This window comes from Thunnus thynnus, chromosome 15 (assembly GCF_963924715.1).
Source record: "Thunnus thynnus chromosome 15, fThuThy2.1, whole genome shotgun sequence".
NCBI lineage: Eukaryota > Metazoa > Chordata > Actinopteri > Scombriformes > Scombridae > Thunnus > Thunnus thynnus.
In genome coordinates this window covers 20598143-20741700 of record NC_089531.1, presented here as the reverse complement: position 1 = coordinate 20741700, position 143558 = coordinate 20598143, and the positions used below count along the sequence as shown (strand labels likewise).

The window sequence follows — 143558 nt, the reverse complement described above, 5'->3', positions numbered from 1 at the left end:
CCACGTCTTCCAAAATCTCAAAAAACTATCCAAACTGTCCCTCAGCAACAACAGAATTTCTCGTCTGGACAGCGGGGCTCTGAAAGGGCTGTCCAGCCTTAGAGAGTTTCTGATTGACGGCAACGAGCTGGAGGAAATTCCCGCCGGTCTCCTCGACCCTCTGGAGCGCATCGAGGAGCTGGACTTCAGTCGCAACCGGATTTCCAACGTTGACTCTTTGGCTTTTACGCAACTCAAACATCTGAGGGTGCTGAAGCTGAAGAACAACATGCTCACCAGCTTGTCCGGGGACATCTTTGCCCTCAATAATGTGCTTTACGACCTGGACCTCCATGGCAACAACTGGACGTGTGACTGTCGCCTGGAGGAGCTGAAAAGATGGATGACTGCTGCACATTCTCAGGGCAAATTGTTGACTGTTTTTGTGCAGTGTCATCACCCAGTAACTCTGAGGGGAAAATATCTTGACTATGTGAACAGCTCCCAGCTGCAGCCCTTAGGGAACTGGACACATTTGTGTAGGAGCCAAACTGGGCCTGAGGAGAGTCGGGGAGGGGGCGTGTTGGTAAAGGTGGAGGGCAATGGGAGAGGAGAGGCAGATGCAATAAGGCAGGAGGAGGGAGATGGAGAAGGCCAGGTGGAGAAAGGAGAAGAGGTGGAAGAGACAGAAGGTGTAGATTTGAGACAGCAAAACAAGGATGGGGTGATGATGATGAGGAAAGAAGTAGAGAAAAGGAAAAGAGAGGGAAAAGAAGAGGTTGGAATCCAGGGAGACCAAGGAGGCCCAGAGGTGGCAGAACCCTCTCCTTCACTGGAAAGAAAGAAACCAAAGAAGGAGTTACTCAGCCCAAGGTCACGACCTGCAACAGAGGCGGCTGGGAAACGTGCAAAAGGGAGACGAAGGTCGAATGTCGTTTCCAGAACAGATGCACCAGCCTTTTCCACACCAAGTCATGCTAGAAACCATGAGATCACCCCCACTGATCCAATCACAGGGTTCACTACAAGTTCTCCTGTCCTGTCAGGGGAGAAGTTTGATCTTCTGAGGTCAGATCATGAGGAGGGTCTACCTGTAATCATGGATCCATGTCTGTTCAACCGCCACTTCATCACTAATGTATCAGTGGACCAGGTCACGTCCAATACTGCCACCGTCTATTGGACTACCAGGGATCATCACCGCTACACACCAGGACCTGGGCCGGGCCTAGACGAAGTCCACTACCGGATTCTGTTCGACCGATTTGGCACACCTGACCGTTTCCCCCGATACGTTTACGCCCGTGGCACTGCTTACTCTGTGACCCTTCGAGAACTCAGCTCGGATGTGACCTACATGGTCTGTGTGGAAGGAGTGGTTGGTGGATCTGTGTGTCAAGTGGCCCCCCGTGACCACTGTGCAGGATTGGTCACTCTCCCTGAGGGGTTCGACCGTGGAAGCACGCTGACCTCTGACCTCCAGCTGGTGACAGTTGCGACACTGGCTGGGAACGCCGTGCTGCTGTTGGTCATCGGTGGGGTCTGGCTGGGGCGGAGCCTGAAAAAAAGATTGCAGAGGAGGAAGTCGGCCGTGCACGTGCGGCACATGTACTCCACCAGGCGACCGTTTCGTCCCACCATGGCGACCGCCTCGGTGTCCACTGACTTCACCAGTTACCAAAGCAGTCGTCCAGCACGACTTGCACCACTAGAGGAAGGAGATCTCATTGAGTTCCCTTGTGACCGCTTTCTGGAAAACAGCAGCGCTCGCAGAGACAGTGACATGCAGAGGTTCTCTGACTAGAACCATATGAACTCTAAAATTATTGACAAGGAACACACTGCACGACAGGAACATATATGAATTGGTTTATGCTCTTTGGTCTCATCCTTTATCTTGACACAGTGCAGTATCACACAAAAACACGGGTGTGTGTGTGTTTGTGGCTAAGAACAAACCAAGGCAAGTATCTCCCCACTTTGTGTTTTTCATTTGACAACATCTCTCAGAGTTAAAGTGACAACAGACCAGCTGAGCTCATCAGGGCCTTTTCAGACACCGGAGGAAGTCAAATCCCTCTGACATCCTCTTCCCGCCTTGTGCCTTTCCTCTTTCATTTCCTTACACCTGCAAAAGTGTCTCAATGTGTGTTTTGTTTTGAATGCAAGTGTGTACGCATGAATGATGGATCACTGATTTCAACTATGGTGCTAATACTGAGTTCACAGACATCATAATGTCTCTTCATACAGTAGGTATATGTACAGTATATAATGTTGGCTGCTGGTTGGCAGGAAAAAAATACTTGTTTTGTATCACATCTATCATGTTTTATACTTTATTATGGAACTTTGTATCATTTTGCATTACATGAACAAGTAAAATCCCCAACAATGTGACTGATCTTGTCATTTGAGTGTTTATAGATGAATCGTTGTCTTTCTTGGAACAATATTTTCCTCTATAAAACAGATGTTACTGTACCTCTGGTTTTCAAATATATATTTAAGACACTGATTATGAAAGCATAAGGGGATATTTAGAGTGATTGGGAGGATCTATGAAAAGAATAAGATATTCACACACAAGGATTACTTGTATTTACTTTTTGAACTCGAAGATGTTTTTCACTCCCTTTATTTCTAGTCTTATGAGGTTGTCGCTAATGTGTCAGCCAGACAGCCATATAATATTTTCAGGAAAGGAACTGACTACCCGGAAATACCATCAGTTGGCATGTGAGTGGTATTTTCTCCTCTGCAATTGATATTAAGTGCTTTAGAGTGGGATCCAAGCAGTTGTTAGGGCGAGGAAGATAATAGCAATGGTATGTTACACACACACATTCATGCACACATGCATGCATACAAAATTTTACTCAGAATTTACGTCTGAGATTCAATATTCTGCAGAGCAGAGTCGGTTTTTTACAGATCTTACTAACATTACGTCCTTAAGTGTGGGACACTTTCCTTTACTGATGGTAAATGTAGTCAGATTAAACCCAAATGAAGATACATTAATTGTTTCTTTATTTATTATATAATGAGAAATACTTATGCCTTTGTATTGGCCAAACATAAAACAGGCTATGATCTACTTTACTGACCCTTCCAGTTAGTGTCAACCACCAGTCACTAGATGGCAGACTAGACGTACTGTATGTACAGAATCAAACTGATCACAGTACTCTGACTACTCACAACCACTGGCTCACTGTATCAAAAAATAGTGACACATTTTACATAAAGAAGATTAGGTTCTCTATAAATGATATAAATAACCACAAGGAGATACCAGAATAAGAGTTTTTATTTTAGCATTAGATTTACAGCGATTGTCAACATCTTTACAGTACAAAAAGAGTAACTTAAGTGTAAAGTGTAAATTAAAAGAAACAGACAGGGATTGAGTCATGAAGTGCAGTTCATAGATATTTTAGTGTTTTAGAGCAGTTGTGTTAAAAAAAAAAGACCCTGAAAGGAAATACTGTACAATCAGGTTTTAAATGGCTTTCCGAGACAGACGCAGGTTTGATTGATTTTTATTTACATACAATGAATTAGAAATCTTAAAATAAACCCTTTTTGTCTTAATTTGAATTATTTGTAGAAAAATACATATGTATTTTTGAGAAGAGAAAGAGAAGGCAAAAGGTGTGCACTTGCATTTGGCTATTAAAAATATTAACTAGTATAAAGGATTTGTCTTTCAAAATTAGTGCAAGATATAAGAGCAAGAGGGACTGAAATGAGGTGTTATGTTTGTGTGTGTGTGTGTGTGTGTGTGTGTGTGTGTGTGTGTGTGTGTGTGTGTGTGTGTGTGTGTGTGTGAATAGTCAGTGGGTAGCAGGCAATTGTGAGATTGCTGTCAACAGAAGCAGACACTTTCTGAATAAACACAGGATCCAGTTGCCATGTAACCATCACAGTTTTTAACAAGGCTTTCAGAAAATGTCATTTTTGCACCTCCACAACATACACCAGAAAAAGATGACAATGTTGAAAAAAAAAAAAACAAAACTGATTCATAAATTCACCTATCCAGTTCAGTGCGTACAATGTAAAGAGGCACGGATCCACAGCTCAGTGAGACTTATGTGTAGTTATGACAGAAACATATTTCATCCAGTCATCCAGTCTCACCCCCCTCCTCTATACGATGCGGGCTAGCATCCAGGCTGGGGGTCGGGCCCTGTGTCGCCTCCAGCGGTCGAGGAGGTGGAGATGCTGTTGTGTTGGATGGCCTGCAGTTGAGACCCAGGCTCTACAGGGGTGGGACTTCCTCCTGGGCACACCTCTGCAGCTGGACACAGAGACAGCTGTCAATCAAAGTCACTGATCCTGTGTGGATTGTCCGTTCTGTGAGTGCGCCTCTGTGGGTGGGTGTCGTGCATGTGCGACAAACGAATAAAAACCCTTTTACAGTTCAGATTAAAGGAAAATATCTCTTTTATTTTAACAAATGAATACTGTACAGACAGGTAAAAAGACAACAATAGAAATATATGAATATACCAACACATACCAATATTGCATCCCTCTTTGTTCTCTGAAGCGCAACACTTAAAACATAATGGCTGTTTCCATTTAAGCCACAAGGTGCAGTGTGTTTTTAAAAAATATATCTTTCCTTTCAGGTCAGTTACAGGTTCAGTAATTGTTGAGCATTAACTTTAGCCTGCCTGGAGTGCAAGATGGGCATGGTCTGTATTTTGTTTAATGTATTTCAAATACCATCAAAGCCAGGGCAAACTATGGGGTTAAGTGCTGTGTTTTTTCGCACATGGTAAGATACAGTTTTAGGTCCCTGTGCGTTGAGGGGTGGTTTTGTTATAACAAGACAAAATGTTACCATGGAGTATCCCCTTATGTGCACATATAAGGTATCTAAATTATACCCTCGGTGATGGATGGAGATGATTGGTATCAGGCGTCTGGAAAAGCTGCTGAGATTTCTAGAGAGGGGAGCGGGGTGGATAGGGGGTTTTACTCACTGGGGTACCCCTGTGCCTCTCTCTGCCGGGCGGTGACAGGACAGTCCTTATGGGTGAGCAGAATCTGCTTCAGTTGACCCACCTCCGACCTCAATGACGTCACCTCGTTCTGGGAACACACAGAGAAATAAGCATCCTTGAACTGCAAGTTGCACTTGTGTTCACACTTAGTTAGTTAATAGAGCGTGTCCCACCTGTAGCTGCAGGTTTGTGTGCGTCAGCTCTTCAGCTTTCTTCTCCAGCGACGACACCCACACTTTCCTCTTCTGTCGGCAGCGGGTGGCCGCGGCTCGGTTACGTTCCAGAAACTTCTGCCTGCGCTCGTCTGGGTCCTGCTCTGCTGACCTCCTGCGCCGGTTGCCGCCTCCTCCTCCTCCTCCTCCACCACTGCAGCTACCGCCTGCCTGCACTGCATGCTGGGAGGGCTGCATTTGCTGTGGCACCGGTGAATGCTGTAAACAAATAACATTTTTAAAGTCACCTCTGACTGCAGAAATATGAACAAGGTGTTGCTTGTGACATCATTAAGCTGATCAGTAAATATAAAGCATCATACCTGTGTGGGAACAGACAGTGGAGGTGCTGGTGGTGAGCCCTGGTGCAAGTGGGAAGGTGGTGATTGGTGAGCCTGAGCGTGTGGTACGTTGGCTTGCTGGTGAAGCTGGTGGCTGTGGGAGCTGCCCAGGTGCTGTGGAGGAGGAGCGTGACATCGCTGCTGGTAGGGGAGGGGTGGAGCTGGAAGCTGCGGATGATGATGATGATGATGTTGTGGTTGGTGGTGGTGTTGTAGCGGAGGTGCCTGCTGGCGCTGTGACATCATCTCCATCATGTGACCCATGGATGTCACAGGGTTGTTGATGGCGACCATTCCTGGGTGGTGTTGTTGGTAATGATGGCCCATCGTCTGTTTGGATCTCTAAGGAGAGATAAAAAGATTTAAAGATTACAGATTTAAAAATTTAAGGGACTTTATAATTGCTAGTATTACTTTGGCTGTGAGCCAATTCTTTTTTTCATACTTTTATTGCAATTAATTCATAATTCAGTACACCCACAAAATGTCCAGTATATTTTCATGTTCTTGCAATTATTTTTTGTATTTTATACTACCGGTGATATAAAGAGAAGAAGAAGAAAAAAAACGGCTATGGCTGTGAGCCAGCTCTAAACCCACAGAGAGAAAGGGCTGTACTTTTTTTAAAATGGAAAGATAAACACTGTGGTAACTGGAGCTTCAGTAATTGACATTCTCATTATAACTATATTTTCACATCATCTCATCTAAATTGCACATTCCACTCTTTACTATGGTGTCTAGGAATGGTAGAGTTGAACAACCAAATTCAAGCCTGAGATAGATCAAAGACTGGTATTGAACAGGAGATTAAAGTAGAATAGAGTCCATCAATTAGTCAATCAACAGAAAATTCTACAACTGTCTTGATATCTGATTAATTGTTTCAAGTCTTTTCGAAGCAAAAACACTCTCTGGCTGCAGCTTCCCTAATGTGAGGATTTGCTGCTTTCTCTGTGTTTTATATCACATGTAAACTGAATATCTTTGGATTTTAGACTTTTGGTCGTCAGACAAAACAAAAAGACACTTAAAAGACAAAACCATTAATCAAGGAAATAACAGCAGATTAATGGATGATGAAAATAATCATTAGTTGTAGCCCTAAATAAAAAACAGGAAGATGAGTAATTGCATCTGATTTCCAAATAGCCAGGTGCGTGCTGGGATATCTAGGTTCCTGCTGACATTAAATAGAAGCAAGTAAAAAATCTCAAGTATTATTTCTGGAAACTGCTGTTAACTGCTGCTAAACACAAACATCTTTTTGTGTATCATTTAATAAAGGGCAACTTTTGTACTTAAAAGCAATGGTATTGAGCACTTTAAAACCTGTTGAAGAACATGTTTAACCCAGAGCAAACAAATTAGAAAATACATGAAACAAACATGTTTCAAATACATTATGTTTCATTTAAATATTGCCTCTCACTGTCACTATGTTCCCCACAGGTTTACTCAGTCATTTTTGAGTTGACACGACACAAATGGAGCAGTAAATATCAACAGCTTGTGATTTTCCATCTCATCTCATATTGTCTGGGGTGTGTTTGACCCCTCCAACAGCTAAATTAGTAACAGCAGATCAGCTCCTTAACCTACAAGCCACTTCAGGTCAAACAAGCCTCACTTACAGTATTTATCCTAATTAGCTGATCCGCTTTCTAGATACCCACAGTATCCTTCATCTATAGCAGCAAAACATCTCAATATGACAAAACCAACACAGTAACTGACTGCTCTCGAAACCCCCCCCCCCCCCCCCCCCACTGAGTTCTGCATCGCCATTTCTCCTAATCATCTGCAACCGTGAAGACAACTGTAGATAAGAGGGATAATGTGTTCCAATAAATGCTGCCGTCTGCAGCTTGATACCTTCACACTTGATCATTCCCGCATATCATCTGACTAAACACACTGTAAGAGCTAAATTAAACCTCATCTCACCTTTCTCCTACACTCAGCAGAGGAGAGAGAGAGAGAGGGAGAGGTCATGTTTGGAGCATGACATCACCCCCCCCACCCCACCCCCCCACCCCCTCCCTCCCTGGCAATTTTGCTATCTGCTCCCTGTTACACAATATTTCTTTAAGAGAAGAAGCTGATCCCCCCCCTACCCCCCCACCCCTCTCGACCATTCAGAGACGAAAAAAGGGAGCACATTTAGTGGCTGCCAAGGATGAGGTCACCGAGCTGTCTGTGCCAGCTTTACCAGCCAGCCAGGCTGCCAGTCAAACACACACACACACACACACACACACACACGCACAGCCGCACACACTGAACAGGACAGGACACGAGTATTTCAGCTCTGTTTACTACATAGAAACACCCTGACACTGAGGCTTGTGATTACATCATGGATCTCCTTGGCCTGGATGACACACCACGTTGATATTTCTGTCTGGTTGGATCAGTTAATGAAGATACAAAAACTGTACATGAAACTCTGATCCACTTGTCAAACGTTTACTTTCCACTTGAGCTGACTGCGGAGTTACTGTGCAACAGAGGCATGTTAATACACCGTCTGTGGTTTTTTACAGAAGCAGAGTCCTGTTTCACACCTTGGAAAAGCAACTAACAAGACTAAATAACAATATATATAAAAGTAGCTGTGGAAAAATGTGTGTTTGTGTGTGTATGAGAATAAGAGAAAGAAAGAAGTTCAGATTTGAACCTGCGGCCCTGAGTGGCTCTGAAACCCGAAACCACTTTTCATTAAGTCATGACCTGTGTATGTGTGTGTGAATGTGTGCAGATGCGAGGCGATTTCACAGTTTTCCGTCTGAAGTTGCCTTTGATAGCACACATACTTTAAACAATTCATACTACACGCACCTAGAAAGAGGAAATGTAAAATTTACAAGAGGGAAGATCGAGAGCATGTCGACACAAGGAAAATAAAACAACCAAGAAAGTCAGGGAGAACATGTAGATCGTGACTTCCTGTGGTGTGTGTGTGTGTGTGTGAGAGAGAGAGTGTAGAGTTACACTCTGTTTCCTGTCTATCCTGATTACAAAGGAATAAGCCAAAGGCAGAATGTGTGGAAGAGTGTGTTTTAGAGTTGCACATTAAATAGGACCCTTTCTGAAAGATCACACAAAATATCAGCCATTCTGTGTCATCCATCTCATCCTGAACACTTTTTTTTTTTTTTAAAACATTACTTAATATCTAGTGTGAGTAAAATGTGCAACAAAACCTGGTTCTGCTTGTCATAAGAAGCTGTTAATTCAACAAATGTCATTGTTTTGGGTCACAGAGTAAAATTGTGTCACATCACATCATTCTCTAAGTGCAGTTTCATGTGTTTTTTCAACAGTACCAAGATTAAAATAATGTGGAAATAATTGAATCCTCATGTTAGAGTAGGAATAGAAAAGATGTGCTTGAAGACGGAAAGGAAGGTAAATGCTTCAAAACGAAGTGATTGGAAACTAAAGGTAAGGTTGGCAATGTTCAATATTTTTCTTGTTGTCAACAAATCCCATAAAAGACAAAAGCAAACATGTGTCTGTCTGTGGCAATTCATTCCTACTGAAGATGTAACTATTTAAACATTGGTCATGAATATATACTTGTATTACTTTAAAAATAATTTCCTAAAACAGCTTGGCACTGTATTTTTTAGCAAACATTACTCAAACAGGATAAATAGCGCATTTGGGACTGTTTTCAGTGGTAGATTTGGTGCGCTGGTGAGTATTTTCACCATGGTGTTTGTGGGATGTTCACGGTAATGAAAGAACATGTCACCCTGTGCAGCTGTGCGATGCCATGATGTGTTTTTAATAGTTTTTTGGACAACAATGGAGCCCTATAGCAAATCAAAATGAGCTATATAAGACTTATGTTTGCTTTTTACGAGGATCAATCCATTACAGGTGTTAGTCATTTAATGGGATTTGTTAACAATAAATACAGGATATTGCTAGACTTATCCTTTACTATAAACATTCAGTAGATCATACAGACACAGTCTTTAACGAGGCATAATGTTATTACCAGAGGAGGAAGGACTTATCTACAAACACAGGAAGAAAATATCTGCTTCAGACTGACTGGTCTGTACCTGCGGCGAGGAACAGGAGGGGTTGTGTACAGGACCTGGTAGACCCATTACACAAGACATCTGCTTCTCCATCTGAAGAAGAGAGAAAAAAAAAATTGACACAAAAATAACCTTTCAACCGTGACAAGAAAAAGCTTCAGCACGCACTTAACCTAAGTATGAAGAGTTCCCCACAGGGTCACATCCATCTGGAGTTTGACACTTGTAATTAATTCATTCACAAGAGTGAAGTGAATTTTTCTGTCAGCCATGAATATTTCTAACTCGGGGATCTTGACCACTTTGGTCACTATACTTGCATCTATAAATCATAATGCATGCATGTCTGAATGCGGCTGTATGTGTGTGTGTGAGCCTGAGCATGACAACACCCCCCCCCCCCCCCCGTCTCTCGTACTTACGGGCATGTGCTGAGCAGATGCCCCTTGCATGGCGGGGTCTGGCAGGGTGCCAGGCAAGGAGGCTGGCAGCGGTTGTCTGTGTCTGTTCCGCATGTGGAGGAGGGAGGACAGCGGCCCAGGAACCGGCCTGTGGTCAGCCACAGAGAGACAGAGAGAGAAAGAGAGAGAGAGAGAGAGGGATGGGTTATGCCAGAGAGCTACACACAGCTAAAGTTTCACTAATGCGGGTTGAGAGAGGTGCAAGTTGAAACATTTATAGCCGGGTCTTGATGGCAGATGGAGGTGAGACTGAGATATATGAAATTAATTAAAAATGTCTGTGCGGGAACTAGCGATGGACGAATGGATGACATAAATTGAAGAAGTGATAAAGAGGGATTAGGTTAATATCGACTTGATGTCACACTTTAAAAAGTTGGTACAACAAAAATTCAAAAAGAAAGATTAAACTCAGCTTATCTTCTTACTTACCTCGAGTGGTATCTAGTCAGAGAAGAAGTACTCAAGTGCCAGTACAACAATGTACAATTAATCCATTGCAAGTAAAAGTCCTGCATTCAAAGTTTTACTTAAATAAAAGTACCCTACCCCTGCGGTCATCATTCTATTATTTATAACATTATGCTGTTAATATTGATGCATTAATGTGAAAGTAACATTTTACAGTTACAGTTGTAGTGGGTCCACGTGTGACTAGTTTTAACTACTTTATAAACAATTGGGTAGTTAAATCGGGAGTTGGGCCCCTTCCAAACAAAAATCTGCTACACAAATTTATATTCGTGTTTGGATTTTTCTTTAGTCTTTGCTTAAAATACTAGATGATTTCACCACATTGAGTCTCAAACAGCTTTTTAAATGAAACCATCTGAGGTGTTTAGAGGAGAAATCACTCTTTGGTGGAACTTCTAGCAACATATTGACTGACCTATTGTTGATCTGCAACATGACCAGGGCCCTTACAGACTTTGTTTTTATCACAAGTCAAAAAGGTTGGACACCACCTGGTTTAATCTTTAACAGTGCATTGTGTTTTATACACTAATCCAATATTTTTATTGTAAAATAACTTGTAACTATAGCTGTCAGATAAGTTTAGTGGAGTAAAAAGTACAATATTTTTCTCTGAAATGGTAGTAGTTAAGTAGAAGTATGAAGAAGCAGAAAATGGAAATACTCAAGTAAAGTACAAATACCTCAAAACTGTACTTACAGTATTTGAGTAAATATAATTAGTTACTTTCCACCACAGGAGATTTCTGCCTCTACCTCAATACAATGGAGGTGATTGGAATTTTGAACGTGGTGTTCAAAGCATTTAAAAAATATATTTTAAATACAACACAATGTGTCTTCTCAGAAACAAAGTTTCTGTTCCTATGCACAGTTTTCTCTGGAACTACTTCCTACAGAAGAAATCCTTTAAAAACTGTTAGGAGTGTGTTCTGTGGATTACCCAGAATAATGGAAACAATGACTGTTTTTGAACTTTTTAAATGTAATTTTTCAATGCTATCAAAGGGAAATGTCAGAGGTAAATATTTAAAAAACTTAAAACCGAAACAATCTGCATGGCTATAAAACACTAGAAGTAAGTGAGAAAATATGCTGTTATGTCATTTGGGTGAACAAACACTCCAAATAAATCTGGACAAAAGCATCCACTGCATGAAAAAAATTTCTAAATGTTATTGTATTTGAGTAAAAAAGCATAAACAGAGGTTTGAGGTGAAGCAATGACAATGGAAAGCTTGATGAGATGAAAAAAAACAGAAAGAAAACAGATATGGAAAAACGTGACAGCTTGAGAAGGAGGAGGGAAGCTGAGGGATCACAGCGGGGGATGGAGAGACCCAGGATGCCATGTGCTGACCTAACCGCCCTGGCTATCGGCCAATCGGACAGTGTGGGCCTCCGTGGCTGTGCTGAGGTCATCGGTAATGATGTCATCACTGAATCTGGAGTATGCAGCCCGTTTAACGTACAACAAAGTACAGACAAACCAAAACAGCGTTTCCTAACGTAACCACAACAGTTCTACTGGGCCAACATCCAGACACTCAGAGACCAGGTCACTATGGAAACCGGTGGTAAACACGTGGGAGAAACAGTCAGACACTTGATCCACGGTTCATTTAGTAACACTTAGCTGGTTTCGCTGTCTCACATGCTGTCTGGATTCAGCTGGCACTGATTTACTGAACCATAATCGACTGTCAACTCGCTCCTCACTGTCCTGTCTTGTCCTGTCTGCTCCTGGACAGATGTTTGGAGCTTATTATGGCATTGACTTACTTCTGGTACCTTGACTCATCTAATCAACCACAGAGATGGGACAGAGAGTTTGTTTATCTATAGTATGTGATAGAGCTGCAACTATTAGATAATTAATCGCTTAGTCGATCAACAGAAAATGAATCACCGATTATTCGCTTTGAGTCATTTTTTAAGAAAATACGCCAAAATTCTCTGATTCCAGATGGAACATTTGTTGAGACAAAACAAAATTTTAGGACGTCATCCTGGGCTTTAGGAAACAGTGATTGACAAACAACTAATCGATTAATCGAGAAAATAATTGACAGATTAATTGATAATGAAAATAATTGTCTGTTGGTACACAGAGGAGGAGGCTTTTTTTTGTCTGGATAAAAGAAGAGTTTAAAATTAAGCTCCAAAGTATGAAGAACAGTGTGACAAATGTGAGGCACCTTGGTGGCAACGCTGACCATATAATCACAACATCCATTTGTTGAACCTTTGTTGCATGTCACACCCACACACACACTTCCTGCCTGTCTTTACTGTCTACAATCCTAAAAAGGCATAAAATGGCCCAAAAATATAATAATGCCACAACTAATCTCATTTATTTGGTGATAACTAGACAGTAGACACAACCATATAAAAAATAAAACTGAAAGGACTAAATTTCATGTGCAAATCAAGTGTGCCCACAGCTGAAAATTTGAAGTTGCAACACTTCAAACACTTGAAATAAGTGGAAGCAGCAGTTGAAATATAATTAGTAAAGGGAACTGAAATGACAGTCACAATGAAAGTGTTAAAAGAAGTTTCAAGTTAAGTGCCAGCACTGAATAAAGTTGAATTGGTACTTTAAGTGTAACTGATAAGATATAAATTTGAGAAAAATATAATGAAGCAAAAACAGTTTCGTTCTGTTTTGGTTTTTATTCTATTTTGTAGAACCGTTTCATAAAAATGAACATAATTTATACATGCTTATAACTGGAAACATTCATTATAATGTTATTTACCAAAACGTTCTCAACCAATAACAAAATTTGCACATTAAAATTGTGGAATGTATAAATGTAATCTACACAACGTCAGTGATGTACATTTTTACAGTTTAAGAGCTGCTTGTATTGCCAACTACAGCGTTACTATATTTTATTCCTTAAAGTCATATGGCATTTTAATCAGTGAATAGCTGAATAAATTAATTTTGAGATGGCTAAAATATACCAAAACAGGCTTTTCTCATCAAATAGCATGCTATAATTAAAACTAGTGTGAAACATCTCATTAAACCCAAAGTACAGTATATGTATTTATAATCAGACATTCAGATGACAGAGTGTCTACAGAGTTCCACAGAATTCGAAGTTAAAACGTCTAAAGGAAAGCAGCTGGTGGGAGCTGGTTAGATGAAAGACAGGAACTCTTCTAATCTGTCTGTTGAACTGTGTGATAACCAGGGAGCCATGGAAGCTGCACAGGCGCTGAGAGACTCCAGTCTGGTTCTAAGTCTTAACAGACATAACAGACGCAGTGGTTGGGTGGCGGGGTGGTAGTGTCAGTGAGTTTGAGTGGGTGTTAACCAGCGGTTCTGCATCTTTTTGCTATAACTTTGTTCTCTCGGTCAATTGATGTTTGATTTTTTTTCCCCCTCTTTTCTCTCAGTTCATTAGTGCAGTGATAAATTATGCAGGGGGAAATGCCAGTTTGTGCCAGACAGAATGAGTTATAATACCTCCAAAACAGGATGGGCAAGACAGGGTAAAGGAGAGGAAGAAAAAGTGAGAAAAGGCAACATTAAATGGAAATGTGTGTGTGTGTGTTTTTGTGATGAAGGAAATAGATATTGCTGCATGAATGAGTGGATCTGTACTGTATGAGTGCATTCGGATGCATGTTGGTGTGTTATGTGCACACCAGTAACCATACTCACCCTGAGTGTGAGAGGGTGGAAGGAGCCTGGGTGATGACTGATCCGGACTGGGAGGAGGACAGAGTTTGCTGGGCAGCCAGGCTGCAGCTAGGGCCCATCATGGGGCCATGGGACTGGGTGTGCTGCAAGGGATGGGTCTGGGGATGGTGCAGCGGTGGCTGGGGATGTGAGTGCTGAGGCTGGGGTGGGTGCTGGAGCTGAAGCTGGGGTTTGAGCTGGTGCTGGTTCATACAGGACGGCCCATTATGAGAAAGCGTCTGTGGGGAGAAGCGGGAGCGACAAACAGCTGGGACCATTTCGAAGTTGTAAGGGCAGTATCTAATGCTCGTCTCACACACACACACACACACACACACACACACACACGTGCGGTGTGCGTTTTTGTGATGATGGTGTGTGTGTGTGTGCATGCATGCGTTTGTTTAGGTGTGTGTGTTTGATGCCTAGCTGTTTAATTTACAGGGGAGAATGTGATCGCCCGGTGTGTCTTTCCTGCAGCAGGTCAGATATCTGCAGTCGTCTAATTGGGTCTGACTGCTTTTATCTCCCTCACGCTCAACTGTCACTCAGAACACTAACCTGACAGACTTAACAAGCAAACACCTATCAGCAATAAGGCACAAATCAGCATTCTTGCTTTCTATTCCTTTTTGAGTTCACCTCAGCCACAGGTAGCCAAAAAACAAGGAAATCTGCTTCATTTTGGTTCATATTTTTCTGTAAAATTTACCTGTTTGCTCTTTTCCTCTTCTTGTGCCTGCAGAAACTCCTCCTCTATCTCCTTGAACAGACCAACCTCTTCACAGTTCTGCAAAAATCGGGTTGGCGTTGGAGTCTGATCTGGAAGCATTACATGCAAATGCACAAGGACATGTCAGAAAAGATGCTTTATAGAAAGGGGTTCACACTCATGTATCACTGCACTTTTGTCACAACAGTCTGTCCCGCCTGAGCTCATTTGTTTCTAAAATCAACTGTCGTCCAGGTTATAATGCCAAAAGGAGGAAAAGAGTCTCCTCTGAGCCGCACTCTCTGTCTCTCTCTGTGATAACATCAGTCTGTCTATTTGAGCTGTCTAAACATGTGGGGGTCAAAGGTCAGCTGGGCTCTTTGTTTAGACATGAGATTTCCTGCAGGAGGCGTGACAGGCTGCAGGACACACACACACACACACACGGAGAGAGAGACAGATGCAGAGGGAGAGTCTGGAGAGGTTGGACGTCTTGCTGATGTTTACGTCCAGGCAGACAGCTGTTTCTATGGTTACAGAATGTGTCACGTGACAGTGTTTTTGAACATGAATCTCTACTGCGGGCGGGATCATGGTAAACAATGCATTTTCTCTGCATTGTTTACCATGATCCACATATGGTAAATACATAATGACTAAAGCTACTTGTAATGCATTCACCATGCATCCTTCATTAGCATTGTAGCTGCTTTTGCATTTACAGACACAGAAAAGCTGTGTCTCAAATAGTTGTGAGATCATTCTTTATGTCTTTGAATGCCTGCAAATCTGCTCTATTTTTTTCCCATTTTAATGTCTCAGTGTACTGAGAACCATATAATTGATAATTCACTTCAACATGAAGTGAATGCGAAGAGTTTAACTACATTCTTTGAGTTTTTGGAGCCAATTTTTCCAAATTCTTATTTTTATCATTGCAAAAAAAAGGCTTTCAAAGCAGCATCTCAGCCATTAGGGGACATTAAAACTTGCAGCTGAATCCCAAGATAATTAAATTCTCTTTGGGTTAGTAGCTCTTCAAAGCAGGGTGACCCCTTGTCTATTCACTTGTGGAGGAAATTAAGCCTGAAGAGTTAAAAAAAAAAAGGTTTTAAAAGTCAGGAGATTTCATAGTTTTATAGCTTTTACATTTAATGCCTAATGTTCAAACCCTGATGCACTGAGGAAAAAACTGTCTAGAAAAATATGGTTACATCCTTCCAATCCTACTAAGAGATTATCTTCTGTACCTGCGCTCCTCACTTCTGCCCAGCATCTAAATAAAGAATAAAAAAAACAGCTCTTCCCATATTTTTAAATCAAAGTGGGTCTTCACTGATTGTGCTATCAGTATGTTTGGTCTAATCTGATGGAGTACACTGTACATGTTGCAACATGAGCAGCTCTGTTTCACAGCACAGACTATCTGAGGAAAGAAATCCTGTATCGAGCTTATCTGATTTCATACTGTATAACATAGCGTCATCACTTTTTCATCAAGCACCGCTCTTGAAAAGAGGTAACCACGCACACATACAGACACACAAAACCCAAACAGCTGCCAAACTGAGTGACATGTAGCACATTTTCTTATTTCTTAATTTTTCTTTGTGCGGCTGCTGGTTTCCTCTGTGCACTCTCACCTGTAAAAGCCGTATCCGTCTTGATGGCGGGGAACTTGAGGGTCATCTCATGTTTGTGTCTGTGGATGATCAGATGCTCCTCTAACTGGAAGCGCTGCAGCACACCGACAGAGTGAGAAAGACATGAAGAGATGCATGCAGCTGTGCGACATGACACACGAGATGAAATGTTCCGTTAAATCAGCTGATGCTTCTTCGCTGACTTATCAGTCATAATAGTCTTAGTTGTTTGAGTATTTTAGAATATTTATCACTCAACCAATGAATGTAAAATCCTATAATTATCAGCTTGGTGTGTCCACTCTCCCTTATGAGTTGACCCATATAACTACAGTTATAGTTTCCACAATTAATAATCATGTGATACCGACCTTTCTACAACAATCAAGCATTTTGTTTCATTTACAGTAAATCATTTTATAGTGTCAGGTTCAATAATCAAGCAACTAGAGCTGCAGCGATTAGTCAATTAATTGATTAGTAGACATTTTGAGTGATTTTTTTTTTAAGAAAACAAGTCAAAATTCTCTGGTTTCAGCTTCTCAAATGTGAATATTTGCTGGTTTCTTTAGTCCTCTATGAATATGAGTAAAGTGAATATTTTTGGGTTGTGGGCTGTTGGTCAGGACAAGATTAGACATTTGAAGACGTCACCACTGTGGGAAACAGTGGTCAACATTTTTCACAATTTTCTGACATTTTATGGATCAAACAACTAATGGATGAATCGAGAAAATAATCAACAGATTAGTCGATAAATAAAATAATCGTTAGTTGCAGCCCTAATGATAATCACATAATTTTTGTGCAAAATTATTTTTATTGTAGCCGTTACATAAAAAAAAAAACACAATGTAACCAACTGACCTGAGAGCAGCCCGGGGCCCCGCACACATAAGGCCTGTCCTGTTTGTCATTCATGTCATACACAAGCCTGCACAAACAAACAGAGAATGGGATGAACACATTAATCTGTAACATATTAACATATATACTGTACAGTATGTGGGGAACTATCTCTCTCAGGTCACTGTTACTTTGTGATGATTTCATCCAGTAGGCAGCCTGCAGTTCTCTGCTCTATATTCCTGTTTACACAGAGACAATGCCCTCAGATAAATCACATAGTCTAGGCTAGTACGATACAGTTATCCTCCTATTATCATGCCTTTACTGTGGAAGCCGCGCGTAATGAGGTAGATGCCAAAGCTGATGGATGTTTTTGCCCTGAGACGCAACATTATCTTGAGGAAAATGATCCCTTTGGTGCCAGTGGGAGTGCAACAAACACTGGCTCGGGTTCTGGCAGCACTGCTTGTATAGGTAGTCATTTTTATTAGGGCAAGTTGTGTAATACACACAATCTGTTTTGTGCTTTTAAAACCTTTCATTACTCATTACTAATAATACGTAAGCAGCAAAAAGGGTCATATAACTCTTGACACCATCAAGATCTTTACTTTTCATGGTTATTATGTAGCAAAGTGCTAAGTGTAGTGCAATTGTTTCAGCCTACAATTAGGCTTTCATCGGGGCATCAGTTAATAATACGAGTGTGATGATAGGATGCATGCCCGCCGTGCCTTACATGAAAATCAAGTCATCATAGGATAAAAATATCAACACCAATGTGGAATGGAGCACGATATTAAACCCACTTGCAGAGCGTTAACCCGAGCCTGACCCAGTTAGCTCTTCAGAGGAGATATTAAGCCAGTGATGGGGGGGTAATTATGACTTGATTTGAAGTGCTACTGCTGCTGGCCCTTCATTTTCCAGTGAGAGCAAAGGAAGCCTGCAACTCCTTGACCTCAGACATTCCTCTGAGCTGTGTGTGACCACACAAGATTCACACACTTGTAGAGAAGACCGAGAGGTCAAACGGGCGACCCTTCCTTCACTTTTCATCCTCGTCGTAGGCTGACACTGATAACAGTAGTGAGCAAGAAGAAGTCGTCGATTTCGGGTGGAGATGATGGTGATGAGAAGCTTGTTAAATATTTGGTTATCAAAGTGAGCGTATCTAAAGCTGTGAAGACACATGGACACATATTCACAGGTGCACACATACTCTGAAAGTTTGCGTGAGTGCTGAGAAGACACTAAAGTGGGTCCTGATGTTATGGGAAAGTAGTGAGAGCTAAAGAGAGGAGCAAGGAGGGAGAGAGAGGGCAAAAGTACATGCTTCCATAAGAAATGGAAAGTGTGTTGGGGAGGGGTAGGGGGGTGAGGCTGTGGGGGTGGGAGGGTGGGGAGTGACATCAAGGTGATGGAGAGGGGAATGGAAAGGGCAAGTGGGAGAGAGAGGGAGAGAGAGAGAGAGCTAGCGAAAGAGGAGGACACAATGCATGGAAGAGAGAAGGAATGAGGGTGGGAGGTGGCAGAGGGAGGGCTGCACTGTAGGCCTACTCTCGACAGGTTTGAACCTGCCTCAGCCCCCATTTTCCAACCTCTGGCAAGTAGAGGTGACTTCATAGGTGTGTGTTTGTGTACGTGAGCATGTGCGTGTGTGCGTTTGTGTGTGTTGCAAAACGATAAGAGCAAGCAAGTGTGCAAGAGTGTCCAGAGCAGCAAATTTAGATAGATAAATATAGATGGATAGATAAACAAAATCAGTTGAAAACACAGGAGGTGTCATAGGTTTACACTTCTTATGTAACTACAGTATATTTAGTACATTAGCCTCAACTGTAGTAATAATATTTCATAGTCTGATATTTCATAAATAGATATATCAATTTCTACATCATCATCATCTTCTTCTTCTTCTTCCTCCTCTTCTTCTTCTTCATGTGGCACCTGACAGTTTCTACATCCCTGTCTTCTTTCAAGCAGCACTTGTAAGCAACGAAATGAGCAGACTCAGCACATTTCCAGCAAAACCTTCTGTCAGTGTGGTTACATCAATGCAGAATGACGTCACCTTTAATACATAAATCCAACAACCGACCAGACAACATATTGCCAATTGAAGACGGATTAATATCTGTGTTGGAAAAAAAAAAAATCTTTGAGGGAACTAAATTGTACCACTTTTTTCCCGCCTCCTCCTCTGTCATTCCGCTTCATCACAGAAATGATGATTAATGATGACATAATAAAACACACATGCATAACCTAGGCAACACACAGCTTTTATGATCACCTGTGCGCGTGATTCACCTCTCCAAATGTCCAGCCTCAGGAATGATCCGACTTAACAACTCTCAAAGTTCCCATGTTCGATGGATGAATGTCAACATCGAGCTCAGCTCACATTTTAACAGCGGTTCTGACCAGCAAATCCTCGGGCAGGCGAGTCTTCAGTTGCCTGTGTGCGACTCAAGAACATGACCCGGTGTGTTTCCCTTCCAACGGCTCCGTAAAGCAACCTGTTCAACTCATAAACAAGCGCCCGGCACAGCTGTATGCATGGAGAGTGCTGTCACACCCCCCAAATAGACACTCACGCTCAACCCGTCCGCCTGATGATGAGACTTTACCGGGACAGCTCGCCAAAAACCTCCATTTACTTCCCGGCACCGTTAGAAAAACACACACACACACACACAAAACCTGAGCTATAACAAGTTAACAACTACTTCATAAGACTGAGGACGGCGTCAGGAGAGCAGAGAGCTGCGGAGGTTTCAAGTTTTGTGAATGGAAGTAAATTGCGGTGTCTTACCTTCAAGTAGAGAGGGACAAGCGGTGCTCCAGAGAGGAACCACGTTGGACTGGAGCGAGATTACAATACGATCTATTTACAGAAGCATTACATCACCCGCCCGGTGACGTCACGTGGGATTCCTGAACTTCTAAATCATTGCGGTCCCGTACGAGGAGAGAGAGAGAGAGAGGGATTGAGGGGGGCGGGGTTACGACACCGGCCGGTAGGGGGACGGCCCGGGGACGGAACGGGACAGCATGCTGAGACCGACAGCAACGTGACGGGACACGGGGCAGACCGGGTGGGCGGATAAAAACCCAGTGTGGGTTTTTTCTTCTTCTCCCCACTTTCTCTCTCTCTCTGTGTGTGTGTGTGTGTGTGTCTAGAAGCGGGACGTCCCAGTGTCGGTATCGAGTTAATACGTCAAAATGAGCAAATGCCCCCAAGGTTTTCTCAAAACTTTTATGAGGGCAATGATGTAATTGTATTTATTTTGATATTATCGTATTGTTATGAAATGTAAACAGGTGAGGAAAAATTAGGTCATAAAATAAATCAAAAGAATAATAATAATACTACATTTAATTTGTACCGTACTTTTAATTCATAGTGAAACTCAAAGTGCTACAGTATTAATAACATACACACAACATAAAGAAAATAGTAATAAGAGTTAAGATGAAAAAGCCTTCCTGAATAAAAAGGTTTTCAGGACTTTTTAAAAAAGAGTCTAGGGTCTGTGCTGCCCTCAGATGGTTAGGAAGGCTGTTCCACAAGCATGGTGCAGCAGAGCAGAAGGCTGGATCCCCCATGGTGCGGAGCTCGGTACTGGAGGCCTGGAGGAGCAAGCTGCTGGCAGATCTGAGGGCGCAGGGGGGAGGATTGTGGTGTGATCAGTTTATGTAGGTAGGGAGGCGCATGTCTGTTGATGGATTTGTAGGAAATATGAGTAGGAGGACTTTGTAGTCAGCACTGAAGGAAACAGGGAGCCAGTGCAATGAAAACAGAATCGGTGTTATATGTTCGTGTTTTCACACTCCTGGATCACTCCTGGCAGCTGGTCTGAATGTTCTTCTTTGTACCGAAGTGATCCCGACAAATGAAACTGAATAGAAATATGATTATGAGTCCTCCTCAAAATAATAAAATATATAGCCATAGTAAAACAGCATATACTGTAGGCTATATAACATATATTATGATTATGATTATTATATTTGTCAAGTGGCCCAAGATCTCTTTTTCAAGAGAGAACTGAGAAAAAAAATATTAGTCCCACAACCATCATACAAGAAATAGCATGTGAAGTAAAGAGGACAAATTAATTAAAACTATCACAAGACTCTTAAACACATCAGATAATAAAGCTGTAAAATCTCCAAGGGGGATATAAGAATCTAGCCTGAAAGCTGTTGGCAGTTCATTGAGTTTAAAAGGTGAGTACCTGAATTTAGTTGTACTAAAGTTAGTGGGAAAACATGGGATGTCTACAGTAAGATTAATTTGAATTATATTTAAATGAGAGAGGAAATGTGAAGTAGTAGAGACTTATCAGTAAATCTCATGAGAAAATTAATTACCCCCCCCCCCCCCCTTGTGAATATGATCAATAAAGTCAAACTTTGTTTGATTAGTAAAGTTTTCATTAGTGATACAGTAAGACAATGTGATAGACTTGGGTTTAATGTTACCATCCACACTCACTGTTGCTAGTCATTGTGTTGGAAATATGATGTCATCAGTGATGATCACTGATGGTGACACATTTTTATACAGCACAAGCCTCACGGTTTAAAAAGTTATTTGTTTTGTTTTTGTATGAAAAGGAGACCTTTTAAATAATAAAATATACGGTTTTGCGGTTTTTGATAAATATTTGCTGTATTTAAGCATCTATTAAAATGTAATGAAATGTAAAATGTTTTTTTGGTCAAGTTGCACTGAACATCTACAGACTCACTACAACTACTACACAACAACTACAGACCTTGTTTCCAAAAACAAATGTTTTGAAATTTGTTAAACTTATTTATATGATGCCATGAAATCACCAAACAGCAGTAGGGATTTTGGTCATTCACATCTCCATTGAGCTAAGTCATGCAGTAATATCTCTGCCATGTTTGGTCAGGCTTTCCGGCGCTCCAGCTGGGCTGGAGCTGAACAGAGGAGTATAGTTTTGTTGTGGTTGAAGTGCGAAATGGGACCAAACCCTACTGACTCATCATCCACCAATGGCCTAAAGTATGCAAATTCCAGTAGCTATGGCAACAAGAAGAAACAGGAAGTTGTGATGATGTCACTTTGTGTTTTGAGCTCTTCCCCCCGTGTGGATATGAATCACAGAGTTCTGTTTTCAGCGTAGATAAGGGATGTTTTACAGCACATGTGTGTGTGTGTCTGTGTAGAGTAGAGCCACACAGTCACACTAAAAAGTGTATGACGGCAGCCAGGAAGTCTCTGGCTGCTGCCCCGGAGCAGACAATGCCACTGAGATTACAACTCCCTCAATAACTCAGTGGCTATACCAGCCATTACCATCTGGCATCTTCACCTCAGCATGGCTTTTAACAGCCAGACTGGGAGCTTTAGAGAGCTGCCTGCTCACAGCCTGATGTCACCTGCTCTGTAAAATGATGGTGTTTTAGGTCAACGGTCAAACAAACTTTCTGACCTCAGTCCTCATGTAGCATTATCCTCACTGTGGCTATACATCACACACTTATTGACTGTCTCTATCGGTGAATTTCAGAGTAATGTGGCACTTGAAAAGTAATTTGGAAACAGATACTTTAAACAGCATCTAAGTATACAAGTTACAGTCATCTGATTATGTAATGCAATGGTTAAATTTACATCTAACTCTGCACTCCACTCAAGAGTAGACCACTAGTGTGTGTGTGTGTTACAGCATGTGAACACTTGAGTTGTGTCTTCAGTGGAAAAGGAGCACAGCTGATAATCAGAAAATCCAGTTTGAAATCTAGCCCAAACTCTTAACACTGCGCGCCACCCACAGACCTCAGATCAGATGATGTCATGCACCATAAACTCTCTCTGTGTCTCTCCCTCTCTCTCTCCTCTCTCTCCTTCTCCTTTCACAACACATGCTACCACTTCTAATGTACGTAATGGTGCTGGCAACTGCGTCACTGTCACAGTTCTGACACACCATGTGTGTGTAATGAGCATGTTTTTGTTGAGTGTGTGTCTACATGTTTGGGTGTAAGAGAGAACATCTGTGTTGGGCTGATGAAGTCACCGAATTTCTGTACTGTATGTGTGAGAGACTGGGGGATGACGGTGATGTCATGTTGTGAGTGTGTGTTTGTGTATGTGTTTGTCTGCAGCCGTGGATAAGAGTGTATTTCATATTTTGAGTTTGTTTCATACGGCTGAGTGGACAGAGGGGCGGTCAGAAAAAGAGTGAGTGTGTTCCCAGGTCATAAGGTTGTTTGCTGAAGTCACTGGCCAGTGGTTTATGACAGGCCATTTTAACGCTCGATTAACAGGTCCAACACAGGCCAGCCGGCCCTGGTTAGCCAACTCCAGTGATTTAAGGACATTCTCCTCTCTCTGGGAGCCACACACACATACACATAAACACATTGCAAAGTTCTCTCCTCACCACTGAGCCATTATAGGGTAACATTAATCAGTAAACTTTATGGATGTAATAGATGTTGTTGTCAATGGGTTATGAAACTGTTAGAACTTAAATATTGATACATAGACACACAGGCAGTTGTACTATAATACCCCTTAATTTTGAGATATTTTGGATGACTTCCTCAGTGATAGAAAATAAACAACAATAATTTCACATGATACAAACAAAGTCTCCAAAAGTCCACTTAGATCTGTTATGAAGCATTTGCAAGCTAAAGCAGTGACATGTTTTATAAACATGTTGGATCCAGACTTATGTAGCAATTATTTAATATATTTCATTGAAACAAAAAGTCAAAGCAAGGAAGGTATTTATATGGCACATAGGTGATTACACAATACACCAAAGATATTAAAGTAGAAATACAGCAAAAGATATTTATGCTAAGCACATTACTGGAAATGAATGTTTGAAAAAAATCTAATCCATCATTACCATTGTGAAAATAAAAAGAAGAGGGTTTTCAGCATCTGTCCTGTTCAGAACAAGTTGATATTCTGGGATGCTGCTACTTGAGTCTGGATGAATGATCAGGTCTATTATTTGGCAAGCTCTTAAGGTTCTTATGGGACTTTTAGTCAATGTTTTGTTACTGGTTGGTCCACAGAACCAGTTAAGCCTAAATATGACTCTTAAATACTATACAGTCATACTGTAGTGTACATTATATGCCACATGTGATCAACATCTAAAAAAAAAAGTTTCATGCATTTGTGAATTAACACGTGTTCCTTATATATATTTAACTGAAGCATTTACAGATAATTGATTTTCAGAATCTTTAAAAAATGTGACTTCTCTTGGTAATAGCTCCATGATAGGCTCCAAACTAGTTGTGAGGTCACAAATCCTGCTTGTAGGTACATGCCTTAAGCTTAGATTTTTGATCAGCACAGAGAAACTTTCCCTCTTCACCAGATGAATGTCTTCTAGTGTCTTCTATTGTCAAACTCTGCACACACATCATTCTGCACAGTGAAGCTCAAACATCTAAGTAAAGTAATAATAAGAAAAGCACATTCATGAGTGGAGGGGGACTTTAACTATTTGCTTGAGATGCAGCCAAAAAATCAAAAACACAAGGTGTTGTAAAAATGTTAATTAGGATAACCCAACTTATTCAGCCTGGCTTGATCAACAGGAGCAAAGAGATAATATCTGGAAAACAAATCAGATTCACAGCATAGCAGTATGGAAGCCTATAGAGGACTATATTAAAATGATCACGTAAACTGGAAAATGAAAATGTAATTCCACAATAGCATTGTAATTGTCCACATATGTATGTAATGAAAATGAAAATGCAATAATCCGATTTGTCATTTTCACATACTCTTTTGCATTTACATTTAAATTTTCACCACGCTCTTTTGGTGCCAAAATGAAAATGCAATCTGTCAGTCCTCTCATCAAGGCGGGTCTTCAGTTAGGACGTCACTTTCTGGTTTGTTGATGATGTTGGATGTTGACCAGTCGATCATCTCAGGAGTCGGGCTGCTGAGATGATCAGCTGGTCTCACCCAGCCACCGGCTCCTCACATCTCCGAAAATGTGGCAGCAAATTTCCAAACAAGCATTATTTGGATAAGCTGACTACATATTGATAATCAAAATGGTTACTTTCTTGGCTGAAAAATATTAAAACTTAATAAAGTGACATATTAAAAGTCATAGAGCAAAACTTACAACAGCTTTTAGTCTGGCTCCAAAACTTCGCCATTGCCCTCAGATATCTTCATCGGACTGCGAGGCATACTGGGTATGCAGGCCCAGCAAGGCCGAACCAAGTCACTGAACAAGGAAGTGATGTCCTAACTGAAGACCCGCCTTGATGAGAGGACTGACAGATTGCCTTTTTTATTTTCATTTTACCACCAAAAGAGCATGGTGACATGTAAATGTAAATCCAATAGACTGGTGACGCTGTTTCGCTTTTTGCATTTGAATATTGTCCATTGTACAGCAGGTTAAGTCTTTGCAAATTAAATGTCAAAGGTTGTTTTCATTTTATTTTAACTGTGACTTAATATTGCTTGCATAAATGGAAAATCAGGTTACATTGTTTATATTTTATTTTAATTTTCAAATCTGACTTAACATTTGAATATTGTCCACTGTACAGCGGGTAACGACTTTGAAAATTAAATGTCAGTCATCTTTTCCATTTTCATGTTAATATGGTCATGGAACGCCCATACGAGTATGTGAAAATGCAAATTTGATTATTGCATTTTAATTTTAATATTTACTCAAATAACACATACATATGTGGAAAATTACCACGCTATTGTGGAATTAAATTTTCATTTTCAAGTTTGCATTATCATTTTAACACTGTCCTCTATAGGCTTCCATATAACAGACACACTTTCCGTGATTTGCATATATGGTCGATGTTGTTACTTTGATCTCAGCATAACTCATGCAAATGTACATTTTGATTCAGTGTGTGACGTTAATATCATATCACAGTCCTCGAGGGCACAGATCCCAACAGGTAGGCAGGTCGTGACGTAGGCTGCCACCAGCCAGCCCTCCTCCTCCTCCTCCCCACCACCGCCACCCCCACCCCCACCGTCCCGCCTGCCTCCCAGCTGCGTCCGCCGCTGTCCTGTCTGGCCGCCCCGGTGTCTGCTCCGCCGCTCCGCACACCCTGCCCCGCTCCCACCCCGGACCCGAAAGCCTCTGCCTCCTCGTTCACCACCCCGGCTCTCCCACACCCGCCCCCCCTACCCGGTGAATGCACCAGCGCCGAAAAGATGACGGGCATCGCCGCCGCTTCTTTCTTCTCTAATTCCTGCAGGTTCGGGGGCTGCGGTCTCCAGTTTGAGTCTCTCGCCGAGCTCATCGTCCACATCGAGGACAATCACATCGGTGAGTCGGGCCAGAGGGGGAGCCGGAGCTAGCTGGCGTTAGCTAGTTAGCTAAACGCAGATAGGCTCGGCTGTGCATTCCGCTATTCGTGCCGCTTGCTCTCCGTCGAGGCTCGTCGGAGTGCGAGTTTTCCCGCAACACGGGACTTTAATTCTTCTGAAAACCATTGCCGCTCAGTGAAATGAAGGCACCGCTTGTTTTGTTTTTGCAATAGCCTCAATAGTTACCTTTTGCAGCGGTAACTCGACTTCGAGGGCCGCGTAGGTCTCATAGGTGTAACTAGCATCCCGAGCAGGCAGCGGTTTCACAGCTAACGTTGCAGAAGACCCAGTGTTTACGTTCCCAGGCCTGATGCGGTGCAAGCCGGGGTTCCCCTCATACCGCTTGTGTGTATTTGAGCCGCCAAAAAAAAGTCTGTCGCTTTTGCCACCTCAGGTGTCATCAAGACACCCACCTTTTCCATTGATGTTCGATTATGTCGGTGTCACTTAATTACCATTGACGTTGTATCAATGAAACCAAGCTGCTGTGGCAGACATGCTCTGACATAATTAGATTTGCTTCCATATGCACAAGCTTCAACTTGTTGCACCGCTTATTACGTTTTCATCTGACATTAAACCTTCTGATAACTGTCATCTGGCATGCAATAACCTCCTGCCATCAGTTTATCCATCATTTAACATTTGATAGACAAAAGTGATTACAGACTGGAAGAGTATCAAAGTAATGCAGTTGTTTTTGCACAGAAATGAAGTTGTATTTTTACTCTCTTGGTGGTAATTGATCACATTTATCCACTTATATTTAAAGAATTACTGAATATGATAAATGTGGCCGTCTAAAAAGAAGAAAGTAGACATGCAGAAATGATGCAGACAGTAAATAAAATATTAGCAAGTGTCATTAGCACTAGTGCTGAGTGTACAGCTGCAATGATTAGTCAATTAATCGATTAGTTGACTGAGTTAGTTAAAAATAAATAAATCAGCATCTATTTTGATAATCGAATAATGGGTTTAGTCATTATTTTAAGCAAATATGCTAAAAGATTAGCTGGTTTCAGCTTGTCAAATGTGATGATTTAATGCCTTTCCTTGTCATGTATGACAACAATTTGATTATCTTTGGGGTTTTGGACTGTTTGACGGACAAAATCAGACATTAAAAACTTTACCATTGGCTGTGGTAAATTATAACCAGCATTTTTCACCATATTCTGACATTTTACAATGAAAATCAATTAATTGACAATAATCAGCAGATTAATTGATAATGAAAAAAATGTTAGTTGCAGCCCTACATTCAGATGTAGCCTAATTAGTAGCCTGAAATGTAATGCTTGTTAAAATATTCAATACTTTTGGAAATGCTGATCAAACTCTGGCTTTAACATGATATAATCCACTCTTGTAGATTAACCTATAATCCACCATAACAAATTATACCACTGGACTCAATAATGTGTAACAAAGTTGATGCGGGCTAATCGTTATTTGTGGCGTGTATTCATCCTCAGGAGGCTGTTTGAAGGGGACGAGGGGGGTGGGGGGTAGAATGGATGCTTCATTGAGCCAGTCTCCATGGCAACTGGCTGTCTCTAAAGGGGTTGGGGGCAGTATATTGGCTGAGTTATTGCACACCTGCCGTCTCACTAACAAAAGAGCGCTCCCGTGCAGCCAGCTGTGGTGGGGACGCCCGACAAGATGAGGACAGGACTGATGTGCTGATGTTCAGAAAGGGGTTTTTATGATTGTAGGAGAAAGTGGAGCAGGGTTGGATGGTGATGTCCATTTTTCATCCCACCATATGCTCCATGGATCACTTCCAGATTAACTAGAGAGGGGAAATCGACACTATGAAAGTCCATCTGATTGTTTTTTTTTATCTCTACTGATCTCGTGACAAAGACCTGTAGCTATTTAGATCACAGTGTTTACCCAAAACCAACCAGTAAACAATTAAAAGATATTGATGCAAGGATACATATTCTCTCCTCAGTCCCTCAAACCCAACCACACAGGAGCTGACATATGCCCCATCTGGCTCTTAGCTTGACCTTTGACCCCAACCGTCAGCTGAGCAGAATGGCGGTTTACCAGTTAGATCACTTGGATTAATGAGTTGCCCCTCTGCCTGCTTTATACTGCAGCTGGTCAACAGCAGCGTCAAGATCACACGGACTAATCAATACCGCTCACAGATCAGTTACCACGGGGATAAGCGTGACAGATGGAGGGGATTGAGGATAGGCCGCGGGAGACGAGGGAGGGGTAGCGGGTACATATATTTTTTTTTTGCTTTTGACTTCCTCTTTTGGTTTTGAAGTGGTGCAGCGGTGTGATCAATAATCAATCAGAAGATAGGCTAATTTGATCCCGCTAGCTCCTCCATGTGAGATAAGCTGTTTGAGGCTTTGTAGATAACAGATCGTGGTGCATCCTGCGGAGTGCAAACAGATTATGAAAACGACGGCGCTGACCATAAATCAGATTATCTAGAGGTGACAATGGGCTTGTGCTAGCAGACATAAATAGCGGTAAAAGTGAGTCAGTGGGTCTCAGGTCAGGGTACAGATGAGTGAAGGCTTGTGCTAGAAACATTTGGTCATTTCTGTAGGCAACAGTGTCCTCTTGTGGTAGGACATCCCATGTGCTACATAGTCAAAATAGGCATTTCTGCCTGCTGGTTTGGTCCCCCTGTGTGTATTTTAGCACTTTATTTGGGCTCCTGCCTTCTCTGACACAGCACTTAACAGCTGACGGCAAACACAAGTTAACACCAGATGAGCTCCTCATGATCCTTTCCGTGAGAAAATCGTTTAATGTGCGGGTCTGCAGCGTTGACCTCATCCTGGAAGAAAGGAGGCTTCCAATAACATGCCCGCAACTGTTTAGATTACAGCTGAATGCAGGAGGAAATGGATTTGGTGGACTGTGTTTAGTTTGGTGTTTGGTTGTTGTCGAAGGGCTTTGTGCGGTGACTGGTAAGGTAAGGTCTGAGGAATGTAATGATGTCAGTCTCGTCTGCCTGTGTGTACAAGGCAGCGTCGCGCTCTGTTCTCACCTGCACAAGCACATACCTGCCTCTTACCTCAACAAAGAAGCGCAGGCAGGCGGGGAGGGGAAGATAGATAGAGATTAAAAGTGGAGAAGAGATTTGAAGGAGAAGGTTAAGAAAGGAAAAATCTGGGGGCGAGCACAGGGAAATCCCAAACATCTCAGCTTTGTTTGGACATATTTGACCTTTTTTTTAATTTATTTATTTTTTGTTCATTTGGATTTGGCTGAAATCAAAGCCCAAGCTGTGACTTGATGCGAGGAGTCAGGCCAGCGCTGTGTGGTAATAATGTCGGCCCTGCTCGAGCATGCTGATGATTAACATACAGTAACTTTTAAAGATGTAATCATTCAGCCCACAGGCCCAGCTAGGCTGTATTCCTTTATCTGCTGTGGCTCAGAGAAAAGGTAAACACAGTATAGAGAAACAGTTTTTACTTGTCTAACATTAACAGACAGGAAAGCCCCTTTCCTTCTGTTGTTAGTCATTTCGAATAAAGATATAAGTGTATAGCAGAGGGGGTATTTGTTGAATCACCAGAATTCATCTTTGTATTTGTTTCTTTGTGTGCCTTCAGGGCAGAGCAATCATTGAATATTATCGTTTATGATAATATGATCTTATCACGTTATCTTTTTGTAAATTTCTGTTTTCAAAGTTGAGGTTTCCAAGCCGACTGTATATATTATACAGGTAATTGAAGTTTTTGTATGCCACAAAAGACAAATGGTCCCATATAAGGTATAACAGTGCAGCACAGCTAATTGTTTTGAACATCAGTTTTATTATTTTATATGTAGGGCCGCAACTCATGATCATTTTTATTGAGTAGAGCTACAACTAATTAATTTTTTATCATTGATTAATCTGCAGATGATTTTATTAATTCATCTTTTTTTCCGATATAATGTCAGAAAATAGTGTAAACACCTGTTTTAAGTTCTTAGAGACGTCTGCAGATATCTTGACTCGTTGAACCAACAGTCAACAATCCAAAGTTATTCAGTTAAATATTTGCTTAAAAAAGACTAAAACGATTATTTGATCATCAAAATAGTTGATGAATAATCTTCTGTCAAACGATTAATCAACTAGTCGTTGTAGCTCTATTATTGAGATTACTTTCTTGATTGATTACTTGTTTGGTATATAAAATGTCAGAAAAAGTGAAGTCCATGATGAGACTTTCATATATTGTTTTGTCCAACCCGGAGTCCAGAACCCAAAGATATTCCGATCACAAAGATAAAATGAAAAAAGCAGGAAATCCTCATAATTGAGGAGCTGAAACTGGAATTTTGGGCTTTTTTCTTTGAAAAATGACTTCAAAAGTTATATTTATGGATGGTGTAATCCTTTCAGCTTTATTTTTATTAGATTTTTCATATATTTGCCATATAGTTATGTTCATTGATAATTGGACAATTACCTTATTAATAAGTCTGTAATAATTTTTCCACCATGGAGCCCTAGTTGCCAGATTGTTTCCCATTCTACTTTCAGAGGTGTGACACGGGAAGGGGGCGTGTGTGTTTGTGCATGTGAGAGAGCTATGTTCACCATACTTCCTAAATGACCTGTCAGGGTGTAGCGGAGCAATTAGTGGATCGGCATCCCAAACTGGAAACTACAGACGCTCTCTTTTCACGCTACACATACATCCACATACACACACACACAAGGTCACACAATATGGCTTTTGCGGAAGTCGCAGGGCCCGAGCGCCCCACCAAGCACTGGGAAGTGTAATTACAGAGAAGTTTGGCTTTTCCCCCACCCATATCCCCTCCTGTTCCCTCTCCACCTCCTCTCCTCTCCCTCCATCCGGCTGCCTGCTGCTCTAGAAACACGTTAAAATGCTCTCTGTGGCTTAATTAGCAGCCTGCAAAACAAGCCATGCATTCTTGGCCTGGTTTCAACACACACACACACACACTTCTACAGACACACACGCAGGCCCATACACATGTGCACATACACACAGACACATGCACATACTGTGTATTCAGCAGGGGGCAGCAGTGTGCTACTAGTGAGAGATGGATGTCTGTGTTGAAAAGAGTGGAGCTGCTGTTGATTGGTTGCTGCTTTTAATGACAGCAGTGCTAATTAGGGAGATATTTATAGACCCTTGAGAATTTGAAATGTCTCAGACTTGCAGCACACGGAAACACGCACATGCAGATGCGAAACACACACACACACGGAGTATTCTGCTAATGCACCGTAATGTATGTAAAGAACTCAGGGATTAAATCAGTGAAAATGGATATACGTGTGAGTAAGTGTGTGTGTGTCTGTGCATGTGCAGGTTCCCTCCTGCTCCAGCAGCAGGATCAGCAGTGTGTTAGCTTCCTGTCCTGCTAGGTGAGCGGAAGTCGTAAAGCCCGTGAACATTTACTGCAGCGCTCTCTCTCTCTCTCTCTCTCTCTGTCTCTCTCTCTCTCTCTCTTTCTGTGCACCTGGCTCACTCCATTTCCACCGACACCCCGCCTCCCCCCTTCCTCCCTGCAAACACATGCACACATTTACCTCATCTCAAAGTAAAATCCCGAGCTGCTTGCACATCTCAACTTATTAACTCAGGCGTCTCTTCGTCCGGTACTTGTTCTTTAATACCTGGCTATTTACTCGATATGTTATATATGACGTTTTTGCCATTAAGCTGACTTCAGACAACTTTTTGCTACAGTCACAGTGTTCCTGATAATGCTAAAATGATCCTGATATATAGAAGTGTGACCCTGGTTCTTTATACTTATACACAGATCCTACAAGATTCTATAAAGATTAATTAGTTAGTCAGCAGAAAACGTATCGGCAACTATTTTGATTCTATTCTGTTTGAATCTATTAATCACTGAAGTTGCTTATGAAGGAAAATGACAAACATTTCCTGCAACCAGCTTCTCAAATGTGAGGATTTCTTGTTTTTCTCAGTGTTACAAGATAGTAAACGGAATATCTTTAGGATGTGGATAAAACGATCAGTAAAGAAACCATATTAAGGCCAGTTTAGACCAAACAGTTTTAGAATGTCGCAGTGGTGTGAACTGGCCAGTCTCAGCTCGACTCAAGTCGGCTGGCGGTGTCAGAACGTAAGGACGTCACCTGTTTCAAGAGTCAATTAGCTCACAGTGAAGTCAGCTTGTCAAGTCAGTTACAAGCTGTCAGCTGGTGGAAATGGTAGAATTTTGGACAGAAGTAAGAGAGGATCACCTCATCAAGTTGTTTGAGGAGCAGCCGTGAATGTATGACAAAGGCCATAAAATTTGCAGTTTGCAAATCTGCAATAAAAGTGCAATTCAAATTCTCGACCCTCATTTTTTTAAACGTTTTTGCGGTTTTATTAATACTACAACTGTAGTGTTACATTTTTACTAATACTGCAACAGTAGCAAATAACTCACTATCACTATCTTCAGTCATATTTTAAGACGCTACAAAGTATCACATCTACAAAACACCCTGAAAAGCCAGCAGTCAGAACAGAAGTACGGAGTCGTTGCTATGGAAACGATACACCATCTCGACTGATTGCATCGGTGTAAAATGGCAGGTTTCAGAACATTACAGAGCAGCGTGTTGCAAGTAGTGTCAAGTTTCAACTTCTCTTTTCTCTGAATCTTTGATCTAAACTGGCCAGTTTATAGACTAAATGATAAGTCTAGTTATTGAAAACTAATCAACATATTCACTAATAACTGAAATAATCATTAGTTTGTGAAATCAGGCAAGATATTGTTTGAAGTTTGGTAATATTTTGATTTGACTGGTCTTGTGGGCGTCATTACAATCTAACAAAGTGACAAATGAGCTTATTTTACTGTTCCAGCAGTTAAATGAGCAATTAATGCCTCTCTCTTTGATATCCACATTACATGTATTTACTTTTCTCTTTAATATCATCGCATTATATTGATCTATTGATGTGGAAAAAAATGTGCTTAGTTGATTTCTTTTTTCTACCATTATTGGCCAGATCTGCTACAAAAAGACTCCAACTCAGTGGTTTTTAAAAAGGTCAGACTTACAGATGCTGCCAGCTCTCACTATCCTGTCTCGTGACTCAGCCTCGTCATTGATGTAGGTCGAGGTGTGTGTGTGTGTGTGTGTGTGTGTGTGTGTGTGCTTATCCCTGTGCACAGAGCTCTGGTCTCTACATCTGAGCAGCAGGTAGGATTATTAAGGTTCAGCTATAAAAGACTGTCAAAGACCACCTCTGTGGACCACCTCTGATGTGTGTGTGTGCGCACATTTGTGTGCAAGTGTGTGTGTGTGTTTACGGATGCATGCTCCTGCTATCCTGTTTCCTTTACCTAGCCTTTTCAGTGCTGTGTGTTTTTACATATACTCGTATGTATAGGACTCTAATCTGTGCAGCAGCAGCAGCGGTGTGTGTGTGTGTGTGTGTTTTTTTTTTTCCTTTTTCCTCTGGTTGTTTTCTTGTTTGCTGGTCTCCTTGGTGTTCTCCTGCGCTGTGGGAAGTCTGCATTCTTTTTTATTTATGAGGTGTGAAAGCCTGAAAACCAAAGGACTAAGATGGCCAACACGCAAACACACACACACTCGGGACCGTTCTGTTAATTGTTGCACAGAGATGATCCAGTTCTTGGATCCGAACCGCAGCACATCTGCTAGCCATTACGTATGCAGCTGCAATTATGTCTATATGCACACACACACACTCACACAGACGTAGACATGCACGCTATGGCACAAACCTACTAGTTGTTTTTGGTTCGAATTCCTCTGAACGTTCCCCCCGTTGAACACTTGATGGCACTGGTACTTCACAGAAGCCCCACCCGCAGTGTTTTCATGCACACTTGCTCCTGTTTTCCAGAAGGTGGGAGGTGGGGCTTTGAAGTTAACACTGCTTCCCTTAGGCAGTGGAAGTTGCCTACTGTAGTGTTACTGACTTAGCAAGTCAACTGGAAAAAGCGTGTGTGTGTGTGTGTGTGTGTGTGTGTCTCCAGTAATACACTGTGTACATTCATCACAGCCTCCGAGTTGCTCCTTCACTCTTGGATGAATTTCTTCTTTGCCACATTCAGACCCCGGCAATGATTAAGCAGCGTCGGAGGGGGGCGGGGGGGGGGGGGACATTGCTAGTAAATTAGCGAGGGTTTGGCGTTGGCGTAATAATGTGCTGCTTATGAAAGTATCTGAAATATATGTGTGGCTGCCACACATTACGGACTAATACAGAGAGCGCAGTGTGAGAAAGATCCAGTAATCTATCATTGAATCTGGCAGGAAGAATAGATGTATGAGTGCAGTCTGGCAGGAAGAATAGACGTACAGTATGAGTCAGCTACATACTAGGAGTATTCACTCAACAGTTTCCCTCCGCAGAGAGGAGTGATTCATCTAAATGTCTCTCTCTCTCTCTCTCTTCCTTGCTATCTCTCTCTCTCTCTCTCTCTCAGACACAGATCCGCGGGTCCTGGAGAAGCAGGAGCAACAGCAGCCCACTTACCTGGCCTTAAGCTACATCAACAGGTACACACACACACACACACACATTCACACACACACACAACCAAATGTGTCCACCTATAGAGGGCAGCATTGCTCCACCAGTGAAACTCTGTCTGTCTGTACGTGTGTGCGTGAGTGTGTGTGTACATGTGGCTTGCGGAGAGCAGGCTCGGATGACTGATGTCTTCCCATAGACATAGCAGTGACTCATCCACAGACCAAAAAAACCACACAAGACAATCACTCCTGACTCCCGCGCTGCAAATGGCACAGCCAAAGGCGGCATTGCAGGATTACAGCTTATATGTGTTATGTGTGTGTGTGTGTGTGCGTGTGTGTGTGTGTGTGTGTGTGTTTGTGATGAGTGCGGTGAACCGATGTGTCACGTCCCACTTAATGCCCCATTAAATCACTCCAAGACGCAACGTTTAGAAAGATAACAGTGAAACTGAGAGAGAAAGAGAAAGTGAGGTTTGTTTTCTGTGGTAATTGTCCAAGTGGCAAGGTTGTAAATGTCATCCGTATTTACTGTATAATGTTGTGATGACTGTATATTTAAAGGGGGCAGTTCATTCAGCAGCTCAGTAATGTCTTGTAAAAAAATCAGACTTCCCACTCATAGCAATAATCTGCAGTGTAGCCATAATTTGATGAGATGAATCTTTAAAGGCTCCTATTAAAGCAAGAAATAACACTGTAGAAAATAAGAGAGAACGAACTAAAGTAGAATATAAAGACGACAAAGAGGTCGGGTCTTGTTTTCCTAGTTCAGCCATCATTCTTATCGGTAATTGTAACAAAGTGATCAACAAGTTGAGTACAAGCTGAGATCTGGGAATGCTGCGACAACGCTAAAAAGACACGAGCAGTCAGAGGAACAAAACGATAGTGAACGATGAAGTTATCAGCCAAACTGTCTGTTCTAAACATGTATCACATCATAAATCAACTTATTCAATCAACTAAATCAACTTTGACTCATTGTAATTGGTACTAATTGTAACCATAGTTGTGTACACACTAGGACTGTCACTTTTTCAAAAAGTTTGAATAAATTTGAAATTTGAAGTAATTTGTTCCAATTAATTCAAACTCAGTCCATATACTGTGTCGGAGATACAATTTACTGTGACTGTTCCAAGCATATATGGCCACCCATGTCCATCCATCAGTGGTCACAGAACATGACTCAGTTCAGTATAGTCTTTATATCTTCACGTGTGGTGTCATACAACTGCACTGTGTGTGTTGAGATTGCACTGTGTCAGACAAGGTTGTAGAGTTGACGTCGCTCCGCTTGTTTGATGCCTCCGCTGCCTCACTTGTGTGGCGAGCTTACTGGTCAGTCCTCAGATTTGCTGTCGTTGTAAAGTAAGGCAGCTGCTTTTTACAAAGTTGGCAAACAAACTGATCTTTGTTGATCATGTTGCCCCCTTAATGCTTCCACACACTGCTGCTCAGATGCTTCGGTGTCGTGATTATCTGATCAGCACAGCTTTGCTCACTAGAGTCCTTATCCATTTTTATTTATTAGCTTAGTTTACTGATAGGTCAAAGAGCATGCAATAGGTCGAGCTGATAGTGACTTTTAAGAACGCCCTCTGCTGGATCACAAGGTAAACTACTTCAAATGATCTGTTGCACTTACAGGCTGTAAATTTTGAAATCAAACAGGTCATTACAGTTTGAATATTTCATTTTTGCCCATGTAGGAATGAAAGTTTGACTTTTGTAAAGAAGTGACCGTCCTAGCACACAGATTTTCAGTTCAATGAGGGATTAGTAGTGACTCACTTTCTCTCACTTTCGGTTTTACTTCTTACTTGTTGTGATCTAGCAATGTAGATTTGCTTTGAGATTTCAGCAGTTACTTCTATGAATACAGTCAGTGTTATCATAGTTATTAGAGTGGTTGGCCAAAACTACAAAAATAAAACCCACCACCATGATGCTTAAATTTACAAATACTGTAGCAAATACTACAGTTATGTTTTGAATGATGTTTGGCATCAGTAGGTTCACCAGCATTGTCTCCATTTTAAGGGGTTGAAGTTTGCATCAACATGGCTATGAGGTGTGAGGTTTGTTGTTGAATGACATTAAACATTGCCTCGTCATGGTATTTACTGATGACACACACACCTCTGGCTCGTTGTCAGGTTCATGACGGATGCGGCGCGCCGGGAGCAGGAGACCATGAAGAAGAAGGCCACTCCCAAACTGTCCCTGTCCATCACGGGCGGCGTGTCCAGGAACAGCACAGCCACGCCTCCTCGCCACACCAGTGGTAACCTGACGCCTCCAGTCACACCCCCCATCACACCCTCCTCCTCCTTCCGCAGCAGCACACCTACAGGTACGACAGGTGTGTGTGTTTGAAATGTCATGTGGGAGGAGGAAAGACGGGTTGCTTGTACATGTGTGGAGTGATTGGAGGTGTTGAAACTGACTAATGAAATTAACGCCACCGGCTGTAACAGAAAAAAGCTACAGTTATTGTTGCGCCATCGGGAGAAATGTTCATCCAGCTCAAGCGGCGCTGTGATGAGCAAATGAAGATATCTGTAACCCAAATGGAATGCAGGTCATTTCATACCTGGTGAATGACTTCATCATGAGAGCAGGAAAACTGGCATATAACTATTTTTTGCACTAACTAACCTCTTACTCAGTAATACAAACTGTAATTGCAAACCTCAAATTATTCACATTTAACCATAAAAAAGTGGATTTGTAATTGGCTGGATTTGTTGACTTTTCATGCCAATATTTCCTCCCAATTTTTGAAACATGAAGAAAATCTGCTTTTGGAATGGAAAGTGGAAGAGGCTTAAACTCAACCACTGTCTGCTGCTGTGCTTGTGTGTGTGTGTTGTTTGTGTATTAGGTTTGGTGGCTCCTGCAGTGAGCAGACCAGTCAACACTCTGCTAATTACATAGCAGCTGTCACGCTGTGTGTTTGCATGGGGCCGTGTGTTGCACAGCCCAGAAGCAGATGTCCAATTCCAGCCCAAATGGTTCCAAACGTAGTGTTAGGTCTGGGCTTATACACCAGCACAGCTACACACACGCACACACACACACACACACACACACACACCCTCTTTCAACATGTGCCAGGGTGCCATCCATTTCCTCATGCTGAGGTGCAGCATTTCCTGTGAGATGGTGGGGGGTCAGTAGGCCTTTATGTGTGTGTGTGTATGTGTGTGTGTGTGTGTGTGTGTGTGTGTGTGTGCACCTCAACATTTCAGTAATGTGGTATGTGGATGCCTGTGTGTCTGTGTGTGTGTGTGTGTGCGTGTGCATGTGAGTGGAAAATATTCTACACTTAGCAAAGCACTTTTTCCAGGCTGAGCAATGGGGATCACTCCCACTTAATGATCTCTTTCTTAGTGCCAGCCCCTGGGTTTTGACTCACAGGCACAAACACACACACGTGCATGCACACCACTGCTGTTATGTCTGAGCTGTGCTCTCAGTGACATGTGGGCAGCTAACACACCACAGTAGGAGCAGAATACAGAGAAAAGTATTAATAAAAAGTCACATATTTCTGTTTGGTAAATTCCCAAAGCATGATGTCCTTTTGGGTATGTCCCCATCCATATTTCATCCGGAATGACTGTAATTGTTTTTGTTCTGCGTGTCTCCATTCTGCCTCCAGGCAGTGAGTATGATGAGGAGGAGGTAGACTACGAGGAGTCGGACAGTGATGAATCGTGGACCACAGAAAGCGCCATCAGCTCTGAGTCCATCCTCAGCTCCATGTGTATGAACGGGGGAGAGGAGAAGCCATTCGCCTGCCCCGTCCCCGGCTGCAAGAAGAGATACAAGGTAAGGGAACACCAGAGGACGACAAAGTCAGTCCCAACAACGCAGCCGTTGAACACGAGGTTTAGTGGTTTCCGATGAGGTCCACACTGGAGCTATTGTCTGAATATCACATGCCTGGACATAAAGTTCGAAAAAGCACATTGTAAATCCAGAATGTCGTGATTGGAAGTAGTGATAAATATATCATGTTATATTTGCTTTGGTTAAATTTTATTATAGCTGCTAACAAAAACCTCATTCAGCTTGTTGCCCCTGCTCTTTTAATAATGGACAGTGTGGGAACATTTCTCTCTTATGCCCTTTTCAGTGACATGGTATGAAGCCACATTTGCTTTTTTTTGAATAGGTCAATATTTGTTATCTAACCCAGCTTAAAACCACCCTACATCCGACCTGTGTGTGACGCAGGTTTGATATTGTTCGACTTTTAAATAAAAGGAATAAGGGGGGGTTTCTATATTGAATGATTAAAGGTCACTCCAGGGTGATTATGTTAGTGGCCTCTTTCATTAAATCATAAATTGCAATCCTCTCAATCTCCAAGATTCTTGAGAAAGATTGTTGAATGTGCCTGAAGCTATACTCTGTCATACATACTGTGTTAAAGGACTAGTTCAACATTTTGGGAAATATACCTCTTCACTCTCTTGCTGAATTAAATGAGAAGATCGATAGCAGTCATTCAGTTAGCTTAGCTTAGCTTAGCATAAAGACTGAAAACAGGAAAGAAGCTTGCCTTGCTCAGTTGGAAGCTAACAAAAAACCCTAGCACTTCTAAAACTCATTTACTAAATATTTTACATCTTGTTAACAAAGACAATTGAGGTTTTACAAAGATTATGTGCTGGACTATTTCTTGGCTGGGTGCAATGACTTCTTGAAGTCTCTGCTGGTTGCCAGGCAACATCACAGTGACGACAAGTCTCATGGTGACTTCCTGGAGTCTTGACAAGTTATCACATGTTAGTTAATTTTAGAGGTGCTGGTAGATGGACTTTGTTGCCTCTGGACAGAGCCAGACTTGCTGTTTCCCCTTTGCTTCCAGTCTTCACGCTAAGCTAAGCTAACTGGCTGCCGCTGTAGCTGTGGCGGACTGATATGACTGGTATCGATCTTTAAATTTCTCTCTAAATGTCAAGTCAAAATGTCAGATCCTTAAGAGTACTCCACCGTCTTAGCAATGCACTCCTATGACATTGTCGGACTCCTGATGGACTGTCACTTCAGGCAGTTTATCAGATTTCACGCAGCTGCGGTAGCACTCCACAAGACCTGACCACAGACTTTGATGTGCAAAATCGTTGGAGTTCCCCTTTAAACCTAAAACCACTTTCAGACTATCCCAGTGACACAAGTTTAAACATGATGGATCAGTTTATGAGTTGCACTCCAAGAACACTTTGAGAATAGTTTTGAAGAACAAATTCTTGATTGTGCAATAATAGCAGATTATGATCTGGTGTAATGCTGCGGTTTTGGCAGTGATGGTGTATGATACTACAGCTGTAGACCTGTGTCTACCTGTCAACCTCTGACTGCAGTCAGGGTCAAACACAGGTTGCAATATCGCGTGTCAGAAAAGATCAATGTTGTGTAAAGCGGTAATTGTAATCTTCCTCTACCTTCCTTATTAATCTCTGTACTCCTCTTCTCTTATTCCCCCCCGTCTCTTCTTCAGAATGTGAACGGTATCAAATACCACGCCAAGAACGGCCACCGCACGCAGATCCGTGTGAGGAAACCCTTCAAGTGTCGCTGTGGCAAGAGCTACAAGACCTCGCAGGGCCTTAGACACCACACCATCAATTTCCACCCACCTGTCTCCACCGAGATCCTGCGCAAGATTCAAGGCTAGAGCTCGTGGTCGACATCCATCAACTGCCCCAAACATAGCCCTGTCCTGACTTTCCTTACCTGACCCTTTGATACACATCCCACACACTAAAGGATCAAGTGCATGCTTTAAGTTGTTTTATTTTATTTTTTCCTTCATCTTTTTGTTTATTTGTGTCACATATTTTTTTTTTTCTATCCATGTTATATCACTTGTATTTTTGAAAAAAAATGTATCTTTGTAGTATTTTTATCGTTGTACATTTGCACATTTCGTATATGCTATCACGTCAGTTTTTCTATTGTTTGACTTACATAAGGTGCTAACTGTAAAAAACAACAGAAAGAAAAGACAAAAAAACAAATGAAAGAAATGAGGGGAAAATGCAAAAGAAGGAGATGTGAAAACTGAAAGCGCAAAACAAGCCCTGACCCCCCCCCACCCCTTCTCTGCTCATGTATGAGCGGGATGAAGTTGACTTTTTAGTGCTGATCTAAGCCCAGTGGTTGTTACACTCCTTTACCGTTAGACGCAGAGAGTTGGCTGAGCCTGGATCTGTGCCTTCACAGTAACTTCTGGGGGTTTAAGTGAGAGAGTTAAGTTATACTTTAAATAGATATATTGATATATAAACAATAGACAGATACTGTATGTATGTGTACATAAAAATATATAAAAGTATTCATGAGCATATACATAAATAGTTACATTTTATTTTCAAGCTTTATTTTATATATTTTTGTCAGTGTTTTAGATAGTGTTTTTTTCTTCTATGTATCAGTAAGTGTTCCTTTCATTCCTTATTTGCTGAGACGGCCAGTTTAGTCACCTCAGAGGTCAGATACAAGGTCAAACAGCTGGATGACTTTAGGTCTGGAGAATCCGTTTTTTTCTCTCGCCACATCCTAGAGTTTAGGAGCTAATACGCCTTTTTTTGGTTTGACACGCTCTGAGCGGTGTACGATATTTTACTGTTGATCAGGAAGGGGGTATAAGAGCATGGCCAAGGCCCAACAATCCATATCTTAAACAGTCCACTGAAACATTTCATCCCCTGCAGAAAGCCATCCACGTATTTCACATCTCCAACGTTTCCAGATAGGGTTTCTCATTCCGAGTGCCAGAGCTGTATTCCAGAGACTTAGCCGCGAATGCAGGTTAAGCATCATGCTGTATTCCAGTTGCCAAGATCTTTGTTGTTGTTTTGTTTTTCCATGATCGTTGCCAACAGCTCTCCACTGCCAAACATTGACCATACCATGTGCCTGATGAGGGAGGGAGGGAGGGAGGGAAGGAAAAGGGGGGGGAGGGGGAGGGAGAGGGAAGAGAAAGAGACTGTCGTAATGGTTTCACCGTGGAGGTCGCCAAATGTGTGGCAATGATTTTCTTGTTCATCGCGCCTCCAGAATGAGTCGATGTACATTGAATGTTTTTTTCACGCATGCTTTTCTGTGTCGTAACGGGAGAAATATGTGTGAAAGAAGAGGGTGTATTTGTATTTTGAAAGAGATTACCATCTACAACCTGTCATTTTGTGTGTGTTGTAGACAAGAGCATTCCAGTTCATTGTATGTACAGATGTGTGCGTGTGCGTGCGTGTGTGTGTGTGTGTGTGTTACTTTTTTCAGCAGTATCCAAGTCATCAGCCTAGAGTGTTATTGTATGCTGTGTGTTTCAGTGCTTGGATCTGTCATATTTCTGTGCCAGGCCGCTGGTTTTAACTCCTGTGGAGCAGGATGGCTGGCTGGCTGGATGGCGGTGTTGCGTCATGTATTGTTGCGGTGGCCAACTTGTTGCCCCTGACAGGGATTTCCTCATTCATTGCCTCTAGAAAAACAAGAGTGGTGCAGTGCCCCGTGCCAAGATACATTCATCCATGACATCATTTCCCTCATCATGCACAAAGTTTGTTTTCTGTCTCTTTTGTTCATTTGATGGGTACGGTGACCTCTGACATGCACACATCCTCCTTTCCTCCAGTCTGATGTTGCCGTGGACACCACAGGGTTAGCATGGCAAAGGGATCTTTTTGTTAAATCCTCTTTGGTAACTTCATTTTGTACAAGTAACCCCCTAATTGCTTTTTATATTATACCAAGTTAACATACACCTGTGACTATTACTTGAAATGCTTTCTATTAGTGTGCTGCTCAACAAATAAGCACAAAGGTGGCCTGAAAGACATCCATGTCTACTGTGAAGCACCAGATCTGTAAAATCTTGGTATCAGTTTACATCAGAGTACATCTGTGGACTTACTAACCTAACAGTAACCCTGACATAATGGTTTGCGTGCGATAGGAAAGCTTCATTCCAGAGAAAGAGTTTCCGTGGCCAGGATCAGAGCAAAGCAGAGATGGACAGAGACGCAGAGTCTCCGAAGTCGAGCTCTGTCAAACACTCGTAAAACCATCCCCGCTTCACGGACACAGCTGTCACCATGGCAATAGTTTCAGCTTTGAGGGTAGGGAGGAGGGGTGGGGGGTGGGGGGGGGGCTGCAGGAGCGGAGGCTGTGTGCAGGAGGAGGAGATGAGGGAGGGATTTCAATATACCGTGTACAGTGAATGTATTGTGACGTGCGTCTGTTGTCAAGTTGCTTTTAAATTATATTTTCGTATGTAACGTGGAGACCAACGTTTCCTTTTTGTATGGGGGGACAACAGGTTCTGAGCAGAGTGACTTGTAAATGATGTCAAACTGTCTTTCTATATAAAAAAAAAGAAGCTGCTTAAATGCAAACAGGAAACACCTGGAAAAAAAAACTGCAAAATAAAGTAAAGAGCTCTTAAGCTCAAACTAATGGTCTTTCTTGTCTGATGTGTGACTTCTGACCCTTTTACACCCAAATGATGGACGACATTTCAGTCGAATGCGTTTAGACAAGCTTACTTTATTCATAAAGATCTTTGCGGTTCACACCTAAACCACCATCCTGACATTCTCACATGGAAAGGGCTGCTTGGACACAAGACATACACACATTAACCTTGTGATTACTGGGCATGTGCAATTTTTAAAGCCTGAATACAACACTGTCGGGGGGGGGGGGTCACTTTGTAATGACAGAAAAATAGACAAAGCGGTGATATGGAGCCATGTGGATACACACACATACATACATACATAGAAATGACATTCACTCATGAGCAATAAATAACTTTTTCCTCACAGTTCTAACTTTTAAAACGTGGCAGTACGTAACAATAAGAGTGTCTGTAACTTAGTGTCTTTCAGTCTATTTGCTTTAAACATGTTACAATGTCTCTCCAATAAAATAAAGAGACCAGCCCAGCTTCCAGAAAGTGCACACCAGGAAGTAAAACATCATTGGCCTGTCATTCGTTCATCACAAGTAACAATGAGGGGGAGACATGGTCACAACAGTAATTCACAGGTCTCTCCACAACTTATACTTATTTTCATATGTACAGTACATTCAGAATAAAGCCTTATTTAGTGCAGATACATGAAAACGTAGTGCTGTTTTTATTTAAACCATCTGACGTCTTTGTTTGCAAAAACACTATCGTACGAACGGTAGTACTGTAGTTTGGAAGAAATCAAAGATCACTTCCCATTCAAGTCAAAAAAATATCCCCTTCCAACGACCTCCTTCAATTATAAATAACAGATGTCTTTTTAAGACATCACATATTCAGATCTTGCTCTGCATTTACACTTTTAAAAAATCATCTTATCTCTTAACCCTTTCCAAACGTCGATACATGTGGACAATCAAAAGATGAAGCGATGTCTTGGCTGCTTTGTCACAAGAGAATCCTACTTATTGTAAAGAAATATTTACCGTAGTTAAGAACATTTGTGAATCCAAGATACTAAAACGTTTTTTTTTTTCTTCAAAGCCCTGGTTCAAGCTCCTGCTACAATTCACTCTTTTAGCTTGAACATATGAAATTTTGTAGTTTTAAACACAGAATATACGCATGCACTACCAATGGTGCTTTAGTCCCTTGAAGCAGAAGGATGAGCATTAAAAATAATAGGAAACTAAAGGAGTGGTCCAGCACTATTCCCCAGTGTTAATGATCCCTTACCCAGTGTGTGTTAAAGGGGACCTATTATACTTATTCCTTATCTTCTGTCATATATATAATGTTAGTGTTGAATGTTCATATTAATCGTGGCCATATGCTCAAATAATGAGGTAAACGTATGTAGAAGTAATCCCTGGGAGCAGAAAGCTGATCTGAATGCTAGGTTTCCAATGTTTTTTTCTACTTTTGAGATGAGCTGACGTCAAATTTGCAAATTTCTTTATATGGTTATCTGGTCCAGGCACAATACATACAGTGCAAGGAGATACTATACATCTGGCAACAGCAGAATAACATTTTACTAGCTACGTTACTTATGTGATTTCCTGACAGCAGACATTTTCCACTTCAGTCGGTATTCCAGTGCATTCCCCACATGTAACTTACACCATTATGTCACAATAAGCAGGTAATATTTACCAAACAGAGACGCCCTGCTGTAATCTTTGTTGCTGTGGATGTTTGTGCTGTCCACTCTCATATTCCTGATCAGATGTGGGCTTGAACATGTATGGATGGATGTGGGAAGTTGACATTTGGAGTAATAAAAAAGAACTGAAATAATGCTCCTGCAGAAGTTGGCCGTGACTCAGCTTCCGGAGGCTAACCAATCAGAACAGAGTGAGCTCTTCGGGAGGGGGGCCTTAAAGAGACAGGAGCTAAAGCAGCCTGTTTCAGACAGAGGCTGAACTGAGGGGCTGCATAAAAGGCCACAATAAGATAAATAAGGACTTTTTTTAAAATTGTGAATCATGCAAAGCTATTCTAGTGGAGTCCCAGAATAAAAGTATCGAGTTGGAAATGAGCATAATAGGTCCCCTTTAAGGTGGAAGCTAACCTACATGATAAACACCTTGGTGGAGATGCTGCCAAAGGACAAACTGCTTCCTTTCAGAAGTAGACTACATTCTTTCTAACCTTTGTTAAGATTGCAAAAAAAGTGCTCATGATTGTATATTAACAAGACAACTTAACCAAACCTCCAATTGAAATGAACTAACAGCTGAAAACACACATTAACCCATACAGTATGTCACAATTCTAGCTTCGCCTTCTGCCGACCTTCACCCCTTCAGTCAGTCTGCTCGAAGTTGAGCACGTGGCCGTCGAAGTGCGTGAGGACGTGCCTCTCGAAGAGCTGCTGCTGACAGTTGAGGGGGAACTGCTCGGAGCAGACGGGGCAGACCTTCCAGTGGCTTTCCACGTGTTGCTCGAAGCTGCGCTGCTCAAAGTGGGGCGGGAAGATCACCTCGCATAGCGGGCAGCGCTTGTGAACGTCACTACTGGAGAGAGGAAAAGGAGGGAAGCAGTGGAAGCATGTCAAACAGTGTGACCCAGGCTGGCACAACAAAACTACAGATATCCCCAAGGATTGAGGGCTATACAGATTGTAAAACCCACATTTGTGATTTTGGGCTATATAAATAAAAATGACATAACTTGTTGAATCACTGGTATTAAAAAGGTCAGTTCAAATTACAAAAATTCACAGTCAGGCAGTTTTTATAGAGACTATTTTTTTGGTAGCAAGTAGTTCTAATAAAAACTATCCACAGCGAGGTAATTGGATTATCCAAAGTAACCCTTACATAGATTCTGAAAATACCTATTTTAAATTTAAATGTTACATATTAGATGATTTTCCAATGCCCTCAGCCCCAAAACAAAAACATTGTTATGGTGTGAATTCACCATTTAATCAACACAATATCATCAGCATTTTGTGCAATGGGACAAAATCGTACTTTGTTGCTTTAAAGAGTCTTGAATCCTTGAATATATGTATTTAGCATGTAAATATAAAGTAAGGGGATGAGAATGAACCCTAAGGGGGACATGATCATGAACACCTCTTTACTCTGTGAAGTCAGCTAGCTGCCTGGGATTTGCATTTCATATTAGCCTTGTTTGGTTCATCACTGGCACAGGGGTCGACTGGCTTACTGGAGAAACAAATCCCTCCCTGAACCCTCTTCTGTTTTCATCTATGTCCTCCTCTTTGCTTGTGTAATCTTGTTTCTTTGTTGTTTCTTTAAGAAACACTGATTTTTATTTATTTATTTTTTTTAAAAAAAGGCTATTTATTCTGAAGTCATTATTTTTTGTTTTTAGGTACGCACACTACCTTGAGTCAAAGCAGAAGCTGCTCCTGGCTTCACTGCGTCTACTGGACTGATGGTCACAGGATGGCTGAGCCGCGTCACCCACCTATGATGCACAACACAAGCACACACACAAAAGGATGGAAAATGATGGCTGTGTATTTGCAAACACAAACACTACCTCCGAAGATCTTAACCAAAATAAGAGGAGATGGGTAGGAAGAGCCATGAAATGAGCCAGTAAAGACGAGGCATGTGCAGCTATGTTTCTAATTAAAGAATACAGTAAACCTCCCTCCCTGATCTCTGTTCAATTTGCTCCCAAACAAGCACAGATATAATCCGGCCGACACTAACTGATCTAAGGTCCGTCCCTATGCAAAATCTCACCTAATTACTCTCTCAGCCCTCGTTATCTTCGTCTCTCTTGAGCTCTGAGGGAGTGACGTTAATTAGAGCTTTATGCAAATGAGTTCAAAGCTTCATCTTTTAAGGGCATGCTACCATTCCCTTCGTTCAGTGACAAGCACTCAAGAGACGGGGAGAGGCGAAGCGAGTGAGGGATTACCATGACAGGAATTCATTGGCTGCTGAAAACACAAAAGCGAGGCTAGGACACCAGAGGCTGGGATCAGTTAGATTTACAGTATGCTGCTTTAAAATATGTAATTTACATATACATTAGAATTACAACCTTAATTGATACGGATACTCCAAAAAAATCCAATAAAGAATCATCCATTAACTTTCTAATAAATGTCACACCAGCCAGTGTTATAGTTTGGTGGAAGAGTGTGTTATGTGTATGTGCTTACATTACGTGGCTCCTCTGGTGATTGGTCCAGGCTCTCAGGGGGGCTCGTGGTGCGAGAGGGCTGGATGCAGACCACCTCTCTCTCCCAGCCCGGTGCCCCGGGGCCTGGGCTTGGGGGTGTGATTGGGGGAGCGCATGGAGGTGCGCAAGGTGGGGCCTCAGGCGGAGGACGGGACATGTGCTCGGGAGACAGCGCGACATCCACCCGCTCTAGAAAAACAGCAAGACACGGCGCCGTTAGGGTGCTGACTGAAGGAGGGAGAACACAGACGGCACGAAAGAATGACTGATTCAAGTTTCCTCCCAACCTTTTGTGGTGTCTGTGGAGTAGGGATTGCCGTACTGCAGCTCAGCAGGCCTTTGTGGCACCAGCGGTGGAGGGGAAGGGTCCTGGGGGTAGGGCAGTGGGTAGCGCAGCACCATTGGCTGCCTGACTTCAGCACCTTGAACACCAGCCTCCTGCTCCCTCTGCCTGGACGCATAGCGCTGCAGCTCCTGGGGGGACAGATAGAGACAAAATCCATCCCTGGTTGTCATAATACATCAACACTAAACTGCACATTATTAACATGTCATATCAAATATTTCCTGCTACTGTATCTTGCATTCTATGTTGTCCAGTTAAGCAACCAAACTTGCTTAAAAGTTTCTGTTCCTGAAAACAGGAAACGAGGAAAGCTGTGAGAGAGAAATTCAGTTTGAATGGTGCATTTTCACCGCTGGAACCAAGAAGGGAGTAAGTGCTTAACTCAGAGTTAAATATCCCTCTACATTGTTGCTGCCCTTTGTGATTATATCTGAAGCAAGAGCATTAGTACCCTACTCATTACTGTAATGGGTGTCAAACTCTGGCTCCCTCTGCTCCTGCTTTGCTGATAGAGGCGCTCGCCCTCTCCCTCCTTTACCTCCCTCCATCCTCCCTCTTCACTCCACCCGACCTCCTCTCTTGATGACTTCATTAGTGCGCTGCTATCAGGTTTAACATTTAAACCAGGGTTGGGAAGGTGAAACAGACACGTCGTGTGGCATTTGCACTGTATAATGGCACTGTACCCATGGGCGAAAGAAGCAAGTATAGATGTATTAATTAGTGGGGAAGGGAAGGAAGCTACAAAAGAGTTAATACACTGAACCTAAAGAGCTCATGAATATATCTGTGGACTTCTACTCAGAGCCGACATCTTATGCATCCGTGATGTGAATTCTACAGTGGAAATTTCACATTATTTATCAAAACCTGATTTATTTTATAAAGCACATACACTACATGTGCACTTGATGGTGCTGCTTTACCTCCTGTAGCTGCTCTTTGTCTCTCAGGGCTTGGGCGAGGTTGCGTTTCAGCTCCGTCACCTCACTGGCTCGCTCTGCCATCTGCACCTACGCAGACAGGACACACACACACACACACACAAGGAAAAGAGAAAAAAAAAAAAAAAAACATAGTTCAACATTAGTTCTTAATGATGCATCAGAAAAATATTGACATCCGTTTCAGTAAGCAGTCGGATTTTCTTGAGAGGTATCAGGTCTGCGTCCAACCAAACTAAACATTCCCCCAATAACAACAAACTGCTCTTCTTCTGTTATTCCATCTCTTCCTCCTGAAGTTATATGAAACACAAGTTCTTTGTCTTTGCCCTCAGTCATGTATGATGGCTTTTTGGCTTTTTCTTTTAAATTGCTAACTGGCTTATTAGTGATAGTGAAGGATAGTATAATATTCTAGTAGGGTGGAGAGGGTACATAATAAATACAATACCTAGGGCGACAACTGCTAATTATTTTAATTATCAATTAGTCTCATGATGATTTTCTCTCAAATTGATTAATCATTTAGTCTATAAAACATCAGAAACATGACATCACAATTTCCCAGAGCCCAAGCGACATTCTCCTGTCAGTCAACAGTCAAAAACCTGAAGATATTTAATTTACTATCACATAAGACCAAAACATGCAGCACATTTTAATAAAGGAATCTTGGAATGGCATTTTTGCTTAGAAAATGACAAATAATTAATCAAATATCAACCTATTTTTTCCTGAGTAATTGACTCATTGACTAATTGTTTCTGCTCCAAACATAACAAACAGATATTCAGAGTTTATGGAAAGGGTGAGACGTTTCTTGTGCAGATAAAAAAACTCTTTTTCTTGCTTTCAGGTTGGACTTCCACTCCATTTATGTCAACTGACCATCACTAGGCATACATACAGGGAGGCAAGTGAACAAAATATTTGGTCGGTTGGGTTTTATTTAACCTGGAGCTCTGTCAAATGTGTGGTACTCGCTGTAAAACACACACAGCTAAAGCCAAAGAAACGAGGTCTGTGAGGAGAGCAGACTGGAGGAGCGCTGCAGACCGGAGCGGACCAGGGGATCGTAGTAAATCTCAAGACTTTCTAACAGGACTGACCCTGTGGGATAATTTACATGGCTAGTTGCCTGCTCTTCTCTCATTTCATCCCATTTCAAGGGTTCAAAAATCCCCTCCTCTGCCGCGGTTTCTCTTTCTGCTTCATGTCTGTCTGTCAATCCAACTTTTTTCACTCTTAAATTGTGTTTGCTTCTTTCACTCCCCCCGCCCCTCATTCTCTTTCATCTCCTTTTGTCCTCTCTCCCCCCCTCTCTCAGGGATTTATGCCGCAGCATTAGAGAGTAAAGTTCAGGTAGGGAGTCTGCAACAGTGAATTTCTGTGCCCCCCCCCCTGCCCCCCGGCGTAGATGTAAACAGCCGTAAAGCATGACGCTCTGCGGCTGCCTCTCCTGTCAGTCTCCGGAGCCATTAAGAGCAGCTCGGGACCTGAGGCACTGGCCTCAGACAGGAGACTCTATCAAAGACGGGGGGAGAGCCTTATTTACAGCGCCGATAAACACGCAATCACTCATGGAGATTAAATGCCAGTAGGTACTTTGGCGGACATCCACATGCAAAATGCAGCAGGCCCACATGCTTGAGTGCTTGTATTGAATCACACACACATGCCACACACATTGGCTCATGTGTATACAATCTGGATATTCTGGTTAAATGTGTGCTCAGGTAAACTGTTGATACTCTGTGACACAATAATTCTCTTGCAACAACACATACATCTGTCCGAGTGCTGCCACCAGTAAAGCCTCCCTTCTTGAGTCAGCAATGGTACTTTTGGTATCAAATTCTATTTGTTTTCTGTGTAGGAGAGTTCTGGTGGCCTGTGGGCGTGAGAAGCTGACCATATAATTGCAAGATCAAGTTTGGCCAGAGGCCTTAGTTGCATGCCATTCTCATTTCCTGTTTGTCTGTACTGTATCATATCTAATGAATGTTCAAAAATATTCAAATTGTGTAATGCTGAAACTGTTATTTGATCAAGCAAATAGTTTGTGGACAGAAAAGTATTTGACACCAAATTGTTTGGTTTAAGTAATTTTTAAAGCAAACTCAAGCTTCTCAAATGTGAGGATTTGATTTTTTTTCCTGTTTTATATCATTATAAATTTAATATATTTGGCTTTTTGACAGTCGGTTGGGCCAAACAACCTATTAGGGCTCTGAGAATGTGCCAAAAATAATTAACTGTTGAAGCTGTAATATAGTTTTAAATAAAAGATATAGGCTCATAACACTGTGGTTTGTTTTGCTACAGTATTTTCCACTGACAGCAAAATGTATTTTCATGTATGTAGAGTCAGTCAGAGAGAAGTTAAAAGGACAAAATAACTTGTCTTATCTGAGGGTAAACCAAACATTATAACCAGGCTCATTATAATTGGAGTGTAATCTTCACGGGTCAATTCAAAAGACTGGGTTTCTCTGTGCATGCGACCACAGCAAGTGAGATATTATCATTCAGGAAATGATAGAAATATGCTTAATTAATATGCTGAGCTTAAGGATACTTTGTGTCTATGTGTGCGTGTCTCACTCTGAATCGCTCCTCCTCATTGGCCAGCCGCTGTTTGAGCGTCTCGTTGATGGCGCACTGCTCCCTCCACTTCTCCTCCATCATTGCCAGCTCCTCCTCAACCGAACGTGTCTGTTCCTTTTCTGCCTCCCCCATGCTCCTCCCCTCCACCTCCAGCAGCACCTGCTCCTCCGCGCCGTCTCCCACTTCCTCTACCCCTTCCGCCTCGCCGTTCTCCCCGACGCCCTGCCTCTCGTTCTCGACCTCCACCCAGCTCGTCATCTTCAGGCTCTCTTCCCGCAGGCTCTCCCTCTTCTCCTCTTTTTCTTTTATTTTTCCATCTTCTCCTTGGTTTACTTCTCTCTCAGCCTCCGCCTCGCTGCTCTCCACCGGCGCGCTCTCTCTCTGCTTTTCTTCCTTCTCTGTGCTGGTGTGTGCGTCAGTGTGTGTGAATTCCCTGTTATTAAGTTCTGGGATGATTGTCATTTCAGCGGCTTCTTGAAGGACTGCGGTAGCAATATTTCCTGTAAAAACACAAAGGGTTTAGAAGATTATATAGTCAAGAGGAAATCCCCTTCTTTGAATCAGGTATGAGTTAATTACGCATATTTTAATAGAATGACTTTATACTTGATGAAACTTGTGCGGTCTAGAGATATTTTATAATAGTGTTGTAGTTAACTACTGTGGTGTACCCACTTTCCTTTTAACCCACTGTGCTTCTAAGCTTATGGATTTCCAACAAGAAATATCAAAACTAAATTAGGATATTGAAAATTTTTATAAAATGTGGCAAAGCAGGAGAAAAAGCACAGTAAGAGAAAGTCATGTGACTGCAATGCATTATGGTCTTTTGAGGATACATGAGGTGAAAAAAATGTTATTGCTTCCTCTTCTATTATGAATCTTTTTCAGGATTTAATTGAACAAAAGTGTAGATTATTATGTAAGCAATAATAGTACAGTTCAGTATGCACTATTGTCATGACATACATATTCAGGGGATTAAGTGCATTTTCTTTCATTTTCAAATTTAACCCAAATGATGAATTTATTCTTGTGTACCTGCTGTTGGTGACTCTGGACTGGGGGTCAGTGGTTCCAGTGTTGTCTCAGTGGATGCGTTTCTCTTTGGCTCCTGCAAAATAGCAACAAGAACAGTACTATCAACAAACTGTAATTGTGGTTTTGGTAATCTGCACTCAATATTTCAGCTCTGTCTTTTAGTTTCCAGCACAGTAACTCACCCCCTGTGACTCAGTTGTGTTCAGTTTGGCCACCTGCCTGCGGAGGCGCTGGCACTCTCTGTACTTTTCCTTATAGTGCTCAGCTGCCATGTGGAGACGCAGCTTCAGTTCCTCCACCTCCCTCTGCAGCTCAGCCTCTGCCTCCGACACCACCATCATGCTGGGCGTCACCTCCCCACCGGTACCAACACCCTGGAAGCAGAAGGACGTAAAGAGGAGAAAAGAATGAGACGTATAACTGCTAATCCAATGTCTCCTTTGTTGTGATTGCTCATTCATAAAAATGTGCACCCCTTTAAAAAGTTTTTTCCAAACATTTGAAAATTCTTTGCTTCAGAATTCCCTCAACCCCGGCCTGTCAAAGTACATAGAGTTGAAAGACAGAAATACAACTTAATGAAGTCAGACACTGACCACTTCCTTCTGTGCGGTGCTCCTCATTCGGTCCAACTGGCTCTCCATGCGTTGGCACTCGGCCTGAGCATCAGCCAGACTCGCACGGAGCTTGTCTGCCTCCAAGCGGGCGCGGTACAGCTCAGTCATCGTGTGGTCGCGGGCGCTGGCTGAGTCGCGGAGCTCCGAGGCCAGCAGGGAGGCCTGTTGCCGGGATGCCTGGAGCTGCTCCTCGGCTTGACGAAGCTGCTCACGCACACGGGCTAGCTCTGCCTGAAGGAACGAGGAGGGAATTCATAAATAGAAACAGGTTTTATAATGCAAACACACACACTGTACTTCACGTGCATGCTCACACAGACAGGATAACGGACGTACAATTTGCTTTTTATATTTTAGCTTTTGAGTTAGCTTATCCTGGTAGCAACAGTCACTGCAAACACTACTACCTTGTCAGCCTTGTGTGCCAGCAGCTCTTTCTCCAGGTTATCCCGCTGGGCAACACAGGCCCTGAGCCTGTCCAGCTCCTCCTGGAACTGGGCAATAGTCACTTCCCGGTTCAGCTCCACCGCCTTCAGCATCTGCAGCTCTGCGCTCAGCTTAGTGTTCTCCAGCTCAGTGCTGCGCAGGTGGGCCTACACGTGTAAAAAATACACAGAGACAAAAATTGTGCACAGGCCAGCGCTACACAGAAAAACAACGGCTTCATTAGTTAAAATGCATCCTATCTTTTATCCTGCCTTTTTCCTGTAAAGAGCTTTGTCTCACCTTATAGAGGTCTCTCTCATCCTTCTCATTCTTCAGCTGACTCTCCAGGATGTCTCTCTCTGCTGTCAGCTTCTTCAGACGGTCACGCAGACTGAAACACAGAATAATGAAAATAAGTTTTGCAAAGCTTTAGAAGGTCTTATTCAGTAAAATCTGTTTGGCTGGCATATGTCTATTCAATATGTATGCTTATTACTTATTTATGTTTGTTTGGGTGTGAGTGCACATGCATGCAAACATAAATGGGTGTGATTAATGCAATCCAATCCAATATCCCTGCATTAAATAATACCTTTATGAAGCTTATGATGTTTCATTTTTGCAGAGACAGAGAGGTGCTGATCAATTCAGAGGTTATTTTTGAATTACTTCGTCCTTCCCGTGTGGACAAGTTTGATGATAAAGATGTTGAAAAAGCAGAAGGCAGGCAAGAAATCTCCCTCAAACACCATTATTTCAACAGTCATGTCCTCACAGAAATGGATGAGTTGGGATGATTGATGATCACGCCTTAGAAGTCTCCACTCACCAATCGAGCTCCGTCTCCTTTTGTAGGCCTCTCTGGGTGACTCCCAGCAGGTCCTCCTCCAGCTGGCGGACCCGGTCCGTGGCCTCTGTCAGCCTCCTCCTCACCTCCTCCCTCTCTTCTGACAGCCCCTGCGACGAGCGCAGCAGCTCCTGTGGGACAGAGAGGTAGCTCTGATCACGCTGACAGGTGCTACGGCCAATGACAGAAGCCGATTCAGCAGCCCGAACAAGGCATCAGAGAAAGAATGCTGGATAAATCAGGAGCTTATGCAATAGTCATGATTAATCACTGACACTAATATTTCATGGGAAACATGACAGCCTCATTCCTTATGTATTATATATGTTTCACTGCTGTACATTCATTCACCTTTCATAATTACACGTTTTATGAGGTACAAAGAGGTAAAACTACTGCATTAAATCCTACCCTCATGATGGTTATAATGTTCACTTTTACTTGAGTTTCTGCTGAAAGAGGGGGATGTTGATTTAACTTTTGGTCATTTTGGAGGCTGTAGTTTGTGGTGCAGTTGACTTATATTCAATTATATTGAGAGGTGTTACTAATATTTTGACCACGCCATTTATATCAATGAGAGGAGACAAACTAATGCCTCAAAAATGTCCATAAAGCAGAATCAAAAACTCTCTAGAAAGCTTTCAGAGTTGCACTACTGGACAAATGTATGGATATGTAATGCATTTGACATATGGGATGTCTGAATTTTGTTCATTTTTCCCCTCTATTTTATTTAATAATTTCATTTGGCTCATTTCTTATGCTGCTCTAACATGTGAATTCCCCCCCCGGGGATCAGTGAAGTCTTGTCTTGTCACAAATCACTGGTTACAAATGATGACATATGTGAGCGTTTTGATGGATGTTAATCACACTCTCGATATGTGAAGCTATTTAGAGGCACAGTAGCCTCAATAACAAACTGTAGCGGTACGTAGTGAATGAACGCAGGAGTAACCTGTCTAGTATGAGTGGATTCCTTTAGTGAAACAAATTCCTGGTATTGTACAACAGATCATCTTAGTTCTGTTTTCTGCATGTGGTGTGCCTCCTGAGGAAATGCCTTGTTTGAACTTGCTGCTTATCAGTAGCAAAGGCCATTAAATCATCCATAGCTAATATTGGTTGTGACAGAACAACATACCTCTCTGCACACACCCTCCATCCATTTGTAGCATGTGCACGCACATACTCATCCACACACCCGCACACCGAGAAAGACTGACACACAGCTACACATTCAAGGACATATGGAGACAGGCAAGTAGCACAGAGTACACCCATCAATCCAAAACAGACACATGCACATGCACACACCAATGCATACTCAGGCCTGTCTCCCTCTGGGCTTGGCTCTGCGTAGATTACTGTATGATTTTTACGGCTGGCGTTTGGGAAGCACTTTAGCAGTGCATAAAGACCTTATAAAAAGTGTAGTCGTAAAATTAGCAGCCACAAAATATGTACTTATGTTTTCATGTTAAACTCAAAGGATATTTTCATCAGCGTGGCATGAACTAACGCTCCTACTGTAAATGCTCCACAAAAGGAGTGTGCTCGCACACGTGTTTACACACACACCTACTCACACAAGTCGTATATCTACAGATGGACATGCCTGTTGAAGGAAAAGCAGCATGGTAATAACAGTGTGTGTGTGTATTACCACGTAATTTATGGCGATTTTGTCCTTCGTAAAAAAGGAGCGGCAGACTAACTCAAAGCAGCCTGCTCTCACTTTGGGCCTGGACCGGACAGCTGCACTAGGGGGCGATAAGAGACTAGATTCAAAACTCTTGGCAAGTTGCAGTGTTTTACCTCTCCTCCACCCCCACACCCCCACCACCTCCCACCTCCTCCTGCTTTCATTGAGTTTCCTGAGTTGACTGTTTTTAGGCGTGTGTGTGCTAAACTACTGCTTATCGAATGAGCAACTCATAAAATGCTAAAATCTGAAATCTGAGTCACTCTGGTGAGCGAGCACAGAGGAAAAAGTAGATAAAGATCGATGCAGAATTTTAGTAGTTTTTAAATATTTGTTTAATTCTGATTAATGCTCCCAAAACGTATTTTTAACATCAACCTCACTTTAGCAAATTAAGTTTCCTGTCATGCCAATACTGAAATGTAGTATTGAGAACCGAGAGAGAACCGAGAGAGAGAAAGACAGGGACAGACAGACAGACAGAGAGAAAATAGACAGTGAGAAAGCAGTGGCCACTGAATCGCGTGACTGAGTGGTGTTTGTCCCTGAGGCTGGGCAGGGCTCTTTTTTCAGGCAGGCGGTTTTGCGGACTACCCTCCTCTCATTCCACACACAGACTAAAAGGGTTTGCAAGCGGGTGGCATAATGAGTTTGTTTGTGTGTGTGTGTGTGTGTGCGCGCTTGTGCATGTGTGAATGCACATTAGAGGGACCCTGTGGTGTGGGACCTGAATGTGAGGGTGAGAGTGAAGGGGGAGGAGGAGGCGGGGGGTGGGGGTGGGGGGGTAGTTTGTGTATGTGCATGTGTGTGCGTGCGTGCGCGCGTGTGTATGTCTGCGTGTTTGACGTCATGTTTGTTCACTCTGTGGTTGCGATGGCATCGTCCCTGACGCCAGATGCCCGAGAAAACCGAGTCCCAATTCCGTTCTGCCCCACTGAGTCAGGTCGTTAAAGAGGGAGAGAAAGACTGGCGTGCGCACACACACACATGCGCGCGCTGCAGCTCCTTGTGTGTCTCTTAAACATAGACACAGATTATTCATAAATTCGGGCCTTTGAAGTTTGCAGACCTGTGATCACTGGTGAGGAACCGGCTCCACACACACATGTGCAAATAGCGGCTGTCCGTCTATGAACACACGCCCACACGCTTACATACAATTACACACATGCACAAACGCACCGAACCCTCCCTCACCGTAAATCTCAATGTTGCACAAATGCCTCTTGATTGATCATAATAAATCTTCGATTAACTTGCTGTATGTGCAGAGCATCATTTCTGTCTCTGCATGCCTTTCCTGACATCACTCTACCTCTCTCTAACCTGGTTGTGTGTGCGCAGCAGGCAGCATGTCTCCCTCTCCTGCTCCCTCTCCCTGGCCAGTCGCTTCTGTTCCTCCTGCAGCTGCTGTTTCTCCTCCTGCAGGAGCCGCATGGCCTTCAGCAGCTCCCTGCGCTCCTGCTGCGCCTCCTCCACACGCTGCCGGGCAGGAGGTAAGGTGGGGGGGAGAGAAGAAAAAAAAAAAAAGGTGAAAACTGTACCAGCTCATTGAAGAGTTGTATATAAAATTCTATTTCTGTTGTGTGATATGTTGTGTGTTGTATTAATGGCCGTTTACACAGACAATAAGGTAAAGTAACAGTTTATCGATGCCAAATAATGTCCCCTCTACTCAGTGACCATGTTTACATGCACACTAATATTCCTAATTATTCCGAATGTGACAATATTCTGAATTTGATACTTGGCATGTAAACAGCATATTCCGTTTGGATGTTCCCATTTAGGCCTTATTCTGAATGTATCATTTCCCGATTAAGACATGTGGGATATGCCAATATTACTCAGATTTTAGGAGCATTCTTTGGACGTGTACACAGCGCATTCATAATATACATCTCAATTAGGGTTTTTAACCACAGTTTGCAACACATGGCCCTCTTGCGTGTTTACCCCTGCGCAGGCAAAATGACATATGCTGGAGCAGGAAGGCAGACAGAGGAGAGGAATGAGAGGGAAAAGGAGTGTTGTTCAGGGCAGGCTGGAAAAACAGAGCGCGCCTTCTCGACGGGGATGGAGGGGACTGGTTATTATCCCGGCTGACTGTGACGACTCGGTGCGATGCGCCAAAAACACTCAGCAGTGTAGTAAACATCATGGGAAAAGCTAGGTACTGTGCCTGTGACTATAAATTTATAATATCAGTCATATCAATATCCCTTATGAATATCAGGCAGCAGCTCAATAATGTTTATCACATCGCTGGTTTACTTCACTGCCTGCGGAGATCTTGTGATTACCATTGCCACTGGAGCAGAGGAAAACCCCCTGCAATCCCCCTGCATGTAAATGGGAATATTAGTGGAATGTTCATTTTCATTAGCCATGTAAACAGCTTATAAGGGATGTTTTCTTCTTCGGAATAAGGGCAACAACCGGGATATTTTAACGTAGTCAGTGAGATAAGTGGTCACAGTCATGTATGGATCTAGTGGGGATCTAATGCTTTGCTGTAGTACCCTTTAGCGGGGGTCGAGACCCAGAGAAAAGGAAAATAGAACGGGAAATGTCTTCATCTTGCGTGGGTTTACCTCTAGCAGGCCAGTCTTGGTGGTGACGACCAGTATGTCGGAGTTGCTGTCGTCCTCGGTAACCGTCAGCAGCTCCTCGGTGGGTGTGGCTGACCTGAACTGGAAGGGCGTGCTGGCTCCTCTGATGTCTCCAGTGTGCGTGACATAACAGAACTGGTAGAACTCTCCATCGGATTTAGGAACATAATAACCTGCGGAGAGATAAGAGTGTGGTCAGTTTTCTTTTGTTTTTCATATTATTTCATCTTCAATAAATCAGGTAGTACTTACTGTATTTCATGAGCGTGCTTGTCCAAAACTACCCCTACAAAATCAATAACTGTAGAGCATCAAAATGGAGAGATGATACTAAACTGTATGGAAAACAATAAACACTACCCTTTACACAGCACAGTAGCAGGTAATTTTATTGGAAAAAATCAATGTTCCACTAGGTAACACATCATTTATATATACACTAACATTTCAACAAGCCCATAGCTATTCCCTGAGATCTGACTGGAACACTTAATTCACGTGTTGAGTCCGATTCTCTGGGATGGAGAGAACAGAACATCCGGCAGCCAACCGGTTTTTACTGACTACTGACACACCACAGCATGCTCTCATATTTTCACTGTGTAATATCTGACCGTTCCAGGCCCAGTAAAACCAGTCTGCAGGCCCTCAATGTGAGTGTGTGTGTGTATGTGTGTGTGTATGTGAATGTGGTTAGAGAGGTGCTCAGGTCCCAGGCCGCCGTTTGTGGTTGTGTTCCCTTATTAAATAAAAGTGCTGGTTTTTATACGCACCGTAAAATGGAGGAGTTACTTTGGAATACGCTGGGTCTGTATAGTGGTTTACATAGTGTGTGTGTGTTAGTATGTTTGTGTGTTTGTGTGTGTGTGTGTTCTGGACCTTGGAACACCACTGTCCTGTGCACAGTACTTCCTGGTTCGTAGTTTTCAGGCATAGGAGACCAAAGGAAGGTGTAGTAATCCCTGGCTGTGCTCCAACCCACCTGAGGACACATCGCAGACAACAAGAAAATGTTGATCCGCAGCAAAATATAGTGCCCAAGTAAGTGTAAAGCATAAGATTTAATGGTGAAAAATCATGAATTTCAAATATTTTACATTAATGTAAATGGTTAAAAGCCAGATGACATTTAAATAGTATGACATATCATATAGTTTTTAAAAAACACACCTCAAAAAGAAAGCTGCAGAATTACATACAATGTTCAGGCAAGAATGGAAACATTTAAAATCGTGCCCCCTCATTCTTCCACACACCTCCTCCTCCTACTCCTCCTCTCTCCTTCCCCTCAGTTCCTGCCTCTTTCAGGCTCACAAAAAAAGAGGGGCAGTGAAGGTGTGAGAAAAGGGTGGGAGGGCAGGGGTTGTATGTAGCTTCGCGTGCGTGCACACACACACACACGCTCGAACTCGTGAGACGGCACAGAACGACCCACGTGGAAACGAGAAAAAGGGGGAGAAAGAAAAAAAAAAAAAAAAAAGAAGAATGAGGGAAGAAAAGGTGAAAATTTTACACAAAATGGCAAGGGAGATGTAATTCCACGGATTTCATGTGTTGTTGGGTGACAGATGATGAAAGGGAGTTTTGAACATCATAACTCAGGTCCTGCGTCGTAAATCTGTCGTGGAAAACTGCACACTCTCCCTGTCTGGGCCGCTCACGCACATACACACACCTCGTTTCAACTCACATGTGCCGTACATGTTTGTGACAGGACATAACTGCGCTTAAGCTGTGGATAACTGAACCACCTGTGGCAGTACAGGAATTTTTTTTTTTACATTTCAAAAAAACGTTTCTCATTTGGACAGCTGCCACATAGCAATCATATAATATAACAGTTTAAGCAATTAGTCGACTATGCTGTACAGGAAATTGTAGGATGCACAAAACACAGGGTGGAGATACTTGCTTTTACTGAATTTTCAAAGCTAAAATTGTCAATTTTCCAGTAGATTTTCACCAGAATCACATTACAGGATTAAATATTTCAATAAACATCAATTATATTAACAATTAAATGCATTTGAGTGACAAGAAAATATAAACTATCCAGGAAAAAAAAAAAAAAAGAAGGGCCGATACCTGACAAACCATTTGGAAGCTTTAACTGCAAACAGTAAATCAAACGAGCTCCTGAAAACATTTGTCAAAATTTCAGGTCTGATAATGCAGGAATCATAATTGCAGTGTTTGTCTTATCAGCCCATTAGCCCCAGTATAATGTTATTCCAAACAAATGGTAATTGTCAGCGTGGAAACCTGCTCCAAAAAAAAAAAAAAACATTCTTTCCAGCTCCGACAGTATCTCAGCGAGAGGCTAAGCTGTGATGGACTCCTGCCAGGTTTGCTTGTGTGCTCACGTGTGTTTGCTTAAGAGAGAACAGACATAAATAATTGTTTCTAATTGCAGAGTGAAGTTGACTGACATTTGGTTAGGTATGGTATGGCATTCCAACACGGGAGTGATGTTATAAAATAATCACAGGCAAAGCAGCTATCAATCATTCATCCGAGGTGTGAGGGAACAGCACGATGACACCTTAATTATACACTGAGACAACAGGTTTCTCCCTGCTGACCCAACAAACATGCCTCAACCAAAAACCTCCACAGGGTTTTTTTTTTTAGCGAGATGTGTACATATGTGTGTGTGTGCGTCTAACAACATTATCATGAAACTTAACTAAACCAAGCTTTCAGTGAAAAGGAAAATAAATATGTTCAATAAATCAGGAAAATTAGTTACCATACTAAAAAACAAAAGACGTGACATGCTTGATTAGAGTGCACACTGTCTGGTGTTTACAGTATACAATCTATGTGAGCACTGTTTTAAATGTGCCACCATCTATGAGCTTGTTATACCAGGATCCTTCTAAATGGTGCTATGAACATTTTCAACCACTAGGGGCTGTCTGTGCACAACTCAAAATGAACAGTGCCTGCATGTACAGTCTGAGTCATCCTTGAAGCCAGTCAGCTTCTGGCTCAGTCTCTCTCTGAAACAGGTAACGCCTGTATATGTGAAAGGTAAGAGGGTGAAAATGTTCTCACCCTGAGTCATCTCCGCACTGAAATTTTCTGGTAAGCTAACAAAACATCATTGTCAGCAGTGCTCAGTGGGAGAGTCTAATCAATCATCAGGCTTTTTCTTTTGCTTAATCCACATAAACATGCAAATTTTTTTATATTCCAAACTTGCGTTTATCCAGATACGCATGATGGCTTTAGCTTCTGTCTTATTATTATTTGCAAAAGCACACATGAATAATTACTGACCTATGCACCACTGACATCGGTTATATAAACATACACACACACACGACCGAGTGTCTGCTAAAATTCATGTGTAAATATCCCTATGAACGCACAAAAAGACAGACATGTACGTCAAAAGGATTAAAGAAGCGTGGTCTGCTCGTTCCCTGACATGAAGCACTAACCATCAAACAGGTTTCATTAGCGTGGATAACAACAATTAAATTTTCCAATCGACTTTTTCCAAATAAACCCAGCATCTTTATTCCTTTTTAATTGAGCTGGTGGATTTGAAGTAAGTTCTTAAACAACGATAAAATGTTTGTCTTTGGACTTTACGAGACATTAAGTTTCCTAGTTCACATTTCCTGTTAATTACGTGTGAGATTTGATGGCCTTGATAAAAGAGCGGTACGGAGGGGAGGGTGGTTAGCAGGAAGCAGGGAGAAGACTGATGGAAAGACAGAGGGGAATGAACAAGTGAAGTGTGTGTATATGTGTGTGTGTGTGTGTGTGTATGTATGTGTGTGGGGGGGTCCTAATAAGAATCAGAGTGATTCATAAAGAGCACCAAATGTTTGCCCCCCAGCGAGACCTACTGCAACCAGCCCACCGTGTACACTCTTCCTCTTTGTACATGCAGAGCAACCACACCAAAGCTTGCGGTGAGGTTTTAGGCATGTAGTGAAGAGCTGAGCCATTAGTGTCAAGGCGGATGTATGTGTTAATGCACCAACTGCTAACCTATGCCCAATTAATAAAACCCTAACACATAATTCATGTCACCAACACTTATGTAATGGGCTGGGAACGGTTCCAAACTCTTAATATCTGTTTGAATGAATAATTCAGATGGGTAAAAGTTTGGTCCATATTGATTATGCTCGCAGATGTATTTGAAGCATTGTCAGAGTGAAAGTGGCTGTCGTGTCTGTGATTCACCTTAAAGATGCCCACCCAGTCTTTGGGGTGGGGAGTAATGTAAGGGGTCAGGGTGTAGCAACACTCCAGGGGTGCCTGGGGCAGGAAACTCTTCCCCACATTCTGGAAGATGACATGGGCAAAGTTGGACGTTTCCATGACGCTGACACTGCTGCCCGGTGACGTGTCCACCACCTGGAATGATGACATTGTATCCTGTTGGTCACTTCATTTGTCTGTAAAGAAAAAGCAGCAGAGGGCAGAGACACTGAGTACCAAAAACAATAGAGTGACGGAAAGCTGTAAGTCTTTCTTTCAGTCACACGCATGCACACACACACACAAACAAACAAAAGACAAATAAATGCAGTAAAAATGCAGACTGCTGTACATATGCAGGTACGAAGCATATATCCATCTTTGGGCAGTGGGGGTTTACTGTATTGGGCAGCCACGGTACGGTATGTATCAGTATCCATCTTGCACAGCAAGGCTGCAGAAAATCATGTTACAGCCAATCATTCAAGATTTGTCACTTTTTTGTCACTTAATTTCAGCGTGCTGCCTCCCAGGCAACAGTACACTGTCTGAAACAATACTAAGCCTTGGTAGATGCACTGTCTTATGGATACACTCTGAACAAAAATCCTTTCCCTTGTTATTGTCCCCTGATCTGTGCAGTTTGTGAAGGCATATCAAATGGAGGAGTAAATGGATGATTTTGGAATCCAGAACTTTTTTTATTCTAATGGAGAATTACTTTTACTTAAGTGGAGCAGTTATGCTTAAAATGAAAGAAAAGGATCTGAATTATTCTTTCACATAATATATTACCTTTCCACTGGAGTTTCGGGCATATAGAAGCTACTGTAAACAAACCCATCATGTACCTAAGGGCGAGGCACTTGATTTCCAGCTAAATGAGCCTCTGGTGGTGGTCAAGAGTAGAGCAAAAACAGGTGTGAATGTGTGGTAGCTGCTTTGCATCATGTTCATCCATTCATCTATTCCTGGATGAGAATAAAGCTAAAAACCAAACCCTCTCTCCTGCCCTACATCTCCATATTATCAGACCCTGGACTCCATTACCTGAAATAAATTAAAATCAAAGTGAAACAGTTGCTGCTGCTGCTGAGATTAAGCTATGCAGCTAACAAAACATCGTCACGGTATGCACACTGAGCCACACCTGAAACACCAAATGTTTCGCAAAAACCTCCATAGGACATCCCTGCTGTTTACAACGAGCTCACTTATCCGGAGGATAATCTTATTTACGGTGACTCGGCAGCTAACATTAGCTCTGAACAGGCCATGTCGTGTCAAGTCACTAGCTAGCTACACATGGACCAAGACACAAACATTACTGGCGTTAAATTAGCTTCAAATTGAAATAGTACCCTTTTCCATATGAATTCCACTTGCAAAAACAGGAGGATATGTCTGCCGCCCAGGCCGATGTTTGTGGCCCCTGTCCCCCGTTGTTGTCAAAGCACTGACGATGCTGCGTCTCTTCCTGAAGGAGCAAGTGATGCTGAACTTCCGGGATGCTGAGGAAGAAAGAAAGAAGAAGAAAGCAGAAAGTCCCTACGATAATAATTATTTAAGTTGCTTCAATCAGTTTATCAGTTATTTTCCCCTTGCTTCGTTGATATTCGCCCTATGCCTTAAAACAATATCAGTGGATACTTGTCGAAACCATCAGCATTTATGTGCCAGACACTGCAAAAAACAAAAAAATATTTGTAGATAGAATTTCGACATTGTTATTTTCATTTATTTAACGTTTTTGGTCTTTTAGAGTGAATACTGTACTGACAGTAACAGCTATAAGGCATTAACAAGTAGAAAAAAAGTACAGGATATCCCGCCTTTGGTTCATTTCTATTGGCTGCAGGAAACCCTCTCGAGAGCTGCGATTGGGGGAGACTCATAGTCAATCATAATAGTTCCCGTTAGGCTTTCCTGGCTTGACAGCTGTCACCGTACGCCGAGGTCAAGGGGAGAGGAGAAGCATGGCTGCGTTGTTGTTTAGAGGGTCTCGAAATGTATTGCTAAGGTGGAATAAGCATGTCGACCTTGCCTTCGGTAACGTATTCACTCACATTGTCGGTATTATTTCGTTTTCATTACGGTTTCGAGTCTGTGTGCGGTACACTCTCTGCTCCAACATGTTTGCTAGCTTGTTAGCCCTCAGAAGAAAGTGTGAATACTGCCCATGTTAGATAATTGTTACACTGTGGACACAATGTCCCTGAGTTGGCCCACCTGCTGTGTGTTGCTCAGTCATGCAGGACCTTTAGGACAATGTGCTTAATAGACATGAACAATCTGAAATGTGAAGCAATGGTCAGCAGCAGCTATTTTTAACTGACAATGACTTGTTGGATCCCTATTAGCTATGTGTAAGATCTGTGTTGGGTCTCTCATTATATTATTCTGCTTTCATCTAGATTTAGCCATTCACAATACAATAGTCAGCTTTACCCTACACATATTCATGCATTAGCCTTGGTTTCCATCACTGTGACAATGCCTACTCCTGCCCATCCTACAATGCAAGACACTTAACAGTTTCCTAAATCAGCCAACAGTGAATATTTATTTGAATTATTTTAGTCTGGATGCAAATTTGAAATACAGGGAAGTGGGAAACACTGGCCTGATATTTTATTGCATTGGTCCCTGCTTCCTTGCGTGTGTAACTTTATGGTGTTCAAATACATTGTGTGTGTTATTGTGACCCTGTTGTGAACTCTTGTATGTTATATTTCTCTTTGATTTTTGCTGGTATTGCATTTCAATATGGCTACAGAATCTTTTTTTTTTCTATCAACCCTGTGTGTATCTGTTGAAAGTTTGAATTGAATTTCTGTAAAGGCCCCACACCTTGGGGCCCCAATACAGTGCTTTCCCATTCCCCTTGTAACGCCTTTTACTAAGCAGACATGGTTTTGCCCCAGTCCTGTAGAGCAAGTTTCAACGTTCATTGTAAAGTCATGCCAACAAGTGCTTCAAGTGGGTGGACATACATGGGTGAACATATTTTGCTAACACCCAACAACTATTGTCTTACAGTACTGTAAGTATCTGTTAAAAAAACAGATATATTTCTAGACCTCCAGTAGCCACAATGCCTCGCACAGTATAATAAGTATATTGCAATGGGTTGCGTGGCCAACAGGAAATGGATAAACTCCCAAGCCTTATACTTAAAAGCTCATGTAAAGAGTAAGAGTAAATTATGATTAAAGCAAATGAATTTGTGGCAGTGAATAGTTATGCTTATATTGCATGCTAAGATTAAGATTAGTGTTGAAATGGTGAGTTAACAGAAAATGAATTGATTAATCATTTAATTCCAGCTTCTTAAATGTGAGGATTTACTACTTTTCTCTATTTTATATCATTGCAATCTGAAAATAATTTGCAATTGTTTTGGACTCTTTAGGTTCGAAGAAATTGTAGAAATAATTAACTAAACAATTATTGGAAAAAGAAAACAAATAACAAAAAAATATCTAAAAAAAAAATCAATATATAAATCAGGGCTGCAACTAACAATTCATTTCATTAATGAATAATCTGTCAGTTATTTTCCTGATTAATCGATTAGTTGTTTGGTCCAGAAAATGGTGAAAGTGTCGATCACTGTTTCTCAGAGCCCAAGGTGACGTCTTCAGATGTGTTCTTTTGTCCACAACAGTCCACAACCCAAAGACATTCAGTTTATTATCATAGAGGACTAAAGAAACCAGTAAATATTCACATTTGAGGAGTTGGAATCAGAGAATTTTTATATTTTTTCCTCAAAAAACTGACTCAAAACAATTGATTGTCAAAATAGTTGGTGATTAATTTAATAGTTGGCAACTATTGGATTAATCAACTAATCATTGCAGCTCTAATACTAACTGGTATTTGGAAATGTTAATTAGCTGCAACCCTATCTAAACTAATTACAAATCATTTATTGTATTGTTGCACACTTGAGTATACTACCACATGAGTCAATGTGTGATCTAGAAAATTCATAGTTCTGTTGAAAAATAACAATGTGCCTGAGATTATACCTCGCAAATACAGTTTCAGTTTATTTTAACATTCAAGATTATAATATCTAAGACTACAAAATAATACAATTTGTTGGTTCACCATGTGCAACTTAGTATTATACAATATATTGTATTGCCCCCTTCTAAGGGGGCTTGGGCTTAATAGATATATTTGGACCATCCAGAAATGGGTTAAAAAATGAGATGAGAATTAGAGAAACAAAGCTCACTTTATCAATTTTGAAAAAAAGTATTAGACAAGAATGTTTCAGTTCTCGGGGCATTTAGGAAAAAATGGGTGCAGTGACAAAGGACTGCACTGTTGTGTAAGACACATTGAGGGCTGAGGAAGCATCTGTTAAATTGCTTTTTTATTTTATAGATCATATCATCATAGCTGATGCTCATCTTACTCGATGTTGGTGTTTCATTGACACAAACTGTATTCTGTTAAGGGGAAGCACCATAGCATGGTGAGGCACTGTTCTTACTTACACTGCAGACAACTGTTTATGATCAGGCGGTGCTTAAATCACTATTAATGAAGTAACAGCTCTGTGATATGGTACAGTATGTTGAGGGTTTGACTGAATTTAAAGTAGGCTTTCTGTTTAGGCTTCACTATCCAGGCTTAATCTTGTCGGTGTAGTCTGGCTGGTTCATTGCCAGTGTTTCCACTCTGTTTAGTATTGTTAACCTGCCTGGACCTTGGCTGAGCCAGCAGTGTTTAATAGCCTGGCCAGACTTCCCAAAAGCTGGTTGTAAGTTACAGCATGAAGACTTGCTCTGTTGTTTTTAATTGGAGCATATCCTGCTGGAAAATATTAGGATATTACTCTGTTACAGTAGTTTTTTATTGCCATTTAATCTGACAATCATTAACCATGCAAAGTGTTTTATAGCACTACTAATGGTGGCAAATACTTTTTACTGAGGAGGCAGAATCAAACTAATCACCTACACTATCACAGCTAAACAGGATATTATTGCAAATAACTACTGTATGTGAGGGCATAAATCCTCTGTGAGGTGATGGTCAAGGTGTTGAGGTTTGAAATGTTTGATTGGCTGGACTTCAGCTAAACAAAATATCCCACCCATATCCACACATATCTAACATCCTTTTTGTTTTGTTTTGTTTTTGATTCAGTGTCAAAGCGATCAATGGCCTCAAAAACACCTATTGGATTTATTGGTCTGGGAAACATGGGCACTCCCATGGCCAGAAACCTGCTAAAAAATGGTTATCCTGTTATTGCCACTGATGTCTTTCCTGAGTCCTGCAAGGAGCTGCAGGACATGGGTGCCCAGGTAACATACAGTCAGTAACATCGAGACACGACATTAACATATTAATAATACATTGCATGTTGTCGTGTATTTGCGAGCTGATGCATGCACATAGATAGATAGATGCATAGATGCTTTTACCACTTGTTCATTGAAACGTCTTAGAACAGCTGCAAAGTAAACTATGTGCTTTAATACATTTAATTTATTCATGAAGGTGTTTCTTTTGTGTTGATGTTATTGTGCAATGATGACTCCAATATTCAGGTGGTGGACTCCCCAGCAGAAGTGGCTGAGAAAGCAGACCGCATCATCACAATGCTGCCCTCCAGTCCCAACGTCATAGAGGTCTACACAGGCCCAAATGGCATCCTCAAGTAAGTGTCTCTGTTCCTGACTTTCCGATGAGCTCACCTTGCCTGCTGAATACTGCATGCAAGAAACTGTAGTGTTCAAACAAAAAATCTTGTTTTTGGGCCAGTCAAAATATATTTCATGCACAGTACATGAAACGTTCATTTTTTTTTGTCTTACCCTCTTCAGGAAGGTCAAGAAGGGAACACTGTTGATCGACTCCTCCACCATTGACCCTGCTGTATCAAAAGAAATGGCGGTGGCTGCAGAGAAGATGGGTGCTGTGTTCATGGATGCTCCGGTATCAGGAGGTAATGGCCCACCCACCTTTTTTATTTGATTTCCTCATCTCCATCTCTGCAGATACTCTGGTTTGGTATAGTGCCAAATATTCCATCTCCCATATAGTGGTTACTTTTTATAGTGGAAGCTGTGTCTCAAGAGATTGCAAGCTTCATACAAAGGAAATGAGACCAAAGCAGTATCAGATAGCTGGTTTGTCCATTTGAGAATACCAATCATGGAGTTAGGCCTATGACCCCTCTGCCTTGCTTCTGATTTGTCTCACACTCTTTTGTATATCTAAACTATTGGACCTTTTGGGTTAGTGCTAGGACATGGGTTGTAATTACTGAGCAAGCCGGCAAGTAGGTGCCCTCTTGAGGTTTTATTGCTGCTTTTGACCGGGGGTCTTAAAGGCTAGGTTAAGGTTTTAAGTCCTCATTATGTTGGTGCTGTCTGCTTGTGACGGCTCCTTGACAGAGCACAGGATCACCAGTCGTCCTTAATGGGCTGAGCCGCAGTGGAGAATCCGGTGTCAGAGCTTTTCATGTTGATGGAGCCGTAATGGCGGGTATCCCATGTTAGTGCCTTTCATGTCAGATAAAGAGTCATAAAGAGGAGAGAAACTGCCCTCACATGGAGTGCAGGAGAGGAGGGAGATAAGACATGAAGGAGACACATCGCAGTAAAACTGTCCATCTCTTTGTCTTTCTATGGCTTTCTCTCTTTCTCTCTCTCTCTCTGTCACATACATGCAATTCTTTTGATTCAGGTATGCAGTTAAGGTATGCTACATCCTGACACTCCTGCATATCTGACTATTAACTCTGATCACAGTCTATTTGCTTTTTTATTACACAATCTTTTAATTCATGCACAATAGACATGGTAGCTCTCACCCTCTCTCATACAAACACAGACTTGGCCCACACTGGCATGTTTACCAGCTGGCGTCTGCAGAACAGACCAAGTGCAGTCAACAAGATCAGAGTCTTAAGCCAGTTACTCTCCCTTAACACACACACTGTTTACATACTATAGACAGTGAACAGTTTGTGTGTGCAGTCCTCTGTGAAGGTTCTTCCTCTCCTGTCTCTCAGCTAAGCCTCTTTTATTGGCCTGAGATGACCAATGATTTACCTGCTACCTCTGGCTTCTCCGACTTACTCTGCAGACACTCTTCTTTCACACACATGCACCGAGTACCCAAGTAGCACCCAAGTAGCTTAGTTTCCATCCATATGCACTGGAAATTTTAACAGAATGTGCAGAAAATTGGCAAAAGAAAATGGGAATTAATTTGTGTTTTCTTCCAAAAAAGACTTTTTGTATGATTTAATTTCCAGTGATTCCACTCAGGTTTTTTTTTTTTTAATGGGCAAACTAAAAATGCGTATAAAAACAGGTGGCTTTTGTGTTTCCTCCAGACATCCCTAAGCCATATCCATAAGTGCACATAGCTAGTTTATTGCACAAAAGCAGAAACTTCTCAGCAGGAAATTAATCTGAAGTGTAATTTATCAAGTAAAAATGCCAAATATTCACTAGTTCCAGTGGATTTGCTGATATTCTCTGTTTTATATAACATTATAGTAAATTGAACATCTGTTAACGTTTGTTGGACAAAACAAGCAATTTGGAGACATCCCCTTGTGCTTTGGAAACTTGTGATAGGCACTTTTCACAATTTTGTGACATTTATAGACAAAACTAAATTGATTAATCCAAAAAAAATTACACAGATTAAACAACAGGGAAAGAAATTGTTAGCTGCAGCCCTAACGTTTTCAGCCCCACTCTGAGTGCCCAGTTAGGGGATGAAAGTTGGTTGTGTCGGGGTGACCTTGATAAGCCAGGCTTAACTTGCGGAGACAGATTTCCAGCATCTGGCACCTCCATGGGAAACAGTATAGGCCAGAATACCCCCACTCCCCCCAATTTCCACATCTCTGGGTGGGATATGACAATACATGCTCTGTTCCAACCAGGAGATGGCACCCTACTCAAATAGGGCACTATCATACTCATGAGGTTTGTGCAAGAGAGAAAAACATCAGCTCAGCCCTATGACCAGTAGTTGTCATGTTATTCATGTAACAAATGTTACCAGTAACACCTGTGCTTTTCCTACCATGACAAGTCAAAATGTCTGCTGTGCAAAAGGCTGATATTTTTGTCTATAAATGTCACCCAATATTTCATTTAAAAAAAAAAAAACTACTGGCATTGGTCAGACACATAACAATATAACATTCATATTACGGCTGCAAGTAATGGATATTTTCATTATTGATTAATCTGCCATCTGCCATTTTCTTGATTAATTGTTTGGTCTTTAAAACGTTGAAAAAAACATTGAAAAAATAGAAATAATTCACCATTTCTCAAGAATCTGAAACGATGCCTTTGATTTGCTTGTCAGTCCAGAATCTGAAGATATTCAGTTGACTGTTATAAATGTCAAAGAAAAACGTCAAATTCTCACATTTAAGAAGCTGGAACTAGAGAATTTTTGCTATTTTTGCTTGAAAAATGACTGAAACATTTAATCAACGAGTAGATGCGATTAATTTTCTGTTGATCAACTAATTGATTAACTGCAGCTAATTGTTGCAGCTCTAATCTATACATTTATATAAAATGTATATCATAATATTTATTGACTTAAGGAAAGAACTTAAAGGTGTACTATGCAGGATTTGTCAGTTGTTGTTTGTAAACACACAGCATTCAAAGTTGGCCCCTCCTCCCTGGCTCAATGAGCGAGAGAGAGAAGAGAAAGAGAGCAAGCAACAGTGGTCAAGCAAGCTCAAGAGTGAATGAAGAGAGCGTGCAGTGCTGGCAAGAACAAAGCAGTGAATCAGATGAATAAAACATTATTTTCTGGTTGTTTCACAGTGGTTATGTTCTAAAGCACAAATAAATACGCCCACGCCTCACACAGCCCTGTGGGAATGTGCCGCATTGCCGGATTTTGTGTGAAAGCAGAGCTTCATCCTGTCCACTGTGGCCTCTCTGCTCTGCGTGAGTGTAGCTCAGCCCTGCTCTCAGTCAAGCAGACACACAGACCTGCAGCTCTTTATACATCAATGACACAGAGACAGAGAGCAGAGCGGAGAAGAGAAACAGAAGACGGTGATGTAACCTGGTCGCTACGCTACGAGTCCCTACCTCACACCCTGTGTGCTGTTATTAGCTGAGAGCTACACACCCACTGCCCAAAGGTTGATGCCCAGAAGTGTCCCAAACACAGCAAAATAATAGGAAAAGAAGAAGAATAAGAATACAGGCAGAGGGCAGGGTCTCTGCAGATACAAACACCGCCACACACTTCTAGTGATTGAGAGGGATCACTTTTGTATGAGTCTTTCCATTGTTTTTTTTTTTAGGAAAATCTTGCATAGTAGGCTATACCTTTAAGGGAAGGCACTATCCAGTCAAAATTCATCTCGGGATAACAACATTCAGCACTGACATGGCCCACTTGCTGTGATCACTGGTATTCTTAAAGTTTTGCTGTCACAGCTTTTTCTTTGTGTGGTTTCTGTATTTGTTTTTATTTTAATTTAGATTTCTCTTTTGATATAAAATGAATACTTTCGTGTGTGTGGTGTGCGAGGTGGCGTATTTTACACAGAAGTGTGTGTTTGTATGTTGTGTGCGTCACTAGAGGTTTGGCAGGCAACCGTGGGATCTGAATTGCGGAGTCATAACCCTTTTTAAAAAGAGAGCAATCAAAAAAACTTCCCTCGCCATCTTTCACTTACTTCTCATGGGCATCCCACTGGCTTTCAGTCTTGCAGATTGACCAGTGTGCTGGCTTTAGCCCTGCATGACCCAGTTGTGTTCTGGTAAACACATACACACACACACATACACACATATATACACATCCAGAGTTGTCCTGTCCTGCATAGACACAGTTATATTCACATAGAGTCAGGCATGCTAGCATTTGCTTGCACACACACACACACACACCACTACCACTGTCTGGTGTCATTAAAAGTGTCCGCATGCAAAGTTGACCCACAACAAAACAAGCTCTGATGTCACAGACCCAGGGTGTTGGCACAGTGATGGCAAAAATAGGAGGTCTGGCTAACAAGCGGCGGGGTCGTTAGCAGTAATTACCCAGAATGCCTGTGTTTGTGTCTGTGTGCCCATGGTGGGCTGCCACATTGCTAACGGACGATGGCTTTAAAAAGGCCCTAAAAAACCTTTCATTGTGTTTTTCCCAGCGCTGGGAAAGTCAGCTCTCGGTGCAAATGAAAGCAAGAAGCAGTCTAGCTGTTGTGGGACCATGGGCAATCGGGCTAATGTTGCTTGTTTGCGAGGTCTTATAATCCTCAACTAACTACCTATTTAGGCTGAGTCTCAACACCACTCTAATCATATCCATACCACATCAACTGAAGCCTGAGTGTTGCAGTGTGTCATTTGCCGACAGTTTGAACGTCATCGTCCAGCCTGTAGGAGCTTGTTCAAGCCAAGGCTGGCACCAGTTGGTTCGTCACTGCCAATCCACTCCACTGTATGATCTAGGCTCTATTTCTCCCTCCAGGCCCTCAGGACCTGGGGCTGCTTCGACGAAGATCATCTTTGACTATAGTTTTAACAAACAGTCACACTTGTGCTAAATTCAGATAGCTATTTTTAGTTTCTTTTATTTCAACAGTTGCTCAAAGCTGTTAAATTCATAAGCATGAAAGTTTATTCTTGATCTTGAAAATAGTAGCAACAGCAAAACAGTCCCAACTTAAGGTCCACTCACTAACTTTTTCTGGAGCTTAGAACTGTATCACACAGTCTTCATCAGTGGATAAAGATTGTTTTTTGTCAAACTGCTATGTGCAAGGTGATGAAAGAACTTTCTTGCCTATCTTATAAGGTCACACACATAGATGTAGATATTTTTATATCTTTGATCACACAGACAAGAAAGTTCCAAAAATATTATCAATGAAATGGCTACTGAGCTCACATTTTAACAGATCCTGCGCAAACGCCATTTGCTGAATAATTACCTGTGATATGGTTGAAAGCACATGAAAAAGGCAATCTTAAGCTAATGAGTGGACCTTGATAAGGGATTGTATTGTCAAACTGTTAAATTCTTGACTGTTACATTTGCTAGGACTGAATTAATTCCAAACTTTCAAACTAAACACATTGCTGCTGAATGAGCATCTGAACTGGGCCATTCAGATCCGTTCACTCCAACAGAATACTTCTCTGCCTGTCACAAAGACATTTTACCCTCTAGCAGTAACACAATTAAAAGTATATCCAAGTGGTTACTGTGGTCCCATGGAACCATGTTGTGCTTTTTCAGTCAATTGACAGAATTCTGCAACAATTTTGATAATCTATTAATTATATTAGTAATTTGTCAAAATGTAATTCCCAGGTTTCAGCTTTTCAATTACAAAAATTTCCAGGTTTTATTTGTCTTTTTGTCAATTTGTCGATTAAACATCTGTGTGTTTTGGACTGTTGGGTGGACAAAATAAGACATTTAAAAACATCACCGTAGGTTTTAAGAATTTACACTACATACACAAAAATGTATTAACAAATATTAAAATATTTTAAATTGGAATAGAATAAAACAATAAAATTGGCAATTAATCGACAATGAAAATAATCATTAGTTCAGCCCTACAGCTGTTTGCCCAAAAAATAAGCTGTTATGATGGTGATGATGTGGTGACAACCTGATTTAATTTTCATAGTATCTGTCCAAGGCAAAGCATTACATTGGAGCATTTATAGCGAAAATGCTGACACTACTTTCACACTAAGAAATTGGACTCTCCATAAATGATAACATGGCAGAAAGTAAATTTAGTGCACCTAGCAGAGAATAGAGAGTGATTCTGGACACAGCTTAAGACTTGCCTAACTCTGTAGACCAGTTTAACTTTGTAACTAAGGCTTTGTGAGACCTGCCACTGGTACGCCTGGTCAGAGGAAGTAACAAGAGAGCACTCAGGCCAACCTAATCCAGTCTGAGAAAAGGATTAATGAGAAGAAGAGTCTGAGAGCCTGAAGGAAGTTTACTGAAGGTTGGTGATGATTCTCTGACACTGACTTAAGTAATCGGGTTGGATGGGCAGGGGGGCGGTTCTGTCGCAGTCTGTCATTCTGATGGCTAACCAGTACTAGAGAGACAGTGGCCCAAAGACTAGATTAGCATAACAAGCCTTTCACTGACGGGAGAATGGGGGTGGTAAAGTGACCAGGGATGGTGATGATGGAGGGGGGAGCTGAAGGGGGTACCCGAGCCTATGCTCCAGATGGAGGTAGACCCACAGCAGCTGGGGACTGGCTCTTGCGTCTCTGCCCCTATGTCATCTGCTGTGTGTGTGTGTGTGTGTGTGTGTGTGTTTGTGTGCACGCATGAAGACAAATAGTCAGCTGGTGTATGAGTCATACAAAACATGTCTGTCCTTCAAACACAACCCAAACGTCACACAGCATGTCACTCATCTAAAAGGGAATTAGCATTCTGTCTATGTGATAGACAGTTTCTTCTTCTCAGCCATGTGAGTGTGTGTGTGTGAGTGTGTGTTTGTGTACGTCTGTGTTCCTCCCTGCTAACAGCCTAATTGGGGATCATTATTAACTTGCTCTTTTCTAGATGAGTCTCGTTGGGCCAGGGAAAGGATTGATCGTGGATCTCTCCTGCCCCCTTCATTCTCTGTCACCTACCATTGACCAGCCTCTCCCCTACGGGACAGGGCAGTTACTGATGATGATGATGTTAATGATGATGATGATGATTAAGGCTGGCCTGGTGGTCAATGGACAGGCATTGCAAACTAAACCTTTAAGGTTGTAGTAACCTAAAAACACAAGAAACTATGTTGACACTCTAAACTGAATTAAATCTTCTTGGGTTTTTTTCTCAAAACCCAAACTTTCTCCAGTTGCCTACTCGCTAGAGGTTCTCATGGAGTGTTTATGTGCAGGAGTCAGTTCTCATGGCTCTGCGCTTGTTAACTGCAGCCGATAAAGAGTCTGTTTTTAACATAACAGAGCAGCATTAGCAAAGTTGGCAGATAAACTGTTGAAAGTGCTGATTTTTTTTTTTTTCTCTTTTTCCGTTTTTTTTTTATGTGTGAGCACTTTTGGTTAACGCACACCCTCGTACCGTTTCACTTATTTACTCGATATCCGTTATGCTTTTTACAGGCCCTGTTTGGGTTTTTAATTTGTTTGAGAAAAAGATCTGCCCCTGGGTGTAATTATAATGGTGGACCACATGAGGCTGCGTTGTTGGCCTGTAAACATCCTACCCCCACTGGCTTACACTGCAAGCAGTCAACACCCATTGACTCAAGGCTGTTACACCATTAAGTGTGAAGGCTCTTTGAGTCTGAATTATAGTTGATTGCAGCCGAGCCAAAACTTGAACCTTACATGTGAATATTGTTAAAAACTTAGTAGCAAACAAGGTAACATGTTGCCAGGACCAGAGTTTGTTTACACCAACTACATTTGGACTCGAAGGTGTGACCTGTATCCCTAAATCTCTCCTTGCATTCTTGCAGTTATATTATCATTTGAGGAAATGAGGTGTTTGGGGCAGCTTTAATGATATTTTAGGTGTTGTTTTGCTTGAAGTGTTTTTCCGTATTCTCTCAGGGTTAGGGGTGGAGGGGGGGGGGGGATCAGGGTTGCGGCATGTTGTCAAATGCGTCATTCATTACCCAACTCTGGGAACATCCCTTTTGTGTGTGTAGGTGTGTCTGTGACTGTGTGTGTTGTTTGTGTAGCCTCATATTCACAAATGTAGTTTAATTTAAACCCACCACCAATAAAAAGTGCCTACTGGTTTACACGCGGCTCGTAACTCCGAGACACGGCCTCAGAAGCGCCAACTGACGTCTTATTGGCGACCACGCTCTGGGATCTGCACCTGTCCTTGGTACACACACACACACATACACAGCTACTGCGTGCACATGTAAACAGACATTCTCACTTACTTTGTACACACAGACACCACTTCAAAAAGAGCCCAAGTTTAAAAGGTTATAAGGCTGTCATGAATTGCTTTGGTTGATTCTTTTGTGTGTAATGAAAGAAGTGCTAATGAACTTAGTGTTGGCTACAAACCGGCCAAACCAAAGTTGTTTCTCTGATCTTCCTTTGCCTTCATACAACCAGTTTCACCCTCTTATGTTTATGGTTAATGCCTGACTGGCGTGGAAGCCTGCTGTTTAGCATCTGTCCTAATAGTGTTTGATTGCCTGTCTATTAACTTGACTCTTGTTGTGAGAGATGATCAGATGAAGGAGATGCGTATGTGCTTCTGTAATTGAATGGGAACTAACTCGCACGGGCCACACACAACCGCACGTGCCCACACACTGTGCGATGCCTCTCCATCTGTCATGCGACATACTGTAGAAGCCACTTTCATTCTCCTCTCCTCCTCACCCATGCACTATAGACATTAAAGCCATAGAGTAGCTTATTAATAGTCCAGCCAACTTCAGCATCTGAGAATATTTGCATTGGTGGTTTTGGGGGTTTTGAGGTGGGGCACCACTACCCAGTCAACCAAAACTTGTTCCTTGGAGCTATTTGAGAGAAAGTGACCGAAGAGAAGTGGTTCTTTCCCAAGGGAATAACTTCCCAAGGAAGGATCACCTGTTAGACGTTACAGTGGCATTTTTATTAGACTCAATCTACTGTTTTTAGCACTGTGGTATAATTTATTATGCTTAGTCTATTAAGTAGCATTTGGTGTGGCATTATAACTTTCTCTCTTGTGGATGTCTTCTTAGTATCGTCATCCCTCCTCTTCTTTTTCCTCTCCATCTCTCTGCCCTGTATCTTCTATCAATGGTGCCCCCCACCCCTTATACACACACACACAAACACACACACACACACACACCTTGTCTCCCCCCCTAGGGGGCGTTGTGTAGTTGTGCAGTGCTAACGATCCAGGACTGTCACTCCCGCTGGGATGGATGAGCCGGCGGACCCAGCGCTCAGGAAGCCTCATTAGGATTCTTCTTTAATCCGTCTCTGACAGGACTGGCCCGAGAACGGGACGTCCCCTCACACACACACACACACACACACACACACACACACACACGCATATGCACAGTGAAAATGTACACACTACATAGACATCATGTAGAGAGAATTACACGTCACACACACACAAACACAAATGCACTCTGGTACATGCACAACGAACATACTCACTGATTCCCCAACATACACACACATACACATTGTTATGCTAATGAGGTGTTATTCTTCCAGCAACAAGGATCTTCCATCATCCCTGTGTCACTGCTTATAGAAATCCACTACAGATCATAAGAGCTTATTATGGGTGATTAGTTAATTTGAGGGAGGGAGAGTTGGGCGGGATGCCGGGAGGTAGGAAGAGAAAGATCGTTATCCTTCTCTGCTGTTGTCTCTACATCTCTCTCTCTCTCTCGTTCTCTCTCTCTGCTCGCTATTGTCTCACTCTCCTTCTTCTCTCTCTCCTCAGTGAGATATATTGATCAGCGTGTTGACTGTGTTATCAATAATCTCCTCTTTAGTCGTCCGCGAAAAGTGATCTCCACTAATGAACCAGCACAGTTGTCACACTGCTCTTTCTGTGTGTGTGTATGTGTATTTGTCTCTGTCTATGAGAGAGAGCGAGAGAGAGAGAGACGCTCAGGCTGCAGCATGAAAACTAGAAAATGAATTGGAAAAAATAAGGAGGGAACTTAGTTGGACTTCTGCAACTACCTGTTATTTAATTAATTGTACTTGATTTTTGTATCAATTCATTTTAATGTCTCCAAAAGTATAATGACAGCATTGTCAAGAGTTCAGCACTACATTATACATGATATGGGTGTATAAAACCTACCAAGTTATTTGGAATCTCAAGTCAGACTTAAATAAAATGAAAAACATTACATAAAGTAACATGAAAGGAAATAAATCTATCATGCCCATGGTCTGTGAACCATATGCGTGTATGATTGGTGTGTGCGGTGGCCTTATGTTAAGCGTGTGTTTGCGGTGGTCCATAGGCAGGTGTCGCAGCGTGGGCTTCGGGCTTCATTATGAGGCCCTAATGACCCGCTGACAGCTCATCACTGACACGCACACACATACACATGGTGTAGTGGCATAATCATACATTTGACAACAGCACAGCCAATTAAAGAGGGGGGAGGGGATAAAGGGATGTATATTTATGTTTATGGGTAATGGAAACATACAGTAAGTCCCGTCTCTCCTCTGTCTTCATCTCATCTCCCTTCTCCTCTCCTCAGGTAATGTGATTTCAGCTGTTTTGTCTGTACTAATTCCCTTTTAATTATTAACACAGACATTATTAGGCTTTCAGTATTAAGAGGCCTTTCATTAGAGCTAGACAACACCCTAAAGAGAGATTTGAACTCCCTCTCCTTCCCCCTCTCTTTCTTTCTTTCTTTCTTTCCTTCTTGCGAGGAACTGGAAGTCTGTCACTTTATGTGCCTGATCCGGCAAGGTGTTTCTTTCTGAAACTTCTCAGTCTTTCGGCATCTACTGTACATTCCAAAGTATTGTGGGGACATATGTTTTTACTCCTCTGTGTGTGTGTGTGTGTGTGTTTGTGTGTGTGTGTGTGTGTGTATACCAACGATTCATTGTGTTAATGTCTGCGGCTATTCAATGAAGCATTTAAGGGGAAGTGCCATTGAAGAAGAGGCTCAGGCCGGCAAGGTCCAGCCCACTCTGAAAAGGGGTTATTTCTGCATTAAGGACCCTGTGGAGGGGGTGGGTGGGGGGGTGAAGTTGCCTCCTACAACATGGCACGCTCCTTAAGCCATCAGGCATGGGGAGGGACGCCTAATTGAACATGATAAAGTGTAAAGTTAATTACCCCTCACGCCTGTCACTGATACCCCCATGGGGGGGGGTCGCCTCCGGCACAGCTGTTGGGGTGTGTGTGTGTGTGTGTGTGTGTGTGAGACAGAAAGAGTAGGGGTGACAGGACAAAAGGCAAGGGCTCCCACGAGGATTGTGCAGTGGATGATGGCAACAATCGGCTTTTAAAGATACCTCCGTCCCTCTGGTGCACCACTACTTAACACGTCTGTCTCACACACACACAGAAAAGTACACAGCTGACCTTTTAGACACAGTTGGTTGTGTTGAAACAGTCAAGTGGTTGATATATTATGTTCTTTCATGTGGCAAATATATATACTTGCCATACACAGTGCTTTAGTTGGGTCCACCTTTTGCACGCCTGCAGTGTGTTGCAGGTTTGTGTCGATATTTATGTGTACTATCAAGTGCGTGTTCACCTCAGTTAACCTCAACATTGTGTTTGAACATGTGGTCTGTGTTTAGGTGTCGGGGCTGCCAGCCTGGCCAAACTGACCTTCATGGTAGGTGGAGTGGAGGAGGAATACCACGCTGCGCAGGAGCTGCTCACCTGCATGGGAGCCAATGTTGTCTACTGTGGACAGGTTGGCACCGGACAGGTAAAGACAGATACATACCAACATGCTAACACACACTCACAGACAGAGAGTACATGCTTTCCTGTTTTTTTAAACTGCACCTTCACTCACAAACACACAATTTCACTCTTTTCAGTAACTTAAATACATATATTTCCACACAAATAAATACACTCACATATACTGTATGTACATTAATAGTTAGTTAGTTTGTTAGTTAGTATTGTGTCATGCATATACAAGGGCCCAGCCCACATGGATTTATAAGACACCAAAAATACTGTTGCAGCGTGCAAAATGTGTCAGAGGAAGATAACTTCTTGCGTAACTGTACAAATAAAATAAGCTTCCCTTTTTACTAAAAAGTGTAGCCTATTAATCATGATATAATGAGCAATAAAACAATTAAGTGAAACACAAAACACATAGCGCACACAGAAATATTTGGCTTTTGGTTAAATACAGCTTCATGTAAGGCTCTACACTATAGTTGTTTTCATGAGGCAATATGTGTGCAATTTAGGCTTGTACCAAAAATCAACAGATCATCTTTCCTTATACATAGTGAAAACTGTATGTTGAGCATCATGGATTACACTGTTTTGAATAATAAATAAATACTAAAAAAAATAAAGATTTCACCTCACTAATCCAGAGACGTCAGGGTAAAATGTCCCAGTTAAAGGTCTTCCTAGTGAGTCTCTAGTGTGTCTGGACATATTCAATTGTCTGTTCCCATTATCTTATGGTTATGATTATGCCTGACGTACCTTTTAAATGACATTCTGTATAACATGTTGTCTTGCGAACCTAGTCATATACACACAGTAAAAGTGCTATTTCCTCTTTGTGGTCAATCCCCTCTAGGCAGCAAAGATCTGCAACAATATGCTGCTGGCCATCGGAATGATTGGGACCGCAGAGACCATGAACCTTGGCATCAGGTATTGTCAGCCAATGCTGTGCTTAGCCAATTCCTTCCTGCTATCCTAAAGGGAAAAAACAAGAACGAAACAGTGTTAACAGTGGCTGCATTTACATGGGCAGAGTTAATGGAGCTGTAAGAATAGGTGGTAGAACACAGATAGAAACAGACACAGGGATACTTGTGAACAGCTTATCCCAGCTTTAAATAGGCAATGAGCTAGAAATCACAATACGCTGTTGGAGCCACATGAAAACAGCTGTGCAGTAGATCCACTAGGGTTCCCTTTTCTTGTTGAGGTATGTGGAAAGGTGGACTTGTCTGACTGAGGTAAGAAAATGCTGAGTTTTCAAGTCATTTGGATATCATTATAAGAGCAAGTGCCATGAACTTAAAGGTGGCACGTTTGAGTCTTCCGCATTTTAGCTACGCATGATTTCATCTACGAACTACCTCTTAGATATAGCCGTCACTATAATTACTATACCAGTGATGTGGTTGTAACTGTGGCAGTAATTTACTACTTCAGTAGAGGTTCGGAAATGTGTGTGTGTGTGTATGTGTGTATGTAGTTTATGGAAGTGCAAAGAGGTCAGCCCAGCCCCAAGTCAGACCCAGCTCTGCTGGAGAGAGATGGATGAGGGGGTGGAGCCACAGACCCTGATTTACATCTGCTGATTGAGCTCTCACCAGTATCCTGTCACACCCCTGTCACCAAGCAATGCCTAGAAGTCCCATCATTCATCACACCTTGTCCTGGCATAAAGGCCTTTTTGAGCAGGAGGCTGAGAATGATGGGATATGAAGTCTTCTGAATTAAACCAATATAGTCTGATATGGCTTGAATTATCAGGATGATTCAAATATGTCTAAGTCGCGTCAAAGTGCAGATTCTGTTCAGAATCTCTCTTTTTTGAGAGAATTTGAGGTTTTCTACAGTAAACCCATACATCAGTTGTCCCTCAGATGAATGAAATTACTAGATCCATCAGTTAAGTTTTCCACTTTAGTAGTGTGAATTTATTATCTTTCCAGTTTATACATATCTCTCTTGTCAATAATGGACTGTTTCCTCTGTTCACTGTGTTACTATTATGTGTTTTTATGGGTTTTGCAACTTAAATGGTGTGTGCATCCAGTTTTTAGTGTGTGTGAGTGCGTGTATGTGCGTGGATTGCTCTTCTCACAGTGCAGCTGTGTTAGTGCAGCTGATTTATCTGTGCTGAGACAGAGGAGGAAAATTGGCATGAGCAGTTGCACATAAATCCCCCCACTAGGCCTCTGAAATATGGAGGCATTAAGGGAGAAACACAGATTTACACATTGCCACACTGTCTCTGATGCACACATACACACACACACACACATAGACACACAGATTTACATCCAGAGACACTGAAGACAGCAGTTTTCTACCAAACTACAACAACTTGCTATTTATTCCGCACATCATCATAATCTATTTAAAAAAAGAATATACCATCCATTGCCTCACCTTGAATGTGAGATATTATTTCTATCTTTACAAGACTGACCCATATTTAGTTTTGATTGTGAGTACATACATACATGGTGTGTGTGTGTGTGTGTGTGTTCCTGTGTGCCCCCTGCTTCTTACTAGCCAATCTCTGGGGCTTTATTAGAGGGTTTGACAAAGACTGTCATCGTTTAGAAAGAGCCCACACCCGTAAATCTCCCATGCTGCATTGCGGCCCAGCCTCTTATGCAGAGAGGACGCTCTCTTAGGCGTCTGTGTACCGACCCACACACTGACACAGTCCGACACAAAGGAGACTGAGCACTCACAGCCAATTTACAGGAAAACGGCAATAACATTTTATCATGGTGGACTCAGGCCTGATAGAGCTGCCCTTTCTTCAAACGTGTGTGTGTGTGTGTGTCTTTGTCTCTCTTTACCTGTAAACGCAGGCAAACACATACACACACACACACTTACACACACACACACTCACACACACACACAGTTCTGTTCGTGGAGCTAATTTGTTGATCTCAGATGGAGGCTTGGGCCGTCTCCAACAGAGCGTGACGTTCTCTTAGTGCAAGGAATGGCCACGCATGACAATTATGAGCACACACACTCACACACACACACACACTCAAAAGCCACATACACACCCTGTCTTTCTAGCTCCTTTTCTTTCGCTCTCTTTCAGCTTTTCTTCCCCGTCCCTATTTGCTTTACCTCATTTTATTCTTTCCTTTTAATCCCTTCATCTCTCCTCTGCCTCTTTTGCTGTCTGCTGTAATTTCTGCATGCAGCCAACCAGTCAGTGAAAGAGGGGGGCGAGAAGCTGCAGAGAGTAGAAGAGAGGGGCAGCAGTGTTTTTAATGATGCACATGAAGATGAAAGGAGAGGAAGAAGAGGATAGATGCAACTGGCTGAGGAAGGGAGGAATATTGTGGGTTTTTTTTTTTTTTTTACAGCTTACGGGTTTCACTTTGCACGCCTGTGTACCTGCACTCATTCATGCATAGAAGATCCACATCGTCATTGATGCCCGAGCAGGCAGGCACATATTTGCTCTTGTATTCATGTTACAGAGAGAACGTTAGGCGAATCAAAGGGTAACAAGACGCAACGCTTTTGTGTTGCCACAACACACATGAACGCAGACGCACATCTCTCCTCCTCCTCCTCCCATCGCGGCGTAAATGAATTGTGAGCATATGTTCCGATGAAGATTAAAGTTGGGTGATAAATGCGCTTGTTGCCTCTATAAATGAGATAGTAAACGCTTGTGTGTGTATATGTGCTCGTTACATCTTTAATGCAATAATAAATGGGGAATGGGTTGGGCTTCCTCTCTTGTGGTATCAGATGAGGACGAGGAGCTAATCGCAATGAAACAGACAGTTAATATCAGTGCTGCAAATGAACTCCACCTGCCAGAGCTCCCGGCACATAAACACCCTCCCTTCTTATTTTCATCCCATCTCCGTCTCACATTTCTTTAATCTGCAGCGGCATCGCACAGCAACACGTTTGTCTCACCATTTGTGTCTGCGTGTGTGTTTATCCATGTCAATCTTGTTAAAGCGTGACATGTCCTCTTCTTCACGCAAATTACCGCAGGCGAGGAACAACACCACTGCGTCAGCTAATAACCACAGCCGTGTGAGCGTGGGTGAGTGGTTGTGTGTATGCGTGATGGGAGCAGGAGGGGAACTTCATTGATTTATCGTTAACAGAGGACAACAGCTCCCCGTCAGCGTCTCTGGTCGCTATAACAAACGATCTGCGCGCTCGGACGCGCTTTATTGTAGCTCAGCCTGTAACCTTTTCAGCTGCTGACCCAGAACGCAGGGAGGGGCTGCCTGCTTGTGTGTGCGTGTGGAGAGATTGGGGGGTGGGGGGCAGGGAGGGGGTTCGTGTGCGATGTCAAACATATGTCCCCCAGAGTCCTCAGACAGGGAGGTGTCAGCAGGGAAGACGAGGGGGAGGAAGAGAGGAGAGGAGAGCGAGTAGAGGCAGAGGAGAAGAGGGACGGCGAGCACGGCGAGGGATGCTTACAGACATAAACTAATCATGAGTGAGACTGCCATTAAAAAAAATTGCAAGCTAAAACACATGTTTACACACACACACGCATGCACACACGCAGTGTTAGTTATGCCACATTTCCAAAACAGTGTGTTAAAAAATGAGGAGGCTGAGCGGACACAAAAGAGACGCAGGGAAAGGGAGGAGGGAGAGACATGGAGAGCGTGTAAATGCAATTCCCATTCTTAATTAGTTAGTAGACAGCTAATAAAAACTGTGGTAGTAATGGCAGAATGAGTGCCAGAATGAGTGCCAGGTGGAGGGAGGGAGGGAGGGAGGCTGCTGGCCTTAAGGACCTATGATGGTTTAATAGTCATATTGAGAGCAGAATAGAGTTACAGGCCTGTAAGTAACACTGAACTGAGGCAGCCAGGGCTTGATGTGGTCAGCTTTACACTGGCCTTTAAACTGTTAATACACAAAAGCTGCGCTACACAGGCAGATTGAACGACCGACACAGACGCTATAGTTACACCCTTCCTACTGTAATGCTTGGCACTTTGTTTCACTCCCTGCTTCTGTCTGTCTGTCTGTCTGTGCTCCATCTCTCTTTGTCTCTTTGCTTTCTTGCGTCTTCTTTCCACAGCATGTAGATTTGTCTTCTTGCATATGAAAGTAGGTTGCTGCAAAATGGGGCAGCAGAAGTAAGCGCTTGCTGCTATACGTGACAGAGAAGTTTATGGCTCCCCTGTGCTGCTTAACCACTTCTCCTCCTCCTCCTCCACTTTCTTTTTTTTCATGAAAGAGGGATGATGAAGGATAGATGTGCTGGTAAACATCAATACTGCATTAGCCAGCATTACAAAGCCTTCAGCCATTAACACTGAGGAATGGTCACAGCCAGGCATAAAGTTCAACAGGGGTCACTACAATCACCGGCCGCCCCGCAACCATCTTTCTCCATGTTTCTCCATGTTTCTCTTTCACTCTGTTTTGGAAATGAATTCCATAAGTGGCGCTCTCATCCTTGTCTGTCCTATTTCCTCACTACATCTTACATAATCCCTTTTTCCTTTTTTTTACTGTTTCCAGAGTTTTTTCACCTTCACCTCATCATGAGTCACTCTGGATAAAAGCAAGATTTGTTAATATTCCTGCATGCTTATATAGGTCCGTCCTATTTAGGAGTCATTTTGCACTGCATCTTATATAAGGTAATGTTCTTGAGGCTTTCACCTGCTAATATTATCAGAAGTTCCTTTGTTTTCAGGTTTGTGGACAAAGTAATGCTCCAAATATGGAACCGCAACACTAAACTTTTACATCAAGCAAAGCTGGTTGAACTGATTGGATGATCTACTCATGGATTTCACAAGTAACGATTCTGAAAGGAGATACTGACCTCTTTCTTCTCCTTCTTGTCCCAGACTGGGTTTGGACCCCAAACTACTGGCAAAGATCCTCAACATGTCCTCAGGCCGCTGCTGGTCCAGTGATTCGTACAATCCAGTCCCCGGAGTCATGGAGGGTGTCCCCTCTGCCAACAACTACCAGGGCGGATTTGGAACCACACTAATGGCAAAGGTACACTTTCTGTCTTTGTGTCACTTTTTTATCTTCATGGTTTTGATTATTAAGTTAACTGTTCACTTCCATTGAATTTTCTGAGAGTCCAAGGTGATTTCTTCAAATTGCTTGTTTTGTTCAGCCAACAGTCCAAAACCCAAAGGCATTCAATTTACAATGATATAAAACAAGGAAAAGCAGTAAAACCTCACATTTGAGAAGCTGCAACTAGCAAATGCATTTTTGCTTAATAAATTATTTAAATGATTATATGTCATAAGTGTCGACTAATTGTTTCACTACCAGTCTCTCTTTGCTTAGTCTCATTGTTTTGTCAGTCTCTCAACCCTCTTACTGGCTTTGTGTCACATGTGACTTCTTTTGTGTCAGAATCACACTCCTGCCCTCATTTTTACCAGTCCATCTGTGACTTTTTGTGTTTCACAGATTTTATTGTCACTGCTGTAGCTCTTCTGTGTGGGTCGGTCTGTGTCTGTGGATTATTTCGTACATCTGGGTGTCTATTAATACACTTGCAATGTGTGCTCTGCATACATTAGCCTGAGTAGTTCTATCACACTTAAACTTAAGAAATCTGACAGAATTATAAGTACTCTCTTACAGCTACAACAGTCATTAGATTTTGTGTTAGTCCACCTATCTAACACCTGCCTCTTTCTCATTGTGTCTCTTTTTCTAGGATCTTGGTTTAGCCCAAAACACTGCCACCAACACTAAGACGCCCATCCCTCTGGGTTCCCTCGCCCACCAGATCTTCAGAGTCATGTGCTCCCGTGGCTACGCTAACAAGGACTTCTCATCCGTCTTCCAATTCCTACGCGAGGAGGAAGGACAGTGAATGGAGGGGGAGCGTAGTTGATTGTGATGTTACCATACACACACACACACACACACACACACACACACGCACCACAACCACACACCCCAGTGCCCCTTATCCCACTATGCTCAGGAGAGACTAAGGCCTTGCCCTCAGGCACAGATCTGTGGTCCAATTAACATACTGTATGTCGACACATGTCCCCTCATTGCATTAGCTGAATCATATTTTCCATTCATGACTCTCCTTCTGCATGGAGGAAATGCTAAAAATGACCTTAGATCAGTATCTAGAGACAAAGCCCTTCCTCTTTAGCAACTCTCTTCTCTATTTGGCCTGAGAAGCCCGAGTAGGGAAATCAGAGATAGGATGGGATGAGGTGCTGCAGGTTTACATATAACAATGCAAATATGTGTATTTTTTTTTCAGAATGATTGAGAAGTAATAATTGCATGATTGTTAAAAGGTTAAGTATGTTTTTGTCGGGTTAGTGCTGTTTGCCTATTACTCAAATGTAATGAGGACAGTAAAAAACCACACAAACTACAGTGAGAATTTACATACTGATGGAAATGTCATTGAAGAGACAGTGCAAGGGAGTGCAGAGTTTGGGTTGTCCTTTTCTAATGGAACAAAAAAATCCCATATTCACAGCACTACATGTGAAGGCACCAAACTGCTGGCTCAAAGTTTACTTATTTTGTTACATTCATCTGTTTTTGGCAGGATCCACTCATTTACGTGTCACCCGAGTCTTCCAGCCATTTTAAATTTTTTCATTTGTTCATTTCAGTGTTCAATCATCTAGTTTTTTTTACCTTGTGAATACACTAGAGTTTGTTTCCATTGGTACTACATTTAAGTCACTACTTACTGATTGGACTAGTTCTGCTCTGTTAAATACTGTGAGATATACCTGGTTATTTTTGCACTGTGTGCATCGCGGTGCGATGTGCTGGACCATTTTGATACAGTTACACAATCTATTTGAACTTACCTCTGCTCTGCTGTCTGCATCTGCTTATCGAGCCACTAGAGTATTATTTTGTGTCCAACATTGTTTAAATTTTATACTGTTCACTACAAAATGTTGTTCTCACTCTCTGGCACTTTCTGTTTTACTTTAATTAAAGTCTATCCTCACATATTGCTCCTCTCTGTCTGTCTGTCTCTCTACTTGTACGACATCTGTGTAAAGTGTCAGCGAGGAAAGGTTCCTCCCTGCTCTAAGCAAATGTACATAATGTATATTTCATATTGTTGTCTAGTATTGAAAAGGAATCTAAAAGAATTGTCTTTTTTTTTTTTAGTAAAAGTCATTAATAGTGTCTACAGCTTGTCTTTGCTCTGTGAAACAGATCCTCAGTCATTCTGTGGCCTAAAATAAAAGTTGTTCTGTGTATTTTGTATGCGTTTGTCTGGTTTGTGAAGAAAGTGTGTTGCAAATTAATGTATATAATATTCGTTAAAGATTAGTTTGATAAAGAGCTTTGGGAACAGTGGCTCAGTGGTCATCTTCCCTTATCTTAAGCATCTATAGTCCCTCTATACTTTAACATATACCATGTTACACATATTGCATGTCAATATTGTTTCCAGTAAAGGAAAAACAGTATACATCAATAACTCAATAATAGTAATAACTCAATATAGCTGATGTAGCCATATTTTATTGAAAACTAGCCCAGGTGATGATACACATGTTAATGCACCAACTATATTCACTCACTATGTCTCTAACATATTTTTGTATTGATTTTGTATAACAGTTACCAATCATCTGAAACATTTAGCAGCCTATTTCAAATTTACTTGTAAAATTAGCTTTGGAGCTACTTAAATTCCTAATGTTCTTACTTTTGAGATAACACCAGTCAATGACTGTTACTAGACTTAGTGTATGTAGCAAAATGAACATTTGCTATGTATGTGCTTATTACCTCCAACCTGGAAGAGGGAGCTCATGAGTTTTCCTCATCCAAATCAAGGGCCTAATATCTGCCATATGTTGAACAGATTGTAAAGTCCACAGAATTAAAGTGTTCTTGTTGGCCCATGTAAATTAACCTGACTTGATCACCTAACAGGTAAGGTGACCAACAGGACAATAACACAAAACACTGTAATTCTTGGGTTTTTTTTTTTAGTCAGTCACTAGTGGCATGGCTCTAGGCATGGCAGCGTTGGTTGTTTGGTTCACCACTTTGGTCCACACTAAAATATGTCAACAACTATTTCCATGGTCCCCAGAGGATGAATCCTATGACTTTGGTGATCTCTGACTTCTAGCACCACCATGAGGTTCACATTTGTGGTTTTGAGTGAAATATCTCAACAACTATTTGATGAACTGCCATGAAATATGTTCTACTCAGTATGAATTGTAATGACTTTGGTTATCTCATATTTTCATTTTGTGCCACCATCAGGACAAAATTCCTTTGTCCAATACTTTGATTTATGACTAAATCCCCACAAAACTGATATCATTCCCATTGGCCTCAGCTGTATACTGTGTTTAGTGCTAATTTACAAATGCTAGCATGCTAACGCACTAAATAAAGATGGTGAACATGGTAAACATTATACCTGCTGAATGTCAGCATGTTAGCATGCTGAAGCTATTATTTAGCTCAGTACAGTCTTGCAGAACCAATAACATGGCAACAGACTCTTACTTGTGTGATTCTTGCCATGTGAACACCAAGATGTTCTGGTTCCCTGTTTTTAAGACTATTCGGAGCCGTCTTATGCAGCTTAAACTTTGCAAATCAGCCCATGATCCAGCCATCGTGCCTTTCAGTGGGCTGTTATTCCATTGTTTCTCAAAAGCTCTTCAGCAGGCACTCATATAACGCCTAACGTCAGTCAGGGAGAAATAGCACTAATCTCAGAATGATGCCCTTATTTCCATCATTACAATGAAATGGGAGGAAAAAAAACAAATGCGGTTTTGTTTAATTTTACTCTTTTTTTTTCTGAGGGCTGGCTTTTCTCTGCGACATTTTATGGAGCTGCTGTCGTCTAAGTGGCAGCCACAGTTGTATCAGACTGTGGTGAGCCATTGGTGGCAAGAGTTGTGTAGTGGGCTTGTGACTCACTCTGTTATTGTTCTTTGGGAAGTATGCACTTGCCTTGGCTCTGCGCTTTGAAAATCTTCATCTGACTGTAAAAGAGAGGAATTACTTCTAGGTTGAGATTGAGAAGCTATTTATACAGTATCACATATCTCTTCCTATGAAAAAGCTGAGGTAACTTGTCAAGCAGGATTCGGCATCTTTTAACCGCCAACACCATCTCGGCCTTTGCAGACAATAGTCTCTGGTCTTCCTGAGGTCTCCCTAAAGAAGAACTACGCCTCTGGACTGGTCTGCTGAATTAGGCAGCGTAGCTGATTCATATTTGGGTGTTTTAATTTGCCTGTGTTTTATAGCAGGCTGCTGAGCCTGCGGTTTCCTCATTAAAGGACACATGAAAGCAGGCTGTAAAGGAGCCGCGGTGAGACCGGCCTGCGCTGACGTCTGAAGGGGATGCGAGCGACCGAGGGACCGACAGAGTCCCGAGCCAGCCGGTCTGAACTGGAGGGCCTCACCCTGTCAGCCAGGCAGCCAGTGGTGGGACACCAGACACACCACACTGTATTGTGTCCACACTGGGCTAAAACACAGTCTGATGTGTCACTAAGAGTTCACCCTCTGATGCTTGTTTGCATTGTGTGATTTGATCAACAACCTTGTCTTACAATACTGAGCTGAGAAAAATACTATTTTTTTTCTTCATGCATCCTGCAACCTGCCCATGATCACTTTTACTAGTAACAGGGAACCTGAAGAATCCTGAGCTAAACTAGTTTTGAATTTGAATTTGTGTACATTATACGCAGATGATCAAAATTTACATCTATTTCTGCTGGTGTGTTTTCAGACTTTGAAGTTAATTGCCCACCTGGTAAACCCCCCTCCCTGCCATTTAGAGAATAAAACAGCCTCGGCATAGAGAGTTGCTGCTGTGATAAATACCTGAGGCAACTGCGTTCATTATTTCCCCATTATAACTGCTGGTGGATCCTCTCAGCTGTTTAACGACTCGCTCTTTAAGGAAGTGAGAGCAGTGGGGTCACGGCGCAGGGAGGGGGGTGAGGCTCCTCTAAGCACCCCGTGATTCATATCAAACACACGTTAAGTGGCATGTGGCTAAATTAGTGGCTGGAATCTAGCAGGTATAATAGCTCGCCCAGCGGTGCGTAACGAGCCCATGTCTCACTGTGTAGCATTATGGCCTTGATATCTTTTCCATGAACCCACCAATAATAGTCCAGATCCACACCCACAGCGTCTGCACATCAGCACAACACCCACACATGTCTTCTTCCTGTTTTGTAGACAACATTCCCCCATCCTGAGTCATTGACTCCGCTTAGGTTCATTAGTGAGGATAATTCCATTGCAGACAGCGGGTCAGCACATAACATGTCACAACGACAGCGAGGCACATAACAGCAGCTAATTATAACTATGAAGTCCTCATTAGAAAATCTAGGGGCTGCAGTTGTGGAGCATTGACCCACTACCTGGTTAAAAGGTTGCGTCTCAACAATATGAGTAAATATCTGAGGGAGAGGGGAACCTGCTTGTCTTGTCACGCTGTCGTCTTTTTTTCACTCGCTTTCACCCACTTTACGTGCCTTTTTAACCTCTTCACCTCTGTTACTTCCTCTAGGAAGCTATACATAATGGTGTTGGAGGGGATGTAAATATTTTAATCAACACATCCCCTGATTTCAATTATGTTAACACACCTCTATGTTCCAACATGATACTGATACCATCATACTTTCTTTTCCTGCACTGGCTTTCTATTTCTGCCCTTTCCTCCCCTTCTACAGTAAACTTCCTTCCTCGCATTACCCCCCACACACCCTCTGTCACCTGTGAGTAACGACAACACACACTCTCTATTCATCACACGCTGCTGCACATGCTCAGTAGCTCTTCATTATATTAATTACTCTCATTGGAAGAATGATCATCAGCCCCGTCAGAATCTATCACCGCCCGGTTCCCACAGAGACCCAGGCCCGGTAAATAATCACTGGTGTCGGTAACAGGGCCCCGGCCCCACCATTCCTATCGGACCCACCAGGGTGGGCCCTAAATACCCAGGGGGGTGCAGTGCCTGCTAGGCCACATTCATCTCTGCCACCAGCTGGTGGAGAAGGTAGCTGTAAGGCCTGATCCAGAGGCTGCTGGTGCTGTTTCAGACCTGTAATGGGTGAGAGTGGGTGAGAACAGAGTAAAGGCAGCCTGATTGCAGCTCAGCACCCAGAGGGGAATAACACATTCTGTTTTACAACTTCTGGAAAGTTGTATAAAGATCTGTGTGTGGTAATAATGGTTTCAAATGAAAAATGAAATCTTGAGTCTGTAAGAAATCAAGTGACAGATCATGGGGGAGACCACAGGCTCTAGTTCACACCAAGCATGCTTTTGTAGTTCATCAAACTTTGGAGTGTTAACTCCTTGATTTCAGTTTTTTGGACAGGTGAAAACAATGCCACTGAAATTCAGGTGCACACTAAATGCAGTAAGACCATCTGGTATTATGGAGCAGTTTCCATGACAGTCTACAACAACAGCTCTGTGAGGCTATGCTTAGGCATAACAATGCTATGAGCTAAATACAAAGGGCAAGAATCAACAACGACAATGCTAACATGCTAAGCAGGTACAATGTTTACCATGTTCACCATGTTAGTTGAGCATCTTAGCATGCTAACATTTGCTAACTGGCACTAAACACAAAGTAAAACTGAGGCTGATGGGAATGTTTAACAGGTATTTGGTCATAAACCAAAGTATTATGGTGCCAGATGGAAATTTAAGGGATCACCACAGTTATTACAAGTCATCCCGAGGGGAACATGAAATAATGGAAATGATTAAATAATGGTCAAGACATTTAACTCAAAACCACAAATGTGAACCTCATGGTGGCACAAGAAGAAACTCCAGGGGATTACCAAAGTTATTAGGATTCATCCTCTGGACACCATGGACATCTGTACCGAACTACATGGAAACCCATTCAATATTTGTTGAGACATTACAGTGTGGAACAAAGTAGGCTGACAGACCAGACGACACTGCCATCCCTGTGGCCATGTTTTTTAGGAGTGAGAACACTGTAATCGGAACCGCTTATTGATTTAGGTGGTCATCTGATAACTTACAGTAACTCTACAGTGACTGTAAAGTGGCACGAAACAAACTGAATTAAGGTTTAACCACAATCTTGATTGATTTTCAGCCATATTATCATCTTTCATGTATTTATACAGTAATTGTTACATCCAATTATACAAAATGAAATTATATTACTTCAAAGAATGAAGACAATTCAGTTGTACTTGGCTAAAGGGACTGGCATAATTTTTTCTGAAGCCAAAATCTTAAATGGCAGGTTACCTGAACACTGTAGGCCCATGTGTGCTCTGTTTTAAATCTATAGATTGTAACTAGGCAAGGTTAACCAAAAAAAATCAAATATAGAAATTACATCTAGGTAAAACTTCTGCACCAGGGCTTAACAGCAAATAAACAATAGGTGGGATCATCCTAGGAGTGTAAAAAGGTATTAGAGCCAACAGATGTAGAGTACAGGTTTACAACACTTTCCTTTCACATTTTAATTAAGAATTGAAAAACTTTATGAAATACAGTTCAGAGCTGAAGAACCATCTGAAATGCTGATAAAAAATTTTCAGGACTAAGTATACCAAACTCCAGCCTGTACGATTTCGTTATCCTGAGCATAGCAACTCTGTGATGGCCTCATCTTGCTCTGCTTTAAGCTCTCTTCATGGCCAATTGACCTGATACCTCATTCTCATCTCTTGCTAATTGAACAGAGAAGGAACAAGAGAGAGGGAGAGATAGAGGCAGAGTAGAGAAAATGAGGGGGGAAAGAGTGATGTGATAGAGGACGAGTGAGAGGAGAGAAGCGAGGGGTGGTGTAGCATGCAAGACCTCATTGATTAGGTGGTGAGCGGTGCAATGTTTCTCTCCTGACGCTTACACACATTAAAGCTACATAAACACCCATAATTGGTTCGTTTAGGGTAGAGTGGAGGGAAAGAGCACATACACTCACAGACACACACACACACACACACTGCCATCATTGTTTGTATGTGTGTGAGGAATACAGAAAGAGAAGAGGAGCAAAATTAAATGCTGATAAAAAGCATTTCAAGTGGTTTGCTTGCAAAGTGGTTGGTGTGGGTGGATAGATGCCTGTGAATGTGTGTGTGTGTGTGTATGTGTGTCTCATAATGTCCCAGTGCTGTACTAAGCAGGAATGATAAAACCCATCCTCAGAGACTTGGGATGACAATAACACTCACTTCAGGGAGAGGAAGAAATGGGAGGGATGCTGCTGACTGTGACAAATTAGCTCTCAAATATCGAGGTAGCCGATTGGCTGTGAGCGTCAGGAGGGAGAGATACGTTTGGCTGGCTGAGGTGATGGATAGTTATTATGCCATTCTAATAAAAGAACATGCAACTTTGGGGCTTTTCAGCTCAATGATAGTTGGGGAGGGCTGTTCAGCACTGTCATATGGGATGCTGCAAAGTGTGTGCGCGCTCATCTTTGCATTTCTGCACTTGTACTGCAACATGAAAGACAACTGTGGCAAACCAAAAAGACACACATGTGTAAATAAGACAGCTGTGGGTTCGGCGTTGTGCCGCACTGACCTCACTGGGCCCATCTCAGTTCTTGTGTATAAGGATGACAGTGTGTGTGTGAGAGGCAATATTCAGGGTGTTCCCTGCGTCCCGTAGCACCACATCCATCAGGTCATAAGACCCCTTGACAGGGTCTAACTGGCACCCCACCTCCTGCCCCACCCCGGAGGGCTGTGTCAGTGGCTGAATGGAGTGCTCCCTGGACGTGGAATGATGGGATTCCTCGGTCTTGGCTGTCATCTTTAATCCAACACTCTCACCCACACAGCTGAATCTTCATCTCTCTGTCTCATGCTGTGCACCACATGCACACACACTCTCTCTCTCATACACACACACTCACACTCAGTGAACTCTCACATTTTGGGCCACAAATAAATTTGCATTCTCTGCCAATTCAGATGCTGTATCAACATCGCTGAATCTACATATCGTTGACGTGTCCGGGTGCTAAGTCACCATTATGTCTCTCTCTCCAAATCACACACACACACACACACACACACACACTCGGACAGGCAGGTCACAGTGGCCCCAGAGCACTGGACTGTGCTAAGCAGGTAAATATAGCGAGGACAGGCTTTATTAGAATAGAAAAAGCTCTGTTACTGTCAGGGGTAAGCATGACCGATTGGGATGGATCTTTACCTCCAGGCCCTGCGCCCCACAGTTGTCCTCAGCTATTCCGAGAAGCCTCCACACCTCAGGGTTGTGTCTTTTCTGTGCTATTCCGAAAGAACAAGCTTCTCATAGACATGTTACTCCTTCCATTTGAATGATTTCATTTTAATGGTTTTATTTAATATCACAGTTTAAATAAGGAACCTGGGGTGTGATTTGTGTATAGGAGCGTTTGTGTCCACCTTCTGCAATTTACTACTAATGTTCTTGGTCTATAAAAAGGGAGAAGGTGTGTGTATGTCATGTCTTCCTAATGTAACTGCCCAGCAGATTACCGCCTTATTGCCTCCAAATCAATACCCTCGAGTGGGTGAAAAATAAGGTGCATGCTTCCATCTCAAGTCACCTCAGCATCTGTCACACATAGCTACTCATACACAGCTTCAATATGTGCAGTTTCACATGCACGTTCATTATGATGTTGAACATAAAAAGATTATTGGCAAATGGAGAGACAAAGAGTGGAAACAGAGAGATGATGAGAAAGATGTGGAGCCCAGGTTGTGTAAGATCTCTGGCCTTGTCACCACCACAGAGCCTACACAAGAAACCATCCATTCTTGATCCTCTAAAGCTCATTGATCCTATCAACATCTAGACAGAATAAGGACCTCCCCACCTCCCCCTCACATCACCCGACACTCACTCTATAACTGAGATCAATATTGATTATCATCTTTAAACTGCATGTCTTTGACCATGTGCTTCTGGAGCTCCTATACACTAAAAAGGTGCTGTGGAAGATATTTGAATAAACAATAAAAACGGCTGTGATGAGTGTTATTTTTTGGGCTTATCAATTTGGGGGTTTTGTAATTTAAAGGGAAAGTGGAAATGGAGCAGAGGAGATGAAATGGAGAAAAAAGATGTTGGGGAGAGAGCCTGATATGGATATGAGAAGCAAATCCAGTCTTGAAAAATGAGGCCTGTATATCCCAGCTTAGCGTGACATCACTGCGTTAGTATTTTCGCCAACAATTGCTCCGAAATTAGTCAGTAACAGAACGCTGCACACTTCAGGCTGTTATCAGCATCAATGTCCAGCTACTTTCTGTCCTTTATCTCACTCTCCCACCCCACACCTCCATCCCGTCAATCACGCCTCTCAGATAGCCCCATGATCGCAATCGACACTCAAATGATGGAAGTGAATAAAACTCATTACTGACAGTCAGCGTGAGTCATGGCCGGGCATTAAAAGTTGCGTCTGGCCCTCAGCCGTCCATCCCTCAGCCGTGCTTTATGATGGGAGACCTGGTCGGGTTCCCGTCGCCTTTCGGCGCCAATCTCCATCAATCCACAACTACAGAGCCCCCTCCCGCCACCCCTTGCTCACCCTCCCACCTCCTCCTCCTCCTCCTCCTCCTCATGCACCTTGTGTTGTCAGAAATCTAACCGTTGTTATCCTGGCGTGGCAGAGTTTTTAAGTTGTGGGGTTTGAGTGAGTAGTGTCACAAAGTCTTGGGTGTCTGGAGTTACAAATGTGGTTGTAGTAATAAAACAAATGAGCTTCTAGTTTTTTTTATTTTTAATTAAGCTCCCATTGCCACAGGAAAGTGTAACCACTCACACTGGTAGAGACAATGGATGGACAAAAAAGACCTCTGGGCAACTTCGCCTGCTTAACTCCTATTCCATTAAGCCATTATACTGCTTCTATACTCTCCACCTGACTATACTAACCACTGCCTAAACAAGTCTTTACCTAATGTAAACTAAGACAGACCAGTGACTCACCCACCAATTTTAGACCTTTTCCTAACTGGTCCTGTCCTCATAAACCCAGTGCAGAGAGAGCAGTGTTTACAGAAAGACAGGAGCGGCTCACTTCTGATCTTCCTTGCGATATGGGGAAAGAAAAGAGAATGAGAGACAGAGAGAGACGGAGAGGAAAGGAGACGCCAGGGGTTACATGATTGCAGGACAAACTCATAAAAGTTCCATTAACCCGCGAGGAGTTAAAGAGGCCCTGTTTTCATCCAGCAGACAGCCGTCACAAACAGAGCATCACCATAAACCGTGTCCTTCTTCCTTACCTCCATCTTCCTCTTGATCTGTAGAGCTCTCGCAACCACAATCTGTGTTTCGTTTTCCTTCCTTCCTTCCTTCATCCTTCCTCTTCTTTGCTGGTTTTTAATATTCGATAATTTGCTCTTTCCTATGTGCACAGCGGTCAGGCACAGATATACAAACACAGATCTATAAAACAAGGATTCCCTATTGTCTCTCCTCCTACACTCTTCTTCTCCCTTTGCCTCCCCCTACTCCTCCTCAGCTGACCTAAACAGGACTCCCTAGTTACGCCCTCTCCCCCTGTTAATCTATGTTCCTGCTCCGTGAGTCACAACCTGTAGACGCCATAGGTTTATCATCTGTCAGCGTCAGTTTGTCTGTCTTATTAAACTGTCTTGCCGCCCATTCATGCCTGTTCACTTACTGCTTTTAAGTTCATATAACTGCTTTAAAGAGTAATCTGTATCAAAATATACTTGATTGTGAATATAAGTGATTGTGCTGAGCTTTAACACATAAACAGAATAATTTAATTATCAAGCATGCATGCACACACAATGTGAGGATATTTTGTTGTCTTAAACGTGGTAATCTAAGATTGCGTCGCTATAATTTTGTTGCCATCTTTGGGCTTCACTATAAATCTAGTCTTTTCTTTGTGCTTTCAGTTGTGCTATCACTTTTTACGTATGCTAACTAAGCAGTTCTTCCTTGATTGATTCCAAGCAAACCACTGTGTGCTGCCAGAAACAAAATGCATCACTTTCTGTTCACCAGAGGAGACGCCTAACACTGACCTAGCATTTTATAAACAAGCTGCAAATGTTCCGGTTCTCCTGAAAAGGGTGATATAAGCAGTGATTACTACAAGTAATAAGAGCTAAATGGTTTCTATCAAAAATGTCAAACCCTTTCATCTAAAATTAGAACTTTTTTGTAATCTTCTAAATATGTTGAATTAAAAGCTGGGCAATTATTATGCAATCGCAATTTTTTAAATTTTTTTCTATAAAGTTAAACTTTATCCACTCGGGTTTCTCCGATACATCAAAATTTCTTTTGCAAGTCAACATTACAACAACATTACATTCCCCTCCTTGTGAGACTATCTCTACACTGCAGCAAGAAAGCACAAAGGAATTTCTTACTTAACTTTGGAAGATATCCACTTTATTTGACTAATATTGTGACTGCTGAAGCCTCATATTAGCTTCAGCTAAACTGTGGATTTTATCCTCCATTTCACATTGGAATTGTGACAGGAAGGGATCTTTTCACAGAACCGCAAATAAGTAGCGGCCAAAGACTCTTTCAATGCACTGGTAGGAAACTTTTAAAACTTTAATGGACACTTTAATCCAACATTTAAAATTTTTTCCTGTGACGTCATCCTCTGAAATAATCCTGATGAGCTTGTTTGTGGAGATATTTTGAGCTAACACTGAAACACACACACACACACACACACACACACACACACACACCTGACCCCACCTCTACCTTGTCAGTCACCACAGTTTTATAGTTCTTGGGGAGGTCTGCTCCCAGCCAAACAGTGCGAGTGTTCTTTCAAACCATCCATTAAGGCACTAAGCACAGGCTCTTAGCTCCTCTTCTGATGCCTTCACTATCTGGTACCACTATCTCCTCTGCTGCTTTTCCCATGGTGTAACCTTACCTCCCCAACTTAGTCTGACTCTGCACACACACACACACACACACACATGCCCACAATGATACACAATATGCCATTCCTGACCTGCATGATAGGAACTTGTATCAAAATGCGCAGTAGTATGAGCTGCTCCTGTGGGAATTTCTTTCCAGATAAACATTTGGGTTCATCCCTGTTGCTTCACTCCATATCTTTATTATGAGGTCACAAGCCCCGACCCTCAGTTAAGCTAAGAGTATTTTCCCAACATAAGCTTTTCAAGTTCAGTCAACGGAGTTAATATCACAAAACCACAACCATTGATCAGCAGCAGTCAGAGGTCAGCAGGACAACTCTTCACACTGCACTTCACGGTGCAGGTTGGGGGATGGAGAGAGTTGGAGTCAGAAGGGCAGGGGGTTGGGAGATGGAGGAGCGGAAAGAAGGGGAAGCCCAGACACCCCTGTCTCCTAGGAGAGGACCAGCGAGTGGGTGCGGCGGTCACGGGACGGAGGCATAATGAGGATACATCACTGCGGCAAGGAGGTACTCTATCACAGGCATATGCAGACACACACACACACACACCAACAGGCCGGTACAAGCAGACACACTTACAGTACTGTATGTGCAGCTACATGCAGCTATATAGGCACCAAGGGCCCACACAGACATCAAACATCTCAGCTAATCATAGCAGAAGACGTCAAATAAACTGGTTGTTGCCCAGCACCACTGTAAAAGACAACATTCTGCATTCTGAGTGATGCAAGTCCAGTGAGACTGTGGGAACAGGCTTTTTCTTATTCTCTGCTGTGGAGTCTGTTTGATGACTCTCTGGGAAAAAAGGGGCACAACTTTTCCTGTCGCCTTCAGCCACCACTGTTGCCGAGCATTAAAGCGGCCTGCGTGCAGTAAAGTAAAATGAGGTGTGGAGAGAATTGGACTGATCTGCAAAGCCATTGGCTGCCGAGAGGGTCGTAAAATAATAACACTCCGTCGTAAAACAAAGTGCTTATTAAATCATTTTAAACAATATCGCACAATGCTGTGTGCTCCGTTATCGGCTCCACAAAACCAAAAGATCTCATGGGGAAAGCAGCTGAACAATCAAATGAAATTTAAGAAGTTGATCATCATCACAACGCTGAGTAAGACTTTTGGGAGACCTTGGCGGCTGAGCTCCTACCAGAACCATCAATAAAGTGACACTTGACCATTATGTGGCCATTATGTGGACTTTAAGTGACAATTGCACATCAGAGGGAGACGAGGAGTACAGCCTTTCCTATATTTCTAAACTGAGCTTGTGGTTGGTTTTTTTTTTTCCATGTGGTGTTAAGAGGTGCACCCACACACACAAAAAAACAAGCCCATTCAAACGTACACACAGTGTGTAGATTACTGGTATATCATTGGATTTTCAGCCTGAATGATGCGTATAGTCTTTTGGGCATAGACATTCAAAAACACACATGTCCTGACTCCTTTCTGCAGTCACTCTCTCACCCTTGGATGCTGGTGAAATAAAAACACTTGCTGCACAGGAGGGTCCACATAGATTTGTTTACTTAGTACAAATAATGAGAGGGTGTAGAGTCATTGGGCTCAAAGAGAAAACATGAGCTGCACTGTGGTCAGAAGAGCAACATTATCGACTACGAAAGTTGCACTTATTGCAAGTCATGCAGCTACAGTGCTGTGTACTTATCATGATGACAGAGCATCCACACTGAAATCTTTTAAGGAAATCTGCATTTCCTGCTTCTTTGGCCATGGCACTCATTAATTTCTTGCACACCTTTTTCACACCTTTCATTGTGCCCTTCCAATTGAAAGACTTGTATTTTGATAAAGATCATTCTTGGATTATATAGTATTTGTTACCTGAATGCCTAAAGATACTCAGGATACTGTAAATTGAAACATTTCTTGAAACTGAACTGACTCAAATTTTAGCTGCGAGTATCAATTAACTTCCAGAAAGGGACAAGACGTTCACTAGACTCTAGATTACTGGAGTACTTTTGGTTTCCCAGAAATGGCAATTAAAGGGAGAAAGTGTCAACAGTGATGATAGTGTGTTGGATTTGGGTGCAGCTTTTGTGCTCATTACTCCAAAAAGTTGGTGTCCCTTTAAATATTCTTAAATCACTCCCTGTCCTGATGTTTCCTGTCTGTCCAATAAAGATAAAATAGCAAAATCTTACTTTAGAAATAAAACATTGCCTATTTGTACCAAACAATTCCAGGGATCTGTCATGTATTACACTATTCATTTTCCATTTCAATACCAAAGTTGGTAGTTGCATCCTGTTATATTCAGAAATAAGCATAATCCATTTGCCTCACCTGTACATTTCAGTGGGAATGATCACAGAAATGGACAGCATCAGTGTCAAATCATCTTGTCCTTTTCAGTCAAGGCAGAGGGGATACTTCCACCGGGAAAAAGGAATTTATTTTTGTGGCCCAGTAAGGTCAGGCTACTACATGCAGTATCTGCAAACTGAAATATGGAAAGGAGAAATTTGTGAAAATAATTAAAAATTAGAAAAATTGGCTACATTTTACTAGCTTACAGACTCACTCCTTGAATCCAAATTTTGCTCACAGGTCTCAATCATAAGTGCACAATGCTTACAGCTAAGACCACATGGAGCATCATAGATACACAAGTTGACTGTTATCAAGCTACTGAATAGGCGTTAACATGACACGTAGAGGTGTTGACTCCCCTTCATCTGCTCCACAGATTTACACCCACTGGTGTAACGATGAACCCATAAGCAAAATTCCACATTATGCAATTAAACACTGAAATGAGGAACTGAGGAAGTCCAATACTGGTGAACTTCCGTAATATTCAAGGCTTATACCATCTATCCCAATCTGAGTTTAATCCAGGTCAAAGAAATCTAATGATGACAAAGAGGATAAAAGTGTGGAGAGATCAAAACCAAGATCTTAATAAGGTTCCTCCAGGAGACTGTTTTGGTTCACCTCTCATCACCCAACAGCTTTTTTATAATAGATGACACTAACCAACCCTGTCTATGACCTAAACCTTTGATTTCAATATAATCAATGGACAATCAAACTGCTTTCTATGACATATTCACCATTTTGTCTTTGTTATCTGTGCAAAGCCTTGTCAGCACGGCCCTTAGCCTCAGAAAGGGATATTTTCCTGTTTAATTTGCATCAGAAATCTTCTTCTGCACAGTATTCTTGCTTCATGATGTCATGATACACCCTTTCAGTGCTATATGGACACTGACATCTTTGTTCTGCAGCTGCTTTAACAAACTAAAGGTCATAATTATAAACACAGAAGATGGGAATCAGAAGTAGTCACCCGTATGAAGCTATATTATTGCTGAGAAGCAGAGGGAGAATGAAAGGAGACTGAGATGCTCGACTCATGTAACAGCTCTTTGAAAAATCTTTAAATATTAGAAATTCACGTGTAGGGTCAAGGTGCAGCATCTCAGGAAAATCTAAACCATCCATCCACCTTGGCCTATATTACTAACAGTAACATATAAAGATTTATAATCATTATCTTAAACATGGGTCAAAATCATTATCCTTCTTGTCAGTGCAGACAAATGATTACATGCAAACGACAACAATGATGCACTACCAAACATGTTTTAAATATGCATGTTTTTGAAGGAGAGAGCTTGCTAAAGGGTTTTTCCCCCTATACCTTGGAGAATATAATATAATATATATACATTGCCGTTCCCAACCTTCAATTGTAAGCAACACAAATGTTTGATACAAATTATTACTATTATTAGTATTTGTCACAGTATCCTCTACTTATTGACACAGAACACTGATATTCATATGACAATAAATATTATCAGTGATGAGGTCTAAGTGGTGGTGTAGGGTCTGGACTGGCATCATATCTTTATGAGCAAGACTTTTTTTTGGCGATCAGGTAACTATCTTGAAAAACAGTGAGAAAATCTTAACACATGTATGTGGAATAAAACTACGATTCCACGGCCATTTTACACATTCATGTGGCACTGGTCGGAAGCAGATCTTACCTAAAGAGAATACTCAGTGTCAACAAGCTTCTCTGCTTTTGCATTTTCGTGTGTTGCTAACTTAAATTGTAGAGGAGGACAGTACGGTGATTATTTTTCACGCACCTTTTCAGCAGAGTGTGGAGAGCATGGCGTCGTAAACGCCCACACACCTGCTTAAAACCTCCAGGAGTGAACCATATTAACAAGGAGGGGAGATAATGTGCAGGTTTAGCTCCGATTTGTGATTATATTGGTTGTTTTGTGTCACTGCATCACTTATATGAATTAGTTTTTATGTATATATTTAGTCTGTTGTATTAAATCTATATTTAGTGTTGGATTTATGTAAATACTTATTGTCTTGGTGTTTATGGTGTTCCACCTATAGAAATGGTATTTTCCAGTTACCTGCGCGCGGGAATCTTAAAAAACAGGAAGTCCATTTCCGGGTTCTTTAATGGTACATTTGTTTGGCGCGTTTCAGGTGATATCATGGGGAGTTGCAGCCGTCGTTGGACAATTCGACAACCTCAGCATGGGTAAGTAAGCATAACACTTTTTATTATGCATATGTTTGTCTTCTTTTTTGTTTGTCCCACTTTACTTCAATAGGCCTGCACTCAAATAAGTTCCTACTTATGGTAATTTTCCTGGCGCTCGTGAGTTTTGGGGGTAGGCCTGCAGACTACTAGCCTAAATGAACTGTTAGTGTTGTCAAAGTCAGTTTTAGATAAATGGACATTTGAACGACTTTAATGGTTTTGGATAGCTCACAAACTGTGAAAGATTATTGTGAAGTAAAGAAAAAGCACAGTCCAAACCTGATGCATCTGCTCTGAATGCAGTTTGCTAAAGTAGGAGAAAATTCCCATAGGCCTAACAAATGTAGCCCACGATAGGCCTAAATCAGATTTGCTGAGTTTTTTTGTTCACATTACACGAATGTGCCTCAAATTTCTCTGTATGTAACATTTTTGTCACTACTTTGTAATTCTGACCCTTCTTCCAACGAGCTCTGTCATATTACACATAACTCCTGTTTAAAAAAAGCAGTCTGGTGTCACTAAATGGCGTATGAATAACACGCGAAAAGCTTAAAATGCTAATACATGACAAGCAAAATGTCCTTAAAACGGCTTGCTATTTATACGCCTCCCCACGAGACAACGTTAGCCTATGAGTTTATTTGGTCTGGAGATGTTGACTTACAGTCAGGAAGGGTCATTTTTATCACAAATGTGCACAGAAACCCTGAGAAACCTCTTACAACCAAATGCGAGGATTTAAGAGGATCTTAATATATCCTGAATCCATCGTGCTCTGTTTTTGTTTCTCTTGTGTGTCACATAAGCACGTAGCAGCAGGGCCATTTTCCTGCTGCATATAGCTGTCTCCGGTGCACCGTAAATAATGTTGATAAAGACGCCGCCGAAAACGACTTTCACGCGTCCCCCGATTGATTTAACGTGACCTCCGTTTCCAAATGATATTGGAAGCCTATTTAAACAGATGAAGGCTTAAATTGTCTTGCTTGTATGCGCATTAATCTCCCATTCATCATCATTACTGTGTGATTGGTCCGTCCACGCCTCCGCCAGCCCCTTGCGTTACGACAAGGGCCTGTAAATTAGGATGTAATCCAATTTAAACAGCAGCAGCAGCCACAGATCCATTTGGTGTTTTTTTTTTTTTTTTTTTTTTGAAATTGCTGTCGGTGGACAGCTGCACTGCACCGCCCTTATCAAAATGCTTTGTGCTAGTTGTGGGAGCTGGGGGAGCTCTGAGCCAATTCTCACTAATAGGATCTTATAAGGCTGATGTAATTGCTGTTATGTGCGAAATCTATGAGCCCATCATATCTTGAAGCTCAGTCATACGCAATCTTCCAGCGATTAAATGGCATGTTGATGCTGGATTAGGCCGCAGAGGATTCAGCCGTATGCAGTGAGGAGAGATGGGGATGATCCATATGCGTCGCTGGGTAAATGTGGTTGTAATTTGCCTCACTTGTGTCATTCTGGCAGTGTGACGCGGGTTTAGTAGATGATCGTATAGTGCTGCTGCTGCTGTCTAACCAAATAGGCTAAAATAAAATTAAAAAAAAAAACAACAAACCGCTCCAAGCTTTCCAGACTTTTAAAAACAACCCGCTATGAAACCAGGGTTTTGGACAGACTGCTCCTTTTGAATATTCAGCTAGACTGATCTGTTCATCTTTATTTTATGGTGTGATTTTATTATGCACAAACCAAAGCCACTTTCCTGCATGACCCGTGTCCCTATCAGGCTTAAAGACACCGGCTGATAGTTTACATAAATCTGCCTTGTGGTTTCGCCCCGACCCGGGCGGCTTAAACGGTGTATTATTCCAAACATATGCATTTTAATCAGCTCGGTCACACTTACAAGAACTCCAGTTAATAAGGCCATCAATCAAACGCGTGTACTGGAGGGAGCGGATGGGAGAGAGAGGGGGTGTGGGGGTGGTGGTGGTGGTGGTGGGGACTCATCGGTGCAGTGTGAATGGGTGCAGCACTGTCTGATTAGGATGAACCTTTTACCTCAGAACGCATCAGAGGAGGATGAAACCCTACTTTATAAGACATTTTCGCTGCCTGGTTTCCATGTTTAGCAGGCAATTTGTGTTCATTGAGGGGATAACTTGCAAAGATTAATGTGCTTTAAGTTTATTCGTTAGTATAGAGGCTGGGTGACAGTATTACATGTAAAAATAAGTACTTTTGAAAATGCTTTCGTTAAAAAAACAGATATGCTTGTTAGATTATAGCAGCAATTAGGTGGCCACTATTTTTTTTTTCCAGGTGGACTTTAAGGCTCAGGCTAAATGCCAGTTATTTCTCCGCACATTACTGCAATAACTTCTGATCTATCCCATCTACGACGTAAAAATCCCCTTTTTAAAAATGTGATTTGTACGTCTCTCTGCGGGCCGCAGTATCTCGCCAATCCTATTAAGCTCAGAAAACTCTTTTAATTTGCGCAGCCCCGGTCAAATGCGGCCAATTAAGATCCCGCTGATTGGTGGCGGGCCACTGAACCATCGATCTCTTTGCATTTCCAATATCTTCAGACAACTAATTCTGTCGTGTCTATTAAGTGGTCGGAGAGAAAATATGAGTGGCGTTAACGGAGCCCGGGGACCACTTAACTGTCACGGTCAATCTAGCGATCCCATCAGGAGATATGGGGAGGGGAGGGGGGCACATTCTAGTGTTTTGACATCGACCACTTGAGAACAAAATTAGTGTTATTATCGGAGGGGGGTGGGAGGAGGTGGCAGACCGATTGTGAGTGTGGAAATAATGGCCAACTTGTGCAAAAACGAAATAATATGATCTGAAGGAAACAAATAGTTTTTTTTTTTTTTTTTTTTTTTTTACTCTTCGTCTCGGATAAGTACTAACATTTAGATTTTATGAATCCTCATTCGGGCTGTTGGCAATTTAAATAAACCATAAAGGTGTTTAGAAGACAAACACTCCATTGATTCTTTGACAGTGTTTATTGCAAATTAGACGTTGAGGACATCCCAGCCAAAAAATAAACCCACAAAAAGAAAACAACCAACTAAAAAAATGTATTTAAAAAAACAGACAAACATAATCAGTCACTTGTTAGTCCGCTTTCTCCATGAAATGCCACTAAACTGGTGCCACTGTAGCGGTGCAAAGCGAGAAAAATATTTTTAAAATATAGGTATATATTAATCACATTTTCATCAGATTTAAGAACTGGCTCTTATGTCGCAGAGGGAGAAGTGTTTGATGGGCTTAAAAATGTTTCATTCTTTCTTTTTTTTTCATTTTGATTGTCCTCTCTCTGGCTCTCTCCATCCTCTTCTGGGTCCTTCTTCTTCTCCCCCCCCCCCTCGTCAAAACCGTGAGCAGCGGGCTGTAATCCGTTCCCCTGGCGCCTTGTTACCTTTTGGCAGCAACGATCCCTTCCTGGTATTATCATTAATTCAACACTCAAAATTCACCGGGTCGTACATATACATCACTTACTAATTTCACTAGCATCTGCACATTTCGGCCCGGGGCCGCCGTGAGGGCCCCGGTGTGGAGAGCTGCTTATAGCTAATGAGACCGGCCGCAGTCTGTTAACAAATCCCCTTGTTAAAAAGAGAGATGGAAAGCATCATTCTCGCGTAACTAACAATACATGTAGGTCGTTTTGGACGCGTAAAGAGACGACAAATAATGATAAAAGCCTTAACGCCATCCATCACAGAGATTTAAACGTTTCTCTGGATATTTCCTCCCTCTTTCTCTCTCTCTCTCCCCTCACATCAGATTAATCTTCTAAAAATCAAATGTGGTTTTGTGTCCTTGCCGTCATATTTCAGCCCACTGTCCTGCCTCTGCAATGGGATTATTTTTCAGTAACGGGAGCTCCATTTGTGCGTCACATAGCTAATTATCTTGCCCCAAGTTTACACTGACTTTCACTGCTGACAGGCTATCTCTTCATGCTGTTTCAGTCCTGATCATATAATATGTTAGGTTAAAAAGCTTATGGTAAAGGCTAATATAGAACAAGAGTTGGTGGTTTTGGTTTTATCTGGTCAGAGGCACTTCTTCCCTCTGGTCTAATGTCACAGATGAGGATTTGCTGAGCACTGAAGGCGTGAAAGTGACAAAGGCATCAGTCCTGCTGGTTGGGGAGCAAGCGAAGTCCGAGCCAGAAGGCCTGGATGAGATACCGTTGGATTGACTGGAGTGGCAGGCCAGACAGGAGCAGGGGCTTCCTCCGGGACCGAGACCGTGGGTAGGACCCGGGTACAAGGAGGGGTGTCTGAAGGCGCATAGGAGTTCCGGCCTCTGGTAGGGGTGAGACAGCATCCGGAAACTGTCAAGGGACCGCAGGGGGTTGGAGAAAGGGGTGGCGGCCGGAGCCGAGCCAGCACCGACACCTAGGTGGGAGTAATAAGGTAGCGGCAGGTGGGACGGGAAGGGGTAGGGCAAGTTCCCCGTGGCCGCAGCGTGGCTCATCATGTAGGTGTAGAAGGCCGGGTCGGCAGGGTGAGGCCACGTCATGGCGAGACGCTGACGCTTGTCTTTCATCCTGCGGTTCTGAAACCACACCTGGGACAGAGACAGGCCGAGTCAAATATTAACAGAAACCCCACTTACAAACAGATGAATCACAATAACAAAACCAGACATGGCTCATACAGTAGTTTCCGCTTTTACGTACGAATGTGTGGTTGGGAGGAGGAGTTGTTTTCATATTATTTTGTTTGATGGATTAAATGAATTTTACTATAAACATACCAATAACAGTTTATACTTGTTCTAATGCCATCTGAAAAAAAACATTTCCAAGCCTCTCCTGCCAATAAACGGTCAGTCTGCAGGTTTTATGCTCATATCAACATTTGGTTATGGCCTATTCTTGTCTGGCCTACTTTATGATGTGTTTTTCCCTGTAGCCTATTTTCTGTATCTATTTACAAAATAACCTTTCCAAGTCAGTTTTTAAATACAAGCTCACAAAATGTGAGCCTGTATAAGAGGGCCTGAGTCAGCTCCACTCTTTTACAAACAAGTAATCTTACTTTGATGGTGGTTTCAGGCAGATTTAAGGCGGCTGCCAGTTCACATCTCCGCGGCCTGGACACATAGTTCTCCCGGTAAAATTCCTTCTCCAGCCGTGCGATCTGCTCCCTGGTGAATGCTGTCCGGTACCGGCGAATTTGGTCGGCTGAGTAGGACAGAGAACCCTGACCCGGGATGGCCTTACCCGGGTCAGCACCAGTCTCACTCGGATGACCCGGAGAATCCCCATCTCGACCTTTTAATCAGCATGCAGAGTAATTGATCAGTTATAATTAGCATGCAGTCAAAAACTCACAAAGCACAATAACTGACATGGAACAAAAATACCTCTTTTGTGTGTTTATTTTTTTTCAATCGTTTTCATTCACGTTTAATGAGTTTGCTTTTAAAGGAGGCTATTTTTTGAATATAAATCTGACTGCACTGCTTTACAGTTAAAGGCCCTCTTGACATGCAACCATTGCTTTTAGTCTATTTTTGAACACTTAAAAACAACATACTTATATATATTTTAGAAAAAGATAATATTTCATAAAAATATGAGTGCACAGTATATCGATGTGATGCTGAATCCTGACCACACATATAAATAATTAGGCTGTATTACTGTAATTCGTTTCCCCACGTACGATCCTTTTGATTTGAGGCAACTGCAAATTATTTATATTCATATTTTCACACATGATTTCGCTGTAGGACGTAACACATTTGCTGCATACAGTCCTGGATCTTTGCATCTCAAAAGATGCCAAAGAAACACCACAGAAAATACCTGTTAGTGGCTTTCCCTTCAATTTTTTTTGTGCTTGTGGTTTCCATAAAATCCTGCATTCTTCCTCACGCCTCATGCAGTAAAATATACGTTTGCTATACGAGTAAGTGATTGTCAGACTCAGTGGGGAAAATGCATGCTTAGATTGTGCGTGTCACCTTCGCGTGTCTGCAGCCACGCCGGTCACTTGACAGAACAGCTGTGCTGCACCGACTGCAGTTAATTTCTACGTTATTATGAAGGCTGCTGTATTTTACTGGGTGCATATTTTAATTTTTGGATGTAACCGTACGCTTTTATGTATGCAGTCTTTCAACAGTCATGGCTGCATCTGACATTTTTGACCGGCATAATCCAGCCGATGGCATTCGATCAACTTCAATAGCAAAACTATGCCATAACAGAAAAACCTGCAGTGCTGCTCTCAAACACAGCCTACCTACCTTTAGCTGTTGGGTAGTCCATGCTTTCAGGCGTGCAGCTGACATCAATTTCCTCGTAGAAGTCGGACTCGGTGTCTGAGCTGCTGCCGTCTTTATGGGGGTGATCAGTCCGGTGCCTCTCTCCGGAGGAGGACGTGCCAAGTGGCCTCATATCGGCGCACATATTCCTCCGTGCGTTCTCCTCCACCACCACCTCCGTCCTGTCCCGGGAGTAGGGCGCAGCTCCGGGGCTTAGACAGCTCCTGTGGCCCGGCTTCCCTTGCGACTCTCGCATGGGGCTCCCTTCCGACAAATTAGAACCGCTCTTGCCAAGCTGACCTCCCTCCGCCAGCATCACCATCTCCTCTCTGCTTTCCATTACAAGCACGACTTCAAAACCTCGACTTCGCGGGAGAGTGCAAGCCGTCAACCAAGGCGATGATTTTCAGGTTGGAGGGGTGTGTGCGTGTGTATGTGTATGTGTGTGGTGGTGGTGGGTGGGGGGATTGGAGTCTCACGGAGAAGGAGAGGCTTCTGGAAAAGAAAGGGATGCAATCCGGTCTGACCCTGAGAGAAGAGCGCTCCAGAGTGCGGAGAAGGAGCTCTGGGAGGGATCACCATTTACCCTCTCTCTCTCTCTTTCTCCAGAGCTGTCATTCTTAATAGGCCAGTCGTCATGATGGTCCCCCCCTGATGACGACACGCATTGATTGGATATGGGTAAACAGAAGGCGCAATTGTAGCGTGGAGATGGAGGTGGGGGTGTCAGAGGGCACAACAAGCAGCTATGAAAAGAAACAGAGTATCTCTATCTATCTGTCTGTCTATCTATTTCCATCTCTCTCTATCTACATTCAAGATATGCAATTTATTTTATATTTATTTCTTATTTAAAGGCTAAAAGCTGCAGTTTTCATTTAATAAAAAACTCATTTTTATTTTCTATTCTTTAGAATAGAAAATTCAACATGACAAAAATAATCACAATAAATTATAATAAATGTAATTATGATAAAAATCATAATACATTTCCCCACTCTGCTTGAATAATGAATTAAGATGAAGTCTAAATGAATTACTTATTTGCTGTTTACCTCCCCCCTCCTCCCCACTTCCCCCCACTTCCCATTGGTCTGTCATCTCTCTGTCTCTTGCGCCTCTCTCCTCACCTTAAGTGGAGTCAAGTAAAATCCTCAAAGGTCAAGTCTTGAGGTCAGAGTTTAGATAAGAGGCCATTTGACACGAAGTCTTAAAAGTCAAGAACATGGACAAGAACAAGACCTAGTCAAAAAAAATAATCTTAATTTATTATTTGTGCCTCTTAAGTAAGTTATTACTTTTTTCTTTGTAAACACATGGTAAAATGTAGCCGATACATAGGCGATTTTATTCTATTAATTAATTCAATTGACAAGGAATTAAAAAAAAATCAACTCTCACTCCACCTCCATCTCTCATTATGACGATGACTCACATACACACACTTAAACAGTGAAAATAATAATACGATGTGTTGCTGTTGCAATGCTTCAACAAGACAAGTTGTTTTTTTGTAGTCTTGTGGGGTGGTCGTTTTTTGTTTTTTCTTCTTTGATGTAAGATAGGCAGTTTCCAGTAAAAAGTCACTGAACAGTGATGAAAAGAAGAGTCACGATTACGTTGTATAATTACAAATAAGTGCCTACATTTCCTTTAGGCGCGGGGGTTGGGATGATGATATCACATTTTAACTTCCTGGCCTCAGGGAAGAGATATCTTCACTATGGGGACAAGGACCTGACCATGGATTAAACACAGTTGTGGCAAATTTAGTTTCATCATATGCTTGGTGCTTTAATGGTAAAGAGCACAGAATGTCCACTGGATGTAATAGGTGATTACAATTGAAGCTTGTGATGAAGTTCAGTCAGTTTATGGCGCTGATCCGTCTTCACTCCCACCTACACCTGTACGCACAGCGTCAGTTGGGTATGTCTATTGGCTTCTTACAGCCAAACAAGTCTAAATTTGTCTAAATTTAATGTGTCATTATTGTAATTGAGATCAGATATTATTAAGAATTACCTTGCAGAATCCATTTGAAAGCTATAGTTAGAAGAAATATTGATGAGTGTTTACCTTAGCGCTAATAGTTTGGAGATCTGCAGGTGTTAACATCTTTGAGATATTGCTCAACTTGGTCCTTAGATATTTAATATGTTTAAGAAGGGTTGCAGGCTGTGGTGGCAGATGATATTAAGGGGACCTGACCATACCTGACGCTTCTGGAAACAGCATTCCCCCCCTCCCCCGTTTTTGTTCTGATTCAAGATCTGCAGCTGGGCACGGCGGTATATTTGCATGGCGAGGATGTTGTGTAGAGAGGTGGAGTCAGGGAGGCTGCAGACTGTGGAGCTCCAGCAGCCTCCGCTGTCCTTGTGCGCCCTCGCCTGTCTGAAAGAGGGAAAAGGCCCCAGAGGCGGCCGTCCCCTCCCCCAGCCATCCAGTCAGCCAGCCAGTCAGCCAGCTGAGGAGTGAGGGAAATTCCTTTGGCTTTCTCCCCCGACTCTTTCATCTGGCCTGCAAAGGATGAGGAGAAAAAGAGTAAAGATCTCTCTCCCTCTCTCTCTTTGTGTCTCTGACGATTTGATGTTGCTGCTTTTGGCAGTTTGAAAAAGATTAAAGTGATAACATCTGAGTGTGGTTTTGCGAAGCACATCTCTAAATATTGATGGTGAGAGATAAATTTGTGGTCATAAAAAGTCACTTTTCACTCTGTTTACAGGCCTCACATGCTTGATTAAAAGTTTCATTTTATTTATTTTATTATTTATTTTTATGACCTGCAATTTAAATTACTTCAACACATGAGTATGAAGTTTGCGCCGCTGGTCAGAGTTAAAGATCAGAGACTGCAGACTGTTAATGAACCACAAACTAAAAGAATGTCCCAGACTGGAGCTAAAGGAACCATAAATATAGTCCTGAGTCAGAAATGAGAATGCATATTTATCTTTTTGATAGCGAGGTAAAAAGTTAGTCACCTCTTGTAACTTATGGACTTATGGTTAACTCAGTCACTTTAAAATGAGCCATGCAGTGACTAAGAAAGGTTTTCTTTTATATCTGTATGTTATGTGTAGCCAATATTATAGAGGCTATATATTTTACCTGGGTTGATAAGAGTTGATTTAGATAACAGTCTTTTTGCTGGACTCTCTTACTTCTACTTTCAGAATCATAACGATGAGTAAACATGCAGTCTAACATGAAGCGCAGGAAGACTGCAAAGATCCCATTGTTTTTGCTGCTTACAGGAGTTATACAATAGGTCGTGGCCAGGGCAGATGGGATCTTGTGATCAAGCAGAGATAACACATGGAGAGGCTTTTGCGCAACAGATAAACGACCTTGGTGGTTTACAGTAGTGTCACTTATATTGTATGTGTTTTAGATAATGGAGGACAGCGGAAGGCTTTGGAGAGTTTCATGATTGTGGAACCTATTTAGACGAAGAAATAACCACTCTATGCATTCCAGTTAGTTAATCTTTAGAACATATCTTAGTCCAAAAAAATCCCCTGCAAATTCCTAGAGGCAGAGGAACAGAAAACCGGACTGCAGTCATAGCTCTGCTTCAGTGTCTAGTTTTGCAGGGAAAGATCAAAGAGGGGGAGCGCCCCCCGCGGCAGACACTGCAGAATGCGCCCCTCAGTTTTACTAGCCAGCCCAACTTGAACTTGACCATGGAGCCTGCGCAGTACGCATGTAATCCAATCCATGGCCATGGCAGTGCAGACCTGCCAGAATATTTGCCTTTTTAGCACAAAAAAAAAAGTGTTTCAGTATGTGATAGAATAGCGCATGAATGGGGTTGCTGGATGTTCACTGTGCCGCTGGCTGAGATGCACCGCGTTTCGCACAAGGGGAGACTGAACCTGGAAGAAAATAAAATATAGCCTAGCCCTCATTATCGTGGCCCCTCCCGTCTCCGTTGCTTCAACTTGGCCTTGAAACAGGATGACGCAGCTACCAGAGAGTTAACTCGCTGACCTTGGAGCGAAACATGTCCTGATGACTATACAGCTGGAAGTCTCCGCGCTGTAAGACCCGTTTTTATCGCTACTTCCCTGCTCCATCCTGCAAAACTCCCGTGCTATTAGACGAAGGGTTTAGCAAGCCACTGAGATCATGCCTGTATTACCCCATTAAAGGGGGAGGTGGGGGGGCATCACGGGGTATGACTTACCACCAATTCTGCAAGGTAGCAAGGCAACACATCAGGTGCAAAGCCCTGACGTTTCACAAGAGTGCATGTAATTCTTCTGGCTGGTTTGTGTGTCTCTGGCATCTTTTTGAGAAAGTTGATATTTACAAGTTCGCCTGGTTGCAAATAGATTTGTTATTTTTAGAGTGTTGCAGCCATCAGTTCCATTGGGAGATTATGTCCCCTTTGTTTTCTTTATCTCTTCTCTAGAAATTTCTCATGTTTTTCTAGCAATTAAGCTGCTGACCAGAAGTAGATGCTGAAAATTCTATTCATATTTTTCGAACTGTAATTTCAGCGGGTTTGTGATGATTGCGGTTCATATTGTTGTGTTGTGTGCAGTGTGCGTGCAAAGATATATTCAGTCTGTCATCCAGTTGATATGCATGAGATTGGAGGCGTGTTGCATTGCAGATAGCTGCAGAGTGGACTAAGCAGATTGTTTCTGAATCGCTGTTTTTCAATCTTTCATACAGACTTACAGTACGAGTCAAAAGTTTGGACACATCTTCACATTCACATGAATGAGAAAGTGTGTCCTAACTTTTGACTGGTGCTGTGTATGTTACAGTATTTCCCACAACGCACTTCACTATTTCATGAAATACGGGAGGTAGAAATTACGAATGTAAAAATGGTGTTATTTCTCTCAGTTGTATGTGTTGAATTGCAGAGCTACGAAGGGTTTTCCAAACATTATTGGAGAGAAAAAAATAAGTGTGCATCTTGAACACACCCTGAGCCGAATTCTTGTAATCACACATTCCAAGAATTCAGGAAACGTGTATTAAAATAAAATAAAAAACGACCAATCACAAAACATAAATCATATGTATGTTTTATCTATTAAAAATATCAACCCACCCATAAAAACAATAGGTTGCATTTCCAAGAAGTTGATGATGCTTTTTTAAAGTAATGAAATCAAATTATTTTAATATTTAGGCGATATTTTAAAATGGATATCTAGTTTAATTCTGGATGAAAAAAAATCAAGTTAGTTTAAAAATATTGTGTCAATGTTATAAAATGTTTGTAATTCCGTCGTTTAGACTGATGAGAGCGGTTTTATTCATTTACATGTTTCTGACAAATGGTTGATGTTTTAGAACTGCTCAGATGCTGACTTGACTTCTGCGACTATTTTCGTTTTGTTTAGCCCGACAAGATTTTAAAAAGAAGCTGAATTAAAAGTGACGGAAGAATCTTCACGTTCAAACAAGCGGCGCCGCGTTATTTCTCCCCAATAGGCCCATAACGGTAAAATACCTAAAATGTAACAGGTGAACATGTTCAACCACTGTGCGCAATATTTGACGCATAAAGTTGCGTCCCATTCTCTTTCATTCGTTTTTTCGTTCTTTTTCTTTTCTTTTCTTTTTTTCCCTTTTTGCAGCTTTGGATGTATTTGAAGGTGGATACTGTGATGCTGCTGGAGGTGGAGTCAAATATATAATTTCACTTATTTTGGCTGTTTTTCTTTTCTTTTCTTTTTTTTTTTTCTTTAAAAAAAAAATGCAGGTTGCACAAGTTAAAAGGCCGAAGTTTAGCAGGTTCTTTTAGTCGCATTAATGACAGTGAAGATGATAATACAACATAATAATAATGATAATAATAATATTGATATTATTATGATTAATAATAACAGTAATACGTAGTAATAATAATAGTTATAGTAGTAGTAGCAGCAGCAGCAAAGCAGATTCTGCGATGATTGGACCTTAAGTTTCAATTGAATTGTAGAGGGCTTAATTGTTTTTTTTTCGTGTCTGTATGGATGTGTGAGTGTGTTTACTGCCTGGTTGTTTGTTTGTTAAAGTCCAGACTCAGACTGGCACAGACCTCTGCCAGAATGATGGCATTTCCTGAGCATCTCCTCCATCAGACACATCCAGTGGCCTCTACAATCAAAAATACAACAGATGTGGAACTGAGTACCGGCTGCACTTTCCGTGAAACGAACGGCAGGCCTTTATATTTACTGAGATTCCTGTATGCCAATAAATGATTTCACATGCAGCTTACAGGCTATAACTTTAGTAGGCTGTTAACGCAACATTTAAGACTTCTGCTGGAGAAATTGAAACAGACGGAAATGTACAGCCAAAGTGTCACTCAAAGCACACATCACCAACACCTTTAGAGTGAAGCTTTCCAATTAACCGTGGACCTTTCGGTGGCTTGGGGTGTGTGTGTGTGTGTGTGTGAGAGAGAGAGAGTGTGTGTGTGTGTGTCCGAGAAAGAAGTCGTTTTTTTCTTATTTTTATGCAATCCTTCATAATCACACCGCAGGCGACCAGAAAATATGGAAAAGTCAAGTGTGTGACCGCCCTGTGGTTCACTGCTTTGACCACAAAAACATATTGGCTGTTATGTTTTGACAAGTTTTTGACAGCCGTCTACTTTAAACACATGTCATCAGCAAGACTGAAATCTGACTGCATGCATTTCGTCTTAGCAAGCTTTTTTATATCGCAATTTATGCTATTAACGATAGAAATTTATTGCTGAGCATAACTTTATATGGCCTAGACATTTCCCTGCTTTACCCAGGCTGCAGGCGTTAAGGAATAAATGTGCTCTTTCTCTCTCTCGCTGTGTAATTTGGATGCCAGTACAAACAGGGGGTTGGACTTTGATAATGACCTCGAAGAAAAAAAAAAACTCCAGGCTCTGCTGCCAAGCAGTGGCTCCCTAAGTGGAGTCCAAGGGACCTCCAGGGATCCTTCAGATGGATCAGGCGGGTCCATATCAAAATCAGGAATAGTATAATTTCACGATTACCTGGTGATCCTCATTACAACTGGCAAAAAATACAGTTCTCATAATACTTGAGTCTGATTGTAGCTGTTTCCATTGATTTTCTACATAGTTTAATAAGAATTCAGTGTTAAGTGTCTTCCACGAGGGTTCCTGGGATGCAATGTTTAAGTCCATGGTGAAGTGCGCGTCTATTTGGCGGGACACTGTGGGTGCCCCTGCTGTAAATTGGGTGTTCATTGTACTTTGTCTCATGTCTGGACTGACCACATGCGCGCGCCGGCGGCCACCTTGGTGAGGACGCGCCATTGTTGTGAGAGCAGGACTTGGACAAAGAATGAAAAGCCAGGATAAAACATAAAGGAATCATGCATGAAAACAACTCCAGTGAAACATATTAAACAAAACCAAAAAGGCTTGATGCGATGGCCTCTAGGTACGGATAGATATAAAATAGATATATAAAATACAACATGACATGAACAATGCATGGAACAATTAATCATCAATAAAACAGTGTTTATATTGAACCTGGATTTGCCTACATTGAAGAAAACGCCACAGGGCAGTAAACGCGTAACAGGTTAGGAATTGTACAGTTACTTCATGACTCATGGGTTGTTCCTGCATGTTGCTGCTGAATGATATCATTACTTAAAGTTTCTTGCATGATAACATGAAGACACATCCAGACTACTGTCATAGTTCAGAATGAATCACTTCATGTTTTAGCTGAGTTTTCTTTCCCGCAAACTGCAAAAGAAATGCAAAAAATATGTGAATTCAGTTTATTAATAATATGGTATATGATCAAGCTTGATTTGATGAAGTGTCAACTAGAAAAATGGAACATGTGACATAATTTAGGATAAAAAAATACATCTTGAACGAGTGGAGTCCTCGTAATGCAAAAGCAGAAAGAGATATTTCACATTTTGAACCCAAACGGTTGACAAAAGCCTAATGTGTTTTCTAATCGTGCACAATTAACTCACCTGGTATAAAAAGTAAGTGGTATAAGCGTATGTTGACTATTATTTCAAAAAGCAATCCATTTATAATCGTTTACAATATAAATTTTATTGTAGACATTCAATATTTGATTAAAACCATAATTTTATTCTATCATTTGGATCAAATGCGGCATCTAATTCAGCTGACTTTAAATGGCAAAGACAAAACGAATGCAATCCCACGATACTTCCATTATATTCAATAGAAATGATGCACTATCCCCGCACACAAAATAGAAAGTACATTTTTTCCTTTTTAAAACAACTCTCATCCCGTTTGAATGTTGCTTCTTGTAAAGTAAAACAATCTTAGTCCATCACTGTTTGCTCTTTTCGGCACTTTTTTTGTTTTTTGGCCCAGTATTGTTTTTTCGGTTCCATTACAAGACACAATACTCAAAATAGTTTTGAATATTCCCGTGTACAGCTTTAAACAGACACAGTAGTTTTTAGTAGTTTTTACCTGTTGTATATGAAAGCCTTTTTTAATTTCAATGGAATTTTAAATAATGTATGTGTTGTTTAAGTTAATGTTGTGTTGAGGTTTACTCTGTGGAAGTTTAGCTTCTAATGTATCAAATGAAACAGATGAGACCAAACAAGCTTTTTTAAAAAATAATTAGCATAAACATTATATGTTAATAGGCTGGTAACCAAACGTCTGCATCAGTGTTTTACGCACCTGAGTGACGGAGTCTGTTTGGTTGGTTTTTTTATTATTATTATTATTTTTATCTTCCAATAGCAGACAGCATACCGACACAATTACACATAACAAGGCCAAAAACCCCATGCTGGATTTTGAAACCCCAGTGAAAGCCCCACCAGGTCCATTTCCTCCAACACAGAATAGACGAAGAGCCACTGGTCGTAAACACGAACCAGCAGACCAGACACACACATACACACACACACACACACGTACACACATATACACACACGCACACGACGTGTCTATCCCTTCCCTTCTTTTCAGAGATCACATCATTTTCACACGTATTTACCAAAAAAACAACCTCCAAAAGATCAGCAAATAAAAAAACAGCAACATTCCGTTTTATATTTCCAACGCAGGGATACAAAAAATACCACCACCCAAGTGAAACGGGCACAGACTAGTTCGTGATAATAAACGCTGGAGAAAACAAAATGATAGTAAAACTTAATGTCCTCCAATAGCTTTCATTGGGACAGGAATTCTCACCCCTCTTCCGCTCTTTTCAAGAGCTCAGACGGTTCCTTCAAAGCCTGAATAGCCCGACAGGCTGGATGGCTAGACAGCAACTTTCAACTTGACCTTGGCCTCCAGCCGCGTCTACCTCCTATGTAAAAACACTTACGCACTGCCAAGCCAAGAGCTGTGTTCTGTCTTTGCATATTGTAAACATGTCGGAAGTCGAGCATCTGGAATATTCACTTAAAACAACGACATTATATCCGATTTTTTTTGTTGTTGCTAAAACTGGAAACTAGATTTTTAAAGGAGGCCCTTGTCTCTGACTGTGTTTTGCAGGCATATTTTCATGATGAAATATGTTAAGTCATACTGTTCTGTATCTTCTGCCTCCTATTACCCGTGCTGACTGTGCTGTTTAGTACAGAATCCGGATGCACAAGTATAACATAGTACATAGTGTATCTATACATCAGCAGGCGACAGAATTGTAGTTAATTCCCTCTCGACCATGTCTAACATATTCAAACAGCATAGACCTATCATAACATTATGTTTTTATAAATGTGAATCCCTTTGTGTAAATGCATATATAATAATACCCATTTCCTGTTACCACGAAGACAAAGGCTGGTCAGTGTGCGTGCGTAAAGGCCATAGGCTGTGTATAAGTCATATGTAGATGATGAATCACAGCTGTCTCTAGAAACTGTCGACCATTTTTAGGTAATCGACTCTTATTTGGACTTAACAAATGAAAAGATGTTATATTAAATCAATATTTTGTAATTTGAACATTTGAGGTTCTGAAACATGATCTCATATCAATTAGATATAGTGTTGTCTACTCTTATGTGTATCTTGCTTTTTTCTTTTATTTTAAGGCACGACATTTATCGAACTGAAGTAGACACGACATTAGCTAAATCCCTTGAAAGGTACGGTCACCTTACTTCGCCGCATTTTTCTCCATTTAATTATCTGTACTGGGGGATGTTTACCGTCCTCTTTGCATAGCCTGGTCACGTGTCAAGATCTGGGCCAATGGCGGCTCAACCCTGGGCGCTCTTGTGCGCGTCAGAGTGGCTTTACACTCTGGGAACCAGTATCTCCTTTTTTCAGTCTCTGGGCTTTTTAAAAAAGAGCCAGAAGCTTCAATGTTGGATGCCGTGCTATGACAACGTCACTGCTCCTCCGTCCTCGCTGGGTCGACCCGTCGGTGATGTTCCTCTACGACAACGGCGGCGGATCCGATGAAGTGAGCAAGAACATGGAGGGTTTTGCTGGTGGCAACTTTGCTGCAAACCAGTGCAGGAATCTGATGGCGCACCCCGCGTCCCTGGCACCCAGTACGGCTTACTCGTCCAGCGACGTGCCCACCTCCGGTATGGGAGAGCCAGTGAAGCAGTGCAGCCCCTGCTCTGCAGCACAGAATTCATCCAGCGCGTCCCTGCCTTATGGGTACTTCGGTAGCGGTTATTACCCGTGCAGAATGTCGCATCACAGCAGTATAAAGTCGTGCGGAGCGCAGCCCCCCTCCGCGTATGGAGAGAAATACATGGACACCTCCGCCTCGGGCGACGACTTCACCTCTCGGGCAAAGGAATTCGCTTTCTATCCGACCTATCCTTCAGGCCCATACCAACCTGTCCCCAGTTACCTGGACGTTCCTGTGGTGCCAACTATCAGTGCGCCGTCAGAGGCCAGACATGAGTCCCTGCTGCCTATGGAGAGCTACCAACCATGGACTCTCGCCGCCAACGGCTGGAACGGCCAGGTTTACTGCGCCAAGGAGCAGCCGCAGCCTGGGCACATGTGGAAGTCCTCCATACCAGGTAGGATACATCCCTCAGAGTCCAGCCTTTACAGGACAGAGCTGTTTGACATGTTAGTGTGTTACTACATAGCCAACAGGATACACATTGTACAGAATGAGTGTGTGAAATACAATTTACTCTGTCAGCCTGCAAATCTAATAACACAACAGTCTGATAATTTGGTTATAACAAAAAGTCAAATAATTATAGCTGTGAGTGTGAAAATGTTTAGTTTACACAACAAGTGGAAAAACAAAAATCTAACAATGCGCCTAAGTGATTTTATAAGTTTCCTTTCCAGAAAAAAATGTTTTTGTTAATCAACTGTCATTATCACGGACTAGTTAGCATTTTCACCTTGTTTTAGGGATTTAACGCTTTATTTTACATAGCAAATCTTGAAAAATCTGATTTTCTTTTTTTTTTATTTGAATGAAGTGAAAATGTGTGGCTCAGCTATGAACAGATTTCCATTTATTAGGAGAAAAAGTATAAATGTGACAGTTAATGTGAGTTTTGAGTCACTTGTCTTGAATAAGTTTATTACAGCTTCTTTTCTCTCTTTTTCTCAGACGCAGTGTCCCATGCTGGAGGAGAGTCCGGCTCTTATCGACGTGGAAGAAAGAAGCGCGTGCCATACACGAAGGTGCAACTGAAGGAACTCGAGCGCGAGTACGCCGCCAATAAATTTATCACGAAGGACAAAAGGAGGAGGATATCTGCCCAGACCAACCTGTCTGAGAGACAGGTCACAATATGGTTTCAAAACAGACGCGTAAAGGAGAAGAAAGTTGTCAACAAATTGAAAACCATTAGCTAGTTCCTCTTTTTTTATTATTATTATTATTACGGACAATATCTACAACATCTATGGGAGATAAACTACTAGGCCTACACACACACTTACACACACACACACACACACACACACACACACACACTTACACACACACACACACACACACACACACACACATACACACATACACACACTTACACACACACACACACACACACACACATACACACTTGGACTCATGGATTGGAACATCACAACTCCTTCCTGACTGAAAATGATTCATTTGTATGTTGTCAAATGATTTCCCGGAGCATCTGGAACAAAATTTTCTGAGGCCTATGAGTGCTGGACCCTCCATTTCCTGCCACTTGTTGTTAAATAGCCTACTGTTTACGGAGTAAAGTGGGGGGAGAAAAAAAAAGAGAAAATATATAGCTGCAGTATGTGTGACTTTTGCTCACTCACAACGCAGGAAAACTGACCCCATCTCAGAGAGGTGTGCGCCACCGAGCTTACACCTTTTTTTATCTGCAAGTTTAACGAGAGTGATAAACGCGAAGATTCAAAGGAAGTGACGGTATTTCGGATTTGGACCTTGGGAATGTTAAATATTAATCTATCTTGCCTTCCTTTTTAAAACCTAGTCACATGCTTAGCTTGTATGAAGTTTAGTCTTATCATATGAATCCGTGTTGTCATTCATATCCAGTCCATGGTGCAATTCTTATTATAATGCTTAGATAATCGTCCGGGATTATGTGTTCTTATCAATCATAGCTTTTTATAATGTATGCGTATTCATGTGGTTGTGTATATAAAGTCAATTCCGGCATGATATCCAGGTTATTTGTGTGTGAGTTAAATATGTCGGTGTTAAAGTCCGTCCCAATAAAATATGGACATTGGTTGAATTTTATCCAAGTTATCTTGAAAATTGGCTTGTTTTTAAATCGTATGAGACCATGGTTATATATTCAACCACAATATAGTTTGGAGAAAATGAATCTCCCATTTTTTTTACTTTTTTAATTTTGCCACAACGGAATTTAAAATAGTACTTATAAGGTCTCTGTAACAGTGTAGTGGAGCTGTTGTGTAGTGCTTTGCTGGGTTTGCAGTCGTTTACTTTAGCCAGATATGTTATAAGCTATAGAAATTCTACTAAAATTCAGATATTTGAAATGTTCAGTAGACCTCTGGGAAAAGAGGAAATAAGTCAGTTGAGGTTGGAGTGCGCTGAAATATAGTCTGACATCGCCATCTAGCGACGAGTTCGTGACTAATTCAAGAGGATTCTTATGAGTCAAACATCCCATACAGAGCTCAAAAGCCTTCTTAATAATAATGACAATGATAATGATGGTAATAACAATAATGGTAATGATTAATAATAATATACAAGTTTCAATTTCATTCTATACAATGACGTCACTATTTTGTGTCTTTTACTGTGACGATAATACAACACGCGGGTGGAAAGAAAAGGGAAACATCATTTATTTTAATAATAATCATACACATAACACTGCAAATGTCCCTCCTGACTCGCCGTCACTGCGGCTGTACAGCGAAAGCAAACATTTACAGCTCAAAATTATTTAAAGTACATTCAATCTTGAAGGGCATTGAGGTGAATTTGTGTTTTTTTTTTTTCTCTCCAAATGTATTTCTTAGTGCTTAAAAAAATCCATAATATGTTTAGGGTAAAATTCATATAGCTCCAGGTGACTTTCGATAGGCTACATGTAACCCTGTAATAAACGCTCTAATATTTATACGTTGCGTTTACTGAGGTGCAGCTGTTTTCCACGTATTAAGTTGTTCTGTTTTAATGTTTTCTGATAAAAGAAAAGACAAATGTGTTCGCTCATCTTGACTCCCTAAATGTTTATTACATTTCACATGGTTTCAAATGGCGCAGGCCGTCGATTATCAGTCTGTTTTTGTTCTGCAAACTACAATATAATGTGATCGTGAGAATTCAACTGCCTTATTTCTTTTTTTCCTTTTGATATTTAAGAATATATGCAACGAAATTTAGAAGCCCAGTTAGCTCTTTGATTATAGAAATTTTCCGTACGCTTCCTGTGATTATTAGATGATTCACAGCCAAGAATTAAAATATATAAACTGCCGAAATATGCAATTAGGGCGCTGAGTACTAATTTTTTTAAAAAAAAGAAATTGAATGAAATTCTTCCCTCGTTTGGTGCATTTTCTAGATGATTCACGGAAATGTTTTTGCGTGAAAATGTGTCATAAAAGAAAAGAAAAAACAAATGCATGAAAATATTTTTTATATTTTTTATTTAAGAGAATTTGAATTTCTGACAGTTCAGTGGTGTTAAAAACAAACAAACAAAAAACACAATTGCTTGTTATAATAATATTTACTCCACCTCGGTTCATCGCATCGTTCACCATCAACAATAACGTGGTAGCAGATTGTGAATATTCAATTGGTGGTCTAAAAGATTTTCGTTTTGAGTGACTATAAGTGCGGTTGTGACTGCAACTGCAGCCAAAACCCCATCATCCCGGTATGCGTGGTTTGGCTGAAACCATGAATATGATTCAACAAGTCAAATGTCAGGCATGAAACCAAACCCCTTCTTATTTAGAGCCTCAGCTCCTCGAGCTTTCACACCTGTTAGGATGACTTACGGGCTTTAAGTTTGCTGGGGACATTTTTTTGTCGAACGGCCAAAATAATTGTGTGTGTGTGTGTATGCACTTGCTCTCTATCACTTTTCTCTTTCTTAGACACATGTGCGTACACACACACACACACATAAAGAGGCTGACTCTGCAAAATGTTTACATTACTGGATATGCATTTGATAACCTGAAACCAGACTTTTATCATGATTTTTTTTCTGATTTTTACATTTTTTTTCTTGATAGACTACTTAACTATAAATCTGAGACCAAAATTAATATTTAAAAATAACATATCATAGACTCACAAGGAATGTTACAATAAAATAAATGTATATAAACCTGTAGGTAATGTGCTGCTGTGTAACTCGCTGCTGTAAGGTTTTCAAACCTCATCTGAGATCCTGTCCTTCTTTCAGTTTGTGGATTTGGGCGACACAACTCAATAGTTTCATACCAGAACCACAGTGATGCTCAAACATATCTCTAAATCATCTCAAAAAACTTCTATTTGTATTATTTTTCATTCAACTCTTGAACTGTGACTGCGGCTCACCTGTCTGCTTGTCTCTGTGAGATCAGGGCTCACCTGTCTGTGTGCGTCTCTGCGCTGCTGCTGACAGGATTTTGATAATAAAATGATGCCTGATAGTCACAAGCAAATGAGTTGGACAGGCTGTGGCTAATTTGGCTTATAAATAATGTTGATATCTTAATGACACATATGCGATAATAAATCTGCTCATGGAAAAGGGGAGAGATGGCGTTAAATAGTAAATATTTCTCCCACTAATTTCAAAGATTAATGTTTGGATTGATTGCAGAACATTGTTATTAACTAAGCTCAACTCTTACTGACACTTTGGTTCTTCTTTAAAAAGGACCAGATGTCGTAATTTGCTTTTGGGAGGAATTTTCACTAACAGTAAAAGTTTTTTTTTTTTTTTTTTTTTTTAATTGAACAGCATGTCTGAGGAATAATCACAAATTAGCTAACAACACCTAACGCCTGAAATTAAATATAACATCAAATGACCTTAGTTTTGTCCACTGAAGTCGTTTTCAGTTCTGTGACGTTTAAACTATAAATACTAACCGCTTCAGACTCTCTGCCTCACCGGCTCCACTACTACTGCTGCTGCCGGGCTGCTGCTAGTCAACAATGCGTACAGCTTCAAGTTGGGGGTTGCCAGATCATCAGTTCGAGTATCCCCCATATCCTGCTCTTTCACTCTTATTTTAATAACGCACTGTTTTTTTTATTTTTTATTTTATTGTTGTTTTTTTTTTTTTCAGCAAACACACCAACTTGGCAACTCTGCATATATCTCACTGTTAACATTACGGGGAGTTAAAGCTGCTAGATTGTTTGAGATCGGAAAAATAGGCTATTGTTGAGGACAACCCAGCAACGCCTTTATATCTACGCCCATGTGACTTACTGATGATGTAACTAACAGTTTCACTCATTTGTTATTGTTTTTATATGAGCTTCAGATTATGTCTTCTGTCAATAATATAAAGCAATAAGGCACAGGCCTGCAGGTTACACTCATACACAAGGTGTACAGCACCAGGTCAAAGTTTGGACACACCTTCCCCATTCACTTGAATAAGAACGTGTGTCCAAACCTTTCACTGGTACTGTATGTATCCAGCTTGTTTTCATTTTTTGCAAACTGGGAACGTGTTGCATATAATACGCTATGAAGACTCAGTATAAATAGCTTGACTGACTAAAAGACAAAGATAGTTTACTGCGTGTACTCTCCGTTCAAAAATGCTTAGATAATTCAAGAACGTTTATTAATCCTGACATTGCCAATAAACAATAAAATCATTGTTATTATTAGTAGAAGTATTAGACCTAATAGTTGTTATTTTGGTAGCTGTGGTAATTAATGCTGCTGTCGTTGTAAGTTGTAAGCCTTATGGCTAGATTTTACAACTTAACTTGTAACAAATGTAATTATGTTTATCTTTAAAGTATATAATATTTAATGGGTGTCTTTCAACATCTCAAATAATTTTTAAATAGACTACGGCGTAATTAATATGAATTTTATTTCCTATTCATAGCTTACTTACAAGTAATTAGAATATGTTCAATAGTTTTGTAAAAACAACAAATATTCAGTGAACAAACATTAATCCAATTTTAAACTCATGACTGAAGGCTGGATTGTGGCCTCTAAGTGTTTAGCTTGTGCTTATGACATGGCGCACGCTGCCAGCTGGCCAGCAGCAGGAGAAATATGAGACGTTACGTCCGCGAGCACGGCATGCCAGCGTCGCCGAGCTCTCACGTCCTCTGACGTAGGCACGGCGGAGCGCGCACGCGTTACACAATAAGCTCAGAGATGAGAGAAAAAGTGCGATGTCTCACTGCTCAGTACATCCTGGAGACATCCCGGAAGAGACGAAACCGTGAGCGGAAGTTTACCCCTGTGCCATGAAGAGAGGAGCAGTTTATTGGCTGCGAAGAAGCACGGCGGCGTCCCATTGGCTCGCTGAGGACCAAAACAAACCTGCAACTCCCGCCTCCAGCCAGAGACATAACGTGACGGTCCAAAGCTCACAGCGGAACGCTCCGCCTATTCCTCTCTCCTCACATGAGCCATCTTTGACTGTGGCAGGAAGACGCGGCAGTGTGCAAGAATTGAGTTCTGCTGCCACACTAAGGCAAAAGAGTGAATTACAGTTAATTTCAGTGCTCAAAAAATGTTCAATTAACCTCCTCTTTATTGCAAAACACTTTAGATTATCTGTACTTTCATGAATCACTTACATTTACTTTAAACGCAAGTGGAAAAGTGAAGGAAACGATTGTCTGTTTAAGTGCGCTTTCAAGTAACATATGTTAAAGAATGCGCCTTTCTTCTTTTTCTATATATATTTTTTTTTTTACTCTTCAGCTCCTTGTTACATCAATAGGGAAGTGACTTTTAAAGAAACCACCAAAAGAGGTCGTAATCGTCTGTTTTCGTCAAATTAATTAAAAAAACCAAACATTTTAAACTATCTTTATAGCCTCTCTATAGACTATACATAGTTTGATATTGAATCTAGTCTGGTTTTATTGGATAAATTGATGCCTTGTGTGGTTTTCGGACCAATGAATATGTGTAATAGACCACATAAGCAATAAGCAGCCCGGTAAGTCTCTCTGCTGCCTGTCAGACGTGGTTGGACACAGACAGGGCCAACACTAGGCTATGCTCTTTACATTGACCTTCGCTGTGTCTGTGCGTAATGAAAGAGCGGCCCGCAACCTTCAATCACTGAATAATATACAGTAGCTCTGGTCAAGCTCGAGAGCTGGAGTTTGGAGGATAATCTCGTAATACACCACAAAGACCTCAATAGACATAAACTGATCCAAGCCCGTGGCAGCGGTCAAATAGAAGCACTTGACCGAGATTATGTGAAAGCCTCCTCCATGTCCCAGTCGGCTCCTTATTCTCCAACAGACGGTATTTTCCTGTCCTGATACCCCCGCACATCAGCTCATTTGGTTTGAAATATAAATGCCAGATAATTTACTGTGCTCATATATGATGGCTGTACATAGTAGGTGTGTTTTTTTTATAAGAAGGATCCAGAGCGAGTTCATCTGCGTTAGAATAAAAGCAGAGGATTTGCTTGCTTCGCGTGTCTTCTTTTGTTGCGTAGGCATAAAATTAATCTTATTCCCTCAATACAAATTCATACTGCACGTTATTCAATGTCATAGAAAAAAAATCTAAATTTTCAGAAAATTTAAATGTCCCTCTATGTAACAAACCTTTGTCTGTTAGGCAGCACATGACCTGCAGCTGTTTTTTTTTCTTGAAATGTTGATTCTCTAAAGGGTTTGCATATTTAAAAGTAACAGTAAATATGATAGTGTCACATAAAATGTTTTAAAAACGCTGCTGATGCGTCACATTCGTATCTAGTCGAAACGATCATCTGAAATTACATGGCGATCTTTTAGATCCGTAATGAACGCGTTTAGAGGCTAACACCTTTTTAATTGAACATGTTTGGGTGTATTTCAGGTAAAGTAAACTATAGATTTGACTGACATCTGAGATTTTCTCTGACGAGTTAGCGGAAACGGTCATTGTATAGTGACCTGAATCTATGGGGACGTGGATCACTTAAGATATCTGTGATTAGAACAAATTGGCGCAATCGTGAGATTCTCTTATCAATTTTTGAGCTTGGATCCAAAAAATGTGAAACGAGTGTGATTGTATATATAATGTATGGTTTGCGTAAAAGGCAAAAGAAAGAAACAAACTCAGTGGCGACGTTTCCGTTGAATTTAGTCCTTCAATCTAACAAATCAGTTGATCGCGAGTCAGAATATATTAGATTTATGACATGTAGTAGTTGACGCAGACTATATTCTGTGTCTATGGCGTTTAACAAAAAATTTCACATTCAGTAAAATCAAAAAGACATGAAAACCCTGATTCGGGTGATTCTAATGTCGCCCTAATTGCAAATTTTCCAATTAATATAGATTGGGCGCTTTGCGCATGTTTGATTTAACATTTTCCAAAATTCTCTTAACATAAGCGACTGTTATTATTCTATTTTATCTTTTTTAATAGGAAATCACATCTAAAATAAAATGCAGTTAAAATGCTGAACGAATGATAAGCACTTTTTCATCAAAGCATAAAGACGCATCCAGAGGAGAAGTATACTTAAATATCGGAGGCCAACATTTAAATAATACGAATTCCACTATTCATCAAGCTCAATCCTTCTCTATTCTTTATTAAAACTAGTTGAATTTTCATTTTTGTGCATACGGACACGCCTGGTGACAGGGCTGGGATAATAAGAGAAGTGCGAATTATAATATTCTGATTTTTATTCTAATCCTCTGTCGCAAATGTGCAATTAAGACATGAGGGTTTTCTGACGCAATATGTTTTACTTGTTGGGTTCTTTTACCATTAAGTTGAAACTCTGTTTCAGCAGTGTTTTTTTTTTTCTTCCTATTTTTAAATGTCTTTCTTTGTGAAATTTCATTTATTCCCCCCACTAAAGTCCACTTTATGTCCTTTTGTCCATGCAGGTCCGCTCGTCTTCACGCCTTGTTTCCCATGATACCCTCTGCAGGCTAATCCAGCATTGTGAGTCTCCACTGGTTTGACAGAGGTGCTCCCGTTGACCGTGGAGTTGGTCAGTGTTCCTGCATGGCCCCTGTGTGGTCCGCCTGGCCCCTCTGTCGTCGCCATCGCTGTCGGCCCACATTTCTGTCACCTGTGGATAAATCAACAGATGCGGTCCTTGAATCAGGTTCAAATTTACTGTTTTATTCCTGCTCGTTCATTTTTACGTAATTAAGCGCAAGCTCTAATTGTTTCATGTTTCAGTCAGATGGTTTTATAATCCCCCCGCAACTCCAGCCTGCTATTATTGTAGCAACATGATAACCAAGAGCCAAGACCATGTACCATTCAAGTTCAAACACACTTTTTTGTCTCATAAATGTATAAATATACAAGGTACAAATTAAGTAAACAAGTGAATTAATATATTGTAATGGATGTTTTATCTGAAAGTTACACATTTATTAATAATTAGTTCAACCAATCGTCGTTTTGTCTCGGTTGTGCGACTGCTGGCCCGTGTACAGATTACAAACCTCCATGTTTTCTAAATGTGTCTTTTCTCATCTTTTAATGCATATGCACAGACATAATTGGCACTCGTCTCCTTTTTTTGTAAAGTCAGACTACCTGTGTATCTTCTACGGCCTCGTGCTCAGTAAACTACTAAACACAATGTTTTCTTTTTGAGGCGCAGGTGTGGTGGTTCCTTTTTTTTCTACCATAAAATGAAAACAAAAAACAGCCTGTACTAAAGCTCTGGGCTCTTTATTACACTTGAAGACTTAAACTACAGGAGGCTTCTTTGCAAGACCCTGAATGCGCCTATTTATCCTCCTTTACAGCCTATAGGCCTACCTGCCGTGGCGTTAAAACTGTACTTTCGGATCCTCACACTGAATTGTTTACTTGTTGTCTAACAAGGTTTTATGGCACACGGATTGGACCATCTCTATGTCGTATTCTTTGCCTGACAAAAACAAAACAAAACAAAAAAAACTGCACTTACATTACTCCAGATCAAGAGTTACTCTTCAATTAAATTAAAACATGTGCTGATATCAGTGAATTGTTTGAATTGTTTGAGTAAGTGTTTAATTTAACCCCCCAAAACGTAAATCTAGTGTGTGTACGTGTGTGTCTATGTATGTATGTGTGCGTGTGTGTGTGCGCGTTAAGGTACTAAAACATAGCGAGAGACTTAAGTAAAGACATGAAGGCCAACAAAATAGTGTCCCTGAGTAAATACACTGGTTGTGTCTGTTCTTCGTGCCTCATAGTCACTCATGGCTCTTTACTACCAGAGGTTAGTGTGACAGTTTTAATCTTTTAGACTAGGTATACTTTTTCTTCCAAAATCTGATAATGTGAAGTAAATATTGTGTTTGCGTAAAGATGTAGTTATTCAATTTGAGAGCTTTTCATGACAAGAATTCTCCAAAAATAACATCAAGAGTATGTTGTTGAACAATGATTCACTCTTCAGAGGTTAAATGCTAACCTACACCAGAGAATATATCAAATGCCTTCATCTCTTATACAGTTAGTGCGAGGGTGAAGTTCATTTGACTTGGCCTTAGCTTGAAGTTACAGGCTCACATTATCGACCAATCTTGTAACCTAAAGCCAGCGTAAATGCAAAAGCAATTAAAGGAACTCCATCCGGGGCACAGTAGGCCCTTTGCTCTCTGTGAAGGACTCTCTCCCTCCCCCGAACTTGAAGTCGACCGTACAGACAAAGCTTTGGCTTTGAAAGCCTTTTACGCAGCGCCAGACTGCAGTTTTGATAGCCAAAACCGCACAAGAAGGATGGTCACAGGATCAACACAACAACTTCCTTTAGTACAAAACACATTTCACACAAAAGTGTTTCTTTTTTTAATTGTAATGCTTGTCTCTATTTTTAAGACAATCACTGGCAAAAATTAACCATTTTTGCCAGTGATTTTTGGTCAAATGGTCAGAGAGAGGCCTTTTTTTATTGTAAGCATATCTTACCTTAGTTGTGTACAGACATGATATGTTTCTAGGTAGTTGAAAATCCTCAGCAGCTGACTTTGAGTCCGTGAAGGTGGCGACTTCCTATCACGCTTGGCCAGTTTTGTGGTGTCTGTCTGGCCGGGGGAGAAAAAAGGCACAGCAGAATACTATAGCAGCTATAAAAACGCAGGTCTGTGCAGCCCTGGCTTTGGTTTTCCTGGGCATCCTGTGCTCAATCACAGCTTAAAAGCTTCAGCACAACTCGTAGAATTTGTCTGGATTGACTGAGAGGCGGAGCGTGTGGTCGCAAAGATACTCAAGTTGTTTGTGCCCCTGCAATTTATCCAAATAAAACGGCCTGTAAGCGGGAAGATGGATAGCACGAGACCAATGTTTTTTTCCCTGTTTTGATACACTCATATGGCTTTAGTTGGTACTTGAAGAGTCTTAGTATATGTGATATTTTAAGGTTGTGTTTCACATGTGCCATCAGGAGCCCCTTGTATCCCCATGTGCACGTCGGGCTGTGGGGCCCCGGCCAGCCGCGGCGGTCTTAATCCGAGCTCAGGTCTCTCATTCACAGCACATTAGAGTCAGGTTGCAGCCTCTCCAAAACAAGCTCCACGGTGGCCTCAGAGCAGAAGGGAATGTGCACAATGGCATGTTTACCAAATGAAACGAAGAAATTGAATTAAAAAAAGAAGAAGCTATATTTGTTGTCTTAATTTACTTTAAAATGAAGCAACTGATCCACAATAATCTGAATTTTCCTTTTAGGGCAATTTAGTGTATTCATAATCAGGATTTAAAAACACATTCCTGAAGGAAATTCTGCTTGTTTATTTTGAATCAGAGCTGTAAAATACAGCAGCAGGTATTTTAAAAATCCTGTGTCACATAATCCTTCTCCTTTTAATTTTGTCAGTATGTTGGTAAGATTAACGCAAATGTATGTATATAGTATGTGTCATTGGAATGGATTGGGGGGACAAACTGATGGAAATAATTATTCATCAAAGCACAAGTGTTCAGTGAATTTCTGTGAACTGACTTTTTTTCTGAACGGCACACATTTGAGTAAACATTTTGCTCCAAAACGTAAAGAAATAGCGGCGCGTAAAAGCGGAGCGGGCTTCAATGTTGCGACTTTTGGAGGTGTTAGTGGATGCACTAAATGTTAATATAAAGCATACCAGAGCAGTAATAGAAGTATGCTTTAAAATAGAATAAGTTCACTATTTTAAAGAGCGAGGCACATCTGACAAGTAAATCAGTCTGTTTTAATGGTAAATGAGACTTTCACTATCAATTCATGCACATTTCTCTAAATGAGCCTCTGCTTCTTTCTGACAAATCTCTCTCGGATTGTTCTGTTGCTTTGACTGACAGCAAACTATCACACAACTAATTCATCTTAACATTAAAATTTAAAATACTTATTTATTGTTGTAAGATTGTATAAAAAGCCAAAATTGGTTGATTTATTAATTGAATACCTGGGTTTAACTTCTACTAACCGTTAATTTTGAAACCGTCTCCCGTATTTATTTTCTGAAAATGTGAGTTTGGTCTTTGTTATACTCGCACATAGCTGCAGCCAGTTGAAACATTAGCCACTTTGAACATGACCCTGATAACCAAATGCCCACTGAGCCAAATGCTATGTTGTAAAACCACCAAATGATGATGACTAAGGTATTTCTAAAAGCAGACTTTAGAGATAAGCAGGCGGTCTCCTTCCTCCAATTCAGGTTATCTGTGCACAGTAATTGTGGGTTAGTTAATGTTATTGTCGGGTAGTGTCAGACAAGTTAGTTTGCAGAATCCCTTTATTTATTTATTTTTGTATACATAATTTAAAAACAAGGAAAAACGGAAAAAGCTTAAAACCCGCACAACCATTTTCCATGACAGATTGACTGTGGAAGCTCACAAAGCCTCTGGGAAATTGATATGGATATTTTGGCAAAAAGCTTCGAATCTGTCTCCTCTGTTTTAACACGCAGCATCCAATTATACTTTTTTCATCATCTGACTTCGTTGCATGTTAAGGAATTCATTTTAGTCCGACATGACGATAAACCACCAATGTCAAGCTTATAGGACACAGAGCATTCATGTCTCTCACACTCCCACTCACACACACGCACACATACACACACATACACACACTCTTCCTCTTTCCTTTATGTACACACATGCGGGCAGCACACACATAAATACATACACACACACTCTTCCTCTTTCCTTTACATACACACATGTGGACACACACATACACACACTCTCTCTCTCACACACACACAGCCTGAAAATCTGTCAATTTTGCCGCGTGGTCACGTGACCTCCCCCTCTGTGGAGTGGATGGAGATGGCTCTCCACGTCAGCTTACGTCTCCAAATTTCTGCTTAGCGAACCTGCTTCAAAGAGGCAAGAGGCACGGCGCTTCAGAGCCATGTTCAGGGCGGTTATAGAGGAATCAAACCCCAACATAGAGTTATAGTAGAGGGTGAACGACGATGATGGATTTTGACGAAAGGGTCCCCGTCGGATCGAACATGTATTTGCCCAGTTGCACTTATTACGTCTCGGCGGGGGCTGATTTCTCCGGTCTTCCCTCTTTTCTATCCCAGACCCCGTCCACCCGCCCCATGACATATTCCTACTCCTCTAACCTGCCGCAGGTCCAACCCGTCAGAGAGGTGACGTTCAGGGACTATGCAGCCATTGACGCGTCCGGTAAATGGCCGCACCGGGGGAACTTGCCCCAGTGCTACCCCACCAGCGCGGAGGACATGGTGCACCGGGACTGTCTGTCGGCGCAAACTGCCGTCGTAGGGGACATGTTCGGTAAAAACAGCCCCGCAGCAGCCGCCGCCGCGTACCACCACCACCACCACCACCACCACCATACCAGCGCCGGCTCCGCTGCCTCCAATTTCTACGGGAACGTGGGCAGAAATGGCGTGTTGCCACAAGCCTTCGACCAGTTTTACGAGACGGCGTATGGGAACGCGTCGGAGAGCTCCTCCATGAATGGCTACTCAGGGGACAAAACGGCGACCAAGCAGCCCAGCTCTGCGCCGGAGGACGCACCGTCGTGCCGGGACACTGAAGCAAAGGAGCCGCGGGATGAGACGAGCAGCCCGGAGTTATCTTCCGGCAACAATGAGGAGAAATCCAGCAGCAGCAGTACGTATTAAAGTCAGCGCCTTGGTTATGAGAGAAAGTTTGCAATCTTGCGCGCTGCTGTTAAAAATTTTATATGCTGTTTTATAAGCATATAAGGTTTATAGAGGGCCTGTAGACCCCCCCACCCCCAACAAAACTTTGTTATAAACTGCAGGATCACGTGTTTGGAATTGAAATTGGCCGTGAAAGACATCAGGCCAGTAATTTTTCTATAACACTCCCTGACGTTTCCAAAAAGCACCCAGTTTTGAATGTGAATTCCTATACAGACCTGCGTTAATTCCATGTTTCACAAACGTGCTTGTTTCACGGCTTCTTAGCGTTAAAAGAGCACTTGCATGTAATGAGGCTGGTTTAGGTTTTAGCACACATGAGCTCTTGTGTTAAAGCTATCATGGAGGCTGTGTTCCCACTTGTAGGCTATATTTCCCCCCTTTATGTGTTCTATAAAACTAATATTTTCATACAAATTGTCTAATGTAACCTACCCTCCTCCTCCTGTAGCCATTATTTGATTATATTTGACTGTGAGCTTGTTGTTTTTCCTTGCTTGAAGAGGTCAAAGCCCAAGTGTATTGTCTAGAGAACCAGCAGCGAGTGGTTTGGTAATCTTTCAGTGTAATATAATATCACTATATATGACACTTGAAATGTTGAAATGGGAAATATGTTATTAATGCTTTATGTGGAGGAAATTCGCTCATGCGTAATCTGGGTAACATCCAGGGCGTATAAATCTTTGTATAACATAGTCATGGGTAATTGAAATGTTTATATTTTCTGTGACCGGTATATTTTCCTTTTTGTTTTGCCTTCCAGATGGGCAGAGAACCCGCAAGAAAAGGTGCCCTTATTCCAAATATCAGATCAGAGAACTTGAAAGAGAATTCTTTTTCAGTGTGTACATTAACAAGGAGAAACGCCTGCAACTGTCTCGGATGCTGAACCTCACCGACCGACAAGTGAAGATTTGGTTTCAGAACCGTCGCATGAAGGAGAAGAAACTGAACAGAGATAGATTACAGTATTACACGTCTAATCCTCTGCTTTAGGGGTCAGAACAGCACCGTCACAGCTCCCAACTAGTCGTCTGCTGCTGGACTCACTGCGTTTACATACTGACTCTCCGGCTGTGGCTCTGCCAGTGTACATTGTGTAGGCTACCACAATGGCCGCGTCAGCAGCAACAACACTGCTCAATGGTTAATTTCAAGTTCGAGGACACCAGTTTCCTGTGATCTGAATAACCTAAAGACTGAGCATGAATTCAAACAGTTTGCGGACTTTAATTTCGCTCTTCAGACTCCGTTTTTGGAAAACACAGACTCTGATATTTTTTGTCCTCGCCAAGAGTGTATGCTCGAGAAGGCCCATGTTAATATTATTGTGATTCACAGACGCCTTGATTATTTTCTCTTCACGCGGGCAAAATTAGCAGTCACTAATTGACTGACCCAGTGTATTTTGTAATCAAAAGATTTATTTGACTTTTTTTCTGTTTTTAAAATCAGAAAAAATGTGGATTTCGGCGAATATGTGATTTTAATAACTGAATCTATACGAACATTGGTGTGACCAAACAATGAGTCCGAAGGGATGAGAATGTAATGTGTTTCTGTTTTTGTGTGCTTATTTATTTTGTAGCCACTCGTTTACTATCTCCTTTTAATGTCACGGCTAACCAAGTCAAAGCCCATTATTAAAGGCAGGCTTCTGGGATTCCGTGTTCAGTCTGGGCTGACCTCAAAACGAGATTTTGTCGTCTTTCCTGTAACCTAACAGAATGAGGGCTGACTATTTATATTTTGCGTATCTTTCAATACCCAAATCCACGTTGTCATTTTGATTTTTGGAGACTATCAGTCGAGTATTGATAATGCAGGCCAAACCAGAGAGATAAGCTTGTCCACTGGATCCGTGTGGAAGTTGCACTGAGGTACACGCCCAACATATTCACACAGGTATATATATGCAGCGGGCCTCTTCGGGTCTGATTATTGATATGCATAACAGAATATTTTTTTCATGACTCGTGATCCTTTGGTACTTGCAGTCTAAAGAAGATAGCTACATTTTCAAGTGTGCTGTCAGTGGGAAGGCTGGTCAGGGTCATCGCATTGAATCAACTGCTTGATATGCCCAAACTATTGTGTATTATACTATATTTCCAAATAAAAAACAAATGAAAAAGATTATTGGAAAAAAAAAATTCTATTTGTGCGTGGTTGTTTTTTTCCCCTCCCCACACGGTTTTTTTAAAAAAAAATTGTAGGTCTGTAAGATATTTGGTGAATAAAATTGCGCACATGTGAAACATTTTTGCGCACGTGAGATCAACACATTTAACTCCCGCTTACAACAGAATTGTCACAATTAGGTGCCTTTGTGTATATAGCAGGCAATTCAAAAACACTGAATGCAGCAGATCTGAAGGGCTCACATGCAAATTATGAACCGTCAAAACTGACAGAGGTATGCACTCACTGCCTTAGCAAATTAAACATTTTGTTATGTTGATTTTGTTAAATAAAGTAATAATTTAAATACAGCTGTCAACTCAGCTCAAATAATGTCAAATAATCTTAAAAGTTTAATTATGGGCTTAGATACATACAATATACTGTAGATGGATATAAAAAAAATGTTTTCATTCTCATGTTCTTAACTTGTGCTGTGTTGTGTTGTATCTTGTACAGTATTCTGAGTCATATAAACAATTTTACAACTCTTGCGTGCCATGTACAGGAACTCTTTATGTGGAAAGCTCATGGGTTTCCCTTTATCTTCATAACATTTATTGTTGCCAAACTTTCAGCATTTCACCATGTATACTTTTTTTTTCCTGTTCATTTTCTGTTTGTTTTTTTCCTCCCACTGTTCGTTTCTCTTTCTCTCTCTATTTCTCTCTCTGTGTGCAGCCTGTGTGTCTGTGTTTGTGTGTGTGCAAGCTGTAATTTCACTGGTTGGGTTTGGAAACAATGTTCCAACAGAATTCTCCTTTGGCTAGGGTCGCCATATTTGCTGTTGTTATCACTGTGTTTATGGGAGCTAGCCGCAGCGCATTGGCGTTCATATATGACAGTCAAAAGGGCCATAAACGCGGGGAGAGAGGCTGAAGTTTATGGTTGTCTCTCTCTGCCATAGTCCGGCCTTGCCTTGCGCATCCTTTACTGCGCGCTGGAATTCCGTCCCTAATTACTGGACATCCTCCCCGTTGCCGCAGCAACGCCGCCATAAAAGCTGTCTGAGAGTCTGGAGCATTTGTACAATTGGAGTGCAGTGCAATAAACCGTCTGAGACCCAAGGTTATTAACTGTGTTACCAAGGAGGCGAGAGCAACGACAGGGAGAGGACGGGTAGGAAAAGCCTCTGCTTGTTGGCTGCATCGACTTCATTTGAGAGGCTTTCCCCTTTGGTTTATCCACCTCGAATCAGTTTGGTGGCAACGGCTGCACTCAGGATTTAGACCTTCCTCTACCACCGGGCGGCGCTATTGGGACCAATGTCATGGCCGTGGATCTTTTCGTCTCCCAAGCTCACCTCGAATGCACGCAGGTAAAAGTAGTTGTCAACACAGCCTGGAGCTTGACTAGTTTGATCTGGTGAGAGGAAAAAAACATTTACGATGTTATATTCAGCTCTCAGTCATCACTTGCATGCGAGGCCTGCTAGTTTGAGATAGGAGCAGTTTTGTGTTTAGTTTCCACATTTCTTTCTGGGGCTCACTGGGCCGTGCGGTAGAGAAAGTCTTCCTGGGGGCCCTAATAAGGCAACACATCTGTGCCAAGCCTCCATGCTGCATGTGCTATTCATTTTGCTGAGCTTGAGCTTTTTAATGGTTGAAGTAAAGCACGGCCGGCTTGTACCTGGAGAGATCTGCAACCCCGTCCAGTCTAACCACAAATGTTTTGGATTTGGAAAACCGCCTTAATTATGTATAAAAAATGGATACATTTAGTTTCTTAACGATACAACAGTAAGCAGTGGGCGTTGGATACAAAACAAGTGATTTCATTTTTCAGATGGTTCTCATGCTACAACCCAATAGCCAGATATGCACTCATCTTAAATCACAGCAGCTGGCTTGTACGCTCATTCATCTTCGTCTTCTTCCTTTTTCTTCCTCTTCAAAGAATCCGCTAACAACATTTGACATCCTTCCAAAACACATTACTCCCTGAACGTGCCAAGTGTATGAAATTTGTTATTAGGAAAAGTCGATTTGATTGTGATAGGGGCAGCAATCGCGTCTCCTTTTCCTTCCTGTCATAGACGGTGAGCTGCACTGAGGCTATTCGGTGTCAGTTCAAGTGGCGAGTGGCTATCCTGGACCTTAATGCGTGTGGACCCGAGTCTCTTTCTCCTTTGTCTCTCGTGAAAAATAAATGCTTCCGCTGGATGTAATAAAACGCCGCATTATTGTTCATAACTGCACTCGGGACGAACATGATACGACTCAAACGGCCTCTTCGGCCACGATTATATGGGCCTGATCAAAGCCAGTGGTCAGAGTAAACTGTTTTGAGGATGTATTAGCTGGGCAGCTGTGAAAATGAAGATTTAATAGCTACAATTAATAACTGTAACAGAAAGATATCGATAGCCCCCCCACGCCAGTACGACACCGTGAAGTGTGCAGGCCAAAACAATTTAATACGGGGCGCACATAATTAATTGGTGTATTTAATTTCCTTATTGGCTCATATGTCCTATAAGGAACAGGACACTGTGGAGAAGTGTAGACATGCTGTGGATCTATTGTTAGTTTGTGTGTATTTAGTAATCAAGCCCTGTAGTGGAGTTATTTTACTGTTTTGAGGGGGATTTTCTGTACATGCGTATGTAAATGCTCGACGCACGCGGCCTTTGCCTTTTTTAAAACTCCCGCACTGCAGAAAAAAACTCCTTATTTCAGAAATATTCGCCATATATCGTTTTACTTTTAAAATAGGCTATTGTTTTATATTCATGTACACATTAATAACCTACAACTAACTTCTGGTCATTTAAGTAATTTGAGATATGTGCGTTTTGAGCAGGAACGATTGACAAATGTCCACCGTCGACGAGTTAAAATCTAAGCCAGTGTACATAAATGAGCTGTCATTGAAAGAGCGTTTGAAAAACCTAAATTGGCTCAATTGATGAATTTCTCCCAAATTTCCCCCATTTCACTTCAACAGGCTGCAAACAAACCCGGGGGGCTAGCGGCCACCTGGGTTTGGTAATGGCAAAGCTGGGCGAGATTAACTTCAACCTGGAGAAAGCAATAGAGTGCACATGGCCAAGGACACTACGAGATGGAAGGAGAGTTTTATTGTGGCCCTTATTGCCCCAAATTGGACGGACAGGATGACTGTATGTGCGAGCTTTATGTCTGCTTTGCTGTGGCACGCTGAGTCTGTTCCCTTACAACGCCGTAATCAATAATTTGGCCGTCAAACTAATTTCAATCTTTTTATACTTGATGCACTTTGTTTTAGTTTGTTTATAAGAAAGAAAGGTGCATACTGCGTTAAAATAAAACTCTATTTTTGTGCCAGTAGCCTTTTAACAATAGTAAGTGTTGGTTTGACCTTTTGATGTTTGTGCGTAATGACTCCTCGGTGCAGAAAATGTCCTTATATTAAATTAGTGAAGACACACATAAATAGAACTAATACCAATACAAATCCTCACTTAAAATATATGTGTGAAAATAATGATGATGATTTCGTGAGAAAAGTAAATGTGCATGCACAAAGCTTTTATATATCATGAGGCCTAAACCTGCGCACGATAAAGCTTTTTAATTCACTAATCACATCTGGAAGTTACTACATGTCCTAATATATATTGTAGTTCAGGAATTTAACGTTTAAAAGGTGCAATAATTCGTCAAATATCAAATGGATATTTTTTGTATAAAGGTTTTTTTCGTTACTGTTTTGTTTTTAGTGATGACAGTGGGGAAAAAATGTTTTGCCGTTGTTTACGCACGGCCATAGCTTTGTCAATATAAATGCATTTTACATAATTCAATATAAGTCCAAACTATGCGGTTAAAAAAAACCCTGCGTTTGATGTAATACAGTCATTCTGGGAGGCACAAATAGACAAGTCAAAGCTGTAAACTGGATATTAACTGTTTCAGAGTCTGTCCCTGAAGAAAAATAAATAAATAAACGAAATATTTTAAGAAATGACTGAAAAAGGAAGGAAAGTATTATGTTTGATATTGCTTTGTTATCTCCAGGCGACATTAGTCCAAAGACCTTTGCTTTTAGTGCGGAAGAGCTCAGGCTGTCTTGAGGCAGGAGGATGCACCATATAAAACGGCTTTTTGCCAAGTCATTTGCCAAAGGCGAATTCTCCCTACAGTTAAAAACACTTTATTACCACTAAGTCCCATGGCTTTGTTATTTTATGTCTTTGTTGGTGGGTTTCAGCAGCCCTATACTTTTATACTTGATTTGTCACCTTGAGGACATATTTTCTTAATGTAAAACAGTATTTTTAGTCTGTTTATAACGAAAAGTTTTTTATTTTTTTCTAGTTTCATATTTGCACCCTCAATACCGTCACTCATACATCAACTCAAAGGTTTGAAGTTTTATTAATCTGATGCTCTTAACTGTGTTGCACCTATTGCAGAGCTTTGTGGTAACATTTGATTTGCATGCATAAGGACAATCAGTATGTCAGACATGTGGTGGTTTGCAGAAGTGTTTCGGGAGCTTGTTGCGAGATTGCATGAATGAGTTCCTGCTTTTACTGTATTTTTAAACTTTGTATGGTGTTGGACCTCGCCCCTTCTATGGGATAATGGTGGTGCATTAAGGCGAGGTGAAGGAACACACTGATTGCTGTGCTGTCTCCTTTCTCTGCCTCAGCTCCATGATGGATATCGCTGTGGCTGCTACGTAGCCTCGGAGTGGGAGGGACTGCTCAGCATTCCAGCATTTCCATTGGTTTTACAGTCCGCACGGCGGAGAGGGGGGGTGCCTCTAATCATATCCAGCATGTTTTGCACAAGAAATGTCAGCCAGAAAGGGCTATCTTCTCCCTTCGCCAAAATACACCACAATAATGTCATGTTCGGACAGCCCGTCAGGAAATGCGTTTTTAGTGGACTCTCTGATCAGTGGCCGCACCGAGAGCGGCGGAGGTCACTACACGGGGAGCGCGGTGTGTGTGCCTCATAGCACCGCTACTGAAGTGCCTTACGGACTACACAACTATGGATACTTCCCAAGTATGGGTAAACGGAGCGAGGTGGGTCCCCAAAACATGGTTACAGCTTCAGGCGCGTACATGTCCAGTATGGAGATGTGGATGGACGCGCAGAGGTCATGTCGAATGGACCAAGAGCACCCGGTAGGTCCCCAGGTCGCGCCCTGCTCGTTCCCGCAGAACATTAAAGAAGAGAGCACTTACTGCCTGTATGAGCAGCCGAAGTGCCCTAAAGCCTCAACCGCCGAAGATCTCACTTATTCGAGGTTAACTACAGCCGGCCTCGGGTCGAGTTCTTGTACAGTTACCGATGGCGGCGGCGGCGGCGGGGGCTCAGTGCCTGTGCCGGGCTACTTCCGCTTGTCTCAGACGCACGCACATTCTCATAAACTTTACAACACCAACGGCCCCCAGCCGAACCCTTCCCATTCTCATTTTGGCCTACACCCCACTGCTCCTGCCCGCTTCCACACGCCACCAACCTCGACTTCTGCTCCAGCCACGGCGCAGGAAAGGAGGAACACCGAGGAGCCCGTGTCCTCGGGAAACGCAGACCTGCAACCTCACGCTGCACCGGGGAACGAGGAAGCACGCGAGTCCTCGGATGCAGAAGCCTCCTCAGCTGACGAGACAGAAGAGCATGACAAAGAAAGACCAGCAAAGACCACTAAAGGTAATCACAGTTCATCATAGGTGTGGTCCTGCACTGTTGTTTTGTTTGCATGCAGCTCAGGTAGAGTGAGGCTTTTTTAATGGCACCTGTCAAGTTTTATTTTACTGGTTAGGCTGCAGTGAGAAGTAAAGACATGGTTTTGGAAACTTTGGATTTACATAAAATTGTCCCTGAGTGAAATAATACAAGTTTATATAGACATAAATGCATTAGTGTGCAGTGTATAAATATATGAATACGTGCGGACAGATTATGCGTAAAACTGAAAAATGTGTCAGGAGTAACGGGCCAAAGCTAGATTTGGTTTGTCAAATTCTACAGTGTTGTTGAAAATTATGAAATCATTTTACATACTTATATACATACATACATATATAC

The 143558-nt window shown here is 41.7% G+C and overlaps 9 protein-coding genes and 1 long non-coding RNA gene across 15 annotated transcripts in view; 6 read left to right on the top strand and 4 right to left on the bottom strand.

The window, feature by feature from the left end:
- The window catches only part of tril (TLR4 interactor with leucine-rich repeats), a 3433-nt gene extending 1054 nt beyond the window's left edge, over positions 1–2379 (top strand). The window contains exon 1 of the mRNA XM_067611316.1: positions 1–2379. This exon is cut by the window's left edge and continues 1054 nt beyond it. Within this exon, the coding sequence (XP_067467417.1) occupies positions 1–1783 (1783 nt within the window). The 3' untranslated portion in view covers positions 1784–2379.
- A 1395-nt stretch (positions 2380–3774) lies between these two features.
- Positions 3775–20364, bottom strand: LOC137197853 (cyclic AMP-responsive element-binding protein 5-like). Of its 4 annotated transcripts, none has more exons than XM_067611319.1 (11): positions 20263–20364; positions 17463–17529; positions 16596–16689; positions 14953–15062; positions 14223–14479; positions 10028–10154; positions 9627–9698; positions 5533–5892; positions 5171–5428; positions 4977–5085; positions 3775–4285 (listed from the first exon to the last, which is right to left on the bottom strand). In XM_067611319.1, exons 2-11 carry the CDS (start codon positions 17514–17516, stop codon positions 4149–4151), a joined length of 1578 nt encoding a protein of 525 aa, XP_067467420.1. In that variant the 5' UTR covers positions 17517–17529; positions 20263–20364; the 3' UTR covers positions 3775–4148. The 4 variants fall into 4 exon arrangements, with proteins under 4 accessions (XP_067467420.1, XP_067467419.1, XP_067467421.1 ...); XM_067611318.1 differs by lacking the exon at positions 20263–20364 and adding an exon at positions 19741–20251; XM_067611320.1 differs by lacking the exon at positions 20263–20364 and adding an exon at positions 19758–20251.
- Positions 20365–26474: 6110 nt separating this feature from the next.
- jazf1a (JAZF zinc finger 1a) lies at positions 26475–43809 on the top strand. 2 transcript variants are annotated; one of them, XM_067611314.1, is made up of 5 exons: positions 26475–26788; positions 35281–35353; positions 37492–37697; positions 39000–39169; positions 40848–43809. In XM_067611314.1, the coding sequence occupies exons 1-5, from the start codon at positions 26674–26676 to the stop codon at positions 41022–41024; spliced, it is 741 nt and encodes a 246-aa protein (XP_067467415.1). In that variant the 5' UTR covers positions 26475–26673; the 3' UTR covers positions 41025–43809. The 2 variants fall into 2 exon arrangements, with proteins under 2 accessions (XP_067467415.1, XP_067467416.1); XM_067611315.1 differs by having other exon boundaries at positions 26478–26788; positions 37492–37688.
- Positions 43810–43874: 65 nt separating this feature from the next.
- Positions 43875–65140, bottom strand: tax1bp1a (Tax1 (human T-cell leukemia virus type I) binding protein 1a). Its single transcript, XM_067611312.1, has 17 exons — positions 64727–65140; positions 63348–63562; positions 60024–60126; positions 59127–59317; positions 57859–58014; positions 54807–54955; positions 54278–54368; positions 53959–54144; positions 53531–53782; positions 53117–53308; positions 52935–53007; positions 51891–52393; positions 49269–49355; positions 48284–48470; positions 47977–48185; positions 47185–47267; positions 43875–46342 (listed from the first exon to the last, which is right to left on the bottom strand). Exons 2-17 carry the CDS (start codon positions 63534–63536, stop codon positions 46132–46134), a joined length of 2862 nt encoding a protein of 953 aa, XP_067467413.1. The 5' UTR covers positions 63537–63562; positions 64727–65140; the 3' UTR covers positions 43875–46131.
- A 126-nt stretch (positions 65141–65266) lies between these two features.
- hibadha (3-hydroxyisobutyrate dehydrogenase a) lies at positions 65267–89032 on the top strand. The gene is made up of 8 exons (XM_067611313.1): positions 65267–65414; positions 68532–68692; positions 68939–69048; positions 69215–69336; positions 80681–80814; positions 81661–81737; positions 86651–86807; positions 87490–89032. The coding sequence occupies exons 1-8, from the start codon at positions 65342–65344 to the stop codon at positions 87646–87648; spliced, it is 993 nt and encodes a 330-aa protein (XP_067467414.1). The 5' UTR covers positions 65267–65341; the 3' UTR covers positions 87649–89032.
- On the bottom strand, positions 81695–103913 carry LOC137197851 (uncharacterized). Its single transcript, XR_010931519.1, has 3 exons — positions 103896–103913; positions 102079–102235; positions 81695–81782 (listed from the first exon to the last, which is right to left on the bottom strand). It is a non-coding gene; the product is annotated as an uncharacterized lncRNA (long non-coding RNA).
- Positions 103914–107280: 3367 nt separating this feature from the next.
- evx1 (even-skipped homeobox 1) lies at positions 107281–110953 on the bottom strand. Its single transcript, XM_067611311.1, has 3 exons — positions 110567–110953; positions 109351–109586; positions 107281–108877 (listed from the first exon to the last, which is right to left on the bottom strand). Exons 1-3 carry the CDS (start codon positions 110922–110924, stop codon positions 108350–108352), a joined length of 1122 nt encoding a protein of 373 aa, XP_067467412.1. The 5' UTR covers positions 110925–110953; the 3' UTR covers positions 107281–108349.
- A 9718-nt stretch (positions 110954–120671) lies between these two features.
- hoxa13a (homeobox A13a) lies at positions 120672–125049 on the top strand. Its single transcript, XM_067611303.1, has 2 exons — positions 120672–121573; positions 122128–125049. Exons 1-2 carry the CDS (start codon positions 120913–120915, stop codon positions 122373–122375), a joined length of 909 nt encoding a protein of 302 aa, XP_067467404.1. The 5' UTR covers positions 120672–120912; the 3' UTR covers positions 122376–125049.
- Positions 125050–130221: 5172 nt separating this feature from the next.
- The window catches only part of LOC137197837 (homeobox protein Hox-A10), a 14267-nt gene continuing 930 nt past the window's right edge, over positions 130222–143558 (top strand). The window contains exons 1-2 of one of the 2 annotated variants that reach the window (XM_067611299.1): positions 130222–130310; positions 142168–143180. In XM_067611299.1, the coding sequence (XP_067467400.1) occupies positions 142313–143180 (868 nt within the window). In that variant the 5' untranslated portion in view covers positions 130222–130310; positions 142168–142312. Of the gene's footprint in view, positions 130311–138609; positions 138851–142167; positions 143181–143558 lie in introns of those variants that run through there. The other variant, XM_067611300.1, reaches the window with a different exon arrangement.
- Positions 133569–138026, top strand: hoxa11a (homeobox A11a). The gene is made up of 2 exons (XM_067611304.1): positions 133569–135295; positions 136115–138026. Exons 1-2 carry the CDS (start codon positions 134623–134625, stop codon positions 136345–136347), a joined length of 906 nt encoding a protein of 301 aa, XP_067467405.1. The 5' UTR covers positions 133569–134622; the 3' UTR covers positions 136348–138026.

Excerpts from the sequence above, each read along its gene's own strand:
- hibadha (XM_067611313.1), top strand. The coding sequence starts at position 65,342 with ATGGCTGCGTTGTTGTTTAGAGGGTCTCGAAATGTATTGCTAAGGTGG. Across the intron at positions 68,693-68,938 it reads TGCAGGACATGGGTGCCCAG|GTGGTGGACTCCCCAGCAGA; the intron begins GTAACATACAGT and ends TCCAATATTCAG. Across the intron at positions 69,049-69,214 it reads GGCCCAAATGGCATCCTCAA|GAAGGTCAAGAAGGGAACAC; the intron begins GTAAGTGTCTCT and ends TACCCTCTTCAG.
- evx1 (XM_067611311.1), bottom strand. The coding sequence starts at position 110,924 with ATGGAAAGCAGAGAGGAGATGGTGATGCTGGCGGAGGGAGGTCAGCTT. Across the intron at positions 109,587-110,566 it reads GGACTACCCAACAGCTAAAG|GTCGAGATGGGGATTCTCCG; the intron begins GTAGGTAGGCTG and ends GCTGATTAAAAG. Across the intron at positions 108,878-109,350 it reads TGCCTGAAACCACCATCAAA|GTGTGGTTTCAGAACCGCAG; the intron begins GTAAGATTACTT and ends TCTCTGTCCCAG.
- hoxa11a (XM_067611304.1), top strand. The coding sequence starts at position 134,623 with ATGATGGATTTTGACGAAAGGGTCCCCGTCGGATCGAACATGTATTTG. Across the intron at positions 135,296-136,114 it reads GGAGAAATCCAGCAGCAGCA|ATGGGCAGAGAACCCGCAAG; the intron begins GTACGTATTAAA and ends TTTGCCTTCCAG.
- LOC137197853 (XM_067611319.1), bottom strand. The coding sequence starts at position 17,516 with ATGAATGACAAACAGGACAGGCCTTATGTGTGCGGGGCCCCGGGCTGC. Across the intron at positions 16,690-17,462 it reads GGGCCCCGGGCTGCTCTCAG|CGCTTCCAGTTAGAGGAGCA; the intron begins GTCAGTTGGTTA and ends GGTGTGCTGCAG. Across the intron at positions 9,699-10,027 it reads CATCTGCTCAGCACATGCCC|ATGGAGAAGCAGATGTCTTG; the intron begins GTAAGTACGAGA and ends TCTCTTCTTCAG.
- hoxa13a (XM_067611303.1), top strand. The coding sequence starts at position 120,913 with ATGACAACGTCACTGCTCCTCCGTCCTCGCTGGGTCGACCCGTCGGTG. Across the intron at positions 121,574-122,127 it reads GTGGAAGTCCTCCATACCAG|ACGCAGTGTCCCATGCTGGA; the intron begins GTAGGATACATC and ends TCTTTTTCTCAG.
- tax1bp1a (XM_067611312.1), bottom strand. The coding sequence starts at position 63,536 with ATGTCATCATTCCAGGTGGTGGACACGTCACCGGGCAGCAGTGTCAGC. Across the intron at positions 58,015-59,126 it reads CCAAGACTGGCCTGCTAGAG|CGTGTGGAGGAGGCGCAGCA; the intron begins GTAAACCCACGC and ends CCTGCCCGGCAG. Across the intron at positions 54,369-54,806 it reads AAGGAGACGGAGCTCGATTG|TCTGCGTGACCGTCTGAAGA; the intron begins GTGAGTGGAGAC and ends TCTGTGTTTCAG.
- jazf1a (XM_067611314.1), top strand. The coding sequence starts at position 26,674 with ATGACGGGCATCGCCGCCGCTTCTTTCTTCTCTAATTCCTGCAGGTTC. Across the intron at positions 35,354-37,491 it reads GCCTTAAGCTACATCAACAG|GTTCATGACGGATGCGGCGC; the intron begins GTACACACACAC and ends GCTCGTTGTCAG. Across the intron at positions 37,698-38,999 it reads CACACCTACAGGTACGACAG|GCAGTGAGTATGATGAGGAG; the intron begins GTGTGTGTGTTT and ends TTCTGCCTCCAG.